This window comes from Carassius auratus, chromosome 2, assembly GCF_003368295.1.
Source record: "Carassius auratus strain Wakin chromosome 2, ASM336829v1, whole genome shotgun sequence".
Classification (NCBI taxonomy): Eukaryota; Metazoa; Chordata; class Actinopteri; order Cypriniformes; family Cyprinidae; genus Carassius; species Carassius auratus.
In genome coordinates, this window is record NC_039244.1 from 20,341,692 (window position 1) to 20,458,188 (window position 116,497).

At 36.7% G+C, this 116,497-nt stretch overlaps 2 protein-coding genes and 3 long non-coding RNA genes across 10 annotated transcripts; 2 read left to right on the top strand and 3 right to left on the bottom strand.

Moving 5' to 3' along the window:
• Window positions 1-7,756: 7,756 nt before the first annotated feature.
• On the top strand, window positions 7,757-9,994 carry LOC113110973 (uncharacterized). Of its 4 annotated transcripts, none has more exons than XR_003293236.1 (6): window positions 7,757-7,818; window positions 8,750-8,858; window positions 9,004-9,093; window positions 9,208-9,271; window positions 9,569-9,806; window positions 9,874-9,994. It is a non-coding gene; the product is annotated as an uncharacterized LOC113110973 (long non-coding RNA). The 4 variants fall into 4 exon arrangements; XR_003293240.1 differs by having other exon boundaries at window positions 9,622-9,806; XR_003293239.1 differs by having other exon boundaries at window positions 9,214-9,271.
• Window positions 9,995-50,549: 40,555 nt separating this feature from the next.
• Window positions 50,550-76,963, bottom strand: LOC113120025 (UDP-glucose:glycoprotein glucosyltransferase 1-like). Of its 3 annotated transcripts, XM_026289851.1 has the most exons (41): window positions 76,893-76,963; window positions 75,913-76,060; window positions 75,745-75,824; window positions 75,295-75,425; window positions 75,086-75,198; window positions 74,390-74,564; window positions 74,169-74,265; window positions 73,980-74,061; window positions 73,768-73,868; window positions 73,116-73,215; window positions 71,262-71,322; window positions 70,269-70,360; window positions 69,527-69,677; window positions 69,317-69,436; window positions 68,804-68,889; window positions 68,407-68,542; window positions 68,009-68,140; window positions 67,613-67,777; window positions 66,834-66,954; window positions 66,203-66,301; window positions 65,602-65,625; window positions 63,562-63,656; window positions 62,582-62,788; window positions 62,305-62,436; window positions 62,100-62,230; window positions 60,622-60,717; window positions 60,433-60,535; window positions 59,991-60,070; window positions 59,598-59,787; window positions 58,616-58,774; window positions 58,437-58,522; window positions 58,255-58,339; window positions 56,355-56,443; window positions 56,169-56,273; window positions 55,375-55,459; window positions 54,607-54,789; window positions 54,035-54,195; window positions 53,671-53,785; window positions 53,464-53,580; window positions 53,208-53,373; window positions 50,550-52,073 (listed from the first exon to the last, which is right to left on the bottom strand). In XM_026289851.1, exons 1-41 carry the CDS (start codon window positions 76,927-76,929, stop codon window positions 52,048-52,050), a joined length of 4,662 nt encoding a protein of 1,553 aa, XP_026145636.1. In that variant the 5' UTR covers window positions 76,930-76,963; the 3' UTR covers window positions 50,550-52,047. The 3 variants fall into 3 exon arrangements, with proteins under 3 accessions (XP_026145636.1, XP_026145645.1, XP_026145629.1); XM_026289860.1 differs by lacking the exon at window positions 65,602-65,625; XM_026289844.1 differs by lacking the exon at window positions 65,602-65,625 and having other exon boundaries at window positions 56,169-56,443.
• A 1,332-nt stretch (window positions 76,964-78,295) lies between these two features.
• Window positions 78,296-79,083, bottom strand: LOC113110984 (uncharacterized). The gene is made up of 3 exons (XR_003293243.1): window positions 79,048-79,083; window positions 78,881-78,930; window positions 78,296-78,795 (listed from the first exon to the last, which is right to left on the bottom strand). It is a non-coding gene; the product is annotated as an uncharacterized LOC113110984 (long non-coding RNA).
• Window positions 79,084-79,386: 303 nt separating this feature from the next.
• Window positions 79,387-81,141, top strand: LOC113110988 (uncharacterized). The gene is made up of 3 exons (XR_003293244.1): window positions 79,387-79,592; window positions 80,115-80,147; window positions 80,835-81,141. It is a non-coding gene; the product is annotated as an uncharacterized LOC113110988 (long non-coding RNA).
• Window positions 81,142-82,069: 928 nt separating this feature from the next.
• LOC113120041 (heparan-sulfate 6-O-sulfotransferase 1-A-like) lies at window positions 82,070-85,354 on the bottom strand. The gene has a single exon (XM_026289874.1). It carries the CDS (start codon window positions 85,251-85,253, stop codon window positions 84,636-84,638), a length of 618 nt encoding a protein of 205 aa, XP_026145659.1. The 5' UTR covers window positions 85,254-85,354; the 3' UTR covers window positions 82,070-84,635.
• Between the last annotated feature and the right edge of the window lie 31,143 nt (window positions 85,355-116,497).

Consider the following 116,497-nt stretch of genomic DNA (forward strand, 5'->3'; position numbering starts at 1 on the left):
TAAAGTGTTTTTAATACTCCTCTGTTATCTACACTTCTGTGTACAAAAACCAGAATAAATGACAGAATCTCTGGATACATTCCTTGTGTTTTTAAGCATTTAATACTCCTAGACCAGCGGATTGTGGTTTTATAGGACTGTGGTAGAGATTATGGCATAGTGTGGTGTATAAATGCTGTGTGAAGAACTCGATGGCCAAAGAAAGAGGATTATTTTGGGATTCAGTGCACCCTGTGTATTATTAATTTATGTAAATCCATTTATTGGGTTTGGATCCTCTCTTGAAATGCTCAGGTTATATGAGTATGTTTTAATGCAAAATTGACCAGATGAATATACAGTAATTCCAATGCATTATTTAAGATACAATAAAAAAGTTTTGAATGAGTATTCCAGTAAGTTTTCTTTCCATTGATCGGAGCGAACTCGACAAAAAGAAAGAAAATGATTGTGATGGTGGTCACAGAATGCCTTGTGTCATGACCTGGTTTGATGTACCACAACTGCCCAGTTCAATCTGTTTGAAGATAAAACAACGAAGATCCGGATGTGGGAACACAAGTTATTACATCACTGAAAAACAGCCCATAGCCAAAATCAAAAGGCCTGTATACAGCTTGGCCTCAGAGAGGAGAGAGATCTTCAATTTCTCTGAGCTTTATTGACTGATGTCACTGTATATATGAAGGACGACCCACACATTCGAGTGACAATTTCCATCATGCCCAGTTGGACTATAAAATCCATCACACTTGACTGGACAAGGAAGAAATGGACATCAGTCAACATTCTGCAGAGACAGTCAATAAAGGACATGCTTTTAATTAAGTGAAGATATATAAAAGTTACGAGTCTCTTTGAGAAATTGGGCGTTCTGCTTTAAAACATCCAGTGAGAGCAGAAAATAAATAACAGGCAAGGAGAGAAGGGAATAAACTAATTGCTTACCCTTGTGAGATAATTTTCTAAACATTAAATCCACTCATATAACAATACCCATAAGTGCTTCGCACATGCACTGCTTGAACACTGCTGTTTTTATCAATTACATGATCAGTTTGCATTGTTTGCTTGAACTAAATATAATCCTGACTCAGAGGATGCAATGCTTCCTCTATTTCTCTCTACTCTGTTCTTTGCATAATTCTACGCTGCTGTAAAAGAGGCGCATGTCTCCTTTTGTGAATACAATTCTTTCTCGTCTTTTCTCTAAAGCAAGAACATTGAAAAGATGCCTTGTAAATGTTAATGTAACCATGGAGATGTTTGAGAATTATGGTTTATGGGCAAAAAATTAGAATTAAAAAGATTTGGGAGAAAATTCTGTCATAATTTAATAAAAACCTATTTTAATTTATTTTGTCTGTGGAACACAAGAATTGTTTAACTTTTGACCATACTATGAAATCAGTCAACACTAGACCAACTGACTCTTATTGTATGGACAAGGAAATAAAAAAACACTGAGGAATTATTATTTTTTTTTTTTTTATATGTTCTTTGTGTTCCAGAGAAAAGAGAAATGGCAATATGATATTATGGTAAAAGTAACTGATTTCGTATGAATTTGATTGATGTGAATCACACAAAAACTTGCAATTTATAGAAAAGCAAGCATGAAGGTCCACCCTTAAACATAAGCTTCACTAGGGAATAAGCAGATGGAAACATGCAAATGAGATTATACGAAATCATAGCCACGTACCATTTTGCCAAAATGTAAAATAGTTACAAATTGCCATAGATTGTGTTGGAAACACATACAGTTCTGAAATGAATGTTGTGTGAACCATCCATGTAAAACTCCAGATCTCTATGGATCTCTATGGATCGTCACCTCGACTGTGGTTTCCTAAGAAGAATAAAATGAGGACCTAAAGTGCAGTTTAGTTTTAAAATTTACACATTCCCTATTCATTTAGGTCAATTAAATTTTTTATTGAAAGAGTTAAGAAAATCACAGTCTGCGTGATGACCAATTTTTAATACTCTTAGTAAAATATCACAGCTGTCAGATCCTTCCCACTTTTATTAAGAATCATTCCACAAGTGATGAATTTAATTTACATTGGCCACAGATCCAATCTCCCGAAATTACAGTAAAGGAGTCATTATGCAAATCTTTTAATTTGCATGTGAACTACCCCTGACCCTTTTCAATTCAGGTAGAAGGGTTATATGTTGCTATTAAATCACAAATTTGCTTTTCTCCAAATGAATGAGCATCTTGATCCCGTTTTTAACAGTAATATCAATTGTGTGATTGTAGGAGTGAAATTAGTCTTACATGCGTCTATGACCTTTACAGTATGAACAAGATATTCGGACCCACTTTATATTAAGTGGCCTTAACTACTATGTACTTACATTTTAATTAATAATTTAGTACAATGTACTTATTGTGTACATTCATGTTTTTACATTGTACTTATATTTAAAAAAAAAAGACATCTAATTACATCTGTACTTAATTTCTGTAATTACATCTATAATTACACTGTTGACCCATACTTTACACCTTAACCCACCCTTAAACTTACCCATACCTCCAACCCTCTCCCTAACCTTACCCCATCCCACCTCAATAGGAGCAAAGTGTTTTACAATACAATATGAACACAATAAGTACATTGTACTTATTTTTTATGTAAGTACATAGTAATCAAGGCCACCTAATATAAAGTGGGACCAGATATTCAAATCAAATCTGACTAAATGACACCAAAGTATCACCAGACCCCAAATCTATTCACACCATGCCAGATGCCCAAATTTTTGTAATTCTCTGCAAAAAGATTACATGATGGTACATCTCAGCATAAAGATTTAGCTTCTAGACATGGTGTGAAAAAATTGGTGTTGAATATAATTATTTTCTGTGTCAGCTTCACAACACAACCTATAATGAAACAGATTAACAATAACTAAAAGTTGTGTATAAATGTCATGAAAAATGTGTCTCTGTAGCACAGTGAAAGCGAAGTTAAATGACCCAGGCTAAACAGCACACTTCCTTGAACTTTTACTCTGCTGTGCTGTATTGGCTTCTTTCCCAGTAGGCTGGTTAACATAGCTGCTAGGTGACTTTTTGTGGGGACACAAGCCTTAACAAAGTGTAACGCTGCAAAATTGGCCTACATTTGTCAGAACCGACAGATCTTGGTCATTTCCTACCACAGTAAAGATCACATTTAGCTCATGAAGGGAAAAAAAGTCTTTGGTTTCTATAAGTGGACATGGTAAACAGCGGTGTGATCAAATATCTCTGTGTACGTGCACAAGGTCACCATTCTAGGACAAACTAGACCGTTACAGAAACATATATTTAAATACACAAGTTTACAACGTTTTATATATATATATATATATATATATATATATATATATATATATATATATATATATATATATATATATATATATATATACCCTGAGACAAATTTACTGGAGTAAAAAAAAAAGATAATTAGCCTCTCCTACACACAATGTTTGGGCCTGTAAATTCAAAACAACCTAATAAACTGTTAAATTAAGGTGGAGGACGTCTCCTGTGCCTGTCACATAGTTGAAAAACCCCTTTTATTCCACTTCATTTGTCACTGTATGTCACAGAGACTACAGTTTTGAGTATTCATAGAACAAGGGCTTTACCTTTCAGTTTGAGGAAGGAAATAAATGTGTCTCCCTCATCTTTCAGCTCATGAATATTCTGTTCCTCTGCGACCTCCTCAGCAAACAACGGAGAGTGATAACTCAGACAAGCAGCCCTTGTTACATACCTTCCCTTACAAGCTCTGGAGCCATCGCCTATTCTGTTACACCACACAAACTTGTCTTGGGATGTCAAAATATCTAATTTGCATTAACACAAGGCCATGAGCTAAGGTGTAGCAATTAACCTCACATGGAACGACATGGACATGGGGGCTGAGGCTTCAGTGGACAGGCCACACATAGAGAGGGTCTCACACACAACACAGAGTAATGTGAGCTGCTCAATAAGCCATGCAGCCCCTTATAGTTCAGTCTAATTAATGGAAAAGAGCTCTTGTTCCGGCAATTTAATGTAATAGTCTCTCTTTATATGTTGGTATCTCTGCAAAAGTTTATTATTTACAGTAGGCCTACTTGAAAAGTACCCTCATGTTATTCCAAACATGTATGATTTTATTTTCCTGTAGAATGCAATATAATGTATTTGGAAGTTTTGAAAATTGTTTTGTTCACGCAATGCAAGTCAATTGCGATCTCTGCATGTACAAAAAAAAAGATGAAACGACAATCCTCAAAATATATTTTGTATTCCACAAAAAAAACGAAAGTCAAACATGAGAGGATAAGCAATGACAGAATTGCTTCAACATTTATGAAAATGGTCTGTTTCTGAAGCTGTTGTCTTCCTCGTCATCAAGTGCCAATCACAGAGCCCCTGGTGACCAGCCGGAAAACAACACAAAAAATATTTTCAAGGTCTCAACCTTCCAGAAAACCTTCTATTTACAAATGTACTTGTCCTGTCTGCCCTGCTAAAAAAATTGTGCTTGCTATTTTAGGCTGCTTTATTTAACAATGTGTGTTAATGCTATGCTTATTGCCATTCTCCTCTCCTAAACAACTTGGAAATGTGACTAATAGGCGTCATCCAGGTGACAGCAGCATTTGGCATTTTCCTGCCTCGTGGGAAAACAGAATCTAAAGATATGTCACAAAAAAAGAAAATTATTGCATACAGCTTACATAAGGATGCAGTTAGCTTTCTTCATGTGGTTAAAGAAAACAAATAGAACGTAAACTAAAGAAAGTAATAGGCCTATTTGAGAAAATTTCTCACCAACAATATATGTGAACATCATGTTATATAGCTACAGCACCAGTGTATCGAATGAAACACATACAAATGAAGTGATATGATAGTTACTCGTGTTTACCCACTGATCTTGCAGTTGCTTTGTTAAAGAGGTGGTTGAATGTTCTTTTCTAGGCTTGATTGTGTTTATGGGGTGCAGTCTAAACATGTGTTCATGCTTTGTTTTTTAAAGACGCATTATTTTTCACATAATTTACCATTATTCCACACAGGTCTTGTCACAGTGTGGTGCGGGAGAGAAGCACGTAAAAGAGGAAGATATAATAAACAGTCTTTAATACTTCACAGAGGGGTAATCCACAGCAGGGTAACAGAAAACACACACACACCAGGATAATTTAGATGTATTCCATACATGAGACTGGACAACCAAACACTGAACAGACTGCAACTTAAATGGGGAACGTAAATGAGGATAACTGATACTGAACACCTGAACATGATGGCACACTCAAGGAGAGACAGAAAATAGGTCAAAGAGTACGATATGATATATGCACAGATTTGTATGTGCACCCCTAGTTTCCTCTTCATTTTCTCTAAAGCACCACAGCATGGCCTCGCCCCCTTTGTTACGCGTTCAATGGGGCGGGGTTTATCAGGGTTTGTGATGTAACGGATCCGGGAAGAAGATCGTTGTAGTCCCTTACCAGCCATTTTTGTAAGCATTAAGCTGCCAGAAAAGACAATATATCTCTGTTTGTATTTAACTTTAAGCACTGCAACTTTGCAGATTTTATGTTCATACCGCCACATTACACACTGACAAATGTTAAAAAAGTGAAATTGCAATCAACCTTCCCTTTGAAAAAAAAATATGAGCAAATACCAAACATATATAGTTTGTCAGCACATTAAACAGAGTTTCGCAAACTTAGATCATTCATTGTAGCAATGCAAGCTAGCCATTATGTTCACAGTGCCCTTGGTTTTTACTGAGCATGCACATATGGTGTTAATCTATATGGTTTGTTGCCATTGCTTCTGCAGTCGTCTACTGTATTTTCAAATGCATTCTCTTGTCTCGAGCTCACCAGCAGGTTCAAAATATAAATACATGGTGTGTGACCCTGCAAACAATGCACAATCCAAAGATTTCCCATCTCAGCATGTTACTGTCTCAAAGCAAGGCTTTAATACATGAGCTAAGTGGTATTCCCAGGCACTGTGTGTACGGTATTATGGAGACATCTCTTTATTCAATTTGCACCCATAAATGAAAATTCTATTAAAACAATTTGCCTCTAATAAGTCAAAATAATGAGTATGCAAAATAAATTGTATAGTTACAGTTACATTTTAAAGTAATGACATATATTTTCTCAGCATTCAGCATCATATGTTGCTTCTAAAATGAAATCTTGGGCCCAAACAAAACAAACCAAGTGTAACGTCTCCAGAGTTGGCCATTGATTTCCCCGTAATGAAAAACACAATTAGCATTTCTTAATTATGATTCACAAGCACTGATGTGTTTTCCTGCTTTTTCATCATTCTCCCATGACTGCAACATATGGAGTGAGTTAATCAAGCTAATGATCTAATTCACTGACTTCATTATTTCATGTAATTCATTTTCAACAAGTCCTCCAACTCATACGACCGTATGGGTCGTTTGTCACTATCCATAAATACGACCCACACGAGCGTTCTCTAAATTAGCGCCCCTATTGGCAACAGGAGGTATGATAAATGAACTTTCGCCTAAATGCATTTTGGGTTTATTTTAACATGTTTGCTATTTGCGTTTTGAATTGTTTGATTTAAACTCTCCCAGATGTTCGTGGATTTTGATGATATGGATTTTAGATGACTTCGAGACATGTACAGGTAAGGTTTTCTCCCGTCTCATAAAGTAGTCGATCGTTTATGAATAATATGAGTTTTTATTTTCAAATCGATACTGGACACTGTATGTCCTATTAAACCAGTTTGACGTTCAAATCATTTAATCGAAATCTGCAGCTTTATAAAGTTAGTTTTCATTGTGATATTCGTTTGAAATTCGCCTGTGGTGGAAAGAGGTCATGTAAAAGTCGCGCATTTACCATGTTTTTACCATAGTAACATGTCGCTGAACCATGTCACGTGTTATAAAACCTCAGTAACCACAACTCAATGTATCTCCCGTCATAACTGTAGTTTTACTTTGGTATTTGTAGTATAAACACGTTACCATGCTTTTCACCACAGTAACTGTGCTTATCGTGTACTCTTTAGTTAAGTAACACATTTGCCATGCCTTTAATACCTTTTTGTAATGTAATTGTGATTCAGTGTTTTTTTTCTTTTCAGTTTTGCAGTTTCTTCATATCACATACATCTCCAGCTCCTACAACAACATTCAGTGTCCAGCAGCTCTTTATGATGCTCTCTCTCTCTCTCTCTCTCTCTCTCTCTCTCTCTCTCTTTCTCTCTCTCTCTCTCTCTCTCTCTCTCTCTCTCTCTCTCTCATTTTCCTTTCCTATTTTTCTGAACTGTAATTCATAAATAAGTCACACATATTTTTCTTTCTTTCTCTTGTTCATCATGGCATATTTTCACAGCTCAGAATCAGATTTTGATCAGTTCTTGTATTAACAGGGAACTTGTACTCGAAGCTCAACTTGAAGAAGTTTCCAGTGAAGATGAAGTCCTTCAAAGGTTCGACACAGGTAATGTTGAAGATATGTAGTTATAACTGATTTACTTTAATTAATTTATCCTTACTTTATGTTAATAACCTTCCTTATAGTCCTTCCTTTCAAATATTTTGTTCACAGATCATTTCTAACACACTGTCTAAACATGTATGTATTAAAACAACAACAACAACGTGTTACTTTTTCTTTATTCCAGCTGAAAAGGAAGACCATGGGCCTGTCAAACCTTGTTTGTGGAGAGGGATGAATTTGACCATCTTGTGTGTTTACGGAGAAGACCAAAAGCTGCTAAGGCAGATATTTCCAGAGGTACGTCTGTGTTGATCTGAGCACCTCGACAGAACTTTACTGCAGTTACATTTTGCACCGAATTTTATGTTTTTTACTTTTTTAAATACCTCACGACCCCATCAGTACAAACCCTGTGCTATGTCAAAGTATTAATAATTCAAACAATTTCAGCAAATTCATATGATATTGTACAAGCGTACTCTCCAGCTTTTCCTCCTGCTGTCACTGACCATCGCCTCAGCTCTCATGCAGACTGTGTCCATTTTAAGTAGTCAGAGCGTTATATCCTAAAGTTTATATTGAGTCCACTGTATTCTTTATTAGCACCGTCTTAACCCGTTCTAACAGTACATGATATCTGTCCGCACCTCACAGTCTGCCTTTATTTCCATGTTGATTTTAATTGAACACGTCTGTTTAAAAGCAAGTCAGGAAATGCTGTGTAACTTGTCATGTGACACATCAGATCTTCAGTTAATTTGGCCAAATTAGATCATTTAAGGCTGTTCACACCAAGAATAGTAACTACAATAACTATTTTAGCATCCACACCAACATCAACCAATGATAAAGTTATGTTTATTAATATACACACTGCAGCGACGTTGATGTCTGCCACTTTAAATGATCAAGCTTTTGAAATGTGCATTTTGATTGGCTGTTTAATGTTCATCAGCTGGAAAATATATTCCACTGATGTTGTTCCTCTGTGTCATTAAGTATGGACTCATCCTTGGTATGAAGAGGTCTTTAAACTGCTTACAACAATCCTGCTGCATGTTATAGTGTAGAAAATAATTGAGAATAATATAGCTTGAAGATACAGCTTTCTTCCCTCTCATTTTGTTAAACTCAAACGCAAGATTTTGCCTTTCTTTGCTTGTTTGTCTTCATCTTAGTCCTTTACTCTCTCCACTCACTCACACATTCTCTCTTGCTCTGTTGTAAGGTACAAACAGAGCGGATGGTTGCATGATGGCCTCTTTCAGGTTTGTCAACTGAATGTCTACTAGTGTGGCTCAGCAAGTTCCTGTCATGATCAGCCCTCTCCAAGAAAGGTTTGTAGAAAATTGTAATCAATATTCATTTAATCCTCTAACCTGAATCTTTTGGTGAATTTACTTAATTATATCTGTCTTAATTCATATGTAATAAGCAATAGTAATTAAACATGGGGTTAATAGACATATTTTTGTTTTACAGCTGAAGAGCAAAAACACAAACAACATCAGTCCTGTTGGGGATGAGGAATGATTATGGCTCTATTGTGCCCAAACAGAAAAGAGTGAAAAGGTGCTCATCCCCATTGATGTGTCTGTATTCAAGCAATGCATTAGTACAGCATATGATGTTGATCTCTATTCAAGTCAGCAATTATCATTTTTCACATATACATCTTTTTATAAGTCCTAGAATGAACAAATCATCAGGGCATCATTTCTGGAATTTGGGCAGAAAATGACTGAATATGGTGAGTACTGACACCTGCACCTGTATTCACCAAAACTATTTTTCTTATGGACTTACAGTTTTTGAAGGAGGATGAAGTCAGTTGATGGAGAAATGAAGAACGAGATGTGTTGTATATGAAGACTTCAGATGCAAAAGCCTTTAAGTTCTGTATGAAATGTTCTTCTAAGAAGAATTTTAGAAGAAAACTTCAGGTGGAACTTAGATGCCTTTGCATCTGAAGTCTTCATATGTACTATGAGTTTTCAATACATAACTGATTTGTTATGACTGTTTTTATTATTTTCTACTTGTACAGAAAGACTGCAGTAGAAGGAAAGCTGGTACTGAGAACATTTGTCTTCACTCCAGACTAAAGAGAAGCGGGTCTGAGGCCAGAGATGGAGGAGTCAATGGTCACCAAATGCAGCGCTGCAGCCTGAAACTGTGAAGACTGAATTCCCAAACAGCTGTGTGACTGCACAGATGTTACGGCCATAAAAGAAACTTCACAACTGAGAGCCCATACCTCCAACAACCTTCAACAGGAATCAATGGTATGTCCATTACAACAATTCTAAATAATAATAATATATAATTGACACAATGATTTTGTCTCTCCAGGACATCTACGCAAGGTTTTTCTTTTGTTGAGGACCGTCAGAGACTCCAGCCACACGAGCCATGGATTGCTCTCAACATCACCATCAGACAGACATTATCACAGAACCAGCACCAGCAGACTGCAAAACAAGTTCCTTCAACAGGCAATCAGACTGAACTGAACTCGTACCAGTAACACCACACACACACACACACACAAACACACACACACATACACACACCAGCAGCCTCATACTGTGTGCACTGCACTCTATCAGCTACACTGACTGGACTCTGACTCACTATTATTCTGCAACCTGATATTCTGTTTGCACTAATTCATACTGTACTGAAAGTGAAAGTGACGTGACATACAGTCAAGTATGGTGACCCATACTCAGAATTTGTGCTCTGCATTTAACCCATCCGAAGTGCACACACACAGAGCAGTGAACACACACACACTGTGAACACACACCCGGAGCAGTGGGCAGAGGTATATCTACAGTATACAGTGATTGTTGTTAATTGTTTTCATTTTGTTCTCTCTGTATAGTATAGTATTGCACTATATTTTCTACCTGTATTGAGCTCTTATGTATACGGTTTATATTTTTGATACTGTATATGTGTTGCAAATATATTCAGTACTTGTCATGCTGCAGTTTGCAGAAAAGCATTTTACCACCTGTATACTTGCATTCATGGTATTGTGATAATAAAATGATTTGATTTGAATTGGTCACATGACTTGTTCATCAGTTGTATTGTTGTGCTGGATAACAATTGCAAATTGTTTATGACATTGAAGAAGATCATGATAGAGACATGGATTTGAAGAAAACCAGGAGAGCTCTGATGATGAGAAGGAAACTGGATGTGATTCTTTGGTGCTCAAGACATTTCACCATGCCTTCATCTGGGTTTCTTCATCTGATTAAAATAAAATGGTTTTAATGTAACCCATTTTTATTTCACTTGAATATAATTTGTCTTAATATGCTTCTTTATCGGTCTTTATGCTGCATCCTAGTAAAATATTGCGTATGGTGTTGGATAATCAAGTATGGTGAATATTCTGTACTAGAGATGGTTTTTTGGTAGATACACCATTTAATTTTGTAAACAACACATATAATCACCATGGTTGTTTTGATGAAGACATGAACATTTAGTAATATTAATGAAATTCAGTTAGATGAAGAGCTGCATTAGAAGAGACTGCATGGACTTCATGCACAACTGAAGGTGATGAATCAAGGAAAGATCAACATGAATCCTGTTCTGTATTATAATGAAGATGTTCATGCACATTACTGATGTCTAGCTCCTGAGCAGGACAAAGATGAGACATTCTTTACAGAGATTTATGAATTAGGTATTTTATATTATGATTCTTTAAATTGCATGAATTGTATGGAACCATAAACTGCACACTGTCACACATTGTCTTACTGAATGACACATTGGCCTTGTCTGATGAAATGTCAGAATATGTATTTGTTGTCTTTGTTTACTATTAGCACTGTATTATTGCTCTTGATCTTATGAAATAAATTGAGCTCTTTCCAAATGGGCACTTATGTTGATTTTCTGGTGTCTTAATTCTAAGATAACTATGACTTCCAACTTACATAATGGTATGCTTTTGAAAAGACAACCTACAAAATGTGTCTCAACAGTTTGTTGCCAATGATGAGAATAGAGCTGTGCATTTTTTTCCTGCCCTTCCATCCCCAGGGGCCCAGTAGAGTCCCCTTGAAGAGCAAAACAATTAACATTCCAAATGGCTGTAAATCAAAATCTGATTATAGTTTCAAAAAGAAAATTGGTAGGACAACTCATTATGCTATGTTTACTAAATAATGTTTGGCACAGCTTTCAAACATTCATAGAAAAGTGCTATACATGTGTTTATAAAAGTACTCTTAGTAAAATAAAAAATGTCAGCCTGCCTCTCACATATGTCATATAACTTTGCACAATAAACATGCTTAGATATCCCTTTGTTTAAAAAAAGAAGTATTTTTCACAATTTCATTATTAAACATTTTAAACTACATTGCCCATAAGCCTTAGCCATTCTATCGATGGAAAGTGAAAGTCATGGCGCTGTTTTTTGTAGTTCAATTAAGTTATGTTCAGGTTTAAGGTTAGGATCTCGGTAAAGAGGTAATTTCACAAAATATAGCAATGCACCATTGTTAACTGAAGGTACTATTGACGTAATAATTACAGCAAAATTTACTTTGCAACATTAAACGTTTTTTAATTTGGGCTAAAAGAAAGTCCAGTCACAGCGAGTCCTCGAGTGCCAAGTGGATTTCAAAGCCAATGAAAATCCAGTTGAGCAGAAGCGACACCCTTACTTGTCCATATACGGCCATTCATGACAGGCTTTTCCGGGTTCTTGTGGTGAATTTATTTTCACCCACTAAATATAAAACTAAAATGACGGATTTGCATTGTGGGGTAAACCTGATTCAGCAATAGATTTGTTGATTACAGTTATTTATTTTCAAACAAGGGCCTCATATTTGCGATTATACACATTCTTTACCCTAATATTAATGTACAATATTTAAGCTCAACATTTTTGCATATACTGTATGAAAAAATAATATTATATTTATATATTTATAGTGTATTAAATGTATACATTTAATCACTTGTGTGTTTTTTGGAGATGTATTTACAATCTTGCAATTTTTAGCTCTACCAGTTAAACTACAGAAAAAAAGGAAAATAATAATAAAAATAAATAAATAAATACAATTTAAAAAACACAGGGATAATTTTTTTTTAGTAATTTCCATATCAGTGTTTATTGATATGTCAAACTTTTCAGACAAACAATGCAAATAACACCATTCTTTCTCTCTAGTTTGTCACTATGAAGAAATAAAAACAAAAAAATAATATATTATTGTGAAATATAACAACTTTTAAAAATTACTGATTGATAAAGTAACTAATAGGTACAGACAGAATTATGTAATAGAAAATCCCTTTAAAACTAAATTGGCTAATATAAAAATATATATATAAAATAAAAAAAATGAACAAATAAATAAAAATTGTCAATTTGTTTGCAGAGAAGTTTATAAAATGCCAAATAATATTTTTACAAACCAGGAGTTGCAAGGCACCAGCTGAAATCATATTCTTTTCTTTCATTTAAAAGTGATTAACTAATTAGAAAAATATTGTTAAGACTAATATTTCACATGATTACCTCTTAATCTCCTGTAATCACTGATCGCTTCTGTTGTGAACATATGCAAGACAAACTAAAACGGTTATTAATAATTATATTTTATAAATCATTTTCAGCTGGAAAATGCATTTCTATCATTAAATGACCTTAAAGGTCACACACACACACACACACACACACACACACACACACACACACACACACATATATATATATATATATATATGGCATATAGAATACAGTAGGTGGGATGGTGATAGTGACAGGAGTGTTCACAGTAGAGATGGGAGTGTTGACTAGAGGAGAAATAATACAAGTAGACATGCTAACGACTGAGAGCAGATGTGCCACACAAGAGAGAGTGATGTGGATGCTTTTGGAAGGGCTGCTATTGTGGAGAGCTGATGGAGAAGGACTCAGTAATCTGTCAGAAATCCTGCAAGACAGGAAAAAATTGAATTTATAACATGATGAATAATTAAAACATTGACAACAAATGAAAGTGACGTGACATACAGCCAAGTATGGTGACCCATACTTAGAATTCTTGTTCTGCATTTAACCCATCCAAAGTGCACACACACAGCAGTGAACACACACACACGGAGCAGTGGGGATCATTTATGTTACGGTGCCCGGTGAGCAGTTGGGGGCAGCGCAAAAAAAGTCGTATTGCCGGGCCGAGACTCAAACCCACAACTTTATGGTTAAGAGTCAAACTTTCTAAGCACTAAGCCACGACTTCCCCCTAGCAACGGGCTAGTGGTTAAAGACAACATAACTGCAGCGTGTATAATAATAAACAGAACTTTATAATTTGTTGGTAGCGATGCTAAAATAGTCATTATAGTTATTGTTCTTGTTGTAAACACCTTTAAATGATCTAATTTGGTCAAATAAATTAAAGACCTGGGGCCGGTTGCATAAACTGCTTAAACTAATCTTTAAAAAAGTTAGCCATATAATTTGATTTACTCTAGACTTGTCATAATTGTTTAAAGTCAGTTACAAAAACATAGATTGGTCCAATTTTACTAAGAAATATGATTATCTCTTGGTTAACTGCTAGTTGGTCACAGTCTTAACATAATAGCTATGTTTACGCAACCGGCCCCTTTTGTGTCACATGACAAGTTACACAGCATTTCCTGACACAGTCTGCATGAGAGCTGAGGCGATGGTCAATGACAGCAGGAGGAAAAGCTGGAGAGTACGCTTGTACAATATCATATGAATTTGCTGAAATTGTTTGAATTATTAATACTTTGACATAGCACAGGGTTTGTACTGATGGGGTCGTGAGGTATTTAAAAAAGTAAAAAACATAAAATTCGGTGCAAAATGTAACTGCAGTAAAGTTCTGTCAAGGTGCTCAGATCAACACAGACGTACCTCTGGAAATATCTGCCTTAGCAGCTTTTGGTCTTCTCCGTAAACACACAAGATGGTCAAATTCATCCCTCTCCACAAACAAGGTTTGACAGGCCCATGGTCTTCCTTTTCAGCTGGAATAAAGAAAAAGTAACAAGTTGTTGTTGTTGTTTTAATACATACATGTTTAGACAGTGTGTTAGAAATGATCTGTGAACAAAATATTTGAAAGGAAGGACTATAAGGAAGGTTATTAACATAAAGTAAGGATAAATTAATTAAAGTAAATCAGTTATAACTACATATCTTCAACATTACCTGTGTCGAACCTTTGAAGGACTTCATCTTCACTGGAAACTTCTTCAAGTTGAGCTTCGAGTACAAGTTCCCTGTTAATACAAGAACTGATCAAAATCTGATTCTGAGCTGTGAAAATATGCCATGATGAACAAGAGAAAGAAAGAAAAATATGTGTGACTTATTTATGAATTACAGTTCAGAAAAATAGGAAAGGAAAATGAGAGAGAGAGAGAGAGAGAGAGAGAGAGAGAGAAAGAGAGAGAGAGAGAGAGAGAGAGAGAGAGAGAGAGAGAGAGAGAGAGAGAGAGAGAGAGAGAGAGAGAGAGCATCATAAAGAGCTGCTGGACACTGAATGTTGTTGTAGGAGCTGGAGATGTATGTGATATGAAGAAACTGCAAAACTGAAAAAAAAAAAACACTGAATCACAATTACATTACAAAAAGGTATTAAAGGCATGACATTGTGGTTAATGATTTTTAACTACAAATACCACAGTAAAACAGTTATCATGGTAAAAAAAAAAAATATGGTAAGTGTTGTGGTCACTGGTCATTTCAGATTCGTTGCGATTGCCACACATTCGTTCACTGGCATTCACAACATATTTGTAAAGAAAACGTCAAACTGCACTTACTTTGACATTAATTGCAGACAATCAGAACAGTACCTTAAAAAATAAACCATAAAATAAAATTGTTTACAAACCTGGACAACAACGCATGGTAAGATGTTGGGTCACGCCTCCTTTTTTTGGGTGGTAACGATGGTAACGACAGTCAAAGGTCATTTGATGACGACACACCCGACAAACGAGACTGTCGTAATACGGCCGCTAGAGGGCGCTTGATTTTAAAACGTAATAATAGGTCGTAATATGCTGCTTGCACAAACGACCTATGTGGTCGTTTTTAAGAGGAGGACAGTCTCTTCATTTTCCAGGAGGGACTCCTGTTTTCTGAAAAAAAAAAAAAAAAAGATCTGCAAAAAATATATAAATAAACACAAATTCAAGCAATCCGCCATCTTTGACTCAAAAAAGCACACAAGCTTAGACAGATAGATTTTTGGGGCAAATAAATGGAACTCAAAATATAAATGGAAAATACTTGTTGTGTAGACATACAAATTTAATAGTTTAATGAGTATGCTTTACCTTGCTGCAATTGAATGAAACTAAAAAGGCTTGAACTAAAAAACTTGCTAGATAATAAAGGCCTGAAAGCTAAAAACTAGAATTGGCGAATAGTCTTTTAATTGGTTCATTTTATTGAACTGCACAAACAAACCACTTCAGTAGAATCCAGAAGAGAGAGAAAGCAGTTATTTTTATTTTTATTTTTTTTGTCGATTCTCTAATGCTACATCTTTAGAATAATCCAGTTCCTTAAAATGAAACAGAATTGCCATTGCTACCTCTATAGGAGAAAGAACCGTTTAGGCTTGTGCGTTTGATTACTGCTTCAGTTCACTTGATCGTAAAGCTGCATTTGCAATACAATTTGATGTCCAGTGTTGCCAAGTATGAGGTTTCCCATCCAGGTTTTCCTGCGGAATTGGGCTTCTTGTAAAGAGTTGCCGCAGGTTAAATTATTTTCAGTGTTTAGAGGTTTGTTTAACATATTGCGTAAATTGTAACTGACTGAAATGCATGTGGGCTGTTGAAAACTAACATTAAAATAGCATGAAAAAAAAAAACATTCTGTAAGTGATATAACTGCAAGATAATGGGTTTTGTGAGGGTGCTCCTATTTTGAGCTGGTACCTGGCACCCCTGGTGATGTCATAAACACAATAGTGAAGTTACTTTATTTATATCCTAGAGCTTTATACAATACAGATCGTTTCAAAGCAGCTTTACAGTGATAAACAAGAAAATAGTGATTCAGTGATGCGAACAAAATAAAATAAAAATTAAGCTGTAAAGAAGTTAGTAACGCCACTGATTTAGTTAGTTCATAACATTGCTTTGCTGCTGGTGTAGGAAAGATGGCCTATTATTTGCTGTTTGCATTTCTTTCACTTAGACAGTTTTACAGTTCCTGATAAAAGCACAATCTCCAGCCATCATACATCAGTTATACACGGGTGGGCACACATTTCAATGATGTAGAAAACTACAGTTTGAATAAAGCCTACACAATGTCTTTTGGGCATACTTGAATTCTATATGCACCTGGAGAGCATCTGAACATTCTGGGGATGAGACAGAAATGCATTTATTCAGGAGACTTCAGTGCTGTTTAAAGTAAACATGCACTTAAAGGAAGTGAAACTAATTTAGCAAAAAGAGGACTCTCAGAAGAGACATTAGCCAGGGCAGAGAAATGATGCCCTTCATGTTCAATCTCCAACCGTGTGTCTGAGAAATGGGATTTTTCACTTTAGGTATTCAATGACGTTTTATCCATCGCCGCTCTGAATATCTGGGATAGTTTAATACCAATACCAACACACACAATACACACACACCCAGAGCAGTGCGCAGCCATTTATACTGCGATGCCCAGGGAGCAGTTGGGGGTTCGGTGCCTTGCTCAAGGGCACGTCAGTTGTGGTATTGCCAGCCCAAGACTCGAAACCACAACCTTAGGGTTAGTAGTCAAACTCTCTAACCACTAGGCCACAACTTCCCATATTTTACAAAAGGTATCATTTCTTAATGTTAATGCATTGTCTAACAATCAACAATATATTTTTATTTTTAAATATATATATATATTTTTAAATTAAACCTTATTGTAAAGTCTTAACAAAGTTGTATGTATTGTTTCCTCTCTGTGTGAGTATCTCTTTCACACTGTAAATGGATGCACCGGCTGCGTACAATTTTCTTGAAGCCACCAGGGTGGCAGAGGCACCAGGGCTTGGGCTTGTCATCGCTGCTTGCAGCTATATTTCTTCTATTCTTGTTTGATGTTTTTTTTTTTACACAAAAATTAGATAATGTTTTACAGATACAGATTTGAAATGACATAAGGGTGAGTAAATGGTAAAGAATTTTCATTTTGCACAAAAATATTTATTTAAGACTGATCCCAAAACCAGAGTTGGCATTGTACTGCTCTTCGATAAAGGACCATCTGGTCTGATTGTTTAGCCAGAAAATTTTGAAGATAACGTGGAACCTGAAAACACAGCAAATGTGCAGGAGTTAAAAGCAGCCCAGAGGCTCATCAAACTTTCAGCTTGACTCAGTGAATGGATAAACCTTTCAAACTTTTCAGGTTAACCTAGTAAGCCACACTGGATGAACATGACCCAAGACACCTCTGCAGTCCCCTACATTGATTGGTTCAGTAATAATAAAACATGCTAAACAAGCTTTTGCCTCATTATGAGAGTAAACTAAATATTCAGTGGATAGCAGATGTCTGAATCATTTCACGACCTCAGCTATTGTTATTATCACCACATTGCACTAGTCTCTGACTTTTTACAGTGACTCATCATGATTCATCATCATCAGTCTTGAATTCCTCTTCATCAGCACATGCCGAATCCCATTCTTTCCATCCCCGTTTCTGTGCCGGTCTCCTGAAAGTTGCATAAATCATGAAAAGAGAATTGTACGTTGTTTTACAAACCATTAGGAAGTTGCATGAGGCAGTTTAATGTTCCATTGCTAATGTCCCTACCCAGTCATATTCAGTAATGATATAAAATTACTGCCGTCAGCCTGATGATGTTTGCTTTAGGCGCACTTAGAAGGCAATGCTTACACTGTAATTATGGGAACAGCACCTCCACCAGGAGGATAACATGAGAGGAGTGGAGATCCTGACCTTTTCTGTCCTGGTGATTTCTTGGACTCTGGTGATCAATTTTCTTCCTTTTAACGCCAATGTTCAAAACACTGTATTCAACAGTACCTCGGTATACTGTCTAACTGTAGTCCTTCCCCATGCAAATGGTAACTTTCCCTATACAGTACAAGATCTTGTGACGGTTTCTGCAGTGAGCATCTGGAAGGCTGAGGCCCCATTTACAATAGTGCGTTATCGTTTAAGAAATGAATCAAATTAAAATGATCCGCGTTTACACTGGTGTTTACACAGCCATGCCATCGTTTTCTAAAGTCTCCATTTTGGTCTGTTTAAGCTGTAATGCAACCCCGGAGTTTTCACTAAAACGGGGTCAGTAGCATTTTCAAAAGTCTCTGTTTTCAAATGTGGAAAATGCCAGAGTAGTGTAAACGATAGGCGTAACCTTACTCACTCTCAAGCCATCAGAGATGTGGATGTGTTTATTTCTTCATTGGAACAGATTTGGAGAAATTTAGCACAACCTCACTTGGTCACAGATGGATCCTCTGCAGTGAATGGGTGCCATCAGAATGAGAGCTCAAACAGCTGATCATCACAATAACATCACAATAATCCACAAGTAAGTGATCTACAAACTGTATGTTTGTAATAAATCCATCATCAAAACATTTTAAACTTCAAATCATTGTCTTCTGCTAAAGTACAACTCTATCCATAATATAGATTTCTCCAATAAAAAATAAAAAAATGTTTAATCTAAATCAGGAGAGAATTATGCACAGATCAAGAAACATTTATGGGTGAAAAAAGTCCAAAACCATTCTAAACAAATATGTAAATGATTTTTGATGTGAGAAAGTGTTATTTTCACTGGAGAACTTATTATTATGGATAATGAATCTATCATAACCTATCTTGGCCAGAAGTGATGGTTTAAATTTAAAACGCCTTAATGATGCATTTGTAACTTACAAACACACAGCTTTTCTCCTCACAAGATGTTAATTGATGGACTGGAGTTGTGTGGATTACTTGTGGATTTCTGTAATGTTTTCAGCAGCTATTCTATGACTCTCATTTGGTACCTAATCACCTCAGAGGATACATTGGTGAGCAAGTGATGTACATGCTAAATTCCTCCAAATCTGTTCTGATGAAGAAAAAAAAAATCATCTTGAATAGCCTGAGGGTGAACTATTACTTCAAGTGTCCAAATACTTTTCAGGTATATTTCAACATATATTTCAACATATCTTACATCAGCGTGATATATGCAAGTTACACACATCTCAACTCATGTTTAAGAGGCCTAATTACAACCTCTCTGGTTTATTTGACAATACATTTTGCATATTTTCCATGAGCCATTATTTTTTCAATTGTTCTGTTTCCCAGTTTTCAAATTCCTGGCCTTCTCCAAGCATCTTTCCCCAATACAGTTAGTTTCCCTGCACTTCCAGATCAGGTGGTTTCTATATATGATAGCTTCCTACCAACTCAAAAAATAAATAAATAAATAATAATCATTAAAGTAGCACAATACCCCAAAGAGAGCCGCTGTGCTTTGATATGACAATAGTCTGTAAAGTGCCCTTTAAAGTCTATCTTTCGTGACAGCTGCAGTTGAACACTTTCATTCTGCAGCCAGGGTTTCCCCATAAACTTAAAGATAAAACTTTGACTCTGTTTCCGAAGAGACAGAAAGCGTTTTACTCTTTTAAAGTCTTCTATTCTATTTTAAAGTCTTCTATTCTATCTTCTAACATGGAAAACATATCACATGACCGTAGTTTTAAAAGTGACCATAGTGTTCCCATTTTATTCGTATAAAACAGTTCTCATTCAAATGCAACCTCTTTTATATTGGGAACATTTCAGTGGGAACAGTTAAATCAGTACCATAAAAGGGGGTTCCCTTAAAAGCAATTTAAGATCTCTTCTTGATGGAGAAAAATATTTTTATTGGTTAGTCTATTGTAGCTTGTAAAGAAGGTCCTATTTTCGTTTGAAAATTTCAGGGTTTTTATCCTTTGGTAAGGAAAAGGCAATTACCCTTTAAAGGTCAAGTTGGCAATAATAGAACTTCTGTGCCTCCAATGTCTTAATAATACAGAAAAATATGTAAATGTCCAAAGAGGGCAAGATTCGTGGGGTGGGGTTTCACATACAGCCTGACTAATTTAAAACCAAGCAGTACTCCATAAACTCAGCTAAGATCTTCAGTTTTGCACTCCAATACAGCTGAGCTACTTCTAAAAGAATATTAGCCGTAAGCTGAATTGTGGTAAATATTACCCTTGTTTCATTGTTACTTAAGTTAGACTGGACACTCAAAATATGCCACAAAACCAGGCGATGTAGCCTAAAAATATAACATCCATATAAACCCACTGCTCCGGGTGTGTGTTCACAGTGTGTGTGTGTGTTTGTGTATGTGTGTGTGTTCACTGCTGTGTGTGTGCACTTTGCACTTTGGGTTAAATGCAGAGCACAAATTCCAAGTAAGGGTCACCATACGGCTGAATGCCACGTCACTTTTTCAAAAGTGGACCAATGGAATTATTACAAAAGCAATGTTCCGAATGGCACACTTACCATAATGGTCACACATGTTTTTTTTTTTTTTTTCTATGCATTAGATATCTACAACATTTGCCTAAATGTGTGTTTTATATAATCAGAACACAATGCAAGAGTTAATATGCATTGATGTTATTAACTATAACTAAAATTAAATATTAAAATGGGTTCTGTTAATTGAAATACAGCCGAAATAAAATAGAATCTAAATGTCAGATTTAACTTAACATTAGTTAAAGCTTAAAATACTTTGAAAATGGGAAATGTTATTTTGGGAACTAACTCAAATAAAATCAGCTGAAGTACTAAAATTATTAAAAATACAATTGAACAAATTCAATGAATGCTCATATTAAATAATAAAAATGACAAAAGCACATAACAAAATTACTTAACCTGAAAATAATATTATATAATAATAATATATAAATACTATTATAAATAATTATTGTATTGTACACTGTTTGCAGCATAATGGTCATCAATGTGGAATATGTTTGAAAAGTCAATGGTCACATACTGTAGCATTTGTGCCCATCATGCTTTGTGTAAGGGATGAACAACAAAAAAAATATGTGTAACCATTATTGAACCGTATTGCATTTTTATATATACTCACATTATGTTAATTGTTATCTGCTCTCTTTGAAGTGGCATCAACAAAGTCATCTTGAATAGAACCAAAGGTGTTTGATGTTATAATATCAAATACTGCTGCATGTTCATAGGCAGTTCACAGGCTATCACAGCACAACACACTGCACTTTCAAGGACAATACAAACACAGCCTCTGAAAGAGAAGTTGTGATGGACAGCAATCTGTCCTGTTGTTTTGAACATAGTGAGAACACCTCTGTTTCTCTGTGAGGGTGAAGGGCCAGCCTGGCTTTGGGATGAGAGACAGAACTCATCACTCCAGCACAACACCTGCTAAGAGCACAATTAGAGGCCATTAGCTGGGTATGAAAAGGCCATAGCTGAATTTCCAGACTCAGCTCCAAAATTAATGAATCCTGGCAAAGCGTTTATGTGCGTGTATGTGTGTTTCAGTTAAATGTGACATTGAGTGCGGCTGGAGGGGTGCCGCTAATTTCAGGCCTTTGTGATCCTCATTCATAGATGTGAGAGATTAATGCCATCCTCACACAAGGCCGAGGGATCACCATGACAGCAGGGGCCAGACAGCACAACGTCCAGCTACATCTGTTCAAATGACAATTTAGTGGAATTGAGAGGTTATGTGTAACGAGAGGCTGCTGATAGTTTTGCCGAAATGTGAGGCTTATAGATTCGTTAAATTAAAACATGCATAGATGCGTGTTATGCATTTTCAGTCATTTAGGGCCATGATATACAGTTTTAAGCAAGTAATTGAAAGTTGAGAATCATCAAAGAACTCAGACATTTTAGGCAAATGTAGGCATTGCTATAACAAACATGCATTTAACTACATCACAGAACAAATTAACTCACAATTGAATTATTTAATTGAATATTCTGTTTTACTCAGAAAAATAAAAGTTAATGGATATACAAGGGACTGCAAACAGCAATTCTCTTTGAGTTTAACAATATTTTTAGTCTTTGCAAAATAAATAGATTATTTTTACTATAAATATTGCCAATAAAGACTTATTTTTTTCTTCGTAAATTCAGATTACACCTGTATACAGTTAACCACTTAATATGAATAAAATAAAATTCTTCTCTCTTTTCATAACATCTGTAACCATGTGCACATACACTACAGTACACTTAAGCACAGAAACTACTTTCTACTAAATATTACTACTAAAATCTCATTGGTAATAAAATATGACTAAAGAGGCTAAAATCATTTTGGTTAAAAAGAAATGAAAGAGCCACCTGGGCCCCCACACACAGTCTCTTCCTGTCTGTTATCATTAGTCGAAAGGGCTAATTCATGAGGCTGAAGTGGTTGCAAAGCTGTAATCAGAAGGTCCTCTCCTACTCAATGCCAGAAGAGCGTGTATGAGACTGTGAGGGGAAGTCTGCTTTCAGCCCTGCAGGCCCAACACAGGACACCCAAACCTCCAGCCCTGATGAAGGGAAAAAATGTCAAAGCATTCTGATTACCAGAGCTCTTCAATCAAAGCTCTATATCCGTGTCTGAACCAGAGAAGTGATTGGGGAGCTCCGGCTTGCCAGAGATTCTCTGATTGTGACTGTAGAATGAAGTGAGCCTTGTGTGGCGTGGCTGCAGCTGCAAAATTTGAAATGTGTGGCCAAAAGGCCATTTGGGAAATTATTGGTTTTGAATTTGTGACTCGAGTTAGCAAAACAAGCCACTCCGAAAGCGTTTTCAAATGAAAGAGGTGTGATGGATTGAGAATTTGGATTGGTGTCAGGTGGTGCACCGATCTAACAAGCCTTTGTTGACCTTCCAGGTAAATCCGGTCAAAACCAGCTGAGCAGTTGGTTTTACATGGTTTTTAATCAACCAAAGCCAGTCTAGATGAGGGATCTTAACCTTGTAATGCCAATTATCGCTTAGTGGTTAGAAAAACAGAGCAGGCACAGTCTTGTAATGGTCTAGATTGTTGACGAGATGGACCACCAGCCAGCTTGACCGAGGTAGACCTGGTAGATCATTTTGGTTAAGGTTTTTATGGTAGGTAGACCACCTTAGACTCAAATTAACCACAAGGCTTTTTTTTTTTTAACAGGAAAGACCATGAATGCTAAGCATTGGTACAAACCTGGTGATCACCAACCAGAAAGCCATTTAGCTGCAGGTAATGGGCTTATACTTACAGTGACTCCCATAACAATGAGGTGCATATTAATTGAAAGAATAACAATGAAGAAAAGCATAGAACTCCCACACCTCCAAGATTGTTGCACAGTGAGAACTTCAGACTAAATGGTTTAATGTAAATTGTAAAAGGAGCCAGTTAAACTTTTAGAAAATGAAAAAGCACTCACTCTCACTCTCAGACACACACACACAGACAGCCCATTATATGTATTTGAATAGAATATGTAATCTCTGCTCATTTCATGTGGAATAAATGATGGTATAAATCAACAGCCAGGTTGTCCGTACCATGATGAATGCATGGGTAGGAAATACTGGCTATACTTAATGAGGCGACTGAATAATATAGGCTATATTAAAGTTTGTTAGGTCATTAGAGCCCATTCTTTAAGATAATGGGTGGCTTAGATGCCTTTCCTGCTAGTTCTTCAAGCAAAATAAGGCATGAAAAGAATATATTCTTGGCTAAAAAAGCAGGAGGAACTAAATCAAAAAGAGACAAAAGACTTCCTATTCACTGTGCATGGCATACGGTTCCTCATAAGAAGGTGTTTTAAACATACATTCTGTTAATGGAGCTCCATTTGGCCTTCCTCGTGTCCAAAGGAGATATGCATAACAGAATGGATACTCTCAACTCATATAAAGGGATGATGATGAATTGATTAGATTTTTCATTACTCATCTTCAGAGCTCTTTGAAAATATTGCAAACTTTCCAAAAACATGGTGCTCTCCTTTCCCTCTCAGCAGCTGACTCATAACCATTTCTCTCTGGCCAGCTGAGCCTTTCCATTAATACTGAAGGGAAAATTGCCAGAATGTGACATCTGCTTAAGGGGTCGAGAGGAAACATGGAATTTCAGACTCGTTCATCAGTCACTCTCAGACTGTGGCTCTAGCAATCAGAGCTCTTCAGTTCGGTTCTTCACGCCGAGAATCAAGCATGATTATACAGAAATGCATTTGACGATGCGAGAGTGTGTTTAAAGGTTTTTTAATCATATAATTGAGACAAATTTGTTTGCGAGACTGCAAAATGGTGCAATTCCTTCAAGGATGAGTCATTTTGTACCATTTGTACCATTACCATTTCGCTCTTTAAGTAGTTTGAATAGCAGGTGAGTAAAAGGGTGGGTTCCACCCTCAACCGAAGTTGTATTGATTATCTGGTTTCCCAGCCTGTTTTAGCAGTGTTTAGAGCACATGTTCCCTGAGAAACCCGCTTGCTGATCTGCTTAACCAGCTCAACATCAGTTTGGACAGGCTGAAATGCTAACTAGACCAGCTAAAACCAGAAAACCACCATAGGATGGATTAACCTTTTTTTTTTTTTTTTTAAGCAGGAACTAAATTTTTTTCAAGTTTTTGGATTTTCTTCTTTTATTTAACAAATGACTGATATATGTTTTTTCTTTATTTCTTTAAAAGATAAGGAATACAAGAAATATTGTAGGCTGGTTTCAGTCCTACCGTACCTGCATGGGTTGACCACTACCAGAGCTCCAAGATTTTTGTCCTTAGTAGGAAGACAAGAGCACACACACACACACACACACACACACAATTGTCAAGGTGAGACAACCACAATTACACAAATTGGATAGTGAGATGCTTCAGTGGCCACCTGCCTCTATAGCGTAACCTCTCGTTTCCCGACATGTGGCATGCGCACACACACAGCAGGTCAAGGCCCCGACATGTGCATTCACACTTGCCGTGGAAGGTGTACAGAGTGCAGGATGTTTCAGAGCTTAGTAATTGATAGTGACTGGACAGATAGTGGTAAAGCGGCCGGAGGGAGGATGCTGTCAGACTGGAAGACAAGAACTCTGCTGAGGAGAGCAATACTTCACTAGACTCACCCTCCCACTCTCATCTCATTCATTAGCAGCCACCTGATGGAAGGCCACTGATCGATCCACAGGACATCCTCTGCTGCACAGAACCAGAGAAAAACCACACTTTTATTTCACAGGAGCCCAGGAGAGGAGACCTTTGAATCAAACGGAAAGAGAAAATGGTACAATGTCGTCCAAAACGCTGAAACCACATTGAAAATCACACATTTTTCTAATCATGTTGGATAACTTGTGGAGTACATGGAACTCCAAACCAAATATTTAGAAATTTGGAAAAAGTATGTTAATTGTTAAGGTTCAGTTCAACTTTTTACTCAAATGGATATGCTAATAATAAAATAATTAAAATAAGGACATAATAAAAACAGAAGAATTTTCCTTAGCAGTCTCAGCAGGATAATTATCATAATAAAAACTAAAATGAACTATTGCTGAAATGAAATAAGATGTAAATCTCAGATGAAAAACAAACTAAAAAAAAGTAGAACTCTTGAAATAAGGAATAAGTTTAGGCTGAAGCACAAAATAAAACTGAACAAGCTAAAACTGAACCAAAAAAAAAAAAAAAGATAGAAACTTAAATAATCTAACTCAAATTTAATTAAAATTCTAATTAATACTGAAAATATAAAAGCAAACTCAAATTACGAATAAAAATTATAACAACAAAGAGTAACACTGAGTCTCAGAGATTTATGGAGCTTTTCCACTGCATGGTACAGCTCGGTTCGGTTTGTGTTTCCACTGCAGTTTAGTACTGCTTTAGAGTGGGCGGGATTATACATTATAGTGTTTAATATATAATATACATAAGTCGTTATAGTTGTGCTGCCTCTACTGCTGTGATATCATCGTAAATGTGACACTAACAAACACACAACAATGAAGCATATCATTGGAATTGTTTTCTTTTTTCTCGGCATGTAGTTATTTTTAATTGCAAGACAGAATTTGTTTCAAAAGATGCTGAAGGCAGCCAAACAAAATACAGTGCACTTGTTTGAAACGGCTAGGCCAGGTACTGTACCCAGTGGAAAACCCACCAAAAGTAAGCTGTGCTGCACTGTGCTGCGCTGTGCTGCACCATACTGTGCCATTCCATGCAGTGGAAAAGCGCCATTAAGTCCCTTCTGTATGAGCTGTGGATCGAATGTATTTGCAAAAAAATAGGGCATTTTGGGAATAAATATAAAGGTCCATTTCAATCCTCCACACATGAAAAATTGACCAGACATGGTCCTATCTTGGGCAGAATTGTACATTACTATGTTTGTATGGGTAGTGGATGAGAGAGAGCGGCCCATGAGGGCTTTCCATCAGGGGGAAATTACACTGATAGAACATGGGACACCGAACAGAGAGAAACAGGTCACAGTGCCTGGGGTCATAATAGAAAGCAGAACAGGCGAGAGGAACATTAGTAACCCCAAACCTAATGGTCTGCGCAGAGCTTGCTGCAGGCGAAAGAGAGAGAGAGAGAGATAAAGAAACAAAGAGAAGGTGAAAAACAGAGGGAATTGTGGGGACAGTCTGTTTCCGGTGCAGGCTTTAACAAATGCTGTGAAAGATCTAAGCCTCTGTGGTTTGCTTTGATGCATACAATGTGTTTAAACACTGAGAACTTTCTGGAAATTACAAAGGAGAGTTGACAGGAGCAGAGCTCATTTGGTTTGTTCTACCTGATTGGGTCCGTTTCAGCAATCACAAAAGTGTGACGGTAGAGTGACGCTGGAGGCAACGTACGGTGCACTTTTGTCGCTGGAGGTGACAAATGATGCTACATCTCCAATGGCAACCAGAGCATACAGAGACGTCAGGCTGATGTGTGATACACAATACAGCATGGTCAAGCAGCCATTTGGTGTGCGCCACTCAGTGCTTCATCATATTTGTGCCAAGTGCCTTAGAATGTAAATTAGTTTCAGTACTGAATCTGTTTGTTTGTTCATTCATTCATTAGTTATTGAGTTTAACCAAGTGATTTAGAATGTATTTTCGATGCTTCAAAAAATTCCAACGGACCCTCTGATGTCACATGGACTACTTTGATGATGTTTTTCTAACCTTTCTGGACATGGACAGTATACCGTACACACAGCTTCAATGGAGGGACTGAAAGCTCTCGGACTAAATCTAAAATATCTTAAACTGTGTTCCGAAGATAAAAGGAGGTCTTACATGTTTGGAACAGCATAAGGGTTATTTATGACATAATTTTCATTTTTGGGCAAACTAACCCTTTAATACATTTAGCATGGTTATTTAATTAGCTGATATTTTCACTCATTTACAATCTAACTAACAAACTAATGCTAAAATTATTTGACATTCTAAGACATTTAGCATAATTATGTAATTAACCTACTTATAATAACTCATTTACATTCAAAAGACACCTGGCACAACTAACAGTTTAACAAACCTATATTGAAATTATTTACACTTTAAAACACTTGGCACAACTAAATGATTGTCTAACTAACTAATTAACTAACTAAACAACCAAATTAGACTGAAAAACACTGACATTCTAAGACATTTTGCATAGTTATTTAACACTTGGCACAACTAAATAGCCATCTTACTAACTAACTAACTAACCTTTACTAAAATTAATTTGCATTCTAAGGCCCAATCCCAATTGTATTTTATACCCCTTCCCCTTGTCCCTTGAAACAGAGTGTCAAGGGGTAGGGGTGAAAATATTCCCCTAAGGATTTGGTCACAACTGCTATGCTGTCACACGTCACATATGTCATCTAGCTTCTACAATACACACACGCACACACACACAAAAACAAACACATATCAGGAAATTGTGCAGCTCACACATCCAGGAGAAAAGTAACTTGTCAATGCTGCACCACGACTTTTATTAAATATAGTTTGCTGAATCGCTAAATTATATCTTCCAGCAACGAGAGGATAAAATCAATGTTTTTAATTAAACACACTCGAAAAAGAGAAGCACATACGCATACACGCAACTTCCATACCTCTCTCTCTCTCTCTCTCTCTCTCTCTTTCTTTCTCTCTCTCTCCCTCTCTCCCTCTCTCTCAAATCTCCAATATTTGAGAAAAGGGTGTAGCGATTTCTAATTATTGGGGGGACTAGCCCCCCTCAATGTCTACAGTGGTCATTGCCCTGACCAGACCTGAAAATATGTTAATATCGTACAGTCTACAATGATATGACGTTAGCAAATATCTTTTTTTTTTCTTTTTTGTAACATCACCGTTAATATGAACTCACGATTGAATGAAATATAAAGGAAATTATAACTTTTCGTACAAATCTTTATTAATGCCTACCCTTACCCCTCCAACCAAAAGAGAATCGAAACATCCCTTCCCCTTCACGTGAACACGCGAAACAGAGGGGTAGGTGAAAGGGGAAGCGCTAAGGGGTAGAATTGGGATTGGGCCTAAGTCACCTGACACAATTATCTAATTATCTGATACAAACACTTATTTACATACAGAGACAACTGGCACAACCAACTAAATGTTAAGTAGCTCAAAAGCATGTATTAAACATTTGGCACTATTTTCTAATTAACCAACTTTTACTGACACACATTAACATTCTAAGACATGTGGCACAACTAAATCACAAACAACTAATAAAGTAAGAACTTGGGTTCTTTCATTCTAATCCTGTGTGTTCCAAATTTGTTAATTATTGTCTGAAGATGTATAAGTTCTGTTGCTGATACACCGAAACATTTGGTGCATTTTACTGCCAGCTGAACTCAATAACAAAGCATGTCCTTTGATGGGCTCTGTACTAATCTATGAATTCAGTCAACACCAAACTTTATCTGCCTCACTTTTTAACTCTGCACCCATCCATCTGTCTTTCCAGCCTCATTCCGTCGCGTGAAATGACCCGTTCTCCACTAGTCTATTCAATCATGCTGAGCCCACACAACAATAACTGCAATATTGGATTTTCACAAACTCTATCCCTCGGGACAAAAGATTCAGCTTGAGTATAACACAAACTAGACCAGGTGGGAGGGCAACTAGCCACACACTAGCGAAAGGTATTGACTTGGGGGGGAGACTTCAGGGGACAGTGACATTCACAGAAAAATATCAACCACATGACCTGAACAGACAGGATAAAAGTGTGATGATTGTATTTATGGCTCCATCAATGTCGCTGGGGTGATTTCTAGATAACAGCTTTACCGATTAGCTGTTATCATCCCAACATTTATGTGGAAATCCTGATGTAGCTGCATTGTCATTGTGCCATTCGCTGAATTAGAACAACAAAGGCATCTTACGACATTGATAAAGCAAGGAGGATACAATCTACACATAATCTTGTAATCATGGCACAATCTGCATTCTCAGCAACATCCCTAATCAGATGAAGCCTGACAAGGTGAATGCATTAACAGGCAGGGGTTAGTTTTTTAATGTGCATACATGCATGAGAGATACACTTCAGATACGGATTCTGGCGCAAGCTACTTCAAATGATTGTTTTGAATTACAGCAAATACCAGATTCTAGACAACAAGAAAAACGTATAAACATACTCCGTCATCCAACAAGCTATCTTTTATGACACCAAGACTTATGATATTCATAACTCAAACTTTGTGAACAAAGCTCCACAACTTAAATAATAGATTTTGTTTATGGTGGAGAAGCGCCTGAGAAACAGTGCAATGGTGAGTTGTAGAACACAGAAAAGAGGAGGTGGGAAAAATGGGAGATTTTTGTCTTTGACTGATCCTAGGTCATTATAGTCCCTGAGAAAATAAGATGATTCAAGAGATTGTAAAGCTGTGAAGTTGGATAGGGAAGATGCTTTCTTTTGGCTGGTTTAGCTGACTGGAAAAGCCAGAGAAGCAAATTCACCAACCACCTGCAATCCACTTCAACCAGGAGAATAGCATTGCATCCTTAGTATTTAAATGCAGTTAACTAAGTCAAACATGCCTCCCTCATATGCAAATTAGCCTCGGATTTTCTATTAAATAAAATTTTCTGTTGATCACATATGGTAGTTATTCATGTTATTCAAGTGATGATCAAATGATGAAGAAAAGAAATGTGATGTTCACATGTAGGTACAGTTATGTATTTTATGATATATTTTCTATTTACAAATTTCTTGCTCTATATGTCTTTTGTTTGATGAATAAATGTTTAAGAGAACAGCATTTAGTTAAAACAGAAATGTCTTTACTGTCACCTTTGATGGAGTTAATGCATTCTTGCTGAATTTTTTTTTTTTTTTACTTAATATGACTTAGTTTGTAAACATAGTTTGTACATGAAATGAAAATGACTGAAATGTCTGTGCAAAAACAGCCTAGATTCCACTGAAAGGTGAGTTATCTAAAGGGTGTGTTTGTGTGTGGCCGTTATCTCAGGACGTGAAGTCCAGGCTGGTAAGAGGCCCTGTGGAGAGGACAGCAGTCAGGTTATGCTACTCTCCTCTGATGTGACGAAAAGGTCAGTTCGCCCTTCCTTTGAAGCCAAGCCCACACACACTCTCAGTAGGATACAGTTCTGTCCACATATCCTCTGTCCTATCTGATACCTTCAAAGACACGCACGTCCTGCCCTTTAATGCCCTACATGGGCCATGAAAGGAGTTCTGCTTTGGACAGACAGGTACATGATAAGAACAAATAAAAAGCAGCATGAGACAGCAGACTGGCATGCTCGCTCACTAAAGAACATGTGTAGAGTGGTTATTTTGTCAAATCACTGTTAATGTTCACACAAAAGGGAAGAATGAATAAATATACCATGCTAGTCAGTATTTACTTAAGTCATTCCAAACCTGTTTGCATTTTTTTCCTCTGCAGAATACACAAGATTTGAAGAAAGTTGGTAAGCAAAGTGTTTGGAGCAAATGGTTCCTATTGATTTCTTTTGTATTTTTTGGTTCAGTGGAAGACAATGTGAACCAAAACTGTTTGGAAACCAACATTTTTCAAAATTGCTTTCAAGTTACTCAAAGGACAAACACGACCATGAAAGCAGCCCAAATGCAGGAGGAGTTGCAGTATAATATCAAATCTCCAACTAGTTGGAGTAAAATATCTAATCTCTAACAAAATCTGTTAAACAATAATGCAATAAAAATATAATCCACACAAAAATGTTAATTCTGTCATTATTTACTTAAGTCATTGAAAATATCTATGCATTTCTTTCTTCTGCAGAGCACAAATGATATTTTGAAGAATTTTGGTAAGCAGTCAGTTTTTGTTCCTATTGATTTTCTTTGTATTCTTCATATAATGGAAGTCAACAGGAACCAACATTGTTTGAATACCTACATTCTTCAAAGTATCTTCTTTAATGTTTCACAGAACAAATAAAGTCATACAGGTTTGGAACAACTAAGGGTGAGTAAATGCAGACTGGTGTCCTCTTTAACCAATGCTAAAGCGTAGCGTAGCTAAAGATAAGATAAATGTTTTATTGTCTTTACTACATTAAAATGCATTAAGTAAAATTAAAATGTATGACTCCATACTGTATACCATAATGATGATATACTTTGCAATAATAACCAAGTACATGAATAAATGTATATGGTACCTAACTGTTCTTAAAAATGCGACACTCATTGCTCCATCTCTCTTTCCTTCAAAGTGGACTGAAAAAGTTTGAAGGCCCTTGCTCATTATGAGGAACATACAGCCATGTAAGAAGATGATAGACCTTTCATTTTTAAATACCAGTCATTAAGGCTAGTAATCCTTACTGATGAAAAGCAGTCCATTAAGGACATTCTAAAAACTTCAATTACCTTCATTCACAATTGAGTGTCCAATTGGGTACGGACTAAATGACAACTGAATGTCAACCGTCTGGAGTCCCAAGTGCTTTTCTTTTACCTTGCGATTGCATGATCCGCACCAGCCTCTTTATAAAAGAGCAATCCTTGTAAAGAGACACTGAGCTTTATATAAAAGCCCACCCTTATCCTGCTTTAGCAAATACACAGCATAAATAATTGTCAGGCACAGAGAATATATCTTGCTAATGAATCTGATAGAGAATAAATACAAAGAAAAGCAACTGCATCCATGTCCTCTCCATAATATTGTATTACATTACATATATGGTTCATTTGTTGTGCTGAGTAGTGTTATAATTGCTAAAAATCTTTTTGCGAGAGGAAGGACGGCTTTCAAATGTCTTTTCTTGCTCATCAGATTAACAGATTCATCTTACAATAAGTAATTTTAAAATGACTTTTAAAGCAATACAGTGGACGCCTGCCAAGTATGAGATTTATGTTTTAAAGTCGCTCGATGTCATGCTGGTCTTATTGAGCATGCTAAACAAAAGCTTTTCTCTGGTTCACTTAACTTGTGACAAGCACATTAATGGGAGAGCAAACACATTAGATGCATATAAGCAATAACTCAGACTTTCTGGATAGATCTGAAGAGAGAGGAAAAAACAATGTGCAAACAAAATGAGTTACTTGCAATGATGGAAAGAAACTTTAATAAGAAACCTTTCCCAGACAGAAACTTTGTGGCTCCTGCAAACTCTAAATCCAAATATCACACATTTTGGACTCATCTAAATTGAATTTAGGAGGCTGTTGGGGAAGATTCAAGGAACAGTTTAAGAAAATACAATGTTACAGCAGTTCCATTTCTCCTGATTAGGAAGAAGTTGTGATCGGCTTTGATCTGTCTCAGCGAGTCAATGCCCTCCTCCAGGAATCTTTTCTCTCCCTCACCGGGCCGCTGATGCACAGATCCATTGTTGTTTTTTCTTCAAAGTCAAAGCGAGTGAGCGCTAATTCAATGGAGGACGGGAGTAAGAAGGCCTCTCGAGCTCCTCTGGGATGTTCCAAACTACCTTGCTGCATGAATCACGGCTCCAGAATAGCAATGCAATATTGTAACCTTCAACATAGTGGAAGAAAAATCAAAGAAATCTATTCAGACACATACACATCTATGAAATGTGATGGATTTGTATTCTGTCAGGCATCTGAGTGCTGATAACAACAGAAGAAAGCTGACAAAGTAGGTTATTTCTCATGTGAGAGGATTTTAACAGCAGAGTCCACCCCAATAATAAAAACCCTGATGTTGCTCCCAAACCTGTAAGACTTTTTTCCTCTCATATACAAACTGAGATATTTAACTAAATTTTTTAACTGTTTTTGCTTAAAATTAAATTAAATGGTCTTCAAGCTCCAAAAAAAAAGTATCATAAAAGTGGTTCATACTCATAACCATGTATTTATGTGTAGAAAGTACAGAAATTTAAGGTTTAATAAAAGTTGTCTGCCTGTGGAATAGAAATGCTATAAATATATATATATGTGTGTGTGTGTGTGTGTGTGTGAGAGAGAGAGAGAGAGAGAGAGAGATAAATAGATAAAACAGAGATTAAAGGCTGTGGGCTCAGTCAGACTATCTGTGAGTGTTTAGTTTCAGTGTTCATTAAAGCCCTGAAGCTTTCATATGTCTGCTGAATAACAATTTTTTGGTCATCCAGCAGGCTTTTGTGGGAATATCTTGATATAGGTAACAAAATATTGTTTGAAAATTACTATGCTGGGTTTAAATGAACCCAAAATGGGGTTTTCAATGGGTTTTTAAGTTAAAATCACACACAATATGACAATAGTAACAACACAGGCAACAGATAATAATAAAAGGTGAAAATGTATTACACCAGAAATTTACTAGACTGTTGTTGAACATAGTAGGTCATACATAATATTACAATAGTGTTTCAATATACTTATAGTAAAATAATTTGTACATTTCCAGGCTATTACCTCTTTATTACCTAAATGTTAAAGATTGTTACCTTATGCATACATGGAGGTATACTGTATAGGTACACTATTATTATGAAAAGGAACGCTGTAAATTTGGTTTGCTTATGCCGTAAATTGTGGGCTGTAATCTAAAGTGTTACCTAGAAAATCAATGGTTTTTAAGTAAAATGGGGGTGAGAAAATGATGACAGAATCTCTCATTTTTGTGTGAACTTTCCATTTCAGATTTAATAAGAAAGGAATAAAAAAGATGAGCTGATTCATATCCTGAAAACACAGAAACAGAAGCAGGATGTATGCCAAAATGAGAACTAACAAATCGAATGGCTACGACAGCGGCAAAGACATCTTTACAAAGAGGGTCTCTCAAAGCTATTTTTCAAACCGTTTCAATCCACTGAGTGGAAGGAGAAAGAAATCTGTGCTTGTCACTGCCAAGTCGGGCTTCCTTGAGTATTTTTTTCAATGAGGCAGACTACTTTACTACACTAATACCATTATAATGGATTCCTTCATGACAGACAGAATGTGAGTGCAATCTGCAACTAATATAGTATCATTAGCCATTCAGAATATCAATTATATTGTTCAAAGACAAACAGCCAGTGACTTGTATTTATAACGGCCTCGTGGAATTCAAAACGGTCTGGTAACAAGCATGTTTTAAAAAGCAGCACATCACTTTACAGCCACTTTCACCGTCTCTCTCGTTCTTCCAAGAGGATCACCATGAAATAACCTTTCAAGACAAGACTCGGATTCTGTGGAGTTAAATATGTGTTTAATAAGAGAATCAACACAACCTTATCTACATGTTCAAACCTGCTATTTTCAGAATATGGTAGCGCTGGTGGTCCCTCATAACACATGGTCAAAGCGCCAGACTGTGCTCTGTTCTGAACTAATGAGCATAAATGACCCTTTACGTACAGCAAGAGAGTGACAGGGTTCAGCCGACTGAGCCGAGGTCACATGTGTGTTATTATTTTATGGAAAGTACATGGAAGCATGGGCAATAAAAATGCAACAGGTTTTCAACAGTGATGCTGCAGCCCGAATGAAGGGTTCCAGGGGAAGTCTCAAAGTGATGAAACACAAGCACTAACAAGAATGTGCAAATAAACCCTCAAAGGTGGGTATATATTTGTCAGAAATTGCCTATTTAGTTTCTATTCAAAAAAAAAAAAAAAAACTGGATTATACAATTTCTTTGATATTAAAGTATAAAGTAACTGCTTTTATATTTGCATTGTATTTCATTTCCATCATGAGTACAGTACATTTTGTATAAATTGCTGGAAATTCAGTGGCATATTACGCATGTAAACAGAAATATCCTATTTCTTGTTAAAGTAAGTTTTCTTTCTCTGTATTGAGTGCATAAGAGAGCTTTCGGTGCCTGTAGGATTTTGTGATTTGTTCATTATGAATGGTGCAAACTGATTGACAGTGCTGACTGGTCATACAAAATGGATACAAACTGGTACATCCTGTCAGTGACCATTCAAACTTGAACACAATACAATATTATGTTTTGGAGGAATAGCAGTAATGAAGGGCTCTGTATCTAGTACACACACATACACATTGCAAATTATGTGCAAAAATCTTTGTAATCGAGCATTCATAGAGGATGCAAAGTGTTTGTGATTAAGCTCTTTACAAACACTTTACGTGAGTTTGAGAAGGCCCATGAGAAATGCCCTGTATTTCTCCCAGCCTGGGATAAATCTGTGAAAAATCCTGGCTCATTTCATTTATATCAGCCTGTCCCACTCTACGGTCCCCTGAATCAAATATTACAGCCTGACCATTCATTGCTCTGACAGCCAAGGTCAAGAGACAAGCTAGACTTGATATAGTAGCTCTCACAGAGAGAACAACTGACAGTCGGAGAGACAAATTTGATATGTTCAAAATGAATCCACTTTACAATGTCAAACAACATACCTTTTCTACTAATAGAACCTGAGCATTCATCTTTTAGTGTAATTGAAAAATCTCTTCCTGTTTTTCAGATGCAAATAGTAGGCTATATAACATCAAAAGTGTTAGGAAAGAAATATGATTTGAGCATATCTGCCTCATAGCCAGATTCACCCCCTCTAACAAGTGTTAGCTGCATGACTGGAATCTATAATGGGCCCTATTTGTGTGTTAAATCCATGCTGAATTTGATCATTATTCATTTGTCTATAGGTTATTGCAGAAATGGAAAACCATATAGGGGCTCAAGCAGCAAGCAGGCAACTCTTGAATATCTTCATGCAATCAATAGGATCCCTACAATATCCCAGCATCCATACATACTGGGTATATACTGTAGTAATGCTTTGTCCACAGTCCCCTTGAGGCAAACAAAAGTGCCTTACAGAATACACTGAATGCTTTTTGATGAGAGATGTAGAGGTCAACATACCAAACTCTAACATACCTCCCTGAAGATGAGGTACCTTGAAAGCGGTACAGGTGGGGAAGGAAGGACCAATTGGTTCATCTTCAGGTAATTTCTCACTTCTGCATCTGGCATTGAGTCTGGACTCTCGGCTGGCTCTCGTCACCTCATCATTCAAGCAAATGTTCAGACGGTCACTTACACTCATTCTCTAATTCTCACATCTGAAGGTAAAGGGTAGGTGGACAGGGGCAATCATTCCCATTACCAGCTTGCTCTGAGTAGTAGCGCTGTAAATTTAGTTATGAACTCCAGAACGCTAATATGGACCTTGGCTCTGAGTCTAGTGGACGAGTCCAAAAATGACCTCAGGGAATTACCTTCACCATTTAGGGACTTCTTTAACAAATCATTTTCTGAAATAATGCACACTCAATCATTTCAAATGGATCGTTTTTCTTCCTATTCTTATGAAGTTGCAGCAGCCAATTCAATGAATGTGATGTTTGGTGATCACAAGCTAAAATTTGCATTTTTGTTTTTAATAATTTTTGGTAGCATTACAGTAGCTCAGGAGTTTGTGGCTGTTTCGACAAGCTGCTTTTTTTTCCAAACGAGAAGCAGTGTGACAGTAAAATTATATGTTTTTTGACATGTTATACTGCAACTGTAGCTTTACAGCAGAGCTGAGCTTTAATGTTTTTAATGAGGTCATTGTAGCATCATCCAAGATTATTTAATATTCTTTACAATTTATATCATTTATATGTAAATTCAGTGTAGTTAGCTACTTTATCTTAGAGGGTTGTGAGCAACTGAGAATAAAATTGCCTTTTCAATTCCAATTAGTCAGACAGAATGATACAATATAGAACAAAAGTTAGAAGAAGCATAGATAGATAGATAGATAGATAGATAGATAGATAGATAGATAGATAGATAGATAGATAGATAGATAGATAGATAGATAGATAGATAGATAGATAGATAGATAGATAGATAAGCACAGTGCCCAAGTTAATTCACTCATCTAGTTTGTAAACCGTAAAAGCCAGACGCTCGTTTGGGAGTTTACCAACTGTCTTTTCATTTAGTGTTTTTATAGAGACACACCATCCAATATATACTAATTAACACATACTGACAATAAAACCATGGAGAAGGTATCTGGTCTGTTCTGAGCAGAAGACAAAACTATTTAAGCAAGGTAAACAAGCGCTCTCAGGTCAATGCTGGCCATCTGGTTTTGAATATGCTACAGACTGAATAACACAGTTCGCATGTAACCACGCATTTATTTATTTATTTTTTATTTTTTGGTGGACTGCACAATGCAGAAAGAAAGGGAACAGAGGGACAGCACTGATTGCAGTGCTGCTGCTGATTTCCTGAGTAAAATAGTACAGGCACACGGCACAACAGAGAAAAGAAGAGGCGTCTAACTAAAAAAAAAAAAAAAAAAAAAATACTAGCCCTTAAACAATGCATTTTTAATGCATGGCTGGCCGATGCACACAAAATCCGAGCGTACTGGCAGGTTAAGCACTCATTCGTTCATTCAAAGTTAGCAAAAAACACTAAAGTCTGAAAGAGATGCAAAAAATAACTTCATGATACCCTTAAGAATTTACAGTTCTATTTGTTTTGAAAGTGAGCATGAATTAAACTCTCTACTTCTGCAGCAAATAAAGTTCTCTATACCTCACTGCAGGACTGTTTGGAGATCTCGTTTGTTGGTGGTTGAACCAGTTCTCGGCTCATCTGCATAGTCATCTTGAAGGGAAATTCATGAGCTTTTAGCAAAACCAGCCTTGTAAAACCTCATCTTCCAAATGATATTCATCCTCTTATGAAACATTCATTAATGTGATCCCAACTAATTAATCTGCGTCAACAATGAATTATGTATAGTTTTCTAATTATTTACTGTTTCCATAATTACAGAATCACACATTGAGACAAATCATTAGAATACAATTGTGTTTTTCTCTTGCTGTTTATGAAGACTCCTTCCCCCAATAATAACAATATTATTAATTAAAAAGTTTCGTAAGAAAAAAAGAAAAAAGAAGAACAAATAACAATGAATGTTGGCCCACCTTGATGAGATCTTTCATTTAGAGATGTAATTTGCAATCACACAACCAATTTTTCTCAGAATTTGCCAAGAATCTTTCAAGCAACATTTCCTTTTGTTCTCAATGCTGTATAATAGAAACAACTGAGATATTAAAGATATTGTAATTTTACTTTCCCGCTGGAACTTGGAAATGAAATGTAATATTACCAAACAATTTGATATTTTCCAAATGTTGAAGGGAATATTCCTCCATCTCGATTGGTATCTACGCACTGGATGAGAAACATTACTGATCTTGCAGGTTCTTAAAATTCCCTTTCTGTGGGATAAAAAAAAAAAAAAAAAAAAAAAAAATTTATTATAATCCTATAAAATACATTTCCTATATGTCATGATCTAGAGAGTGAAAACAAAACTCAAACTAAACTAAATATCAGTCCTTTTGAACATATTCCAGACATTTACCATGTTTTTGTGAGTCCCAATTTCACTTTAGTAAAAAAAAGAAAAAAGGGCTAGATAAAGCCCACATTAATAAAGTGAGATATAATGTGTCGGTTGTTAGATATAAAGTTGTTATATATATATAGTCACAAATGAAAGAGAAATTTTCAATTACAAGAAACAAAGTCATATGTAAGATATAAAGTCACATTTTGAGATATTAAAAGTACAATTTGTAAGATATTTGCAGTAAAATATAAATAAATAAAAACACTAGGCTAGTGTTGTATATTCTGTCCAGCTGATTACTAACAATATCTCTAATGTATTCAACTACTTGTAAATTATGAGAAAATTCCCATTCTAAACAGTGACACGGGACAGTGCAGTCGCCTGTCAATGACGTTAGTTACCCTTTGTTACCGTCTTTACTGACATAGAAATCACATGATAACAGTGTCGTGGACAAATGCGGAGTAGTGTCTAGCGTCCAGCAAACCACTAGCTTGCTTCAAGCAGTTCCTTATTTACTTCTTCTTGCACGTTTTATGGTGGATTGTGTTAATTATTTATGGAATATAATTACCGTTTACCGTCTGCCGCTGGTTCTGTCGACAAGAACAGCTCCCATAAACGTAAGCTACAGGCCAACCAAATGAACCAAGAAGAGTTTGGGACAAGAGGAGAGAAAGAGCGTGGACTAATATCCTCGCTTTGATTGCATTTTCTAGATGGAGAGAGCTTCGTGAAAAACTTCAGCTAGAAAGAGATGCCGATCTCGCTTTTGTTTTATTCGACAGGTGAGTTGTTTTGATTCATATCTTTATAGAAAATATATGCTATTATAACGATCAACAAGATAAGTATTATGGAGCATATATGGCAAACGCGGTGCATGGCGTCTCTAAACCATCGTGAGGACGCGTTTTTGCATTGTCTTTGTATTTAATCTACTCACGCAAATATTTGAACTCGCGTTAAATCCATGATTTATCTTTCCATCTGATTGATGGCCCTCAACGGTTGGGTAGAAGACAACAAATCCCATCATTTCACGCTCCTTCTTAACGTCATCAAACCACGCGTTTGTTATTGTTATATTATAAAGTAAATGAATAGAATTATGAGAAGACAATTATGAAAAACAGAATCACATGTCCAATTTGATAAAAAGTTACACTGTGAGTTGCGAAGTTGCAATTGGAGAAACAAACTCACAATTAGGATATATAAAGTCACAATACCTTTTTATTTTGTTATGCTAAGGGCAAGGAAACACAAAACCCTGCCAAAGAACTACCACTAACAAGCCAGTGTTGAGTCACCTTGCATCGCCTTCATTGGGGCAAAAAAAGTTGCACTAGAACACACCAGACAGACTACAGCTGACGGCCAACTAGCGTGTTCGATCTGCACTTGTGTGAGAGAACATGTGTATTCAGCATCCAAACAGGGAAACTGGAAGAGCTAGAGCTGTGGCTATACAAAGCAAGCAGCGCTTTTACCACTGGTTACACCAGCTTTTTAAGCGTCCGACTATAGCCAACGGCGTGGGACACACCAAAAAAAAATTCAACCTTATCAATGGCTTGGTGTGTCCCGAGCTTAGGACCCAACTGGTTTCTAGACAGGCCTGTTTGGGACTGGATCTCTGTGTAGTCGCTCTGTATGAGTATCAGTAAGAGCATTGATTGGTTGGCTCTTGTGAACATCTCTTAGCATGATGAAGAGTGAGTTGTTACAGCTAGGGAACACTTCTCTAATCACATTTTCATTTTGTTTTACCTAATGGATATTTCTTGCTCCTGCTTTTTTGGCGTGGCATTACGATGATTTAAATGTTTCCTCTCGCCTTCAAAGCGTCTGCTTAGCATTTGCTTTCATGACAGCCTTTATTTATCTCCCTGTTTTCAAAAGTAATTTCAAGTCTTAATGAAATGCATTGGGTTGTCTAAATCCCTTTTTAAAGGGGAGTGATGGATGGATTGATGGATGCTTGAAAGAGTCTGGCCATACGAAGGGGTGTAAATAACTCTATTAGCCCGATCACGTTGCACTGGCCAGCGAATGCACGCATATAGTCATAAATCCTTCTCTAATGCATAAAAGCAACCTTAAAGTGCCAATGATTCTCTAAAAGGCATTGCGAAAGGCATCTGCACCTTGACAAGAGCCATGACGAAACATATGCTCATTTCCATTTCAAAACGATTCTTTGCGCTGGCAAGGACAGTGTGCTTGTTCTTTTTATTATTTTAGATTTATGTTTTGTGCAAAAACACTGGTATTATTATTGTTATCATTGCTACATAAATCAAAAGCGAACCAGCATTGAACTAAAGAAGTTTTGCAGACTAAATCTTATAAAAATGCCTTTTAATCCATCAAGCTTGTGAAGTTATTAGGAGTACAACCCGTGATGGAATGAAGTGAGAGATTTCAGAGGGAGGAAGAGACTGTCGGCTTCACAGACCAGATGGAAGGGTCCCGTCTTCACAGCCTCCCACAGCGTACAGCTTCACCTCCACCTTCTGATTCCTGTGCTCCTCCTAATGATTTCAGAAGATTTTCTCAAAGCTTTGACACACATTAAAGCAGGATGTGTGTCCGTGGAGGTAGCGGCCCCCCATTGATAGCTGGGACATTGATGTCTGTTTGATCTGAGGGACAGACTGAGGTCTTCTGTCATGGCTCTCCTATGTGAGAGAGACCAGGGTGAACAGTGTTAAATTTATACCTAAATTCAACCTGGCAAATGATACTGAGCCGTTTTAGTGCCTGATGTTCCAGACATATTTATGTAATGCTTTGTATGACATAAGTGACTGGCAGGCAATATCAATAGTTGTACATGCCAACATCTTTTCTCTTTAAGCTTCCACATACCCATTCAAAGTCAATCTGACTATTTTTAAAAAGGCACTTGGACATATTTATGACTGTAGGACACAGTCTCATGTCTCGAGTGACTCTTATATAGTGGCAGATATAAACCCAGGCAGAGAAAAACCTGTGGAATAGGCCATTAGCACTGATTTTCCATCTTCCCATGAGTTGTGTGCTTTCATTTAGCATCTAAAGATGGGTAAGAAATGCACGTTTCATGCCACCTTCAAGTTCTTCCTCTGTCTGACATCGCGTCTGATTCCATTTTCCCTACACACACCTGTTAACCTGCATCTCTTCAGCAGAGGGAAACTCTTTATGGCAATTTATGGACACAAACATGATTCTGAGATGATTTAGGAGGATATAAATGATATCTCAGTTATGGTGAGTGTTTTGTTTAAAAAAAATAATAATCCTACTTCTCAAGAAGCACAATCTCACACCTTCTCTCTTATAGAGTGTTAGATGTGATGAATGTGCTCAGATTTCTCCTACTCAAATATTTCTCATCAAAATCTTCAAAGGACTTATTGAGAAGAGTCTGTCTTTATCCTAAACTATGCCTGATATATATATATATATATATATATATATATATATATATATATATATATATACACCTATCTAAAGTAATCCACATAACGATTTGAGTCTTACTACAAGTTACAAGTCTTATCAGTATTGTAATACACAGAAAAAAAAAAAAAAAAAAAACTGAAACCTGAGAAGTTAGAAATTAATATAACATACCTGGAGATGTACTATGGAATAGAGTCATACTACCTTACCACCATGGCAACACTGAAAGGATAAAAGCGAGAAAATAAATACATTTAAAAAATAAATAAATAAATAAATTTTACGTGAAAGTATTGTGAACTAACTTTCACTATTGTGACTTTTTTACAGCATTTATTAATCTAAATTAATTTATTAATAGTACTGTTCATTGTTAATGTTCATTCATAATGATGAATGCTATTTTATACATTTTGAAATGTTAAAAATATACACGTGTAGAAAATGCATTAAAAGAATGGATAGGGGACTTGCTTCACAAGATGGTAATTGATGGGCTGAAGTCACATGGATTACTCGTGTGGATTATTGTGATGCTTTTATCAGCTGTTTGAACTCTCATTCTGACGGCACCCATTCACTGTAGAGGATCCACTGGTGAGCAAATTATGTCATTCTTAATTTCTCTAAATCTGTGTTTCGATGAAGAAACAAACTCCTCTACATCTTGGATGGCCTGAGGGTGAGTAAACATTCAACAATTTTTCATTTTGGATGAACTTTTCCTTTAACCAAGTCAAGATTACTAAATGCTAAAAATGTATTAAAAGATACAATGATAACTAAATTATTAACAGGTAACATCCAGATGGTTTTTATAGCTATATATTTGGTGAGCATGATTTCACCAAGTACAACATGTTCCTGGATCATCATCCTTGTTGATCATGGAACAACATTCCAGTCAACCAATCAGAATTGAGATAGAGCTTTTCAGGACATATCTGTTTTAGGCTTACTGTCAAGGTTAGGTGCGTCTACACTCTTGTTAATTTGCTAGCATTTCCCTCTGATTTTAGGAATAAATTATTGGTAGGGTTAGGTTTAGGGGCAGGGATTGGGTTAAATCTATATTTTTGGATAATAACGTTGATCCAAGAACATGTCTTACTTGGCAAAATCATGGCCACCCTATATATATCTAACTATATCGATATTTTAGGAGTAAAAACTGTTGAAATTGATACTTAAATATAAATGAGCGCTCCATTAAGTCTCCTAAGCTATGAGAGATCAACTTCTGAGCAAATAAGTTTTCATCTGGTTTAAATGAGATCTAAATTTAACATCCAGTACATAAACACTTAACACTCTTAACATCCGTCCCTCACCCTAATACAGTTCATTTTTATTTTGCAACATTGCATTGACCAGAAGCATCTTTCCATGAGAACACTGCAGATGTGATTAATTCATTTAAACTTCTTTTTAACCCTCTCTGCACTGTGGTGGGGAAATAAAAAGTGCTTCAATTCAACTCTCCTTGGAGTTGGGATGTCGTCCAACAATTCAAACAAACAAACAAAAAAATCATTTGAGAACTTAAAACACTGTTGTGCTGACAAGGTTGGATGGAGTCATTAAGCCCCTGGTTCCTCCGTTCTAGAGAGAGAGCAGGACATGTAGTACACACACTAGGGTGACTGTGCTTCAGGCAGGACACCGGAGGATAGAGGGGGCTGTGTGTGCGGTGTTAGTCCAAACCTCTTTATTCTTTCAACACCTGCTGAAGGTCAGTCAGATGCAGTGTTGCCAATCACCTGCTGCGCATGAGGTTGCAAAGCACATCCCACACCACAGCCTCCTTACTTACGGTTAATTGATGGTTGTCACTTCTTAGAGGATGTCAATCAATGTTAATCAGATTTACTCCCTTATTTTAATCAGATTTTCACGCCAGATGCATTTACAATGTCCTTTTGTGTACCTTTGTAGCAGACTGACAATAGGAATCACACTGAGGAACCCTGCCATGCCTTTGATTTTTTGGAATACTGTGAACACACACACACACGCACACACACACACAAACACTTTCATTTGATGAAAGTAAAATGTGCTTGTTCTCTGTGGACTTCAGGATCAAAAGATCAATACTTAAAGGGGTCATATGATGTTGCTAAAAAATTACATTATTTGGTGTAATGAAATGTGTTTATGCGGTTTATGGTTAAAAAAAAAAACAGATTATTTTCCACATGCTGTACACTATTGTTTATGCTCTATGGCCTGCCTTCCTGAAACGTGTCAATTTCTACAAAGCTCATCGGTTTTATAACAAGGTGTGCTCTGATTAGCCAGTTATCCAGTGCATTGTGATTGGCCGAATACCTCAAGCATGTGATGGAAATGCTACACCCCTTACCATACTATGATGTCGTGTCCTGGCACGACCAAAGAAAAACAATAAAACCCATTACAAACGTGGCATTTGTTCCATCCAGTGGGGACATAAACATTACTGATTGTAATGACTTATACTGTCTTTTAACATGTTGCGTTTAAATTAAAATTAAATGAGCCATTTAGGAGGGCGTGGATGAGTCTTAACTTTTACAAAGAATATCTCTTTGAGCTTGAGACTTTAGTCTTTGCAACTTTAAGGATCTTATCTATTCACGAACAGCTTGCAACACTCGAAAGAGAAAGGAAAACTTGAAATATATATCTGACCCCTTTAATTGAGCCATCATTTTGTGTAGAATCTGTATTGCTTACATTAATCATTCTCTAGCGCAGCCTCAACTGCACTACATACATTGACATTCACTGTCATATGAGTCTCCTTTCATATATGCAGAACATGCTTGTTGACACCTGATCAGACCTAAAAATATTGGTATAGTGATGCTGAACATAATGTGGACTATTGAAGGGATAGTTCATGAAAATCCTTTCACTCTTTACTCTCACCTTCAATCGGATCTAAACCCTTAAGGCTTTTGTTTATCTTCATGACACAAATGAAGACATTTTTATTAAACCTGAGAGATTTCTGTCCCAGCAACACTTTTATGCTTCAAAATGTTCATTAAGACATCATAAAAGAAATCCATATGAACGGAGCGGTTCAATCTGAAGAAGTCGTCTGAGGAAACAGGACAGCTTCATATGATGAACAGATTTAGTGTAGGTTTTTATTCACATATGAACATTGACCAAAGCACATAGACAGTGTGCAGAGAGTAACTGATGACAGAATTTTCATTTTGGTTGAACTAACCCTTCAAGGCACACTTCAGAAGTATGATTCTATTTGCATTATATTAATAAATAATTGAATCAAGCTGCAAACAAATAATGCAAGACCTTTTTTTTTTTTTTTTTTGCAAAACTTCTCTTAGCCATTTTTAGCCATTTTTTTTCTGAATCATTTTCCTTGAAGACAGTATTTGTGCTATATTTCTTTGAAACATATTTCTTTGAAATTTGTTATCTAATGCTAAGGCATTTAAACATTACATGTGTTGTAAATGTCCAAATACTCCGGTTAATCTGATTTAGCAGGGACAAAAAAGAGGGACATTACCTTAGTCTGCAGAACCTTACACTACATTCATTGCAGGGGAAATGGGAACATGTTAAATGGCAAATATAGCGTGCAAACATGCAATCATCTCTTTAACAACAGGCCTGGTTTATCAGTGAGGAGGATCTAGATTTCTGGAAGGGTTCACAGACCTTGTTAATCAGCAGTGAGATCCTAAAGTCATCAGTCAACATGCTGTTTTCTAACTTCCGACTGCAAATGCTTCATGATGATCATAATGGGAACTCTAGGCACCAAAACCTATTAGTCTTGGCTAATCAAGTGAAAACTCACAGAATATACGGCCTGTCTAATCAACTGTGAGCACATATATTCACTGACTGACACTCACATCACTAACTAAATGTGTGCAGGGACACAAGCTTTGGTGGGTCAGTATGACACTGCTAGTCTCGGCTGGTAAAGGCCTACACTATGTGTTTATAAAATGTATCTTTCCTAACTGATGGACATTCTGAGGCAATGGATGCAAGCAAAACACAATTGCTAATATTTTAGTATATTTGGGAAAGCCAACTGGAAGCTTTACTGACTATTTATAGTCTTTCTTGATGTGAACACACTTTCGCTGACCTCAGGCTAATGATCTAAACATAGAGTAGTCAGTGCTGTGGTTAATAGTAGCCAAAGGCTAGTTTAGACTGCTACAATGAACACCAACTTATCAGCTTTTGTCTGATCAATGTGGCAACCCTGTTTGTTCAGGCAGTGTGAAAATCAAAATCCAACAGCTTAGAACTTATATGGTGTAACACATTAGCGTTTGTTGATGCATGTGTGAATTAGCCATTCCAAACCAACAAAGTCATTTTTCATCCTGTCTATTAACGTATAGCAGTGTATGATTTGATAATGCAGTTTTATTTCTAATTAAATGGATGTACTCAAAAGATAAGTGCGCTACAAACAGTAGTGTTGTACCCTCTGCCATCATCTTTGTATCTGAGAGTCACTTTGAAAAACAAGACCAAGTAAGTATTGAAACATGAGTGTTCTTGATGTGTATTTGCTCATAGAGTCACAGCACCACCCAATGGCTTGCCGTATTGCTGCAGCATAACACGGCACGCTAAATACATCTTCTGAGGTTTGTTTTCAGCCTCATTCATTTTATAGAAATACCATCGATAAGTTTTGAGACATACATAGACTAGATATATCTGGCAACTAAAAGAGCAGTTCTGCAAGTGTCTTTAAGCTTACCGAGACATTTGACCACCAGAAAAGGTGTATAGAAAGTGAAGGCAATGGGACACACAGAGCCAGACTGTGGAGTGAGAATGACATCAAGGTTATGGAGAAGAGAAGCAAGAGTGTACCATCACCTGCTGACCCAACCAGCTTTAAGATGAAGGCTAGGAACTGAGGTCAAGGCACCTGTATGGTTGAGGGACTAAACAGGTGGGCTGGGACAGAGCAGTCATGGCATGAAAGGCAATCAGTGCAATAAAAAAGTAGATGACACATTTTTGTTTCTCAAGGTTTACCATAATGAGCAGTCCTCAGCACAGAGTCACTCTTTATAGCAGCATGACAACTAATATGTGTGTGTGTGTATATATATATATATATATATATATATATATATATATATATATATATATATATATATATATATATGTGTGTGTGTGCGTGTGTGTTTATATATATTACACAGTAAAATGACAAATGTTGCCTTATCTGTAATAGTAATGTGAAGTTCTAAAATTGATGAAACTATTTTTTTTTTTTTTTTTTTTTTTACAACTTATGATTCTGTTTAATCATGTAAGAGTTTACACATTACATTATGTTGCCTGAAGCAGGTTTGAAACGGATTTTTTTAGAACTGGGCAGCAAAGCAGCTACTTTCAGTTTCTGAGAACCAAGAATCTAATCGGTGTTGAACTGACACACATAATATTTCAATGAATGCAACTAATGCACTGAATTAATATTAGTTATATAATAACTGAAAAATACAGCAAACTTAAAAAGTAATAAAGACATTTAATGAAACTGCTAAGCATGTTAAATCCCACAGGGTATACAGTAACGTGCTTATGTAAAAGAATAAGTAATCAGTTTTTCATATTTTTGTAATATCATTGTTTAATAACATTTTCAATTACCTTTAGTATTTTTTTTTATTATTATTTATTTTTTTTAGTCATTTTGTTCTGTCCATTTGTCGTTTTTATCTGTTTGTCAGAACGGCTGTTTAACATTTCTCAGTAAACTCAGCGTATTCAACCAGCTATAGCTCAGTCCCAGCTGGCAACATGCTGCTTAAACTCTTCTCCTGCTGGGCGGGGGATGACATGTGTACAGGCGGCACACAGCCCAGACCGACAGACGTTAGCGAGATCAAAGCGTAGCGGCACCGCGAGGGCAGAAAGCATCGGGATACCCACACCCAGTAAAGGGACGTAGCTTAACAGATGCGGGTGATGGTCATTACTATCAGCGATCCGTTTTAATATGCCCGCTGAGTAAGGGGCTGATGACCAGTGCCATCTGGATAGAGACGCGGAGACACGGACTCCCTCTCCCGCCCTCTGCTCCAGCTCAGGAGCTGGCCACTTTCTGTCCGTCTCGGTCTCTCTCGTCCAATATGACGCCGCTACATCACTTCTCTCTCTCGTGAGGCCTCAGCGGACTGAGATCACCATGATCGGCGAGCAGAGAGGAACGAGGCAGAAGTGAAGAGACACATGAGATGAAGAAAGGTCACAAAAGATGGGAAGAAAGACAGTAAAGATAAAACCATGGGAAGAGGGGGTTGGGGGTAAAGACAGACAGCACAAGCTCATCTACATGCAAATTCATCCTCCTAAAAAAAGAGAGGTCTGGAGAAGAAAAAAAAAAGCGGCCAAAGCAGAAGACGAGCAGTCTGCGCCTAATGTACAGAAATAAATGGGATGCGCGTTGTCATGGTAACTAAGAACTGGCAGAGAAAGAATAGATCCAGACTAAACTATCATCTACATGTAAATGATCCTCTTTCTGGCCCCACTGCTCTGCTCTCAATTGATATTGACTAACTTCTTGGTTTTTTCTTCCGTTTCTGTAAATAGAAGCATTAACTCTTTATGCTCCTGGTCAGGAGATTTCAACACTGCAACTTCTCACAAACTTTCTAAACGGAAAACCACCATTATAATAAAGGAACCACAAAAATACAGTGTTCACTAATGTTCAAATGTTTGGGGTCAGTACATGTCTTTACAGTTCATGATTCTTCAAACAATGGCGCATTACCATGGTACAGAGTTCAAATAATAGTAATACCATGGGATATTGTTGTTTGTGTCAAATCTAAAAATCTAACCATCTGCACCCTTCACAATACATTAAACCATCTAGCAGTCAGGGACACATGTGTTGTGTAATACCAAGCGTTTGAGGTGTTTACTTGACTAATTTGTGTGCTAACTGCAATATTCAAGATGATTTGGAAGACTAGTATTATCTAGAAAATGTCAAAACTGAAAAGAAACTAACTTGGAAGAAACTAATGGTAAAAATGCATTATTGGCGAATGACAGATTAAGGTCATGCCATCTTAATGCAGATGTGAGAGACATAAATGTCCAAATAACAAGAAAATGCATCACAAATATGGGAAAGCTGCAAAAGCAAATATGACCAAATTGGTATTAACTTTATATGCGCATAATACAATTCTGCCCACTTTATAATGACGTATGACAATAAACAACACTAAATCTGCAATATTGTTTTGAGAAGGCAACAGTTAGTGATGGGAAAACGAAAAGTACCTACTATTCACATCATGTCCATGCAAAGGCTTAAGAAATGTTTGGTTTTACTTGCACTTAAAAGTTCTATTCCAATTCCAGGATAATCTAGGGGAGAGAGCATCTCGAAGAAAGGTGATCAATCTCTCACTACATTATGGTCATAGTTTTACTGGATAGTGCTGCCATCATTTGGTAGCATAATGCATTGCAATGAATGATTTGGGTTTTTTTTTCCCCTAAAAGTAGTGGAAAGAAAAAAAAAATCTTACTACTACTACTACTACTAATAATAATAATAATAATATAATAATTAGCTGCAGACTGTAAAAAAAAAAAAATGAACAAAGCCATTTGGTACATTCCTTTATTACAAAACAGTCATCCCATAATTAATCTTACAGCAATTCCAAAGGATCATAGTATTGACTAAATCTGTAATTTTCCCCCATATTAAGTGTACTCCGTAAATAAACCACAAGACACTGTAATGTACCTCTCAAACAGAATGATGCACAAGCCACTGTGTAAGCCCCGCCTCTTTTTTCACTTTAAAACCTGACATTACACAGACTCTGGGATCTACTGGCGATTTCCAGGTAATAACCAGGAAGGTCTGCACATATCTATATTACTTAAATGCCGACAGAGTCTCCCAGCCCACAGTTTATGATCAAATATATGAAATTAGTGGTCAACAGAGGGAACTTTCAAACCCACAAGAGCGTTACCACAGTAATGGAGACATCCGGCCAAAAAATTTCAATAAATAAATAAAATATTCTGGAAAAAGCAACCACATCAATGACTTACTGAAATCCAGTGATGCTAAAAGAAAATAAACAAAAACAAAATTTAAACAAACACCTGTAATTTCCTGCTAGCAGCTTTTCTGAAGAAAGGAAGTTGTTTTTTTACCTCTTGTGATCTTCTAAAATCATTCTAATCCTTCTAAAAGGACCACTGACTGAGTTTCATTAACTGACTGCCTTAATAAATCATTTTAATGTGGAATAGCCATGAACCAACATTAGACTGTGACAACACTTTGGGACCTTTCCAATGCCCCCAGAGATTTTTCAATAAATGCAAATTTTCATCAGTGGAACAGAAAGAAAAAAAAAATATCTAACTGTGAAAAAATTGGCCGAAAAGCTGATTCCTGAGTTAAAGGATTTTGATGAGATTTTAACATTTTTGTGCAAAACTGCCTTGCTGAATGGAAACAACACTCAGAATCACAAAAACAGACTAGTGCTGGCTTGCTTACTAAAAGATGAATCTGAATTTTTTAATGAAGCCTGAACTGTGATGTGTCACAGGAAATGATCTGTGCTTTAAAGTCTCACTATTATGACATCACTTTGTTGCCGTGGCATTTCAACACCATGGGTGGCTTTTAAATGAACAGTCTGCATCTCATGTTTCATGATTTAATAATCATTCTCATGAGAGCGTGTTAAATCTGCTTTAATATTAAAATTGCGCTCATGCAGTTTCTCGTTCAATTAAGTTGTTCCCTATGGTACTACCTCAACTAGTCGAGACCAGTCTCTAAAGGAGCTGGTATTGTTTATAGCATATGCAAGGCCCAAAGTGTGATGGGGGTGAAGGGGAAATATCAGAAGTGCATGGATAGAGGAGACGTCCTCTGCTCGTGTCGTTTACCCAGAACCCCAACAGGTCCACTAGCATTCAGATACAAAAGAGGGAGTTTTGCATTAATTCTGTTCAAGTCAAGTTCAGCACGAATGTCAACCCATTCCTGGAGGATAGGCTTGGTTTAAAAAGGTTGAAGAAAAGACGACTCTTTGAACAGAGTCCCCTGTTCTTCGGTCACACTGCATCAGCTCACAGCTCGGTGTGTTTGTCACCACCTGACAGAGTGAGGAAGAGCAGAAAGAGACTCAAATTAAGCAAACCATTATAAAAAGCTATTCAGCACCTTGCACATTTAGGCAAAACTTTGGTGTTTATTATATTTCTAAAGAGATTTTATTCTAAAGTAGAGATGTTATTAATTAATTAAACAGGCATGTTCCAGCTCAAAGATTTCAACCTTCTCAACTGTATGATTTAAAATCATACTCTATTGTTCCAAAGTCTGGGGACAGATAATTACTTTTTGAAAGGAATTAATATTTTTATTCCGCAAGAATGCATTAAATCTATCAAAGTGAAATGAAAGACAATTGGAATGTTACAAATGACATCTATTTCAAATAAATGATGTTCTTTGAAACTTTTCATTTATCAAATAGTTCTGAAAAAAAAAAAAAAAAAAAAAAACTCCATCATGGTTTCCGCAAAAATATTAAGCTGAACCACAATTTTCAACATTGATAATAGTAAGAGATGCTACTTGAGCTCCAAATTGGTATATTAAAATGATTTCTGAACGACCATGTGACAATAATTACTAGTGTATTGGCAGCTGAAAAGTCAGCTTTGCATCACGGGAACAAATGCCATATTAAAATGTATTAAAATAGAAATCAGATATTTAAAAAGTGTAATTTTATAATATTACTCTTTTATATAAAAATAATGCAACTTTGGTCTATATAAGAGACTTCTTCCAAAACAAAAAAATCCTAAAGAAGAAAAAAAAAGTTTAAACAGTAGTGTAAAAAACATAGTATTTTTGAAGTTCAATTCAGTGTTGATTTTCAGTTTATTTTAAAGAAAAATTATAAAAGTTAGTTGCATGAAGCTCCTTCTTTCAAACCTAAACAACCTTTTTATTTGTTACACCAAGGAAGTAAAAAAGTTACCCATTTTAGGTTTGTTGTAAAAATGCAACAAAAATCATACATGTCAGGGTTTTTAAGTTCTAAGTATACACTTTGCTGTAGAATTATTTTCCCCTGGTGAAGTGGTTAAACACCATATATTAAAAGTCCAAATTAGTACCATAATTGTGGAAAGTGTTATTCAACAGGTTAAAACTTACACTGACATTCAATATCTTCCACAAGACACAAAAAAGGAAAAAGAGAGTCTGGTCTCACCTGGCTGTTTTCTGGCTGTTTGCCGATAGCTGACTGTCGTGCCTCTCTCTTTCTCCTCCAGGAAGTTGTTGTAGATTTTCTTTATCTCCTGGTCATAGTCACTCCACTCGGCTACTATACGCACAGCAGCCTGCAGCTTGGGCTCTTTTGTCTGTGGGTTATTGCACTAAGACAGACAAATACAAAGTGTCATTTACTGACAAAAAAACAAAAAACAAACATAAAATAGAACAGTGTGTGAGAACAATGGACTTACCAGATCTATAGTCTTGGCTTTCTGTTTAGATGCATCATCACACCAGGTCTCACACCAAAGCCATTCCTGAGGAAGTGACTTTATTGGCACCTGGTGGATCATGTTGTTGGGAAGATCCTGAGAGGGGGGATAAAAACATCATCAATGAAGCACCCAAATGCCAAGCCCAGTGTTGAAGCCGTTTCTGTAAAGGAAAGAACATCCCACCTGGTCCAGGTTGGACAGGCTGTTGGGGTCCTGACTCAGACCCTGGTACTGGCCTCTCAGTCGGTCTCCAGCTGCGATCTTCCTGAACTTCTTCAGATCGACCACATATAGAGCACTGATGAGCACACAAAATCAAATCAAGTCACCTTATCTATAAAGAGCTTTATATAGATTGTTTAAAAGCAGCTTCACAGTAAAAAAAATAATTTCAGTTACGAAACAAATTCAATTTCAGCTGTAAAACAGCTCTACAGTAGACAAATCATTTGATGCACTGGAAAATCTTATGAAATGAAAACATTATCATCATTTTCAATTAGGTAGATCAAAATGCCAGACAACAATTTCAGCAAACCATTCTTACCTGATGTGGTATTTACGTCCAGCCAAATGACTGGCCCAGTAGCCAGACTTCCAGAAACGGTATCCGTCCATCTCTCTTCGGCTCTCACAGAAAGGCGTGTAACCGTACGGTGCTCCCTCCAGATCAAAGTCCCGCAGCTCTTTCAGGTCTGTGCGAACTATCTGCAGGTAAAAGCACAGCAACATTTGTCAATCCCAGACTGGGTGTCTTTGTATTTACAGACCAATTGTTGGAAATGAGATCAGGACATGATATGGTCAAAAGAAAACCTGCAGAAGAAACTAAATATTTAAATATTAGAATTTTTTATTTAGTGTAGTTATTGTTTCGATTTAAACTCCAGCTGTATTTTTCTTTACCCAGAGGTGGCAGCAGTGTATCATCATCAGTGTAATGTGCATGCATGATTGCATAACAAACACCCCATATTACAACAACCGCTATGCAATCCCAGTAACCGACCAGTTTGTACACAGACTTTCAAAAATAAATCTCATAAGAGCAGACTTGTGCTTAATGCTTACTAGAGGCAGGATTTCATGCCACACAACTGCACTGCTATGTTTCTGTACCTGATCCGCATCTACGAAGAGGAACTTGTCCACAGCCAGGGGAAAGAGCACATCGAGGAACAGGATCTTATATCCCCAGATGATCCTTTGCTTTTCTGTCTGCTGGTGAAGCCAGCGTGGCCATTTATACTGCACCAACTCATACTGGAAACCATACTTCTCTGCCATATACGGAATAAACTCCTACAAAAGATAGACAAAAATACATAATATATATACACACACACTACCATAGTAAAGTGACAGTATAATGTTACAAAAGATTTCTATTTAAAATAAATGCTGTTTTTTCTTTTCATTCAAAGGTTTGTGAAAAACATGCATCAAGGTTTCCACAAAAATATCAAGTAGCACAACCGTTTACAACATTAATACAATTATAAGGAATTATTCTTGCAGCAAATCAGCATATTAGAATGATTTCTGAAGGATCGTGCGACACTGGCATAATGGTTACTGAAAACTCTTAATTTAAATAATATAAATATAGAAATAAATATATTTTATTGAAAAAAAAAAATAATAAAAAAAAATGCATATAGAAAATAATATATTTTGTAATTAGGCTGCATTTATTTGTCAAATACAGTATAAACAGTAATAATATGAACAATTTTTAAACCAAAAAAAAATTAATGTTTGTTATTTAATATATTTAAATATCATTTAATTATTTGATGGCAAAGCCGAATTTTTGACTATAAATATAATATATATGACATAAGGGTCTGGCAGCAGTGCCATCATGTTAAATCTTGTATCCAGTACCTTAAAAGTCGGAGACAGGTAGTTTTTGAGGAACCAGAACTTGACGGGTGTCTTGGTGTGTTTGAGCACAGACATCATCATTATCCTGCAGAGACAGAAAGAGGCCAAAGCTCAAAACAGAGTGCCTGCAGTGGCAGGCCGCAGAAGAGTTATGCGAGTGACCTTCTAAACTGAGCTGCATTACACAACCAATAACATTGCAGCTAATGAGACAGGAAGTCACAAAGATCAGCATTTAAAAACAGGCCTAATCAGAACTATAGGAAGGGAAATGGATGAAAATGTCATGAAAAGTCATGATGTGACCCAAGTTAAGACGGTCACATTAAATTTATTGCATTTCCTTAATATGTGAAATTAAAAGATGCAAAGTATGTGTGCTATTTTTCCGTATTTCATAATATACACACAAGAGGACTGTATTACATGTCAAAACTGTAGCAACTTCTGCTGCACAAGAACAATATTAAAGTCATATGTCATGATTCATTTAAGGGCTCTGTGCTAACATTTATTTTCTGTACAAACAACGACAGTCCTGACGGATTATGCTGGCCAGTAGTTCAGGAATATTAAAATATAATAATCAAGCTTTAATAAATATGACATTAATAACTATTTGCATATAGTATATTTTCATGTATGATCTGTTAAGCATTATGTTTTTATGTAAATGATCAAAATTGTTTTACTGGATATTGTACTGGATGAAAGCAGGGAGATTTTATTTTGACGTAATTATATATCACTTGCAATGCTGGATCTGTAAAATCGAACTCAAAGCAGCTGTTTACCTGAGGAACCTCTCGTACAGGTGGCCAGACGCCACAGAAAAAATGTTAATGACATCATCTTTCTCCTGTTTGGGTTCTTCTGGCTTTGAACCACCAGTAAATCCTCTGAAAGAGAAAGAAAGAACCATTATAGACAAACACTGTAAGAGAGCGCTACAGTAGAACTCAACAGGCAACACTTTGTACCTGGTGAGAGATGTCCAGAATCCAGAGTCGTTCTCATGGGTTCCATCAATAAGAAGCTCCTCATTCATCATATCAGGCTTTTTCTGCACCTGCAAACATGATATAGGGCAATGGAATATATGCATGAAATCCCATCAGCACTAATGTCGAGCACATGTGATTGCAACATTCGGGGATCCACATGCGGTTAAATTCTGATCAAGGACTTGCTCACAGAGTCCTGGTTCTGTGAGACATGGGGGACAGGAGGGGTAGAGAATTAATTAGTAAATAAACTGGAGTTATTAGCCATTTTGGAATCGCAAAATAAAGCATGGTTTAAATGCAATGTAATAACATAAGTAAATGTTAACAATCTGCTTCCTTACTAACGTGAATGAATCAATGATATGCAAATTACCTACTTAAAAGGTTGGTGTCCCATCTACAATACTGTTCAAAAGTCTGGAGTCTTCTTTTTCAAAGAAATTAATACTTTTATTCAGCAAGTATTCATTCTATAATCAAAAACATTTCTATTTTAAATAAAGGCTTTTGTTTTGAACTTTCAATTCCTCAAAGAATAATAAAAAATAAAAAAGTATCATGGTTTCCACAAGTCTCAACATTAACAATAATAAGAAATGTTTTAGAAGTACCAAATCAGCATAAAATTACTTCAGAAGGATCATGAAACACTGAATACTCGCTACTGATCAGATTTGCTATTACCGTATTTTCCGGACTATAAGTCACACTTTTTTAATAGTTTGGCTGGTCCTGCGACTTACGGTCATGTGCGCCTTATTTATGAAAATTAATTTGACATGAACAGAGAAATGAACCAAGAGAAATGAACTAAGAGAAAACATTACCGTCTATAGCCCTCATATGTTTTTTTCTTCATTATGACGTATTTTTGGACTGATGCGACTTATAGTCTGAAAAATACGGTACATTTTATTTTATTTTATTATATAAAAATAGAAAACAGTTGTCTTAAATTGTAATAATATTTCTCAATATTACCATTATGATTAAATAAATTCAGCCTTGGTGAGCATATGAAAAAGCGGTAAAATTAATTTACGGTGCCTTTATTACAGTGTAACTGTACACTTAAGGCCTGGGAAGTATTAATTAACAACATGTACTTACTATTGCATTACGGTTTGGATTACCCTTAGGGTTAGGATTGATTTAGGGTTGGTAACTTGTAACTATATATTTATCTAATCTAATCATAACATCACCAAATAAGATCTCAGATGTTTAACTAGGAAGCTTAAAGTATTTTCTGTATTGTTTTCTGTATTAGCGTCATTCCAAATTACTCACTAATAAAATTATTTGTTCTATGGACAAACAAATTTGAATCAAATGCAAACTACAGTTTCACAACCAGTAAGAAATATTAGGGACATTAAATGTATTTTTCAATGTACTAGACACTGGCAGGTGAAATTATTTGTGATGTGAAGTGAACGCAACTGCCGTCTTTTAAGAAGGAAACAAGGATCCAAATCCTGAGACAAGCACTGCTGCATAAACAAGCACATTCCCTCTAGCACATGCTGTACACTTAAAGCCACAACATATCAAAAATTCATATATAAAAACACACACTCATCCTCAGCCCCACAGGAAACAGCAGACTTCACATTGGACACACGCCCACACAACGACTGACATGTGACAGCTTGTCAGATATTAAGAGTACACACTGGAAATGTAAAGACACTTTCTCGCTCTCCATCTCTCCAGCTGCGCAGAAAAGGAACGACTATCTTGCCTGCTCTTGTCTACAGCCGCCTGAGCATTTGTCATTTGTGACATTTATCTCCGCCAATACCCTCAAACTAGAGACTAAGACCTTGCATGTGCCCTCACCCCGACACCAGATCAAACACCTATTACTTACTTTGACTTTAATGATCTTGCTCTTGAAGGTGTTGAGGACGACGATTAAATCATCAGCTTCGGCTGGAGAGTCTGTGCCATCGTGACTGCGACAGGGGAATTAAAACAGTGAAGCGACCAATCAAGTGAAGAGACAGAAGGACATTAAGAGAGACAGGCGTCTGACACGCCATAATAGGGTACCTGTAGATTTTGTAGATATCATCCGACCTGCCTTTCCGCAGTCTGAGAATCCAAGCTCCAGGGTTTGCTTTCAGCTGGAAATAACCCTATTAAAGACCAAAGAGCAATCTCAGTGAGCAATAGTGACCTCTAAGAAAACCAGCAGTTATTTCCCAGATGAATCTATGATGTCCACTCACCAGGTTGGCCATGACAATGGTGTCGACTATGACTGGGTCTGAGGCTGTGCCCAGGGTGAACTGTAGCCCACGGGGCGGCTGACCTGTTGTTACGTCAAAACAATGACCCTCCAGTAATAAATATTCCAACTCGTACTCAGCGGCCACGACACTGTCAATCTGCAAATTAGACGATATGACTTGAATACTAATGATCACAATAATAAATATGCTTAATTAAATGTGTAATATAACACAAATAAAATGCATCTGGTGAAAAATTATAATAATACTTACAAAAACAACAATAAAATGTCTGTAATTTAATACTAACAAAAACAACAGTAAAATGTCTGTAATTTAATAACTATGCTTTAATGAACTCATGTAAAGTACTGATTGCCTGAAATAAATAATAATAATAATAATAATAATGTTTTTATAAGATTTTATAAACATTTTAAATAATAAAGTATAATGTATAAATAAATTATTACATATATTTCTGACTATTATGATTTTATATTTCAGGCTTGAAAAGATACCGTATTTTCCAGACTATAAGTCACACTTTTTTTTTCATAGTTTAGTTGGTCCTACGACTTTTAGTCAGGTGCGACTTATTTATCAAAATTAACTTGACATGACCCAAGAGAAATGAATTAAGAGAGTGAACCAAGAGAAAACATTACCGTCCATAGCCACGAGAGGGCGCTCTATGCTGCTCAGTGCTCCTCTAGTCTACACTAAAAACATAGAGACGGTAATGTTTTCTCTTGGTTCTAAATGAATGCGACTTACAGTCCAGTGTGACTTATATATTATATGTTATTTTCCTCATCAATGATGTATTTTTGGACTGATGCGACTTATACTCAGTCGTGTGACTTATAGTCGGAAAATACGGTAAATGGATAATTATGATAACCTAAGAAAAACAACCAACTCTTTACCTTATTTGACCTAGACTTCATGAGTCAGTGAGAGTGATGAGAAATCCTACCTCTTCAAGGTAGATGTTATCCAGATCATAGCGCGTGTGGACAGACTCAATCATCCAGCTCTCGGGGGTGTTTAGGTTGAGAGTAAACAACGGCGACTGTGGCATATCCAAGAACTTAGCCATCGGACCAGAAGCAAAGCTGCTATCCGCCATAAATGAAATCTCTGGCTCCAAAACATACCGATAAAAACTGAGAAAAAAAAAAATAATAATTAATTATATACACACACACAAGACATTTCAAAATATAATCTAACAATAATGTAGCACTTCAGAGTAAATTATATCTTGTCATGGCCCATGCTATTGTAGCCGGTAAAAACTTCAAGTAAGCAGTGAAATGTGGAGGTGACTCTGTAATAGAGCATGTGCTGACAGTGTCTCTCCTCTAACCTTTTCAGTGGGAGGTCAGAGAGCTTGGACTGGCAGTTCATGAACACTCGCAGGTTGACGTTGACCAGCTGCTTCAACACCTGAGTGGGCACATAGAGAAACAGGAAGTGACATGAGTCAAGGTACAAACAAGTTAATGAACCTGCTCTCGACGACAGCTGGTCTCAGAAACAAAGGCAACAAATGCAGACCGACTGCTGACTGAGTGTACCGGTGAAATGTCACCGAGAGGGACCAAATGTCCTGTGATGACTAATGCAGGACATGATTCTGGATCAACATCCTTTGTTAAACATTCTAAATAAATAATAATGGCTCTAACATCATCAAGGGGTCAAGGTTTGGCTGGTTAGCATGATCCAGTCCAGCACTTGCTGATAGACTCTGTACCCATCTGGTTTACACATGTCCTGCTCATGTGAAGGTGGGCTGAAGTTCTCACCAGGAGGAGGGGTGCCAGTTTCTGAGCATCTCTGGTAACTGGATCCACAACGGCTACCACATCGAAGTACACTTCCTCTTCCTTTGGTCTGACTTTTACAGCGCTGTGAAGAGAAATGGAGAGGGAGTTGACAACTGAATTCTGAGGATTTAGATATGTCCAGGTATGAAAAGATGTAGTATGACATACCTGTATCTGTCTTCTGCAAAAGTGTGCTCGATCCTTGCCTCACCTTTGGGTTGGGAGGACAGCAGTGCGTCCACTTTCATCACCAGATCACTAGCTCTAAATCACAATGCATACAAAACAGACAAACTGAGGCCAAAGTCCAAAATCTACTCGACACAAAGACATGAATGCGAAAGTTCAGTTTCACATAGTATTCGGAAATCTCAACAATATTCAGTTTGAAAAGAATCTTGCTAAGAAACTTCATTCATTTGTGTTCATCTCTATAGACGTGTTCATAGCAAGAGGATTAGAGAATTAGCAATCGTTTTATTGGCACAGACAATTGAACACAACCTTTTCACCCAACTGAGTAGTGGTACAAATAATTTCTCTGATTCAATTAATATTATGGCACTTGAATGACATTAATGGTAAAATTATGGTTAGTTCTAAACTAGATTTTTCACTCTGTCACACACATTTAAAAGTTGCAGATATCCTGCAAAACATGGTTAATCTACATATGCGTGTACACATTGAACATACACCAAAGGACAATAAAAAAAAAAAATCTAATAAAATAAATAATAAAATAAAATTAAATAAAATATTTGGGTTGTTTTTATGTTCAGAAATATTCTATTTTAAAATTACATTTAAATAAATTATAGCTTATTACTTTAATTTATCTAAATATTAATTTATAATTTATTGAGATTAATTGCCACATTGTGTACATTTAGATTAGATTCATTCATTCAATTAATAACAGTATAACTTTCACAGTGGGGTGAAACAAATAATTAAAGTATTTGTTGTTGGTTTATTTATTTTATCTTTTATTTATTTATTTTATTCTTATTTACAATATATTAATTATTTAATATATTTATTTTAATATTTATACATACATTTTTATTATTATTAATTTATAATTAAGTTATATATTTTTTGTATTTTGTCACTTATTGAGATATTTACATATTTAATAGAAACAGATTTGAACCTGTGTCGCCCACATAAGCACCATAGCTAATCAAATACAGATGTTCTAACCAAAGCTTAGTAAAAGGCAACGTTTGCTCAAACTCTCTCACAGAGGCCATGTTCCAGATTCAAGCTCTGATAAAGACAACGACTGCCTCCTCTATTACAGACTACACTTCAAGAATCAGCCCTCTAAAAGTTTACTGAGAGGATAATGAACATAGTGTCACTGTCTCAGTCTGCTCTTCCACCAAGTACACATAAAACGGCATGTTTATTACATCTCTACTTAATTAAGAGGAAGTAATTACTACTGAAAGTACATATGATGGTAATGTGTAATGCATTGCAATTCTTCCACAGCTCTGACAGAAGGACCTTCTGTACTCAGTGGTTTAGAGCTCTACTATTGGTTATGCAAGCAAACAGCTTATGTTATATATATTTGAACATCTGCATCAACCAACAAAAGTGTCTGTAACCTGTTACAAAGGATTGGTCTAGCATACCTGTCCTCTACCATGCCTAACTGTTGAATTTTGCCCTTAATACGCTCCCCTGATGTCTTCAGGATAATGCTTTCCAGGAGAAGGAAATCATCCTGGTTAAAGACCTCCCCTTCTTCCAATGGACCAATGATCTGCGGAGAAAAAGAATAGAATGAGAAGAGCTTTCACGGCATCAGAAGTCTTGCTATACAAATGTCTTACTTACTCTTCCATTACTGATCACAGCTCTCTGGCCCTTCTGCAGTTTGAGGACATCCCGACAGTAGGCAGAGTGAGCCAACAGGAAGTTCATATTAGGGGACTCGTATGCACTTTTAAACAGAGGAACATCCATGCCCTTTAGTGCAGAAAAATGTAGAAGGATCTGGTTAAATTGCTTCTATATTGAATTCAGCAGTTTAAAAGTGACATCCGCAGCAGCAATAACCCTGAGCAAATAATCCATCATAACTGTAAATGAATTACATGAGAGCTTATTTTACCCCGACAGCAAACTCTGCAATGTCTCTCCCTCCGTAAAGAGCCTGTGCTGTCTCTTCTTTAGCCATCTTGGTGATGAAGTTTTTGGCGTTGTTGGCGGTTTGGGTCTGCATGGCTGCCCATATGGCTCGAGCGATCAGGCTCTTCTCATTAGACGGGTTCTCACTGGGATTATTGATCACTCCTAATCGTACATTATTACTGGTTTTCTAAAGTAAAAAAAAAGACAAAATTATGATTAGTTTAGACGTGTTTTTCCACTCTATCATACACATTAAAGCGGTTATATAAATTTAACAGTTGTTATAGACAACCTTATAAACAGAATGCTAGATTTAATGTTAGAAATATCCATTTTTTATATAAAATTAAATGGATACAGGTATATTTAATTTAAATAAAGCCAAAATAAAACAAAATATAAATATTAGTAAATTATAAATGTTGCATTTGCAACTATATAAAACATGTTTAAGGACTATTACCAAAACGGATTATTAAAAAAAAAAAAAAAAAAGTAAAATAAACATTGCAAATAACCTAATAAAAGTGTCAAAAGCACATAACAAAATTACTAACACTAGAATTCATGTGAAATAATAAATACTATACCAGTATACAAATAATACTGAAATAACACTGGAAAAATCCAGCAAAGAATACCAGTGCCTGGGTCTATGAATTCATGTCCAAAAATAATATTTGCCAAATGCCAAGACAAAGAAAAACTAATAATCCAAAGAATGTGCACATAACACAACATAACATAACATAGGATCAAAGCTATGTGTGCTATGTATATATATATATTTTTTATTTTTTTTTATTTTTTTATTACAGTAATTTGTACAAATACAGATATACAAATACTGAAGTGCAATTTAATGTCACATTGTGTGAATACATATTTCGATTAGATTCAGAAATAAGGGTAGTAACAATATAAACTATATACAGAACTGGCTCAGTGACATTGTCCTACCATGTGACGTATAGCATCGTACAGCAGCTGTCGTCCCGAGGGCCGGTCAAAGTCACCGACTACCCAGAAAGTCACTGGACGGATGATGCCATCATCTGCAAGTCAGAGAAGGACAGAGACATGGGCTAAAGGAAGTTACACACGGAAGAGACATGCGGTTTCCTCATGCAAACTAAAAAGGTGAGGGAAAATGATGGGAGGAACTGACAGCATTCTGGCTTGTCTTGGGTTTTAACAGTTAAAAAGGCGAGATGTATCTCAAGTAGCACACAAAGTGCTACACAAAGACAGACAGGCAATTTCAACCTAGATATAAACCTGTAAACGTCTGTAAAAGAAAGATATTACAGGGGGCCACGGGATAGAAAGAGATTCTCTTTCATCCATCAAACACTGACAGTTCTGACAGATGACAAATGCACAGCTTTGCTTAAATCAATAGCAAGCTTCAGAAAACTTCTTCACTTAGTGGAAAGAAAACAACAACAACAACAACAACCATAAGAAACTAAACTTAAAACTTGCAGAAACACTTGAAAAGGAATATTCTGGGACAACTTTAACTATCAATATCATCAGTGGCATACTGTCAATGACCACAGAAAATAATTTAGAGTTGTTGCTCGGTATATTTTAAACAACAAAACCTTATTCAAAGGAATGCACTTGGTTTATAATGGAAGTCTAGCAATCCAGAGCATTTAAGAATATGAGGCTTATATTTTTGTTGAAGCGCTAACATCAGACGTAGCTGTAAATATGCCCTTTTGAGGTTCGAAATTTCAGATATTGAATTATTGATGTAATTTCACGTCTATATATTGTGTCACACTTCCATCGTGCGATCCTTGTATACATCTATATGGGCAGGTTGGGCAGAGCCCCACCAAAATATTAATCCACAACATAGACCTCTATATAAACTGAAACAATAATACGTTTTAAATGTGTACAGCATTCTTCAACAAATATTTTTCAGATTTTCGATTAGTTGGCATGTCTGTTTTTTCTACTTGGAGTAGTGGATCAAATTAACATAGTATAAATCCTTTAGTTTAAATGTGCTCTCATGAATAGCCTTTATACGGTTATATTAGGTTTGTTTTATTATTATTCTAAAAATAGACATATGATCGTCTTTCCTCACCCGAATTGCTCCACAACTTGTAACATTCTAAAACATTTGGAAGTGATAAATGCTATAGTATTTATAATACAGCATTTTATGCTGTTCTCCAAGCCTGTCAATCAACATTAGCGTGCAACCCACAGGATAACGCAAGGACATCTCTGCCAACATTTTGTACGCATGTGTTCAGAGATTAGAATATAAAGTTTACAAAATGTTTTTTCATATGCTACGACCCAGAATCTACCCCACCTAAATTTACGGTCAGGAGCTACTGATACATACATACCAATACTAACAGAGATCCAGAGCATCTTAACCTTTTTCATGTTTGTACTTTCTAAACAGTGTGATAGTAAAATAGACATGAAAAGTCCATTGCACACTACGAAATTTTCGTCCAAAATTTTTACACGTTGAAAAATAAATACACCCTAACGTTGTGTAAACATGATTGACACACTGCCTCCGAAACTTTCCGTCATAAACAATTTCGGATCAGGTTAGATTTTCTGTGTTTTTTTTCGCATCCATAGCATGTATTTTGATAGGAAAGTATGGTGAATACGAAAAAACGCACAAAAAATGTTGGGCTCTTAACACTGCACATTGACCTGCTAGGCTTCCATTAGAAGTGTATTCCTGTAAATGCATTCCCATTTGTGCACACAAACTGAGAGACAGAGTCAAAATGATTTACTGTGGTAATCGACAGCATGCCACACATGTGGTACACAGACATTACGTTTTAAATTACCCAGAATATTCCTTCAAGCAACAGATCGGCTTGTGTTAATGATGGCAATGTAGGAATTTTCTGACTATATTTGCACTCGGCCACTGTATGTTTAGATGAGATCTATGGGAAGTGGGCTGTCAGTTAAGTGAGTATAACAGCTCAATGCAATTACCAGAAGCATCCCTGGTTGACATCCCTGAAAACAGCATTCAAGAAAAACACAAATGAAGGCAGACAGATATATTTAATGGTACACAGTTTTTGAGGTCTAAACCAGGTGTACACTGTAATTTGTTCTGTTCTCCATGAGTGTTGCCTGTCAGATTATATCATGAGATTTGCTTAAAAAGACAAAACAGACTGTATGACATTAAATGTCTTTCATGTCAGAATGAGTGACAAAACTGATATAAGTCACCAATCCATGTCAGTCGTCTTCATTTGCATTTTACTGTTCATTCTCCAAAGCGAACTGAAGGACCTTGCCGGATTTACTAAGAGCTTGGAGTAACGCAAACCGTCTTTTGCCGTTAAAAAAAACAATGGGCTCACGCTAATTTGGACTGACTACTTCTGAAATTTGGTCTGTTTTGCCAAAAACTGCAATGTGCACCTGGTAAATAATGTAAAATGGACAGAACAACCAAAATTACATATTTAATAAAGGTCCCATAGAGTTACTCTCCATGGTACGTGTTTATGTAGGCCAGAGATCAGAAGAAGGTTGGAAGAATTGAGTTTCTCAAGGAGATCAATAGCAGCAATCACCTCACCTTTCTTTGTCATGTAATTCATGCTGTTGGCCACCGCTGCGTTCTTGTCTTTGGTGTCCAGAAAGAGGAAACGTGCATATTCGTCAATAAAATGATTGTCTGGAAAAGAAAATACTTGGGTTTTTTTTGGAGGTTAGTTGATGCCAAACACTTGGCGAAGAAACTGAAAATAAGCTTGTGCTTTCTTCTCTGTTAGAGGTACATTCACATTCATAATTGAATCCAAATAAAGTCATTTGAAATGCAGCGGTTTCTGATCATCAAGTGCTAGTTGAATTCAGACTGAAATTAGACTTTCTCAGCTTCCTGAAAAACTGCAAATATGCTATTCAAAAGCTATTAAAATTCAGTTTCAAATTCCTTGCAAAAACAAAGCAGTTTATGAATATCATTGGCGCAGTCTCATTTGTACGTTTTTGTAAATAAATAGGCTATCAAGAACAAACAAGACATTGAGCACAGAATGCACAATGAGGAAGATGTCCATTCCCGAGAGCCTACATGTTGTAGATCTCAAACTAGCTGGTTTACAGGAAGAAAAGCTACTTATGATTCAAAAGAAAAGAACCGGAGAGCAGCAAAACACTGAAGCAACACAATTGTGCTATGAACCCATCAGACAAGAACTCACTGGTGGCAGAAAGGTCCAGATAATTCCTGCTGGTGCTCAGGATTCTGGAATTGATTCGTGGGACCACATTGGGCTGATTCATGATAAAATCCACCACATCATGGTCACTGTTCAGTTCACCCTGAAAGGATCATGGGAAGCATTTTAAAAGAAGACTCTGACAATAAATAACCCTAAACTATAGTTCAGATAAATGCAAAAATGTGTGTGTGTGAGAGTTTATTTATTTTTTATATATACACACCTGCATTATCCTTGCAATATGAATATGGATTCATCTAAAGACACATCTTTTCGCCATAACCTGAACAATTAATAGTAGCACTTACCTATTCTATTTAATATATATATATATATATATATATGCACTTGTATATTGTTGCTCTCTCATTGGTCTGACAGCTTCTACTTTGTAAGTCACTTTGGATAAAAGCATCTTCTAAATGACTAAATGTAAATGGATTCATGTAATGTATGATACTTTCCTTTTATGTATTTATGCATTTTATTTTTTGCAGAATCTTAACTGGCAGTAAATACTTAAATAATATATAATTAAAATAAAAAGTGAATCATGCAAGACTACAGATTGCATGGCACCTTAACTACTCTGTAAACGAGTTCTGAATCTTTATAAAACTAGATTGCTTCCATTATAACTGTTATGGAAACAGAGAAATATAGCCAACTGATGATGGTTTTTAGCTTTTATTTTTGGTTAGGGGGTGCAATGATATGATGTGCAACCTCTGTTTCAGTGACAGACATGCAATTCTCACCAGGTAGACGGTGCGCTGAAAAAAACTTGTGGTTTCCAGGATCTTGTGCATGACGACTGTCTCAAGTTCATCTGGGTCTAACTGCTCACGTTGCAAAGGCATTCCATTATACAACACCACAGGCAGTGGGCCAACACCAGTCTGCTCATAATATGCCTTTCCCTCCTGCGGAGACACAAAACATGTATGACCTCAATAAGTGGTACGGTTACTGGGAGACCCAACGATCTATCAGCACAGGAACCACCTCTGGATTACAGTAACATCCTTCATCTCTAGAGTTGACCCAATCCTTATCCACTACATTCTGTCTCTTTTGGCACAAATATGACATCTGAAATGGGGTACTGCTGAAATATTCAAAGCACACACACATTAGAAAAACAAATCGCTCACTTTTCTGTTGTTGTCGTAGGCAGAGTCGGGTCCTAGGATGCTGCTGATCTCTACATAGGGATATCTCTTCTCCAACACACCCACCACATGCTCCACCTTCAGTTTGCCTCCACTGGGAACTCTGTTCAACATCTGAAAGACACAAGATGATCACAACACATCCCTGGACAAACATTCAACTCCCCTCTTCATTAAAAACTAAATGTATTTTATTTTAAAGTCTATTAGGCAAACCTATATGCCAGTGTGGCAGTAAATAATAAACTAAAGTATTACAGAAGTAACAACTGTAAATTTGTAATCACATAAAAATATAGCCTATATAATAGTATATAAACTCATATCTGTCCACCAGTAAGTTGATGTTGTATAAAGCACTGATTATGTTGTTGACTTACAGATATGATGGCATCGAAGGCCATCTGGCTGTCAACGTCATCAGCAATGTAGTTGAAAGCTCGAAGTAGAGCCACACCTGCATCTTGCATCCCATCCACCTCATCAGAATCATTCACCACAAACACCAGTCCAATCCTGCAGACAGACAGAAACATAGAAATCACCAGAGAGAGACACAATAACTCCAATAAAACAGCTTACAGAGTTGACAAACCACTTCCAAGTCTATAATTACAGAATATATATATAGAGACAATGTTTATGGGTTTGAATGCCTTTATTATATATTGAGAGACACTGAAAAAGGTTAAATGAAGGGGGTGTGAATGGTACAAGATGATGGCCAGATTTGAACAAGCTTTCAAATCTTAATGTTGGGTCTATTTTCAGACTGACCTGAGTGGGATGTTGTTGCTGTAAAACATCTCAGCCACGCTGATCAGCTCCGCCGTGTTCTCAAGAGTCGGATCCAGAATCATCACCTGTCAGAACGAAACACATACTGAAATGATTTGCAGAATTTAGCTCGGTGTAGGGATGGGCGATATATCGCATGCGACTGTCACACGCATCTCGTCAGTAAAGCCGGTTCCCTGATTAGCGGTAAATCGCCATCACTTGCTTTTAAATGGAGCGGCATTTAATAGACAGAGCCGTAGATCACTGACATGCTACAAGTCTAAAAAGTAATAATTTATTTATAAAAATGTAGCTAAAATAATAATATAGTATTTCATATTTATCTGTATAGCTACGCAATTTCGCGTTCATTATCGCAGATGAATCGCCTTCAATAATGAACGCGATATTGTGTAGCTTGTCAGTGAGTGTCAGTGTGGGGGTTTACACTGTGAAATTGTTAATGTCTGACGGAAACCGTCTTATTTATAGAGCACCTGGGATACTTACCAGATTATGAAAGTTTTTCCGGATCTGTCGAATGACTCCAGGAAAGGTGGGCCGCAGCAGCTCCTGCACATTAGAGGGCCAGGAGGCATATCTGCCGTCTGTCTCCAGGTTGTTAATCCACTGGAGAAAGAGAAAAAAAGGGTTTATTCTCTATTGTCAATGCCAGAATACAGCTTTAACAAAAAACAACACCACCAGCATGTGGCTCACATTAACGGCAGGGCTGCGGATGTCCACTCCGTAGTCAGAGTCTGAGGGTTGGACGTGGAGTTTGAGGATGTCGTGGATGTAGGGTGTGTCTATGTGCAGACTACGCAGACCTTCCATGACCCTTGCCTCATTCCTCAACATGTCAAAAACACTGGAAAAAAAACACCCAATATATAGGGTTGCAGCATTACATTAACAAATACATCACACTTTATTAAGATACACATTACTTATATTACTGCAAGACATATAAATAACACCATATTCAAAGGTTTATGGTCCGGAAGTGTTTTTTTTTTTTTTCTTCAATTAAAGCTTTTAATCAGCAAAGGAGGCAATAAAATTGATCAAAAGTAACAGTAAAGGCACTTTTAAATTCAGTTCACCGTTTCAAATAAAGTGTTCTTTTGAACCTTGCTGAACAAAGAATCCTGAAAAAAAGTCAGCTTTAAAAAAAACAAAAACAAAAGACACTCACATATAAAAAATGTATTTCAAATAGAATTAATATTTCACAATATTACTGTTTTCCTGTATTTCTGAGCAATTAAAAGCACCCTTGGGACTTGAGACTTCTTTCAAAAAAATACAAAGAAAGAAAATTGATGTGCTAAACATGTGAACAGTAGTGTATAATACAGATAAATATGAAATACTATATTATTATTTTAGCTACATTTTTATAAATAAATTATTAATTATTATTAATAATTATAATTTTTTAATATACAATATGTAATACCTGAAAATATCCTGCACATCCAGGTCAATATGGAATCCATTTATAAACAGAGCCGATTCCCCTGGCTGGAGACCTAACGTCCCTTTAAAATACTAGAGAAAAAATAAGACATTAGGTATGACATATTCACATTTAGCTTTAATATAACCTCCCAAGCCCTGTGGGTTGCTAATCCCCGGATGAAACATATGTTTCAAACAGTGTTCCTGTAGCTCAATTGGTAGAGCATTGCAAGGTTGGGGGTTCAATTCCCCGGGAACACGTGATAGGTAAAAATTGATAGCCTGAATGCTTAGGATAAAAGCGTCTGCTAAATGCATAAATTTAATTCAATTTAAAACAAAAGTTGAAAGAGATGCTCAATATGATCTATAATTCAAACAGACTCTTTTGAGCCTTAGGCCATTTACACTCTATATATCCATGCTTTTATCCGTGGCATTCATGTTTGTTATTAGCTAAAGGCACATGCATTAGAGCTCGTTAGAGAACCTATAAGAGGCTCCATTCATCAAGTTTCCCAGCATGCAATTACAGTGAGGAATGAGGAGCAGTTCCGATACACGTCCTCATTACAAGAGGCAAGAAGCAGTTTTAATCACAGAAAGGAAATGACCGAAACAATGAATGAAGCCACGTATAAACTGCAATTCCTTCATTCATTACCTTTTCAGCGACAAAACAAAAGTGTTTACACACGTTCCAATACAGAGGAACGTGAAGAAAACAAGCAGAGGGGTGTAGAGGAACGATTCTCCATTTCATTAAAAAAACAACACACTTTATAACTAACGTTCATTTTTTTTCATTTTAGAGAATCATTTTAAGACTTGAATTATGAGAATTATGAGGCAAAAAACAAAGACTTTATGGGCCCTTACTTGAGTCTATTATCGCAGCAGTGCAGCAAAAAACATAGGGAATAAGAATACCTGCTGACGCTACAGCTTTGAGAAAAGGACTCTGGAAAAAAAGGACAATGGTAGCCCTTACCTTTTGATTTTCCTCAATCTCTTTCCGGATCTCTGAATTAACCACTGTTCTTGTTATGGACCTGAGAGGGGAAAGAGAAATGTGAGTGGTTATACTGAAAATGATTCATTAGTTCATCATGGTGATTCATTATAATGCATAGGTTACTATAATCAGCACAAAAATGTCTGTGCTGACTGGTTTAATCAAAGCTGTTTAACTAGATAGAGAAGAGATTGCGTTCACTGATGTCATGCAAGTCTACATTCAGATATAAAAAAATAATAATAATTTAAAAAAAAAAATTCCTCTCTCTCTCTCTCTCTCTCTCTCAAGAGTCGATGAGTCAGAGCTGCAGTTAATTGCTTTGGGTGATACAGGACTGTGTATTATACTCCATGATGTCAAGAATCACTTTAACAAAATTCCATTTTAGTGTGGGCGGCACATTTTAAACACATTAGCTGTGGCTGTGCTGTCTGAGCCAAATAAAGCATATCATTTTCAGCATAACTGCTGACGGCTCATTTTTTCCCCCTTAAAGTGTTAATTAAACCTTAGAAGACAGTAAAAACATCCAACTCGGAATAAACTTTTTGATGATTTGGGCAGTCTGTTGCCAGGGTTTTTTTTTACAGAACAGTATATAGCAAATGCAGGAAATCACAAAGTCTCACATCATTTAAAAATAAATAAATACATCCCAACAGACTAGTAGGGTTAACTATTTAAATGCTTAACTAGAGAACTACAAATTAAGTTAATTACTAATTTTAGAATAATTAAATAATGCATTATTTTTGAATTTGTTTTAAACATTGCCTTAAAAGGACACATCAAAAACTGTAAAAGCTGCTAACTTGTTGCTCTGCATCCCTTAATGCACAGCTCTTTTTTGACATCGGCTTCATTTCATCCATTGCTACAGTTATCACTGTCAATCATAGCAATGATTCATGGGACAATTTAGCGGAATCACTCACAACATTTTTTTTTTTTTTTTTTTTACACCTGAATCAGTATACGTGGATGTTTGGCCCTCTTAGACGGACAAAACTTTTCTTCAAACTATGAATAAAGCATGTAGAGAATCCGAGCAAAGTGCGCTTCCCTTATAGTGCAATTGACCAAGCTTACTAACGCGTATACTGATATAATCAATAACTAACTACACAATGAATATCTTATTTACACCATGAATGCTTTCTTTTTATCTCATAATAACAGGAACATATGTGACTGTGTAGAACTCAGAGCGGATTCTGACTAACCTAAAATAAACACCTCTGATTGGCAACTGCTTTCAAAAGAGATCCCTGTGATTGGCTACAATACTCAATGCTGCAAAAACACGTTGTAAATAGTAACTTATTGTTTTGAAATTTGAAACTAGAGCGCGCACACAAAAACACACGAGAGAGTTTGAATGCCGTTGATTTCGAGCGGGTACAGAATTGGTTTGGTACTGTGAAAAAACAGCCACACACGCAATCATAAAATAATAAAATAATAATAATTATTATCATCGAATCTACACAAATTGTGACCTATTTTGATCTCAAAAAGGTGAATTTTCACCAAAAGGTGAGGAGTTTGCATCTATGATAAACAAGTTATGCCACACCTGGTTAGGAAACAGTGTTTCCAGCATCAGTTGCTGATCAATCAAATCAATTTACAGCCTTAGTTAAAAGTGAAATACTGTGCAAAGCATTGAAATCTCAGCCAATCAGAACATACTCAATGTTCAAGATACAGCTAGGTGGAGTAGGATTTCAGACCAATGATATTTCAAAATAAGAAAACTAACAATTTTGCTTGCTTTTCCATGTCTGGTTAGGACTCAGTGTTTATAATGAACAGGTGGTTATTTACCTGGCTTTTGTGGGGAAGTTCTGGCTCAAATCCCTCATGACATTGAGAGCGTCCACAGAGGGAGCTGCCAGGATACGGGCGGCAGTCTGAAAGCTGAGATCTTTAGGAGAAGGATAAAGAACATGTTATTCAAACTTGTATTTCTGTCTAATCTTATTTGAAAAAGCCATGACCTGTATTTGACAAGCCAATGTCTCAGATTCTACATATAATGAATTTGATGTGCCAAAGCACTTTCCAGTAATGCTGGGAATAGTGCATTTAACTCTGTGTGTGTTGGCTCAAAGGTTTTGCTAAATGTGGCTAGTCTCTGATGAGTTTACCTTGATAGAGCAGTAATGAGCTCTGGGCTAGAGGGAGCTGTGTGTGACAACTACACAAGGCCAGCAGAACCACAGCTAATTAACAATGTGAAAATGTTCCATTTGCATACCGTCTGAATGATTATTGTGTTACCCAACTGCTCCTTTAGTCACAGGTTAAATAATAATTGAGTTTGAAAGGCCTTGAAGTAGTGACATTAAAATAAGTGTGCCAAAATATGTGTTTAAACAATGGTACAAGAGGCTCCGCTACCTTAACCATGGTAAAAACACTGTAGCACGCATATCTTATATCATTCTGCATCAAAATAACATTCACAAACACTCGCCTTGCATCTGCCAGACTTTAAGTGGGGCCATCTCATTGGTGCTCTCAATCAAATGCTTCCGGAGTTCCTTCAGCTGTTCCTTAAGTTCTGGATAATTGGTCCTGATAAATACAACATGTGCTATTAAGACACACTGTTTTGTCATTTCAAACATAGGGATGCATTTTACTCAATAGGGAACAATCTTTAATGTGTATAGAGTTTTAAATTACTTGAGTTTGCCAAACAGAAAGCCCTGGACTTCATCCACAGGATCGTTTTCACCTATTACAGTGGCATTCACATCAGCTCCAGCTGTGAAAAGTGGAGAAAAGATAAATGAGTTTGCTAATAAGACAATATTCTGTATTTAAAACTTTCTTTCAAATCCACAATACGAAGACTTTTGGCTGCTATCGTACCTTGAACTTGTGTGTCATCCTTGGCTTTGTACTCTTGGTTTTTGATGGCCAGTTCCACTCCATATCCAGACAGGAGCACTTTACCCTTGCTGGGGTTCTGCATGGGTGACAGAAAATATGGAAGGCTTACTCATCTTAAATGAATTAAACCCCTTTAAATGTATTTAATGTATTTATTTAAACCCCCTTATCATTAAAATACTAAGAGTTTTAATTCTCACAGATATAAAGTGACGTAAAACGTAAGTGATCAGGCCCTTGTTGGCTTTGGCCAGCATCAGCTGATGGAATCTGGAGAATTCTGTGGTGCCCAGCTCAGCATAAAGAATCACAATGGGTGCATCAGGATTGGCTGAGGGGAATTTGTGATCACCTTTGAACAGGTGTGGCTTGGGCCTAAGAAAAAAAAAAAAAAAAAAAATGTTACACACACATAAATACATATATGTTTATATATATATATATATATATATATATATATATATATATATATATATATATATATATATAATATTAAAAAAGTTTTGGTTGTGTTTAGGTTAGTTGACGCTGAACAATGTCAATACATTCATTTAAAAGTATTTATATATATATGAAAGTGTAGGTTTTAGGTGTTTTAGTGTACTTTTTACCCTCAATATTTAAATAGCCCAGACATGAGACAAATTAATTTATAAAAGTAAAAATCTTTTACGTAGTCTCTAATTAAACCATGAAAACTTCAAGCACAATAAATATAATACAATTTGAAAAAGGCTTTTTATGTAGATGTTCGTCCAACTGTTAGACATGAAAAATTCTAAATATAGTTATAAGGGGATATGGGACCATTGAGGATATGTAAATATATTACAAAAATAGTGGGTAATGTTAGATGGGGGGGGGGGGGGGTCACAGCAGGTCTTGCTGTTACTCACCGTTCTAAGGCGTTATCCAGCATGACTTTAAGTCTTTCTGTATCACAAGATGTCTGTCCATGTACATTGAAGAACGCTTTACAGCCAGGTGGAGGAGGCTCATTAGATGCAATCTACATAAACAAACAGTCCAACAAACGGTGTCAAATATGTTTTCTTCAGAATCAATATGAGTTTACATTAAACAGCTGTTTAGAGTCCTTACTCACCTGCTGGAAGGAATGGACGGTGGCTGAGTAGGCCCTCAAAGATAGGGCGAACTTCAGCAGGTTTAGCTGCACTGGGCTCAGCAGTGCACTGGCTCTCTTCAGGATCAGATCATAGTAAGCCCGATCAGTGTCTGAAATATGGACAGCAATTTGGTAATCGGATTGGCCAAGAGCATGTCAAGAGCATCGACACCATGATGGTACTTTCGGAAATATTTTTATTGACCGCAAGTAACTTGGCATTAATTTGTTTGCATAGCATACTGCAGTATATAATTATAAACATTTTTAATACATGACATTTAGCACATCAGCCCTGTTGCACAATGCATCATTTGAATACAAGATTTCAAAGAGTCACAGCCTCATGAAAAAATAGACAAACAGGTTGACAAGCCTCAGCATGTCTTACAAATGAAAGTAAGAGACAGGATTCATAGCAAATATTACCATCATGATCCTTTTCAATATTTTTAGTGGCTTCCACAAAGTCCCAGAACTTGTCTTGACTCTCTTCAGCAAGGTACTCACTGTAGAATATAAAGGCATCTTTTATTATTAGTAAACTGTAGCATAAAACAATTAACTATGTTGTCACCATTGTGTGTTCAAGCTAACCTGGCCTCTAGCAGAAGAGGTGTTGAGGGCCATTTAGTGGTCAGTGTTGTTGTGACAGCTTTCGAGTCCCCACTGACAGAGTGGACAGAGTGGACAGAGCACAGAGCCAGCAGTGCAGCACACAACATCCACATTTTCCCACAAAAGCCTGAGAAAATGAAAGCGATTCGCCTGTTTGAGGAGGGGACTAAATGGTCATGCTACACCACTAATGTTCCAAATGCGTAAGCGGTTGAACCATAGCTATGCATAGATTAAACGATTCAAAAAGAAAGTGAAACAAACGTTCAAACTGTCCACTTGTAACTACGTTGAACACATCAAATTAGAAAAAAAAAACTGACATAAAATTCTTGCAAAGACTAATCACAAAACGCGTAAATATATACCACATAGGTAAACAGACAAAGCCTCCATATGTTTGTGCATTGTTTGTATTTCACTTCATTTGACAGCGCGACCTGACTCTCAGCCAATCAGAGCACTCAACGTGGACATAGTGATTAGCCTCATCCAATCAACGTTCTTGTCGAGCAGGAGTTCCGGGCTCTCGTTAACTTCCTGCATTAACAACTTCTTTCAAAGCATATTTTACGCGGATTAATGAAATAATTATGCCATCTAACTGACACACTGGTCAAATGTAAACGCATTAAGGAAAACAAAATAGTATAAATATAATCATAATTCAAAGGATTGCAATTCGATTATGTGAGGGTTATGTGAATGTAATGCGACGGAATTCACATATTCTTGGAACATAACCAGAAAATAATCTAAAAATCAGAATTCAACGTTTAAATGAGCTCACTTATCTATGTAGCGCAATGGTAGTCCTTATAACTGTGCAAGGATGACTAATCACATACATTTGCTTCGACCCAATTGCAAAATCCATTAAGCGGCGTATTCACACACACTATCATTGCAATAAAAGCAATGCGACAGAATAATGCTAAGAATAAAGTGAGCAATCATACCAGCACCGGCGTCTGGATCTGCTTCGTGAGTTGCCATGTTTGGACGGTATGAGCGAGCGGTCCGTCCCACGGTTCATGTGTAGGATCTGCTCTTTGTGCCTTTCCAGAAATATGGCTTTAAGTACACGCAAAATCATATACAATATTATAAGTACCACTGTAGCTGCAGTATGAATGACATATATACGATATTGGTTAAGAAATATCAATAATTTGATTAAAGACAACAATATAATGCAATGTTTTTACTGGCCATATGTTAGACAGCTAATTAGTCATAAGAGCCATTTTGGCTCAAGAAGAGCGCACAAGAGCCTTTGACTCAGATTTTAAAGGGTTAGAATGGAAACTGGATTTGTACGGATAATGCGTGAAAATAATGACAAAAGATGTGATTGCAAGATCTTTCCGTTTTATATTTTTATTGCGCTACTGTCTACGATGCCTGTTTTATTCCCGTGTCTATTTTTTTTGTTTGTTTTTAAACAGCCAGGCTACTTTAGTGTAATATTGTATTATACCGACAGAAATACATTTCTGTATAAGCCATATGGTATTTATTGTCTTTGGGTAGATATGAATACTCAAACAGTAGCACAGCATGTTTAAATTGTATACAAATATAAAAAAATATATATATAAAAAGTATATATATATATATATATATATATATATATATATATATATATATATATATATAGGCTATATATATATATATACTTTTTTTTAGCCTATGCTTTTATTTTGAATTGTACTGTATTTATTAACTGTTTCTACTGAACACATTGTATGGTAAAACGGACAGTAAAGTTACACTGTTCATTTTAAAACTGAAAATAACCCCAATTGAATTTATGTCATTAATAGACAGTTCATTCTATCAAATTACTAAACCAGGATCTGTCTCATTAACTTAAATAGCCTACACCTAAATGACAAGCAGTGTCCTAACTCACTGTCCCATGGGACTACGAGTCTAAAAATAGTGGTTGAATGAATTGGTTCTACTATAACTGTCCCCTTTAATTTCCCATGGGCTTAGTGAACATGACACATTTAAACCAGTACAATGAAGAGAAGGAACAATTCAAACAATGCTTAATATTTAATGGATTTTGAAACTTCATTTAAAAAAGAAAAGGTTTTATGTTTTCAATACACACAGTTGCAACCTTTTTCAAATTGACATGTCTGCTAATATACACAAGTCACTCGTTATATGAATATTTGATTCTCAATCATCTTGTGAGAAGAAATAACCATTTTGGCTTTAATGTGATTTCCTTCTTGGGATTCATAAAGTTTTACATATTTATAAAGTATTTTAAGATACCCTGATTACCTTGCATTACAGATTATGCTTTCAGGCTGTTAGCAAAAAAAACAATGTATTTTCAGTTGGGAAGCTTTTTTATTATTATTACAAGAATTCTGCTACATCAAACAAAAGACTAATTGCACCGCATCATGAGCCATGGCTGCCAAGCCTAGGCTAGTCTCATTTTATTATTTGCCTGTTTCTACCCAGCATGAGAATAAAAACGCCTGCAGGGATGTTCTGATACTGCTAAACAGTTCAATGGCACTGCTGGGTCTAATGTGAAATGCTTGCCCTGTTTATCAATATCGGACATGATTGGACACTCTGGATCTGTTTGGCTTTTGCTACCCAAGTTCAAACTGACAAGGGCACGCTTGATGTTTCAGTTGGATATTTATACATGCTTCTATTGGCCTTTCTTGTGGTATAGAGCCACACAACCTGTGATGGTGTAGCAGAAATTTGCAGGCTCCAGCATCAAATTAAACGGTAGATCAAGTGTGACAGGTCGAAGTGTGCTTCTGAGGGGACAGGGAGCCCTGGGTGCTTTATGGGGTCAAGGTGGCTCCATTATGCATTAGCCTGTGGATAGAAAAGAGAAAAGTATAGTGTAAAGCAGCTCTCCTCTTGCCGCATTGGCTGTTAACCTTTCCGCTGGAGCACCTACCTGTTATATCCGAGAGGGGTTGTAAAGCCAGCAGCCTGCTGCGAAGGGCTCTGCTCATAAAAATCAATTACCCTGATTAGGAGGCGATTTGCAGAAGTCCTTCAAAACCAACAATGACAGGAAATGGCAGAACGACACAGAACTGAGTTTCACGAGTTCACACTTACATATAATTAGCTGAAGTATTATAATGCATATTTGGCTTGCTTTCCTGGGAAGGGGCTCCGAGCTAGGGAATGGCCCGAACCTAGAGTACCCCCCGTATATGTAAAAGTGTAAAATGAACTCTAGTGGAGGAGATGGGGTGGAGGGGGGATGCTGATAAACCGTCAATGGAGACAGGTAGGCTAATTCAGCTGTATTTATACCCTAAGGTTGATTATCTTAAGTGGCTCCACCTGTGCTAATTAGGCTAAGTATCTGACGTGCTCCTCCCGAACCTTGTTATGAAACTGCATTTAATATTCTGTACCACTGTAAAATTTCAGAGAACGATCCAGAAAATTGGCATAAATTCCTTAAGAAGTGCTGTGAGGAAACACTCAAGAAGCAGTTTTCGAGAGGAAAAACAATCACGTTTCCAAGACCCAAGAAAGCTTTTCAAGGATGTGACATCATGTTTCCATGGCAGTGACTTACATTTCCCAGTGCTAAATTATACATCTCACCTTTAAAAGCCATGGACCACACACACAAAAGGTGAAATGGTCACGTAAGTTCCACATTATCCCCTTTGTTCATTCAAATCAGCCACAAGCTATGAAGCGAAAAGCACTTGTAGCATAAATCACAGCGCCAATTGATGACTAATGATAGATCAGTGCCACTGAAACCTAGTTTACTGTGACGAGCTTTGTATCAAAGCCCTTTGAGGTGAATTTTGTGATTACGATTTGAGTTCGATATGCTCTATCTCTATCGGGAGCAGTTGAATGATCTTAATGACACCACACAATAAAGGATTATTATTAATTTTTTTTACATTTAATAATAATTATTAAAATGTAACTAAAATTAAAAAGAAAAATCTTAAAATAAAATCTAATTCAAAAAGTTAACAAAAATTATAATGGTATATGATACCAAAATAACAATGCAACAATATGGGTTTTTAAATAGTTTTTGGTTAAAAAAAAAAAGGATAGTTAATTGCAATATAAATGAAATAATCAAAGTCTGAAACTATAATGGATTTCACTGATTTTCATAATAAGTGACATAATGTTTTCCACAGAAGAAAGAAAGTAAAGTTTGGACCAAGGTGCAGGTAAGTAAATTTAATTTAAGTAAATTTCATTTTTGCATCATCTATGACTTTAAATCTACTACTCCAGACCTGAAAATATAGAAAAATGCTTTTTAAAAAAAAAAAATATATATATATATATATATATATATATATATATATATATATATATATACACACACACATATATAAATAGCTATTGGCCTAATTGAATAAATTAATTGAATTAATTAAAAAAGACCTATAAATATATACATTTATGAAAATATGGAAAAATGCTTAATATATATATATATATATATATATATATATATATATATATATATATATATATATATATATATATATATATATATATATATATATATATATATATATATATATATATAAAACATTTTTATTTTCTAAAGCATTTTTTCATATGTTCATAAATGTGTATTTATAGGCCTTTTTCATTAATTAAAAATTATTTATATATATATATAGGGTTTTTTGTTTTGTTTTTGTTTAAATGAATTCAAAATGCTGCTGAGGCCAAAGGTTAATCAAGAGCTCGAAACAACAGTATTTTGTAGCCCTTCGTCATATAGGTTCAATACTTTTTTTGTGCAGAACTATAGAAATTCTCCTAATTCTTCGCCAAGCCACTTCATCTTCTCTCTATATACTGTATTTGTCATACTGGGAATTCTTATTATATCCTGGCAGAACAATGGCCCGGGTGCAAGTGATTCTCGGTGTGGCTCTTGTCCAAGAGACACAGCGTGGCAATTCATTACCCCTGAAGAACTCAGAGGAGCCGGAGTGATTACCCTCATCCATTTCAGACAATAATGGCTGCTGATACGCGGCTTCTCTGCCGTTCAATTCAACAGGACAGCGTGTCTTGATATCCGTGCCAGGAGGTATTTTGTAATTACCAGGGAGAGCGCTCTCGTCTGAGTCAGCCGCTTCTGTAGCATAGTCTGAGCTTCAGTGGGTGATGTCTGCTGTGGTGTGTGTGTGTGTGTTTGTGGTGTAATGCTGTCTCTCACAGCAGCGCTGGTTGCTGTGTGTGTAGGGGTGGGGGGTGGGGTGGGGCATAGGGTCATTCCTGCTGTCCATTTTCACGTATTCATCATTTTTTATTTAATATATCGAACTGTCAAACTGTTCCATTCAAAAGTTTGGGTTCAGAATGTTATATGTTCCATTCAAAAGTTTGGGTTATAAGACATACTGAACCCAAACTTTTGAATGGAACATATTTATAAATGTAGTTTGAATAAAAAAAAATTGCAAATGGCAATTAATTAGAAAAAAGAAAATCTAATGTATATTTATGTTATACACATATTTTTTCTTTTCTTTACAATTTTTTTTTTAACATTTTGAATAATTAAAAAGGTTTTTAATGTGTCCCCAGGGAGTGTAAATTTTTTGTTCATTTAACTCTATATGAAAAATTAAATTCTGGAAACATAGTAAAGCATAATAAACATTCTCAGGAATACTCAAGTTATAAATAGTTTCAACTTGTACTTTGCCCAGCACTTTACCTGCGGTGGTTCCACATAACAAGTAACTGGGGTGTTTCCAAGATGAACGGACTTTGACATACTGTGCCTTTGCATACACACTGCTGGTAAGGAATTCTTTTGTCATTTAATATTTAAGTGTAATGGTAGGCTACTTCAGAAACTTGATAGTCATTTATTTTACACCTTTATTAATGCTGCTCACACAACCTCAAGGTTTCCTCTGAAATGCTATTACTTACTATTAAAACCTTTCCATTCATTTTTACAAACTGACTGAAGAGTCAAACTTGATGTCTGTATTAATCAATGCCCTTAGACATTAAAATAGAAAATACCTGAAATGTGCTCGTGTGAGTTTAGAGACAATTTCCCAGACAAGAAATGAAAATGAAGACAGGAAGCATTAACATATTTATACAAAAATGCATTTTTAATGGTGTATTTGATGATCCATTGCTGAAATAATGAGAAAAATACCCAGAGCAGATGAACTGGATGTGATTAATAAATGAATCTTTCTTTCAGAAAGAGCTGAAGTCAATTTGCTAGACTCACATAAGGCCAGAAACACACTCTAGAGGAGTAGGTAAAGGCAAATGCCTCTAGCTTCATTTTAGAGACTGTTATGAAAATAATGCAATTGATAACGCAACTGAGCTGTGTCGTATTACCACAAGGGGCGCCATAGCAGGCTTTAGCATAAACTGGGGTTTGTTAGCGTCACTGTAGAGCATGATTCTGGCCTAATATTTGACAGTTGGACGCAGTGGACAATTTTAAAGCACACCAATATTCTATTCTGATTGGCTGGATGCCATTGTTAAATTAAGGTTGAGAAACACATGGTCACCGAAATATCCTGCAATGAGACCAACAATTACTACAACCCTGAGGGTTTCAATTAAGAGCATATCAGCTGTAGGGAATGGCAGCATCACACTGAGATATTAATAAAGGGCTGCCTTCATAAAAATCATTCATGAATTATGCAGATCCGTCATGAGAAGATTTGTTCCTGAAAAACATAACACTTTAGGTTACATATGCGTAAGTGAAGAGTAGTCTGTCATTATAGCTACTGAGAAAACAAATTCCCATTGCAGAGCAGTAAGTAAAGTAAAGTCAAAACATCCCACTTAACATTTTAAGAGTCAGAGTCAAGGTAATTCTTCCTGATACCTTATTCACATAATTTACTCTGAAGTTGTTGTGGAGACGTCAACTTAAAGGGACAGTCCACCCAAAAATTACTATTCTGTCATTTACTCATTCTCAGTATTTTCAAATCAGTACGACTTTCTTTTTTCAGTGGAACCTAAAATGAAGACGCTTTGCAGGATGCTCATGCTGCTCTTTTATATCCTGTACAATGAAAAAGTGACCATCCATTTGACTTAACTACACTTTAAATACACTTTAAGACTTGAATTTAAATATAGTTTTGGTTGTCCACAGCTCAGGTTCCTATTCACCTTCAATGTTTGGAAAAGAGCAGATTGAGCATTCTGCAAAACATCTCATTTTATGGTCACATGGATTAGGAGTGAGTAAATAATGACAGAACTGTGCACTTCTCAGTGCAAACTATTCCTTGAACAACAAACAACTCAAAGATTTGCATAAGGGGAAACATGTGACATCATTCTTGTCCCCTTACTGGCAATCGCTTCAGTCCCTGAGGACCATGGCAAGATATCGATTGTGAAATACTCACTCGCACACATTCGCACAGAAAAAAAAATAACAGCCAAACATGATTGCGTACCTAAAACAGTCATCCTCAACAGAATGCTTAGAATCTCAAACACACACACAATAATCCTCCATCCACCCGCATACTTAATAATGAGTAGTCTCTGGGAATTGGGAATGGTGATGACATTTATAAAGGCTGCATTTGCTGCTTCTTCATTCTGCTCTTGCAATTCACGAGCACTCTCTTTCACACACACACTTTCACACAAGCTCTAAAATGCTTCCGTTATTGACTGACACACAGGCGTCATTACAGAGTCAGTCGTATTTAGATTGCATGACTTCGCCTAGAAACACAGAGCCCATCCTTGCTAAGTGTAAAATAAGACACGGTTTCCTCTTTGGATCTCCACCAGGTTCTCGCGAAATGGCCTTGATTGAGTGCTAATGACAACTTAGAATTGGTCACGGTCTATAACATCACGCAAGACATCTGTATGATCAGACAAACGAAACAACTCTCACATTCGGTAAGGTTATATTAGTACGCTTAGCACACAGAATTTTCTCGTACAAGTATGCTGAAAGCTTAAATAATGGCTATGGTCCACACGTCGTCCGTCCCTCCATTGAAATTCGCAACCGATGTGCAAATACAAAAAGGGACAATAGAACAGACCTTTTTCAAGTCATCAACGATTATGAAAAACTAATAAATTGCATCTAATAAGTGTTAGGCAGCTCTGTTGGTCTCAGTGCTGTGAGTTTTACCTCTTTGAGGGACGAACAATCCCTTTCAAAAATAATTAGACCATAATAAATGAAAAAATAAAGAGACAGACCGTTATTATGGCTGAAATGGCAAAAGACATTTAAGCAAATACCCTTATACAATTTCAATCGGTTCATTCTTTTAAAATCTGCAGTGAGTATAATTCCGATCATTTTAACGTATGTTTTTTCCTTCCGTGGGCGAATGCGCCTGTAGAAGTCTTCGCCTCTTAGTTTTAAGTTCAGGCTCAGTGCTTTAAGTTACTCAGTCATTTCTGTCCTAACACGCAAAGTCTTCGCATTAGCGGCGAAGAGCATGCCGCGTTTAGAGTCCTTCCTCTCCAAGACGACCGGAGGATATCCTGGAGCACAACAGAAGGGGGGAGGGCCGTATTTAATTGTGGCGCTAAAGTTCTATCTCTTTCTTGTTCGCCATGTTCCTCTCCTGCTTGATTTGACCTGGGCATCGCAGCCCTTTTCTCCTCCTCAACCGGTATTTACCGTCCCCCTCCCCCCAGCACTGCTACCAGCGGTCGATGATGTGATTCATGTAGTCCTCCGTGGGCAGTCGGGACGCCTCGGACTCCGGTGCATCATCCCTGAAATCAGAGCTGGGTGCACGGCGAAATGGGAAAAGAGCGAGCTGGTTCTTAAGGCGCTGCTCTCTTCGCTCGAGTTGTCGCTTGTACATGTAGCGCTGCTGAAAAAGATCCCTGGCGTAGTCGTACAACTGCATGTCCAGATCGTTGAGCTCCTCGATCCGCTGCACTGTGCCGTTATCCAGGTCCACTCCCGCGGCCCGTGTGCTATTGTACTGCATGAAGGGCCGGATGAACTTGAGGCGGAAGGTCCGTTCGAACAAGTACTGCGTTTTGCGCTGGAACTCGGTCAGGCCGAAGAAGGCCATGTCTCGTAGGTTCTTCTTGGCCGACTCGAGTAGTACCTGCGCACGCTTCTTCTCCGGGATGAAGGACATGTTGTAGCAGCCCACCAGGCTGAGGTCGGCCAGCATGCGCACTTGACGGTTATTTGCGAGGTTGTACGGACAGTCCATGAACTGCTGCAAAGTGCAGCCCGACCAGTCGGTGCCCTCGTAGCAGGGGGGCAGCTCCTCCGGTGTGGGTGTTCGCCCATCGCACATGTGCAGGGAGGTTTTCCATGTGGCCCCGCGCTGGACGTGTCTCCACTCGCTTAGGTACCGAGACACAGGGTCCCTTAAAACGGTAATGTAGTAGAACTTCCTGTTGGATGACAAGAAGAAAGAAATTATTAAGATAAGGATTATTTTCAACTGAATGCATGAATTAAGACAAAGTATATATAGCTCCTTGGCAGTTTGTCCATTATGGGTGATATTTGGTATTTATCATCAAGAGAAACTTGTGGCAAAAGGTCAACAAAGGAATTTATCAAATGGTTCTTTGGGTGTGGTTCACAGTGACTTACTGACCTATATCATTTGAAAGGGAATACCAAGCTTCAAACACAACTTCTACACATGACATTCTCAAGATACATGGCAAAATTTGCCCACATGGTGCGCTACAACTACAAAACCCTCATGATTGCTTTGCTAACATTTAAGAGTTGATATTTGACATGCATTTTCTTTCATAGAAATGCTAACATATCCTAACATTATCAATCATACAAATGAACAATAATGTTCGCCAAGTGTCAATCAAAATTCAGCAGACAGCAAATTCATAGCTTAAAGTCAACATGAAATCAGTTTTTTAACTGAATTTTGCAGTGTTTATTATAAAAGATATTTTTTCTTAAATCCATGTGTACTTTTTTAAGTAAATTTGACCATTCCTGCTTTATATATTTTTCTTGTTCAAAAAGCAATTTCCTTTAGATAAATGTCACAATAGAGAAGAAAATATGATCACAATTTCCATTTTATCCCAAATTAAAAGCCGTTGGAAAAAACAAACTCCAACTAGTCGACTAGTTTTGCAAATTCCCACAAGGAAAATATCTTCTAACAGCTGGAACATTTTCTGCACATTAATTTATTTATGGGTTTTTATTGACTTGTTTTTATTAAAACACATGAAGTGTGTAATTGTTTTTTTCTCATAAACTGTAGTTACATTATTCATATCATAAATATCTGTATCGCAATAAAGGACCAACGGCTGCCACATGGTAATCTTTTACTGGTAGGTAAGAATTATAATATCCTTGCCTCCAGCTTAAAAATAATTTCAGAGCATATGAACACAAGCAGTCGTAAAGGGGAAGTCAACTGTAGAGCTCTTGATTTCGATATGCTTCAGTGAGACTTCATGATGCAGGTGAAAAGAGCACAACACGTCCCACAACACCTTTCTTCCATTCTGAACCTGCACTTCAACACCAAATTAGTGAATTCTTGGATGCGTCCCTCTTGTGCACTTGAGTGTAGATGGCGCAGAATGAATCAGACATTAGTGTAGTGAATGACGGAGACTTATTTATTTTAACAGCTCTGCTGGAGATGCATGAATTTATTCATCTGTGAAAGACAGGACTGGAGATGGCAACAACTCAACAACAAGCTCGCACATTACATACAGCACTGACCCTGAGGGTTAATGAACAGAACGTTCTGTAGAAAAATCAGTATATTCAATTTGATTTCAAGTAAAAAAAATAAAATAAAAAAAATAAAAAATAAAAAAGTAATATTGGTTTAAGTACACACTTTAATTAATTGAATTTCAAGTGATTTGATGGCTAATATTTGGAAAATTAATAAATTATAAATAATTATAATTATAATGCACAAATGAATATTATATTTAACTATTTATTTATAATGGTTGTCATATTAAGATTCTGCCATAACATCACCGTTCAGTTTAAGACAAAATTACACAACAGGGCTTCCCTAGTTATCTTCAGTACAAATTATAAAGACCAAGCGTCAGTAAATAAAAATATACTAAGCAGCAATAAAAAAAGAATTTGAAAGTAATACTCTATATGCTAACATTTAGAAAGGCCAGCAGGTATAAGAGAACTGATGTGTGTTTCTCTGTACACACATGAATAGACATACACACACAGTCACTATCAGAATTGAACATGCATGAAGGATGTTCGTAGCCAATAGCATGAAGCAGTATAATGCTTTCAGAAAGAGCCACACACACACACACACACATACACACACAGCACAGAACTCTGACTGATGGCTCACGTCAAATCAAATAAGCTGAGCTGTTCTGATATACAGCAGCATTCAGCATAATTCTAGCAGAGAGGGAACACCAGCGTTTGACTAGAATTTAGATCCCAGGATGTGCCAGTATAGAAATAAACATAATCTAGTGCATTTTCCTGATCTGAGAGCAAAGCAGTTGCTCTTTCCTCCTCGTTCTTTGTTCTGTTTAATGCATTCCCTCCTGTTGGTTTACATGCTCAGCGCCACCCTATCCGATGACCTTTTTCCTCGGTTTTCAATCATGTTGTGTCTGAAGCCACACTCCTCTGGGGCACTGCCGAGTCGTGAGCAGCTTACTGAAATGCAGTTCATGTCACAGCCACTTGGTGGTGATATGTACACAGAATTCTCAGGGATCTTTCCGTAACTAAGATGTATTACCATTAAACACAAATGTAAAGGCTCAGTATTGGTCACATTTAACTACACACCACTCAAGTAGAATTTCTTTTAAGGAAACTAAACAACCAGACTGTTGTAGGAACTACATGTGATAGTTTAAAGAGACATAGTAGAGAGACAGGTGATATATGCAATATATATAAATGTAATATACATATATTTTGAAACTAAACAGCTAGACTGTTGTAGTCAGAAACTGAGTAGTAAGTAAAGTAGAGCCAGAATAGAAGGGAAAGGGTAATAATAACAGGTCGGGGTCATTGTCCTAGTAGTGCAACAGGAAGAAATGACAGAAAATTGCTGGCGCAAGCATATTTCTACAAAACTAAACAAGACTTTCCCTGTATTAAGGTCCTTTCTGCATATCCATGAACAAAGAGCACGAGCGGATGGCAAAGTCAGGGACACACCATAAACACACATACTGCAGGAAAGCTAAGGACCTACAGTACAATATACAATATATACTCTTTGTGTATTTTTATATTACATTTATAATATTTAGGGACTGGCTACAAATTGCACATCATCACTGTCAACACAACTTAAGAGACACAAATAGTGGGAGGCGAATTCAATAAACATGACAGATTTAATGCAGCTATAAGAAGAACATAGGAGCGCTAGTAATAAGTAATTATTTCAATCATAAAATCATTTTCCTAAACAGTCGCTATGGTACAGTATTAGATGGTGTGTATTTCTGTGTGCAAATGGGAGAGGGCGGATGCGGGCGCTAACCATTAATATCAGCACCAGTTCTCTGCTGTATCGTAAATCTGACTGTAAGGGAACCTGGGGAAATCTGGGTCTCTCTGCAAAGCGTCATTTGAAATTTATGAGCAATTTCCTCAGTCACAAAAACAAACACCTGGAGGGAAGTAGTGCGGCAGAGTCACAACTCACACACATCACTCAACCTCTTACTGCTTCACTTCATCATTACTGTTCCCAAATCATGTTAAAGACAACTACCAGAACAGGTACAGTCAAGTAAAAACGGAATCAAATGCCATATAAAGCTCAAAAAGGTGGTTGCTAGATGGTTCTTTAATGGCTCAAATCAAAAAAGACATATTCCAAGTCCCTAAATATGGTTTGGATCCCTTCTTCAGTGTAAATTGATGGGATTATTACATTCATTTTATTGTCCATCACTGTGCAAAAAAAAAAAAAAAAAAACAGTTCTGCTGATTAATATTTTGCTGGAAAATGGGATGCTTTATTCAGGATAGAAAGTTCAAATATGTTTATCTGAAATAGAAATCTTTTATAACATTTTATGTTATAATAGTCTGTTTCTGTCACTTTTGATCAGTGTAATGCATCCATGCTGAATAAAAATACAGATTTCTTTTAATACCGTATTTTTCGGACTATAAGTCGCACCTAGGTATAAGTCGCATCAGTCCAAAAATACGTCATGATGAGGAAAAAAACATATATAAGTCGCACTGGACTATAATTCGCATTTATTTAGAACTAAGAACCAAGAGAAAACATTACCGTCTACAGCCGCGAGAGGGCGCTCTATGTTTTCAGTGTAGACTACAGGAGCACTGAGCAGCATAGAGCGCCTTCTGGCGGCTGGAGACGGTAATGTTTTCTATTGGTTCATTTCTCTTGGTTCATGTCAAATTAACTTTGATAAATAAGTCGCACCTTACTATAAGTCGCAGGACCAGCCAAACTATAAAAAAAAGTGCGACTTATAGTACAGAAAATACGGTAATAATAAAAATTTACTGCCTCCAAACTTATTTCATAGAAATCCCATCTACTGTATCTCTCAGGACTTTTTCAGTTTTCCAAGTTCACACACACACACACACACACACCAAAATGAGTGATGTCTTTAATCAGACCTCCACACATGCTTTCCAGGACCAAAGCCTTGAAGGGCGGAAAAATGTAAGGGATTTTGGGAATGTTATTAAAACAAGAGAACATTCATCCGTACATCTTTTCTTTTTTGTCAGCTGCTCTCGTGCTGTCTCTGTAGGTTTAACCATGTCGCTCACCTCAGGCTTGTCTGGGTATGTAATAACAGCACGTCTGAAAACGTTTCTGTACAGCAGGGCAGAAATCTCTCCCTCTTTCTGGTAGTCCCAGCTCAAGCCCTGAGCTAATTAGGATGTGCTGATTGATTAGGCCGCAATAATTAGCTTTTGTGATGTAAATGAAGCTCCCATTGGTCTGAAATTGATTAGCCACTGTCTGTCCCTGGGGACGAGGCAGCAGAGAGTTCCGGATCGAGAGCCACCGCTTGCATCCATCTCTCTCACTCAAGCTCAGACTCTCATTGTTTGTACTCAAATACGATAATGGACTTCAGTGAAGTGCTGCAAAAAGAAAACTATCGATGTCTAAACAACTAGACATTTCTCTCCACTCTGAAATGATACAATGGTACAGCCTGGGAAATATAGTGAACAGATTGAGAATGTACATAATATAATAATATATAATATTTGCATAAATGCATAAATGTCAAGAACCGATGAGAGAGTAAGAGACTGTGGTTTTCCCATCTGGAGAGGAAAGCCTGTTTGAGTTCTCCTGAGGAAGAGGCAGGATCTGGTTACACTCAACCAACCTCTGACCCCGAACTGAGAGAGTGTTTGTGACTTTTATTCTTCATGTCTCCTTGGAATGAAACCTGCCAGTATAACCACACTGATATAGAAAGAATGCCCTTGGCTGTTTATCCAATCAGAGATGAGGAAAGTAGTGTTGTAAATGCTGTCCCAAACTTGTTATTCCTGCAAAGATACAGTGTTTAAAATCTAAGGCAGATGTGAATGTATCCTTCGTGGATAAAACCATATTCTGAATATGCAAATGTTTGCCTTCTAATGAGTAACAAGGCTTCTATTTATGGGTTATTGAACCCCGCCCCCCACTGTAAAATATAGAACCTGATTGGTCCAAAATTTCACTTCTACAAACTAGATTCAGTGCTTGTTGAAATGGTGTGGAAAACCTGTTTCTTATTAAATACTGAAAAAGTAGATCAAATATAATAAAAAACATTTATATTTTACCTAATATTTGTATCCGCTATGCATTTTTGTGCTTATTTGAGTAGTACATTGTTAGCTTAGTAACCTCATACCAGTAAACTCATCATATAGAGCTCAACATTAAAAAATATTTACTCACAATTCAGACATTTTATGCATTTCTGAGTTTATATCTCACGATTCTGACTGTTTTTTTTCTGTCGCAATTCTTAAAAAAAAAAGTCAATGGTAGAGGGAATTTTTTTTTTTTATTATTTTCCATTCCATGGTGGGGTAAACCAAAAAACAGATATAGACCTTGAATTGTGGCTTGAATTGTGAAAATTCCTCACTTTAAGCCACACACACACACACACACACAAAAAAAACAACAACAATGGAGTGTGTCACTCACCATTGGCAGGTGTGGCAAAATTTATACTGTGGACCCTGGAAACAATGCAACTCTACATCTGTTTCTTAAGCATCTGGTCTTGATAAGTGTTGGCTGGTGGACGGTGTTTAAGTCAGTGCTGCGATTTGTTTGAACAGGCTGGGTGTATTAATATTACTACCCCAGTAACTGATGATACAGGTGTTCTATTGGCCGAACACAACGAAGTCAATCATAACTCACAGCTGTGCCGCAAACTCCTCAACCTCTGGCTCAGAGGAATGAAATCAGAGAGTGACACGTTAAGACGGATTAACTGTAGGATACACACCCATGACATGCACACAAACACAAAGAATTCTGGGAAAACTTCTGTATCTAGGGTGTCACACCAGTGGAATGTTTTGAATGGAAGCAACTCTGAATTCAGCTCAATGTAAACGTCCTGCTGACTGCCAAATATCCCCCAGTTATTAAGAAGCCTTTCCGAACTGCTGTCGCCACAGGGATAAGGAATCACAATCTTTAAATAAACGCACACTACAGAGAGTTTGAAGTCATGACAAAAAATTTAAGGAAAATAAGCCATGCTTCAATTGTCTTACACACAACTAAACACAGCAGGAAACCCGTTATGGTTTAAATAGCAATGTCAAAGCCGTTGGAATTCTGGCTCGCAGGACTTCACTTTGTTTTTCCTCAAAATGATCAACAGTATTTTTAAAAAAAAAAGTGTTCCATCATTTGCTAAAATAATAACATTTTATTATTATTATTATTTTTTTTACTAAAACAAACCAAACCAAAACAAAACAAAAAATCTTCATACTATCAAAAATACACTACTGTTCAAACATTTGGTGTCAGTAAAATTATTATTATTTTTATAATCATATATTTTTTAAGCAAATGAATACTTTTATTCAGCAAGGGCACATTAAATAGTGACAGTTAAGACATCTATAATGTTTTACAAAACATCTATTTCAGACTAAAAAATTATATTAAGCAGCATATTAATATTAAAATATTGAGCTTTCAACACTGATAATAATAAAAGCACTAAATTAGAATGATTTGCGAAGCATAATTGGACACTGAAAACTGGAGTAATAGGCATTAATAAATCACACTTTAAAATGTATAAAAAATTGAAAACAATTAGGCTAAACAATTTAAATTGTAATAATATTTCACAGTTACTGTTTTTACTGTGGTTTTGTCATCAAATATTCTTCTCGAGCATAAGAGACTTCCTTCAAGAAACAACAACAACACAAAAAATGAATGAACTCAAAAATAAATGAATGAACCCAAACGTTTGAAATGTAGTGTGAATGTATATAGTATATATAATACAGTAAATACACTAATACAGTGTATTATATGACAAATAAATAATTTTTATGATAATTTTCAATTTCACAATCATTTGTTAATGACTAGAATACTACTACAGACACATAGGCCAAACAATATTACAAAATTATTAATACGACAGACTAAATAGGAAATTGTATAAATGCATGAGCAACAACATTCACGTGTTTGTCCTCCCAAAACTATTTAATATAGTCTAAGTTGTTGGATTGTGGTGCATCAGTTGAGATGGAGAACAACAGTCTTTAATCCACCTGTCAAACCTGCACTCTGAATCTAGTAATTAAAGTCTCAAGGTGGTTTAACAGCTCAGTTAACACCATAACATGCACTGAGCTCATGAAGAACTTTAATTGTGTAGCTGCATTAATCCTGAATGGTGGCCCACAGGTGAGTGTATGTGTGTGTGAGAGAGAGAGACGGAGGCTGTTGTTTTGTGGCCTGTAAGACTCAGCAGTCCTTCTCCTGCTGGGTTCTTATTAGAGACAAGGTACATGAGATTCTGCTGCTTCACGCTGATATGAACTGCAGGTACTCCTGATAATTGGCGGCGCTAGTTGAGGACATGCCACACTCTTATGCGATATGGGAAAATACTGTTTTGCCTCTGCCACGGAGGAGAGCTATCATGCCATCCAAATCGGAGGAAAGGCACATAATAAGACAAAAAAAATGAACTTAGATGACACATCTTATATAACACATTTTTTATTTTACAAATTATGCTCAAACACACACAAGAAACACTCAAATCCTAGTGACCTGCTACAAAACCTGCCTATCTAGACAGCATTATTTGATATTATAGCTGTTGTAAACTAGTACAATCTTCAGTATCTATCACAGATAAGGATGTCAAAACATCCCAGAATGCAATGTGTTGACAGAAATGTCAATTATAAATACAAGTATATTTGTGTGCTATGCAGAGCATATGTTCCTGAGTGCAATTCTTGAAAAAAATCCTAAGAAGTTCTCAGATATATTTTTTTGAGAACACATTATTTTTTTCATCAGTATCGGCTATTCTAAGCCTGATCATTATTTTACGTCAACTGTCATGCTGGTGTGTGTAGTAGGTGGTGATATGTACCTTCCATTAGGTTTGCCAACCGCTATTAAAAAAACAAAACACGTAAAAATGCATGCGTGACATGCAAGAACCAATGAGGTATGTTCTAGTGCCTCAGACACGTTCAAGCTTCCATGTTTAACATATTTGATTAGGAAAATACAAGTATCGGATCTGGACTTGGTATCAGCAGATCCTCAATATTCAATGGAGATTGGATCGTGCTCAAAAAAACCTGACTGGGACATCCCTGATATGTAACTATTGTTGTAATGCTCAATATTTGAAGCAGACCAATACAATCATTAACAATCTTAGCCACCTGGAGTTTAAATGTGTTTTTGGTCACACTTTATTTTAGGGTCTAATTCTCACTCTTAACTAACCATTAACTATGACTTTTGCCTAAATTAATCCCTTATTTGCTGCTTATTAAAAGTTTATAAGGTAGTTTGTTAAGTTTAGGGTAGGATTATGGATGTCATGCATTATATGTACTTTATAGGCACTAATAAACAGCCAATATGTTAATAATAGACATGCTAATAAGCAAGTAGTTATTAGTGTGAATTGGACCCTATACTAAAGTGTTACCTGTTTTTTTTTTTTTTTTTTACATTCTTTTCAACAATTCAGACTCTTCTAGGTATTTGTCTTTAGAACAGTCTTCAGGAAAACAAAGATAAGTAGTCCTTTCTTAAAGCTGCAGTAGGTAACTTTTGTAAAAATATATTTTTTACATATTTGTTAAACCTGTCATTATGTCCTGACAGTAGAATATGAGAGAGATAATATATGAAATAGATTATGTCCCAGTGGTCCTATTGCCATTTGCAGAAAACCATCCGCTCCGGTTAGAAACAACCAATCAGAGCTGCGGTCCGTAACTTTGTTTGTGTTCAAAATGTAGAAAAATGTATATAATAAGCGAGTACACCATTAATCCATTTTCCAAACCGTGTTTTTAGCTTGTCCTGAATCACTAGGGTGCACCTATAATAAGTGTTTATATTCTGACTATTTTAGATTGCTTCAGGGGTACCGCGGCGGAGTAACCCAGTACCTTTGTGATTCTTCATAGACATAAACAGAGAGAAGTAGTTCCGGCTACGATGTTCTTCCGCAAGACGCAAGCAGTTCTGTTTATTAACCACTAGAGCGTCAAAAGTTACCGACTGGAGCTTTAAGAAATATGTTTATGAATGTAAATATGTTTTTTTTAATTGCTTTGTAAATCTAGGGCCTGGTGTTTTTGTAGTTTATAGATTAAGCAATAGCTCACCCAAAAATTGACAATTTGCAAAAAATGTACTCACTCTCAGGCTTCCTTTCACGTTTTAATGGAGAAAGCAATATTATGCATAGAGGACTTGTATTTTAGCTGGAATCAATGATTTGAAGCTAAAAACATCTTGAAGTTTTTGTTTATTACAAACATTCAGTTACTTGCTTCACACGACTTTAACTGATGGACTGGAGTCATGCTAAGGATTATTGTGATATTTTTATCAGCTGTCTAAACTCTTATTCTGACAGCACCCATTCACTGCACAATATCAGTTGCTAAGCAAATGAAGTATTGCTACAGTATAGAAACCATCTAGTATATCTTGGATGGAATCCACTTTTAACAATTCTTCTTTTTTTGGGTGAACTATTCCTTTAAAAGAATAAGCAGTCTCCCTCTAGGGACAGCAGAGGTCTTTGTACAGCCTTGCTGGACCATGACCTGTCCATGGCTATAAGCTTGGGCAGACAACTGACAATATCAATATCAAGAACATAAACGCATGACACACTTTGGCTTCATGGGAATTTGACCGACAGGTAACAGGACTTTACACACAATCTTTCACAGCACTGCTGCATGTTTCGGAGGACATACCTTATTCCATGGACCTGACAGCTGTCACAAATATCCATCCCCTAAAAATTCCCATCTTCCTCCCAGCATTCATCTCAATCAGACAAGCGCTCGGCCCCTCGACTCGCTGACTGACAGTCACAAAGTTAAAAAGCCCTTATACACTACAGACAAAAAGCCCACAGCATACAGCCGAGCTCCTCATCTCCCTGTTTACATCTTCTAAACACTCCTCACAGAGCCCATTGACTCTGCTTTAAACAGCGTGCATCTGATGGCTCTGAAAGGAGAAGGTTGACTCACTTCTAGAAAACTGTCTATTTTCACACTGAAAAGAAAAGAGCTCCCGACGACGTGCTCTTCAAAAGCAGCCAAGTCTGGCCACAAAAGACCCTCATTTGGAAGGGAAGTTGAGAGCCAGTGGAGCTTGAGAGCATTCCATCAGACCCGACACTTGGCATGGGACCCGGTCTGGTTTGAGGGAGTGAATGAAGGCTGACACTCTGTGGCATCTCTTTGAGAGAGCTTAGATGACAGGCCGTTTGAGTGACAGCTCTCTTTTCAGAAATCACTCGCTACTAAGATCCAAACACAGAAAGTGGGGATGTCTTATTGTAACAATGACCAATAATGAGGTTCCCACAGGTCTAGCGACACACACACACACACACACACACACACACACACACACACACAAACGGTTACATTTTTAGGCCGTTATTTTGTCTCTATCAATACATTTCGGCTTTTGATGAAGCTTTGTTTCTACTTCAGATGAATATTCCCACACCTGCACCTCCTCTGAGGCGAGAGTGAGTCATGAGGCCGGTTCTATCTCGAGCGGTGCAATCATTCTCCATCGCAGCAGAACTCTCATGATGTACTGATGTAAGTTAAACCTCCACAGAATATGTGTGCCGATGGTGCCGTGAACAAACAGCCAGACACGCACGCTCACAGCTGTTCTGTGCCTCATGGGCCGTGCTTTCCACAGGCAGTCGGTGTTTGGCTGTAAATTAGTCATGCCACTAAAAGCTGGTCGGTCATTTATAATGTGCTCAGACGTCTTCTGCTCACATCTCCTCTTAGTCACTCTGCACTCACAAACACAACTAGAGGTAAGACAGAAATGAGTGGTTGAGGAACCGCTGACTGAAATCTTTGATTTTGTGTAGACTTGTAATGCAGACATTGAAGAACAAGTGCCCAAGTAACCCGTGCACACAAAGGGCGATTCTCACAAAAACTGTCAAGACATAATTTATTATTATTTTTCAAATAAATTAATACTTTTATTCAGCATGATGCATTAAATTAATAAAAATTGACAGCAAAGACATTAATATCTTTACAAATTATTTCTTTTTTTTGCTGTTAATTTGACTTTCCATTAATCTAAGAATGTTTGAAAAAAGTTGTAAAAAAAAAAAAGATAATTGTTTTTTATTACATTGAAAATTAAAAAAAAAATTCAGCTTTGCATCACATGACTACATTACTTTTAAAAATATATTAATATAAAACACTGTCATATTACTTACCTTTTAATCATATTAAACACATTTGACACTTTTACTGTTAATATATGCTATATTCTGTAGTTTGCTTCTTCTGTTTAGATGCATTTTAAGTCAATTTTATTATGTTTTTTATTGTGCTTTATTTTAAATATTACTCAAACATATCTATGACCGATTCATCCATAGATGGCTATTACGAAGCACAAATTAGCATCTTCAATGGTTTAGGGCACTCACTTGACCAGACCCTCTCTCTGACTCATGCATGTCCTTACATTTAGTTCATTAAATACAACTTCACAAATATGTCATTTAATGAAAAAGTTATTATTATGGGAACAAATACTTGCTCTCTCTATTACTAGCAAACACACACACAACTGCAAGCCTTTGAAGTGTCAACAGGAGAAAGTAACAGAGTACAACAGTAAAGAAAAAAATCCACAGTGTAAGTGAGAGAGAGAGAGAGAGAGAGAGAGAATTTCAATTAGCTTTTCTAATACTATCAGAGGGGCTGGGCTGGCAGCCGGAATGATTTATCAAAGTTATTGCTTCTCTTAATGAGAAAACATGTCACACGCCTGGCTTTGTAGAATGACAAGCTAAAACTAAACAGAGGGAGGAAAGAAGACGCTTTTTTCTTGGAGGGTAAACACACACACACAACCAGAGGCAGGCGCACTATTGGCGTAATAACAAAGCTCTTCTTCTCAAAGCGGAGGTAAATATCAGGCCTGTGCACTCGGCTCAGCAATTATTTCATAATACCGAATCCATTATTAGAATATTAATTGCACTCTACATATCGTCATCTCTGTGTTTGTACTTTTGCCTCTTATAATCTGCCAGTCGAGAAGGTGAACTCAGACGCGTCTGAGTCTGCAGTGTGGGAGGGTTTCGTGGCAGACGCACAAAACTGTGATATAACTGAAACAAAGCAGTGTCCAGTACTACGGTAAAGAAGATGGTACATTTGCACATTCACAGAGTTATTGTCACATCCATGCTAAATATTGATGGACAGTCTTTCCTATAATTAAATATATATACAGTATATACGGGCACGGCTCGCCTTGGGATTGGTACACCAAGGCGATGGCATCCACTAACTAGTGGGCCAACCTCTTCTTGGAGACAGCCTTCCCTTTCTGCTGACCTCCAAGCAGACAGAAGCTGCCAGAGCTGCTGAAGCGCTGGGTGTGCTCAACATACAGTACATAACAGCTTTTCATACTACCACTTGGCTCTGAAACAAAAATCTAAAGAGTGGATGTAGCTTTCACCTATTTAGTGTCTCAGGTATGCAAAATCCACTAGCCAATTTTTCGGCGTTTTCTCTTAAACTCAAGAGATGATTGGCCTCCCCAGTGAGACCCCATATGTTGTTAGAAATAACTCGTAGTGACAGACAGATAGGGAACCCAGTGTACGGACACATGCTGTTATCATCTCAATGAACAATCCTGATAAAGATGAATGCAAACTGAAACACTGAGAGCCCCTGACAACTAGGACGCTCCACAAGGCTGCTGGGAGATCAATCTGAAGTCGTTTTTATCTGCGAGGCAATATTAGTCTTCTCTGTGGGCTCTTTATGGATACTTATCAGCAGGGTGAATGAATACATAATTTCTGTCTGCAACAATTATTACGAGATCAAGAATGAATGCAATCCAATGAACTACAGACATATACGCTGATTGACAAACAAAATGATCAATAAGGAAAGTGGACCTTCGTATGAAATTAATAGAATTGCCAAGTCCAGACTGAATGTCTGCAAAAAAGGAAAATCCCTCTTCTAACCAAATCAGAATCATCCATCCCTCTCTCTCTCTCTCAAAACTCTTCTTATGTCAGTCTGATTAAATGAACACTATAAGGCCCCGTCCACACGGAGACACGTTTCTGTGAATACGCAAAAATTTTTTATCGGATATGTGTTTCGTCCACACGCATCCGGCGTTTTCGTAAGGTGAAACCGCTATTTTTTGAAACCGGGTCCCAGAGTGGATAAACTTGAAAACGCCGTCTTTGCGTTTTCGTCTGGACGGCTAATCCGTATATTTTTTTGAAACGATGACGTCATCAGCCCACGTCTCCCCCCTAGTCAGACACCTCTACGTCACGTAACAGCAACAAAAACATGTACAAACACTGAATGATTGTCTTTTTATTAACTAACATTAACACAGATTAATAAATGTATTATTCCATGTTCGTTTGTGTACCACGCGCAAGGTTTATGAGCATAGTCCAAGTCTTCTTCTCTGCTTTTAGTGTATCTCTGTGTCAGAATTACAGCGCCACATACTGGTCTGGCATGTATACTACATCATTTTGCGGTTTCGTGTGGACGCGGATATTTCTTGAGACGAGGAAAAAAAAGATCGGATTGGGGTAAGCTCCGTCTCCGTGTGTACGGGGTCTAAATCAAAACCAACTGTATGAACCCGTGTGAGATGAAACAAGGCTTTTGATGTGTCTCTCTACTCAGAAACTTTGCTGATGCCACTTCCTCCTCAGAGAACAAAAGGTAACCGAGTTCCTGCACATTCTCATATTTCCAGAATCGCACACATTTCAGCCATACCTGAGAATACATGTGCGGTGACACAGCAGGAGGGACGGAGCAATTTCCACCCGGGCCCCTGCTGTCAGATCTGGTGTGTGTGCGTGTGTATTGAAAAAAAGTCAGCTTGTTGCAGTATGATTCATGCAGCACAATATATCCCACTGATCACGGAATAAAACGAAAAACTCTTTGAATCTGCAGCGGAAATTCATGTCATTCCACCATGGAGAGGACGGGGTGACTTCAGAGAAAAAAAGAAAAAAAAGAAAAGGGTTGCAAGTTTTGAAATTGTAAAAGAACCATGTCACAGGTGCCAGAGGGAATTCTTTTCACAAGGAAGATCTGGTGTCTGTCAGAACGCATGTAGGGGCCAGGAACAAATACGTGAGCAGTGATAAATCAAAATCACAAAAGTAGATGCTTGTGCACTTCACAGGAGAGTTGGTTCCCGATGGCGTACCGTCGACAGCGCAGTCACACTGACTGACATTTCGCCTTCTGCTGCCGTCCCTGAGAGTGCTTATCCCAGCTGTGACCCACATACTGTACTTAATCCCACTACTACAATACAGACACACTTAACCACAAGATCTGCTTTCACACACACAAGAGAGCTGACTTAAAAAAAAGAGAGGAAGTGAAAGAAGGGGGAAAAAGAAGAGAGCAGGGTAAAAGTACTGAAGTCTGAAAGGGGCATTGACCGGATGGGAAGAAAAACACTGTTCAAATGGCAGTTATCAGGCTCAAAATGAAGTGTGTTTGACACAGAAGGGAGATGACTAAAAGTGATGTTGAAAAAATTATTTGTGCACAATTCACTCTATAATACACAAACTGCATGGTGCAATTCCCAATCTCGCTGGTTGGGGGGCTCGATTATAAGACACTTCTTCTTCATTTGGTCATTTTAATGATTATCCCTGCCATGATCCAAAGCAAATGTACACTAGTTTTTCAAAAGTTTAATAGTTTAAAATTATTTTACTTTTTTTTTTTTTTAAGAAGTCTCTTAGGCTCGCTAAGGCTGCATTTAAAAGTACAGTACAAACCATAATATCGTTAAATGTCACTAGTATTTACCATCATAAATTCAGGATACTTTGATGAATAGAAAGTTAACAGAACAACATTTATTTGAAATCAATTTTGTGTAACAATGCAAAAGCCTTCACTGTCACAATACTGGCATTGTCTTCCTTTTCTAAATGTCCAGTGTTGACCTTCTTAAATGAAAAAGTGAATAAGAGAGAGAGAAAGAAAGAAAATGTTCTCAGACAGAGTGAATGCCCCAGTGAGAGGGTCAGAACCCACTTTCTTTTCCTTCCTCCCCTCACTGCTGTCTGCTCTCAAGGCAATGAAAACACCACTGAATGACCTCACCACAAAACACACAACAAATTGCTACTGTATGAGGACAAGTATAGAGTAAACTACAGCATAGTAATAGTATTATATTACACCACAGCAGGTTCATATATACAGTGATACTATATGACTATTACAGTAGGCACATTTCCATTACAGATTTGCGCAAAACTTAGGCAATATTTTATAAATGCAGATACAAAAATATTGCGAAATGACAGCGTCTAAACATTAATGTTAGAGAAAGCTCCTTATACTGAGGAGCGTGTTTCTTGGAGATTATTCTACATTGAAGAATAATCATGACTTTTTACATACGTTATGCAGCGTTGCCTGAAAAACCACCTCATGCGAGCGTAAAAACTTTTTTTTGCAATATATGGGCGTTTTTTCTAAAATTACTGCATTTCCATTAGGCATATTTTCAGTTTGCAATTTAAATGTGCACAATTTGAAGGGTAATTATACAGTAACGTGCCTAGTATTTCCCAACCTTTGTTTTTTTTTTGCAAGGGCAGAGTTTTGATAAGTAAAAAAATCCCATGGCACACCACTGAGCACTGAAATATAGAAAAATTCCACAAACATGCATATTATATTAGACATTGGCATATCAAAACTGGATATTATATTAAAAATAGTTCCCACATTTAATGTGAAACTTGAGTTTAAGTTAGGTAAGAAGATGGGTAGCTTTATGTTATTGGTGAAGATAAAACAACAAATTTACTTCGCTGTTGTGCAGTATGTCTTAAACCAATGCCACTTTCAGGAAATGTTACTTTTTTTTGTTTGTTTGTTTACTAAACAGCATCAGAGTTGGCATTTTGGCTTTATATATGATTAGACGCATGTATTGTAGTTATGATATAAAAGATGGAAAGCAATATACAAGATATATGAAATAACATATTAGCTACAGCTAGACGACAGATGCTCTTCAGATGCGAACACACAAAAATAATTAGCCTTTATAGACTTCTTGAGTAAAAAATAGAAAAAAAATGCTGTACTTATTCAAACATCAGTTCTTCATTTTCCCTTGCATTGCGAACGAGCAGAGATCTGCATCCAAATGAGCACAGATGGAGGCGGGTGGAGTGGAATCCTGAAGTTTCTACCCTAGTTTCTACAGTAAACTTCAGTAACTCTCATTACTTGCAAAAGTAAAGTAAAATCAAATAATTGTGAAAGCTTCTCACATTTCTTGAAGTCGAGTCCAGTAATATAATTATGGCTCTAAAAATAATTGTAGCAACAACGATATTACGACAAAAACCCTTTTCACCCTCTGTCTCACCCTCCATTTCTCTCTCTCTCCAAGCTGAACTTTGGCTCTGAATCCCAGCACTGCTGCAGGGCAAAGTCCTGTCTACTCGAAGAACACTCTTGCCAATGTGCCAGGCATTAAGATCTGTGCATCTGAAGTTACATCTGTCCATTTTCTTTTTACATTTTATTACTTATCACGTGGAAAAAGGCCATCTCATTTTCACAGCAGATTCTGTAGGTAACTGCTTGCTTCTGTCAGCTCAAGGGATACCTTCTTCCTTGACTTTTCTGTCACTCGTCTTGAAAACCTCTGCCGTGGTATACTTCAGGCAAGGGAAGGCATGGCATCTTAATGAGCTGTATATTCCGACAGAATTCCCTATTGATGGAAAGCAATTGACAGACTGGAGCAAACACACACAGAGTTGAGTTTACGCTCCTGAGGCGATGTGAACCTGAGTAACTGATGTAATTAGTTGAGGTCTTCCTCAGCTGCAGGTAGGCCGCACTCTCCAGACAATTAAATAATTAGTCCTGAGGAACTCGTTACTGGAGCACATTTTAATATGAATGCTGGAGTAATTGTGTCCATAATTGTGATATAAACTGGCTTGATATCATCTCTGAGGCTCAGAAATTAATTCTAACCTAAATGTTTGGCTTTAAACAAAAATAAAAATGGTGAATTGGTTGATCAAAAAACCAACATGGGATACTGATTGGTCAACAAAGATCCCGATTTTAGGGATGCCCAATATAGCAGTACCGTATTGGTTTCGGTCAACATTAAAAATACATAACATAAAAATACAAATAGCTGATACAGCTAGAGTACATCTCGAGTGAGTCACCTCTTCTTCACTTGATGAAATAAACCCGAGCCCATGTGTGTGGGCAAAGGAAGGGGAGCAGGACAAAGACATAAAAACACACACTTACACACAGTCAAACACACACTCAAAACATACAAAAAAGAAAGCAGGAGACTGAATCATGTTTCATTTTTCAGTGTTTGGGATTTGCAAGTAAAATAACCTCCCTGCCGAAACAGAGTGTCTGAATGCATGATACGGGGATAGGTTTATCCTTATGAATACACACAAACGTATAAAAGAGTGCTTGCGTGTTTGTGACAGGTTGTGTGTGACTGACAGCAAGTTATTTATCTACTGTAGACCCATCTTGATGACAGGATACTGATCCATGGCCTCCTGCATCCTCATGCACATGAATGTTGGTGTTGATCTGGAAAAGGATCCTAATTTACACGGCAAGATTTTATTGAAATGGGGGAGCGAGATGTTGAAGGTGTTTAAGAAATACTCAATGTTTAAGTTGAACTGTACTGAAAAGTCATTAAGCATAATGATCCTCGCAATTTGTCACAATTCAGATCTGGAACATTTGTCATCATGCATAAATAAATAAAATATACTATATACAATCATATACAGGTCTTGCAAAATTACTTGCCCGACTTCCTGTGGCTACTGTATTTTCCAGACGGGCTACTGAATTGCATCATCACCCTGCATGACAGGCTATCTTGCGCCGATCACCACCCCTCATCTCTGAGTGAGACCGGCTGCTCTAGAGGTGATGCTTCTGCAGCCAAACTTGTTTAGCCTCCAGACATTTTCATAGCACTAAAATACAGCTGTCAGCAGCAGCCTGTGGGGAGCCATGCTGAAGAGATGAACATGCCTGATTAAGATTTTAATTAATCCCAAAATATTATGATTGCCTTTGAGACTGATAAGCTGAAACATAGTTTTGCAACATCAAAAATGCATGCAATGACACCACACGCCCCTCTCAAATTTTCACCCCATCCCTCGCAAATTTCTCGTCATTCGTCATTGCTCTACCGAGGCATGGACAGGTGGAGCGAGAGATGATATTCTATTGCTCTCTTTCTCTCTTTCAAGCCTGACACTCCAGATCTGGGATTTTTAAGCTTCTTATTAATTTGGTAGGAAAGATAAGCTAATCCACAGAAAAAAAACAAATTTGCACAGGAGAAGAGGAGAAAGGCAATGAATTGAAAAGAGAAACCGGAGATCTGTAGCAATCTGGGCACCAGAGAAATCAGTGGCCACCATTTACTTTCATTATATGAAAAGAGCAGCCTGGACATTCTGCTAGGTAACTCTCTACTATCGATTTAAAGGGACAGTTCACCTAAAATTGTCTTTTTTTCAATCATTAACTTACTCTTGTGCTATTTCCGAACCTTTATGTGTCACGCTTCTTCTGTGAGGGAGACGAAGGCACAATGAAGATTATAACATCAAATCCTTGTAATGGTAATACACACGTAGAAGAAGGTCTGACACACAGGGTAACATCAACAATACTGGACAAGAAAACTGCAAAAGTATGACGATAATAACTAGACACACCTAAACCAAATGACATAATGAACAGAAGACAGGAACTTGGTCTTTTTTCTACTTGTTTCACAGTAGTAAAGGGTGAGTAAATCATGACAGAACTTGCATTTTAGGTGAACTGTCTCTTTAAGGGGGGGGGGGGGGGGTTGCATACTGAGTTTTTTTTTACTGTTAAAGAGTTGGATTCCCATGCTAAACATGGACAAAGTTTAAAAAATTAAGTTGTACGTTTGAAGGAGTATTTTTTTTCCAAAAAAGTTTTTTTCGAGTATGTGTCTGTGTGACGTTAGATGGAGCGGAATTTCCTTATATGGGTCCTAAGGCACTTCTGCCGGAAGAGCGCACGCTCCCGTATAGCAGAGCACTGAGAGCACAACAGACATTCACTGGTCAGAGCGAGAGCGTCGCGAAATGTCACAAAAGAAGTGTTTTTGGTTGCCAGGGCAAGACAACCCTGCACAGATTACCAAAAAAAAAAAAAAAAACAGTATTAAGGGACCAGTGGATGGAGTTAATTTTTACAGAGCATCAACGGAGTTGTGCAAGTGTTTTTGTTTGTTCCCTGCATTTCGAAGATGCTTGTTTTACAAACAAGGCCCAGTTTGACGCCGGATTTGCGTATCGTTTATTTCTCAAGGATAATGCAGTCCCAAGGAAAAAGGGTCACGATCGTGTGTTGGAACCGCAGGCGGTGAGTAAAACTGCTTCAAATATCTCTGTGTTGTTAACTTAGCTATCGGCGCGTAAGCACATCAAGTAAACAACATGCGATGTTGTCATCAATCTGCACTTTCCACATGTACACCGTAAAAAAAAAAAAAAAAAAAAAAAAAAAAAGACGACATAAAGTGGAACTTAGTCATTTTCAAAAACCACTAAGCAAATATAGACAGTTTCAATACATACTACATAGAGACGTCCTGCTGTAGTCATTGCTGCTGCTGCTCTTGTTCAATTTCACCTCGGGATCTGATTCTGGATCATAAATAAACGGCTGAATCTGACTGTTAGCCATGGTTTGTTTTGGATGATGTTTTTTTTTCTCACGGTAATGTCACAGCTTCCAAACGCTCTCAACGCAAAAGCTTACTCGCGCTCGTGATTCTTTAGCTCCGCCCACACGTCACGCCTCCAGCCGCTCGTGTTTTTCCGGGAAAAAATGGTACAGACTGTCTTTGTCTTATAAATATAATAAAACTAAAGACTTTTTGGCATTATGAAGGATGCAGTACTACTCTATAGGTACTCAAGATTAACAGGATATTGAGTGAAAACGAGCATTTCAGCCCCCCTTTAAATTATTCAATTTATTAAAAAAACTGAAAACAACAACAATAAAGAGCTGTAAAACCTCACAGATGGATGTAAACGAGCGATGTACATCTGCCACCTTCTCTGATATAGCATCTTATTAAAGCAGTGTATCGCCTTTACCCACCACAAAAAGAAAATAACAACAAAAGCAGTGAGCTGGTTGAGGCAGAGTGCTAAAAGGATTAGTATTGCATGTCAGCGTTCCATTCATGGGTCACCCAAAAGTGCATTGTGGGAGTGCAATTCTCAGTTGTTAGAAAAGACAATAAGACAGAATCGAGTGATGGGGAGATTTAGTGAAAACTAGCTTCAGCGAAAATGCAGAGATATCGGCTGGCTATGACTTGGACTGGGTGGATGCGCTCTGGCAGATGTTCCAGAGGAACATGGACAACAAATATGTGCACAAATAAATCTTTTTTTTTTTTTTCTGAAAATTTGAATAATGTATATATAACAAAAACAAATACTGAAAATTAACTGTACTATCAGTGAAAACATATACCCATGAAAACACATCTGTATCCTGTTTAAAGTCTGTCATGTTGCAGATATACTCAAAAATGGTATATATATATATATATATATATATATATATATATATATATATATATATATATATATATATATATAAATACATATGCTGCACAAGCCAATTTGCCAAGATTTGCCTTTTATGTCCGTGGGCGGGATACAAAAAATAAACAAATACATATTTCCAGAGGAATAACTCCCTATATCCTTAAGAAAACACAGCCAAAGCCTGGCATTGAACCGCAGTGAGCCAGAAATCCCAATGTTATCAGTTTCCTTAGCTTCATACCTGCCTATATCTCTCAAACAAAACAAAGATATTAATCTCTCACACACACACACAAACACTCACACACCAGCAGTCAAGGACAACATGATAACACATCGTAACTAAAGGCCCTCTGTTGTAAAGTACCGTGGAGGTACCTTTATGCAGCTATAACATCAGATGGTAACACTACGGTACTTTGATTTACACCATGGGACCAGTCGTCATTAAACAGATGGGAAGAAACGCTGAGCTCATCTCCAACAGTGCTTTACAGAGCCTGATAACGGCGCTATCATAACAGAACCAACACACAAAGAGGAGACGTCAATGGTATTGTCTGGTCTTGTAAATAATAATTTAGATGACACGTCCTTTTTTTTCCTGTGTGCGATACCGAGATATATCACATACTGCTGTGAAGTCTACTTAAAATAAATGAAGAGGAGAATGAGGAAAAGAAAATACGTTTAACAGTGTTCTCTCCATTCGCTTGAAGGCCGAAACGCGTTTGCTGTAATCTCCAAAAAAGCAAACTAAGGCAGACCTGACAGCTTGATTGTTAACAAATGGCTAGACACAACAGATACACTAACATGGTCATGAACCACACATTCATAAAAAAAAAAAAGAAAAGAAAAAAAAGGCTGTCCTCAGGATGACTTTAATCTCATCTGGCCTCTTCTTTCATGCTGTCTCTCTCGTGGTGTGTGCAGCATGTGAATTTCTCAGATGTTCCTGCGTCCAGGGACATCAGAAGCAGCTGTTTTCAACAAGCTCTGACTGCGACTTCTTTGAAAAGCCTTGGTCATTCTCCGTTCCAGACTCAGCAGCAAAGAACTCTTCGGAGTTCGGAAGAAGGCCACAAAGTAACTTGAGGGAGGAATTGAAATCCCTGAAAAGTTTGGCTCAGTAGCAGAGTTCAGCAGACTGAACAACAGAAATGAGACATGATACACTGAAACAGAAATGAGACAAGACAACACAGTTCTGCTGAATTAAGACACTTTTCAACTCCAGGAGTTATGACACAAAAACGAGACATTAGAATTGACATTTTGGTGTGAAGCCCAAGGCTATTTGATGTCAGGGTTTACTTTGTTTGGTTGGTGTGGAAAGATGGTTTCTACAGTAAATAAGTCTGTGCGCTGTAACAGAATATTTACTTATATTCATAACAGTCTCATAGCCAACATTTGACAATGGAGAGAAAAAAAGAAAGTGTATTGAGTTTATTGTGGAGAATTACTTAATGCATTGTAATAAATAAATATAATAACAATTACACATACACACACACACACACACACATATTATTGATGGGCTTTTTAAAAAAATATAGTATTCAAATATCTGGACTCATAAAAGATGTATACTCTAAAAATCAATTTATATGTTCATTTATATCAAGGATTTATCATGGATTCCCTGCATTTATGGTCAGCAAAGCAACACACACAAACACACGCACATACAGTATATATATATATATATATATATATATATATATATATATATATATATCAACTTTTTTTTTTTTTTCTTTTTTTGAATGGATGCAAAAAACATGAATAAAAATTTTAATAAAAACTCACAAAATATTTCTAATAAATTGTGTTCTTCTGGACTTTCTATTTATCAAAGAATCCTGGAATAAAATAATTATGTTCCAACAAAAATATTAAAATGCATTCAACACTGATGATAATAAGAAATGCTTCTTGTGCAGTAAATCAGCTTAAAAAATGTAATCATTTTCTGAAGGATCATGTGAAACTGAAGACTGGAGTAATGGCTGCTGAAATTTGAGCTCTGCCATCACAGGAATAAATTACATTTAACATATATAAAATATAATAAATAATTTTAAATTGTTTATTATTATTATTTAATAATATTACCCTTTATACTAATTTTTTAAGTAAATAAAGGCACCCTTGGTGAGAATAAAACCTTTTGGTCAACAATAAATAAATTACTAAACAATAATCATAGAGATAAGTAATCAAATCATGTCATAAGTTAAGCAACTGCTTTTTGCCTCCAACCCAAAGGGTTTCTAGAATAACTGCCTCATCAAAACCAGCATCTGTAAATCAGTTCTCCAAAGTGCATCAGCGCACACCAAGGCACCAGTTCCTGTTCAATTCTCCACCATATTGTGGAGCACTGTGGCCAACTGTGTTCCTTCATGGCTGAACTTGCTGCCCTCTCATTTTCTGCTGCAGGCTTTTAATGAGACAGACGGATAGTAATAAACCCAGAGGCACCTGAGACAGGTACTTTCGCATCAGCAGCCTTCACAAGAGAGGGATCCGCCAAAGGGCGTCCACCGCTCTGCTGCAGGAGCATCTGCAGTGCCAGATCAATATCGTGCCTTAGGACTCAGACGAGTGGGTTAACGGAGATAACCAAAGAGAAGAGATGCCAAAAGAGTGGAAGGATGGAGAGGTATTAAAATAACACGCGGGATGCATGAGGACCTAAGAGAGATGATGGAAGTGCAAATTAAGTAGATGAGTGAGATAATGATTAGAATAAAGCGAAAAGAAGCGTAGAAATAGATAGGCTTGAATAGCTTCAAACTCCACTTGAACACAAGCAGAGGGCCCACCCAAGCCTTGACACAACAGACCTCCGGACCGCAGAACTCTGAAACAACAGCGGCTCTGGACATCTAACTCTTCCCCAGCTGGTCACGAGGACTGGTCTGATGGATGAGGTGTTGATGGAAGGCCATTTCTTCTTTAGAGGTTGAGGGATGCAATAAAAATGTGTGACGAGAGAGAGGAAGAAGGAGAGAATGAGCGGGAGGTTGAAAAAAAGCTTTATGAAACCCAATTCTCACCTCAGATCCCTGAAGACTGAAGACCTAGAGGCTGTATGCTATTATGAGGGCTGCGAGACTTAGTGATTTTGATTTGATTTCACGTTCAATATGTTTCTTGTCAGGCACTCTGAGAAGACATGTCCTGTGCATCATCACTAAAGCCAGTTAAATCTCGAACACAAACAACGTCCTGTTCTTTGATCGTGCATACGTCATCCAGACTGGTTTTATCTGGAAAATGCCATTTTTAGAGTGCTCATCTGCAATATGGTGCTATAATAATATAGTTTGATGTTAGAACCATAATCAGCTGATTTCTTTTTTTCTTTTTTGACACTGATATTTTTAAATGTTGTGATTAAGAACTTTGCACATTGAGTTACTGCATAAAATAGGATGTGATGCTTTCCATATGATACACTCTGTCATAGATGTCTCTGTGATGTTCTGCCTACAGGTCATTCTCGGTCCCATGCAGTAATTAAAGTGATGGTTTTCATTTACCTTCCTTCTTTTCCTGCTTTTACAGATTTATTCAAGTACAGATTCAGATATAAATGCTTTAAAAGAACAGAAAAACATTAGGCAAAAGTCCAGAATCTTTTCTGGTATTAAATTAAGTCATGTAATTGTAATGTTAATACCATTCAGAATACCATGTGCACTTAATCTAATATATATTTATAAATTATTCATTTATTTTTATATATATATATATATTTAAAGACCTTTTAAGACCCTGCACTTCAATTTCACCTTTAAACAATTTTTATTTTTATAAAAAAAGGGAAGAGTCAAAAGAATCAATTATTATATTAGTTCAAAAAAATTATTATTAATCAATTATTATATTGAATTACATAAATACTGTGTATCTTAGTGTCTTAATTGTTGAGATTTGTATAATGCATTGGCTTATCTTTTGTTGATCCACTGGTTCACATTTAAAAGTATGTAGCAAAAATAGCAGACGGGCTTATTGAAAAAGCTAATTCGTTGTCTGCAAGCAAGTTTCACTTTCGGAACTAGAAGTTTCCCTGGTAACCACAGTACAAAGCAGCGCGCCTGACTTTGAAACGTGCAGCGCTCAAGTTTATTCAGTGAAATCATAGCCTTTTGAAGTTAAATCTACATATTGCAATTGTTGTCTTTCTTTCGCCAAATTTAAGACCTCTTATAATTAAGATTTTCTGTATCATTTAAGAGTTTACATAGCCTTAAATGTAAAAAATTTAAACTGAAGACTTTTAAGGACCCGCAGAAACCCTAAGAACATAGTTCAGTGCAAACATTTCTGTCATGCATTTTTTGACCATGCATTTTCCCTTTGAAATCTGAAGCAAGTGCGTACTCTGTGCGTAGTGGTGTGATGCCGATTACATTTGTATTTTTTCAAACATTCCAAACATATAAGTATCCCCTTGAACTTGTAAAAAAATATATATATAATCTGTTTATCATTTTGTATGGAAAGTGCTGTTTTCATGGTCAGTTTTTCATTTATTATTTGCTAATGTTAGTGAATGTTTACTGCGTTGAAATAAATTTGGGGAGCAACTGGAAACTAGTTAACCTCTCCTGGTTAGAGATAGTATTCTCATTATAAACTAAAAGCAACCTTAACATGAGTTACATGTAAAAAAAAATTAAATTGATCGATTGATGTTGAGGTTTCTGATGTTGCAAAAATAGATTGCATTAGCGGCCCATTTGTCGGCTGTCAATGTCACTCTATCTGAAACTTTATTTTGATGATGAATCTGCCAGGCCAAGGGCCGTTGGATGGATGGCCATTCTGGACTTCTCCAGAATGTCCAGATGGCCAGTCCACCCCTGGGGTTAAGTCATTAATGACATGAGTTTCCCTTTAATATGGTCATTAAATTACATAATTATAATAATAACAAGGCAAAAATATGTTCAAAATATTCTTAGTCTAAGAAGATTTTATTCTTAGATAGACAACACTGAAGAACACATCAACTACCCAAAAGTATTTCATATCAACTACCATATGCATAATGCAGGCTTATTCTGGCTTTACTAAAGATTTCCCTTAAATGTTTTTTTTTTCTTTTTTTCTTTTTTAATATCAGCAGTATTCATTGTAGAAAAAATAAATAAAAATAAAAAAGAGGGAAAGCATAACAATCAAATGCTGAATCTGGATAAGGCTCCTGTCAACAACTAAATTCCTTTAAAAGCTTTTTATTATGCATGTGCTATACCAAGCCTGCATTTCCAAACCCATTGGAACAGGCCAGAGCTATGGTGATGACTGAGCCCCCATTGTGGCCACAGCACTCCAGCCAATCAATAAGTGCCTGCGTTCATGCTGCAGCAAAAATGCCTTTTGCCTGCCGCGATCAGGGCTGCAAGACAACCCCAAAGTAAATCAAAGCTCATCTGCGGCCCAGGAGAAAGCTGGGATGAGTGACTGAACTGAACTGCCCACAGTTCATTTCCAATCCATGCAGCAATTCAAACGCTTTTCTTCCTTTCTCCTTCCTTCTTTGTTGTAAAAAACAAACAAACACACACACACACACAAAAACTATTCAAGCACAAATTTAGATGTTTAATGCTTTAAATGACTGAGATTAAAAACAATTCACAAGTATTGTCTCTGGTATTAAATTAATGGCTTTCTGTTAATGCTAAAATTGCAAAATGCAATTTTTTAAAAATATATTTTATATACATTTATATAAAAATGTAAATGCAAATCTTAAAATTGTTATAAATTAGGGATGCAACAATACCACTTATTTCAGAACGAGTCCGATTCAGATGCTTTAATTTTTGGTATTCACAGATACCGATACCTATTTATTCACAGTCTTTTTTTTTTTTTTTTTTTTTACAAATATTGGGTACAGAGACAAAATAATAATAACAATAAGAAAAACAATCATGTTAGTTGGCTTCAGTTAGCGAACAGATATTTCCTTCAGTTATTTCCACACTTAATTATACCTTTTAAAATGTATTGTGTAAGCTTTTTTTACTTCTACTGTTCATTTAAATGGCGCATTAGAGAGCACCGGGTTTCGGTACCCAACCCTAATTATTATTATTATTATTACAACATATACAAAAGTACTGATATTCTCTCAATAAAGTGTCATTTTAATTAATTTAGGATGCGTTTATTGTTCATTTAGTTTATTATTCTGTTAACATATTACAGTTAAAAAAATCTTTATACAAACAACTGGTTATCCATAAAAAAATTATTTTGTGGATTATGAAATATTTATTTTGGCTCTGAATCAAATTCAAATAACAACATGCAGTGTAAGTACAGTGCTAAGTTAACTGCAGTCCACATTTGGCTTTGGATGGCAGTGTTTTTGACATCTCGCAAAATTGTGCTGAAATGAATTAATCAATAAGACGTTGAAGTGCAAAAACATGCACTGATATGATGAATTTGAAACATCTCCACTATATGGAGAGCACAGCCTTCAATTCAGTCAATCATAACCACCGATCCATCTGAGCTGGAAAACTCCCTCACATCCGTCTGACTAATGGACCGAACCGCATACAAACTGCATCTGCAGACTTCAGCACAACTCTAAATTATGATGAAAACAGGATTTTTTCTGATGTTTCTGCATTTGTGCAAATGCTCTCCTGATCTGGAAGTCAGCTTGAGAAGTCAACTCAGATCAGAGTGTTTCTGCTGCTTCTGGTAACGGTGGCCTACAACGGCTACAGCAGCGTCAGCACTCACTGTCATGGCTGATTACTCAAAATCATTTATACTCTCCTCCATTAACCTTTCAGCTGAGCCTTTACCACAGAGATACCCCCCTAATTGTACAGTCCAGTGTAATTGTATCAACTATTATGCTAAAAAAAAAACAATCACTCACTCTCAAATACATTAAAAAGAGTCTTTTCGCATGACATAAATCCACCGTCTACTGTATAATTAATCAATCCCAAAACAACATTTTAAATGAAACCATTTCTTTTTTCAAGAAGAATAGGCAGGTAAAGCCCTCTAAACCCCTTGACTACATGTGGAGACCTATCAGAGCATGTTCCCCTGAAGTATCTATTTGTCATTTGAAGGTCTTATTTGAAGTGCGTCATTGATTAAACAAGGACACTGAATAGAAGGGATGAGGAAATTATTATGAGTTGAGGTTGCTTGCAAGAGCTGAATGATGCGAGGGAAAACAAGGAATTATGTTGTACAGGCCTCACATAAAGAACTGCACGCAGCTGTATATTGGAGATAAAGCACACTAAAGTGTCAGTGTACTAAAGTGTACAGCAATTTCCATGAGCTCCAACCTTTACCATCAAAGCAAAATGCTTTAAAGGGGAAGTTTCTTTTTGTCAAATCAAGTGACTAAGTTCATTTCAATTCACGCTACTAAGACGACATATTCTAATGCTCACAACACAAAGTCTATTTATTGAATTAAGGCTGCCAAAATCTGGCTGTAAAAATGTTGACGTCACAACCATGATCTTATTAACATGACACCCACATCCACTGTGTATGTTAATGGTTATTCAGTATTTAGCAACTTGCCTTGCCTAGTCACTGAACTTAACTGCAAACCTGAAATCTATTCATAAACTATTGTTAGTTTTAGATGCAAATATGTTAGCCAATCACAAGGGCCATTTACATCTCAAAAGGCACATGATGTTTAATGCTGCGGAATAAAGAAAATGCTCATCCCTGACAAATAAAGTACTTTAGATAGTACAGTGATGGCACCAAATGGTAATTTGAAATAAACTATAGTTTTTCAAGGAATACCAATCTATGTGTCTAAAAACCACGGCAGTTCCATGGTACTTTGTGGTAGTGATGGAATGTAATTTTAGCAACTGAAATATTATACAAAAAATGTATTTATCGGTTTTGGATGGAATGACTGACTGAAATGGTGATGTTCGTCTCAGGAAAGCCATTCGATGTCCATCAGGGGGAAAGTTATTTTGATATACTTTTGATATCAGTCATGAAAACTAGTTTTTATTACAGCCACCGTCTTAAATGTGTATATTTAGTATATAGAGTTTTTATATCAATTTTTAATGATAAAAACTGTCTTAAGTGCAATGTTTTTTTATGCAACTTAGTTTTTATTTGAGTGTTAATTCTAAAATACATTTGTTTTTAATTTCTGTAAAAAAAAATAATAATTTCAGTGCATCACTACTTTATGATACTTTTAAGTGATATAACAGTTGTTAATACAAAAAAGCCTGACTAACATTACATGTGTGCTTCAGGGGAAAAACACTATTAGAGTGTAGAAACTTCTACCTAGCTTTTTAAAAATCGGGTCAAAAGCAACATAATCCCTTTTAAGGAGCAAAGAGATGGGGCCTATGGCCTAAAACAAAAGCGACAGGGGGAAGGGATGACTAGTTCCCCCCAGAGACCTGTTCAGGAGAGAAATCTTCACTCACTTTGTGGAAATAAGAGCTGAAACTGTTCTATCTGCCTCTTGGGAGTTTACATTGTGAGCACACCGCACAAAACCACTGACATCCTTCTCATATTTAAGTGCGTATGTGACCCAGAGCTTTGCTGACTGTTCCAAATAACATTTTATCACTTTGTTACCTCACTTACTGTACACTTCCTGTACTATTCAAAACGAATTGTTTGGCAAATGAATCCAGAGCTTGTTTGTGTAGCTTAAAACTGTATCTTGGCCAGTGAGCCTGAGCATGTGATTGCATGTGTTTGTTGACTGGAGTGTTTTAGTGCTGTAGAATCTTACCTGTCATTCAGCCAAAGAAAGTGTGATGAGGGAGGAACGGCATGCAGGCAGCGACATGAAAATAGAAAGAGGGAGATATCAATTAACACGGCGGAACAGAAAGCGGTATTGTGTATGATAACATGATATTGTGTTTCGCCTCTTTCCTCTGGGTGTGAGGGGCCAATTGTGACCCAGTGGGGCCTCTATTTCCACATCCTCACATCATAAACGTTAACTGAGAGGCGACAGGGCACTAAAACCGGTAACAAGATATTGCTTTGAGACAGACCACATGCTCATTCCACACCTAATGGAGGACAGTGTGACAATAATGGAGGAGAAAATCAAATATGTGATAATACTGAAGGAAGAATAAAAACACTTTTAGTAATATTTGTATTTTTGTTTTTAAGTTCGAGCTTATATATCTCTATTATCATAACAGTCGGAGTGATTCTGATACTTTGAAGTGTCAGCTTTGTGAACAAATGTTGATTATGTACTGTATCTAGTCAGAAAGAATCATGAGCAGAAACATTTTTATTTTAGGTGTTTCATTTCTGTCTCCATGCCAAAAAATGGGGGGTGACTGGTAAGGGGTTAATCAAGTGATATGCAACTATGAAAAGTGGCCTGCTTTTTATTTCTAGACACAGTGAAGCACAAAAACAGGAAATGGTGAAAAAAAGATTGGGGAATAATCAGAAACGTTTCTAACTTGCCATCATAAACACCACAGTTCTTTGTATTGACCACTGGGCCACGGCTCCGATTTAATCTATTTGAACAACCTGTGATCTTTAAGAATCCAAACTTTATAGATTTATTAAGCTTTTGATTGATTATAGGATTAAAAACATGTAACTTCCAGACCCTAGTATAGATCTGCATGTGTTGCAGCGATAATAAGGGTTCAGAAATTGATCTGCAGGTGTTGGGATAAGCAGGAATGTGGATCCAGCATCGGCAGACAGCTATTTCCAGAACCAGGGCAATGCCAATCTTTTTTTTAAGTTTTTTTTTTATGGAATGTGTTCTCTCATGCCATACCCCTGGAAGCACACCAGCTAAATATCTAACAAAAGGAAAAAAAAAGAGACTGGAATGGCCATGTGCATTGCAGAAAATGAGAAGAAGAGAGAACAGAGAGGCCAGTTCAAAGTAAGATATTCTCCAATGGTTCAGGTATGAGAGATATTTGACTCATAATTTCACTTGGGATTCACACCTGTGAGTGTGTGT

Excerpts from the sequence above, each read along its gene's own strand:
- LOC113120025 (XM_026289844.1), bottom strand. The coding sequence starts at position 76,929 with ATGGCAACTCACGAAGCAGATCCAGACGCCGGTGCTG. Across the intron at positions 55,460-56,168 it reads CTGTACGAGAGGTTCCTCAG|GATAATGATGATGTCTGTGC; the intron begins GTAAACAGCTGC and ends CTGTCTCTGCAG. Across the intron at positions 53,581-53,670 it reads GCCTGTCCAACCTGGACCAG|GATCTTCCCAACAACATGAT; the intron begins GTGGGATGTTCT and ends CCCCCCTCTCAG.
- LOC113120041 (XM_026289874.1), bottom strand. The coding sequence starts at position 85,253 with ATGTGCGATGGGCGAACACCCACACCGGAGGAGCTGCCCCCCTGCTAC.